A 123,853-nucleotide genomic window follows, 5' to 3' on the forward strand; every position below is an offset into this window, starting at 1 on the left:
GATCCAAGATGAACAGAGCTGGGATCAGGAAAGACTTTGCTACCTACCCCGGTGTCATCCTGGGGACGGTTAATTATGGCGTATTTTTGAATGTGCTTGATGCAAATCTAGCTGTGAAGTGTACAACTGGGGTACAACTGCTGCCACTGAATGGGTGGGTGTGTGTGGGGCCCAATTTTTGGAAAAAAGGGAGACTCCGCTTGGAGTAACCCTTGGTTGCTGTGTTTTTTTAAAATGATCCAAGATAAACAGAGCTGGGATCAGGAAAGACTTTGCTACCTACCCCGGTGTCATCCTGGGGACGGTTAATTATGGCGTATTTTTGAATGTGCTTGATGCAAATCTAGCTGTGAAGTGTACAACTGGGGTACAACTGCTGCCACTGAATTGGTGGGTGTGTGTGGGGCCCAATTTTTGGAAAAAAGGGAGACTCCGCTTGGAGTAACCCTTGCTTGCTGTGTTTTTTAAAATGATCCAAGATGAACAGAGCTGGGATCAGGAAAGACTTTGCTACCTACCCCGGTGTCATCCCGGGGACGGTTAAGAATAGCGTATTTTTGAATGTGCTTGATTCAAATCTAGCTGTGAAGTGTACAACTAGGGCACAACTGCTGCCACTTAATGGGTGGGTGTGTGTGGGGCCCAATTTTTGGAAAAAAGGGAGACTCCGCTTGGAGTAACCCTTGATTGCTGTGTTTTTTTAAAATGATCCAAGATGAACAGAGCTGGGATCAGGAAAGACTTTGCTACCTACCCCTGTGTCATCCTGGGGACGGTTAATTATGGCGTATTTTTGAATTTGCTTGATACAAATCTAGCTGTGAAGTGTACAACTGGGGCACAACTGCTGCCACTGAATGGGTGGGTGTGAGTGGGGCCCAATTTTTGGAAAAAAGGGAGACTCCGCTTGGAGTAACCCTTGCTTACAATGTTTTTAAAAGAAGCCAAGATGAACAGAGCTGGGATCAGGATCGACTTTGCTACCTACCCCGGTGTCATCCTGGGGACGGTTAAGAATAGCGTATTTTTGAATGTGCTTGATGCAAATCTAGCTGTGAAGTGTACAACTGGGGCACAACTGCTGCCACTGAATGGGTGGGTGTGTGTGGGGCACAATTTTTGGAAAAAAGGGAGACTCCGCTTGGAGTAACCCTTACTTGCTGTGTTTTATAAAATGATCCAAGATGAACAGAGCTGGGATCAGGAAAGACTTTGCTACCTACCCTGGTGTCATCCTGGGGACGGTTAATTATGGCGTATTTTTGAATGTGCTTGATGCAAATCTAGCTGTGAAGTTTACAACTGGGGCACAACTGCTGCCACTGAATGGGTGGGTGTGTGTGGGGCCCAATTTTTGGAAAAAAGGGAGACTCCGCTTGGAGTAACCCTTGCTTGCTGTGTTTTTTAAAATGATCCAAGATGAACCGAGCTGGGATCAGGAAAGACTTTGCTACCTACCCCGGTGTCATCCTGGGGACGGTTAAGAATAGCGTTTTTTTGAATGTGCTTGATGCAAATCTAGCTGTGAAGTGTACAACTGGGGCACAACTGCTGCCACTGAATGGGTGGGTGTGTGTGGGGCCCAATTTTTGGAAAAAAGGGAGACTCCGCTTGGAGTCACCTTGCGGTGTTTTACATGATTTTAGAAGGGCGTGCCATGCCTATATCTGTGTGTCCTCCTCTTTTTCCTTGTCCAGCTGTTTTGTTTTCGCATGAGTATATGTCCTTGTCACTTTCCCATGTGTTTGTGTTGTGTTGTGAGTTGTTTATCACCTTTTGGACACCTTTGAGGGTGTTTTCTAGGTGTTTTTATGTGTTTGTGATTGCCTGCCATTGTTTCCTATGCAGTTCGAGTTCGGTTCGTCGAACGTTCGACGAACCGAACTCGAACGGGAGCTCTGTTCGGCGAACCGACCTCGAGCCGAACCGCGTCCGGTTCGCTCATCTCTACTTGTTACCTGACTACTTTTCCTGCTTGCTGTTTATGTACCTTGTTGGCCGATCCGCATTTCACCTCTGCTTGTTTTCTGATTAAGTCCTGGCCGTCCCATTCTGTTCCTGTTCCTCAATTAATGTTTTGACTCTGCCTGACTACTATTCTCTGGAACTGCAGCCTTCCACAAGTATTGATCACCTTGGGCCATGTGTAATTCCTAATCCCTGTATAGGGGTTAAACGTTTTCAGGGTTCTAGGGGTCCTGCTTGGTGAGTGGCTTCCCTGTAACCTATCATTTACAGCCCATCTGAGTGTGTGGATCAAGGAAGGCGTTACACCGTGCTCTCTGCAGAAGGCCATGTGGGCCAGGATCGTGCTTTAAAAATTGCTGGACAACCAGGTTCAACACGAGAGCCACACAAGGCACGTGTGTCACATTGTCATAGCGAAGGGCCGCACCCATGTTTGCATCATTGTCGCACCCGGCCTTCCCTGGCTGCTGGTTGAGTCGAGACAACCATTGATGAAACTCGGTCTCCAGAGCTAACCGTCCACAACTTCTCAGCGGTGTGACTCACATTTTCCATACGTTTCAAAGTAAACCTTTGACCACCTGATGGCATTGAGCTCTGCTGCCAGCATAGTAAGGAGGTGTGTGGTATTCCTTGTGCGCAGTTACAAGGAAGGGTGGCCTGACCACACAGGGTTTGGGCCAAGGTGGAGGACCCACACGAGGTTGAAGAGGCAGAAGCAGTGTATTAACTTCTACATACAGAAGAAGGATTGACACAACTCGTGGGGACGGCAAGACTTGTACAGCAGACCCTTCTCCATCTCTCCCCACAGTAACCCATTGCCCAGTCAGCAACATGTAACGCCTCTGTCCATGCTTACTGGGCCAATTATCTGTGGCGAAATGCACCCTGTCACACAGAGTTTCTCAAGGAATCAGTGATGTTTAGTGCGACATGCTGGTGTAGCGCGTGCACGCCTTTGTTGGAGAAGGAATGGCGCCTGGGCATCGGCTTTTGGGGCACTGCGATGGGCATAAGGTCTCGAAAATCCTCAGTTAAAAAGGTTGGAAAGGCAGCATTTTGGTAGCCAACAGTTTCCAGATGCTGAAAGTCAACCTCTAAGCCATGTCATGCCCTTCTAAAAGCATGTAAAACACAGCGAGGGGACTCCAACCACAGTCTCCCTCGTTTCCACTAACTGGGCCACACACACCCCACTTGACTGGCATCAGTTGACCCCCATTTTCAAGCTTACAAAGATGCTTTGCATGAAGCACTCTCAAAAATACGCGTGCCTTTCCCCTCCCCTGGATGACCCAGGGGAAGAAAAGTCCTCTGAGAGCCATGACTTGTTCATCTTGGTTCTTTTTTCAAAAGCGAGGGGACTCCAACCACAGTCTCCCTCGTTTCCACTAACTTGGCCACACACACCCCACTTGACTGGCATCAGTTGACCCCCATTTTCAAGCTTACAAAGATGCTTTGCATGAAGCACTCTCAAAAATACGCGTGCCTTTCGCCTCCCCTGGATGACCCAGGGGAAGAAAAGTCCTCTGAGAGCCATGACTTGTTCATCTTGGTTCTTTTTTCAAAAGCAAGGGGACTCCAACCACAGTATCCCTCGTTTCCACTAACTGGGCCACACACACCCCACTTGACTGGCATCAGTTGACCCCCATTTTCAAGCTTACAAAGATGCTTTGCATGAAGCACTCTCAAAAATACGCGTGCCTTTCCCCTCCCCTGGATGACCCAGGGGAAGAAAAGTCCTCTGAGAGCCATGACTTGTTCATCTTGGTTCTTTTTTCAAAAGCGAGGGGACTCCAACCACAGTCTCCCTCGTTTCCACTAACTGGGCCACACACACCCCACTTGATTGGCATCAGTTGACCCCCATTTTCAAGCTTACAAAGATGCTTTGCATGAAGCACTCTCAAAAATACGCGTGCCTTTCGCCTCCCCTGGATGACCCAGGGGAAGAAAAGTCCTCTGAGAGCCATGACTTGTTCATCTTGGTTCTTTTTTCAAAAGCGAGGGGACTCCAACCACAGTCTCCCTCGTTTCCACTAACTGGGCCACACACACCCCACTTGACTGGCATCAGTTGACCCCCATTTTCAAGCTTACAAAGATGCTTTGCATGAAGCACTCTCAAAAATACGCGTGCCTTTCGCCTCCCCTGGATGACCCAGGGGAAGAAAAGTCCTCTGAGAGCCATGTCCACATTGTCAGTGGACAGACACGTGTGCTTCTCTGCCAGCAGACCCCCAGCAGCACTGAAGACAGGTTCCGAGAGAACGCAGGCTGCAGGACACGACAAGATCCCCAAGGCGTACGTGGCAAGCTCAGGCAATTTATCCAGATTGGAAGCCTAAAATGAGCAGGGCTCAAGTTGCACAGTAATGGCATTGACGTTTCCTTGCATATACTCATATCTGTGTGTTCTCCTCTTTTTCCTTGTCCTGCTCTTTTGTTTTCGCATGAGTATATGTCCTTGTCACCTTCCCATGTGTTTGTGTTGTGTTGTGAGTTGTTTGTCACCTTTTGGACACCTTTGAGGGTGTTTTCTAGGTGTTTTTATGTGTTTGTGAATGCCTGCCATTTTTTCCTATGCGGTTCGAGTTCGGTTCGTCGAACGTTCAACGAACCGAACTCGAACGGGACGTTCGTTCGGCGAACCAACCTCAAGCCGAACCGGGACCGGTTCGCTCATCTCTAGTCATGGGCCAAACTTGACCATGTTAGATTCTTCTACACAGGTCCTTTAGCACAAATAAGTTTCCAGGTCTCAGACTTGGCCCAGCTATTAAGGTTCAATCAACACGCTTTATTTGCCTTGCTGACTATCTTTTAAAAGTAATATCGAGACATGATTAGGTAATTGTAGACAGATAAGTAATGTTAAGGACACCCAGTCCAAGAGATGGATGGGTATTCTATTGGTTAACACCATGTCATTATGTACTAATACCTATGAACATAAAGAAGTAGTGTAGTTCAGGCAAATAGAGAATGGAAGTTTCGTAAATACATATTTCACCGGTTGTAAAATAGGCAGACCTCACATGTACAGTTTGCTTGAAAAATGTACCAGCTACTTTGTCTAACTTAGCAAATTGATTGAGAGACACTTTTACCTTAAGTGGTAGAAAACACACCTATTGTGGCGATGGATAGGACATCTATAGGGGATTTGGAGGAGGCTGTAATTTTTTTTTGATAGGTGTAATTTCACCAATTTGCTGATAATTTATAGAAAGTAGATCAGTGCATTTAATTTTAATGCATATTTCGAAACTGTGTTGTCATGGGCCAAACGTGACCATGTTAGATTCTTCAACACAGGTCCTTTAGCACAAATAAGTTTCCAGGCTTCAGACTTGGCCCAGCTATTAAGATTCAATCAACACGCTTTATTTGCCTTGCTGACTATCTTTTAAAAGTAATATCGAGACATGATTAGGTAATTGTAGACAGATAAGTAATGTTAATGACACCCAATCCAAGAGATGGATGGGTATTCTATTGGTTAACACCATGCCATTATGTACTAATACCTATGAACATAAAGAAGTAGTGTAGTTCAGGCAAATAGAGAATGGAAGTTTTGTAAATACATATTTCACCGCTTGTAAAATAGGCAGACCTCACATGTACAGTTTGCTTGAAAAATGTACCAGCTACTTTGTCTAACTTAGCAAATTGATTGAGAGACACTTTCACCTTAAGTGGTAGAAAACACACCTATTGTGGCGATGGATAGGACAGCTATAGGGGATTTGGAGGAGGCTGTAATTTTTTTTGATAGGTGTAATTTCACCAATTTGCTGATAATTTATAGAAAGTAGATCAGTGCATTTAATTTTAATGCATATTTCGAAACTGTGTTGTCATGGGCCAAACTTGACCATGTTAGATTCTTCTACACAGGTCCTTTAGCACAAATAAGTTTCCAGGCTTCAGACTTGGCCCAGCTATTAAGATTCAATCAACACGCTTTATTTGCCTTGCTGACTATCTTTTAAAAGTAATATCGAGACATGATTAGGTAATTGTAGACAGATAAGTAATGTTAATGACACCCAGTCCAAGAGATGGATGGGTATTCTATTGGTTAACACCATGTCATTATGTACTAATACCTATGAACATAAAGAAGTAGTGTAGTTCAGGCAAATAGAGAATGGAAGTTTCGTAAATACATATTACACCGGTTGTAAAATAGGCAGACCTCACATGTACAGTTTGCTTGAAAAATGTACTAGCTACTTTGTCTAACTTAGCAAATTGATTGAGAGACACTTTTACCTTAAGTGGTAGAAAACACACCTATTGTGGCGATGGATAGGACAGCTATAGGGGATTTGGAGGAGGCTGTAATTTTTTTTGATAGGTGTAATTTCACCAATTTGCTGATAATTTATAGAAAGTAGATCAGTGCATTTAATTTTAATGCATATTTCGAAACTGTGTTGTCATGGGCCAAACTTGACCATGTTAGATTCTTCTACACAGGTCCTTTAGCACAAATAAGTTTCCAGGCTTCAGACTTGACCCAGCTATGAAGATTCAATCAACACGCTTTATTTGCCTTGCTGACTATCTTTTAAAAGTAATATCGAGACATGATTAGGTAATTGTAGCCAGATAAGTAATGTTAATGACACCTAGTCCAAGAGATGGATGGGTATTCTATTGATTAACACCATGTCATTATGTACTAATACCTATGAACATAAAGAAGTAGTGTAGTTCAGGCAAATAGAGAATGGAAGTTTCGTAAATACATATTTCACCGGTTGTAAAATAGGCAGAACTCACATGTACAGTTTGCTTAAAAAATGTACCAGCTACTTTGTCTAACTTAGCAAATTGATTGAGAGAGACTTCTACCTTAAGTGGTAGAAAACACACCGATTGTGGCGATGGATAGGACAGCTATAGGGGATTTGGAGGAGGCTGTAATTTTTTTTGATAGGTGTAATTTCACCAATTTGCTGATAATTTATAGAAAGTAGATCAGTGCATTTAATTTTAATGCATATTTCGAAACTGTGTTGTCATGGGCCAAACTTAACCATGTTAGATTCTTCTACACAGGTCCTTTAGCACAAATAAGTTTCCAGGCTTCAGACTTGACCCAGCTATGAAGATTCAATCAACACGCTTTATTTGCCTTGCTGACTATCTTTTAAAAGTAATATCGAGACATGATTAGTAGTGATGAGCGAGTACTAAAAAGCTCGGGTGCTCGAGGCCCGGGCCGAGCATCCCAAGATACTCGTGTACTCGGCCCGAGCACCGAGCCCAATGTTATTCTATGGGAGACCCGAGTATTTTTCTGAAATGACCCCCGGCAGCATGTAGAAACCCTAAAAATGTCACAAAAGTCTCAGAAGAGTGCTCAAATGACATGGCAACAGCATGGGGAAGACCCCTTGAAGCATTTATCACTCAAAAGTCACAGCTGTGAACAATTTTGTCCGCGTTTTACGCCATTTTTAGGGACTCACCAGAAAACCTTCAAAAATGACACCAAAATGAATTTTCATGGCGGAAATTTTAAGGGTACATACCCAATAGTGAGATAGAGCTGGTGTATGTTACTTTTGGAGATTACATGAAAGATTTTACGTAAAAACATTGTGTGGCACTCCGATGTCCCTGAGAAGAGACGTACATGAAGGCCTCTTGAGTCTAATGTGCCCATTTTGAGGAAGTGAGTCTTTGTAGTATTTTCCTTTGCCAGGGCAGTCCAAAATTGTGAGGTTCACCAATGCCCCTGCATATAGACGTGCATGAGGGCCTGTAAACCTGAAGTGCCCATTGTAAGAAAGTGGGTCTATTGTAGTATAGCCCTTAGGCAGGGCAGCCAAAAATTGGGAGGCTCCACATTGTCCCTGGATAGGGGCATGCATGATGGCCTGTAAACCAGAAGTGCCCATTGTAAGGAAGTGGGTTTTTTGTAGTATAGCCCTTTGGCAGGGCAGCCAAAAATTGGAAGGCTCCACATTGTCCCTGGATAGAGACGTGCATGAGGGCCTGTAAACCTGAAGTGCCCATTGTAAGAAAGTGGGTCTATTGTAGTATAGCCCTTTGGCAGGGCAGCCAAAAATTGGGAGGCTCCACATTGTCCCTGGATAGAGACGTGCATGAGGGCCTGTAAACCTGAAGTGCCCATTGTAAGAAAGTGGGTCTTTTGTAGTATAGCCCTTTGGCAGGGCAGCCAAAAATTGGAAGGCTCCACATTGTCCCTGGATAGAGACGTGCATGAGGGCCTCAAAACATTGTTCCCATTGCAAAGGAGCGGGTCTCCTGTCGTTGTAATGTCCATTCTGAAAGAATGGGCGAAAAAATTTGCCACTGGGGGTATACCTGAAACAACGGCCTAACTATTCTAACGGTCATCATGGTGGCGCATGAGGAGAAGGAGGAGCAGTCCAGCGATTATCCAAAGTCTAGAAGTGTGTACCCATGGGTGAGTGTAGGTACATGGCAAATTCCCGTTACAAACATTAAATTCCGCTCTCATTTGCTGGTGGTGTGGTGAAGTCTGGCCCAATCCAACCCTTGTTCATCTTGATCAGAGTCAGCCTGTCAGCATTTTCAGTTGACAGGCGGGTTCGTTTATCTGTAATGATTCCACCTGCGGCACTAAAAACACGCTCTGACAAAACGCTAGCGGCAGGGCAGGCCAGGACTTCCAAGGCGTAGAGAGCCAATTCATGCCACGTGTCCAGCTTGGATACCCAATAATTGTAAGGCACAGAGGAATGTTGGAGTACCTTTGTTCGATCTGCAAGGTACTCCTTGAGCATCTGGGCAAACTTAGGATTTCTTGTGGCACTACCCCGCACCTCAGGGGCTGTGGTACGTGAGGGGCTGAGAAAACTGTCCCACATCTTAAAGACTGTTCCCCTACCTCTGGCGGATTGGACTTGTGCCCCTCTCGGCTGTACACCTTGGTTGTCCACTGATTCCTGACCTATGCCGCTAGCGTTTTGTGAGGGGAATGCTTTGCCTACTTCCGTGACTATGGCCTTCCGGAACTGCTGCATTTTGGCTGACCTCTCCGCCTCGGGAATAAGAGACATAAAGTTCTCCTTGTAGCGTGGGTCTAACAGTGTTACCAACCAGTAATGATTGTCGGCCAAGATGTTCTTAACGCGAGGGTCACGAGACAGGCAGCTTACCATAAAGTCAGCCATGTGCGCCAGACTCTTAATAGCCAGTACTTCAGTATCCTGACCAAAACGATGACTGAACATGCTGTCCTCCTCCTCCTCCTCATCTACCCTGTCCTCTGGCCAGCCACGCTGAACCAAGGATATGACTGGTGTGCATGTCATATCCTCAATTTGGCCGGAGAGTTGCTCCATGTCTTCATCCTCCTCCTCGTCATAGTCCTCCACTGCACGTTGTGATGAGACGAGGCTCGGCTGTGTGTTATCACCCACACCCACTACTGTTTCTTGCTCCAACTCATCGCGCTCCGCCTGCAATGCATCATGTTTGTTTTTGAGCAGAGACCATTTTAGAAGGCAGAGAAGCGGTATGGTGACGCTAATAATGGCGTCATCCCCACTCACCATCTTGGTGGAGTCCTCAAAGTTTTGGAGAATGGTACATAGGTCGGACATTCATCTCCACTCCTCAGGTGTTATGTGTGGAGTTTGACCCATTTCCCGACGGCTTAGGTGATGCAGGTACTCAACAACTGCCCTCTTCTGCTCACATATCCTGACCAACATGTGCAGAGTTGAATTCCAACGCGTGGGGACATCACACACCAGTCTGTGAGCCGGAAGATGCAAACAGCGCTGAAAGCCGGCAAGGCCGGCTGAAGCAGTAGGTGACTTTCGAAAATGTGCAGACAGGCGGCGAACTTTTACCAGCAGATCAGACAGCTCTGGGTATGACTTTAAAAACCGCTGAACCACGAGGTTGAGCACATGGGCCACGCATGGAACATGTGTCAGCTGGCCTCGCCTCAAAGCCGCCACCAGGTTCCGGCCATTGTCACACACGACCTTTCCTGGCTTTAGGTTCAGAGGTGTGAGACAGTGATCTGCCTGCTGTTTCAGAGCTGTCCACACCTCTTCTGCATTGTGGGGTTTGTCACCTATGCAGATTAGCTTCAGCACAGCCTGTTGCCGCTTCGCCGAGGCAGTGCTGCAGTGCTTCCAGCTTGGGACTCGTGTGGAGGGTAAAGTGGATGAGGATGCGCAGGAGGAGGATGAGGCTGAGGAGCATGACATTCCGGAGCTGTAGAGTGTGGGTGAAACCCTGACTGAGGTAGGGCCTGCAAACCTTGGTGTGGGAAGGACGTGTTCCGTCCCTCGCTCAGACTGGGTCCCAGCTTCCACAATATTAACCCAGTGTGCCGTCAACGAGATGTAGCGGCCTTGCCCACAAGCACTTGTCCACGTGTCTGTGGTTAGGTGGACTTTGACTGAAACAGCGTTGTTCAGGGCACGTGTGATGTTTTGTGACACGTAGTTATGCAATGCGGGGACGGCACACCGGGAGAAATAGTGGCGGCTGGGGACCGAGTAACGTGGGACAGCTGCCGCCATCAGGTCGCGGAATGCTTCTGTCTTCACCGCCTAAAAGGCAACATTTCCAGCGCAAGCAGTCGCGAAATGTTAGCATTTAGAACTGTGGCATGTGGGGCGTTGGCAGTGTATTTGCGCCTGCGTTCAAAGGTTTGCTGAATGGATAACTGAACGCTACGCTGGGACAAGGACGTGCTTGATGATGGTGTTATTTCTGCATAGGCAACTGCAGGTGCAGGGCCGGAGGAGGCTTGTTCGCAGGCAGCATGGACAGGGGATTGGCTCGCATGCACAACAAGCGAAGACATAGCAGTGACATCAGCAAGCACTGCTCCTCGACTCTGTTGTACCTCCCACAAAGTCGGGTGCTTGGCTGACATGTGCCTGATTATGTTGGTGGTGGTCAGGCTGCTAGTTTTGGTACCCCTGCTGATGCTGGCACGGCAGGTGTTGCAAATAGCCTTTTTAGAATCATCTGGAGCCAACTTAAAAAACTGCCAGACTCGGGAAGACCTAACATTTGTACAGGCACCTTGTGTCGTGTTGTTTTTCCGGGGAACGGTTGCCTGACTTCTGCCTGGGGCCACCACCCTGCTTCTTACTGCCTGTTGGGATGCTATGCCTCCCTCCACCTGTGCACTGCTGTCCTCGCTCTGCATATCCTCCTGCCAGGTTGGGTCAGTTACTGGATCATCCACCACGTCGTCTTCCTCTTCCGCACCCTGCTCCTCCTCCTGACTTCCTGACAATTGTGTCTCATCATCGTCCACCCCTTTTTGAGACACATTGCCAACTTCGTGAGAACGTGGCTGCTCAAATATTTGGGCATCTGTACATACGATCTCCTCATGACCCACTTCAACAGGAGCTGGCGAGAGGCCAGAATGTGCGAATGGAAACGTGAACAGCTCTTCCGAGTGTCCAAGTGTGGGATCAGTAATGTCCGTGGACGTGTACTCAGCCTTGTGGTAGGAAGGAGGATCAGGTTCTGAAATGTGCGGTGCAGTATCACGGCTACTGACACTTGACCGTGTGGAAGACAGAGTGTTTGTGGTGGTGCCAATCTGACTGGAAGCATTATCCGCTATCCAACTAACAACCTGTTGACACTGGTCTTGGTTCAAGAGCGGTGTACTGCTGCGGTCCCCAAGAATTTGGGACAGGACGTGCGAGCGAGTAGATGTGGCCCTTTGTTGTGGTGAAATTAGAGCTTGCCCACGACCTCGGCCTCTGCCTGCACCACCATCACGTCCACTTCCTTGTTCGTTGCCAACGCCCTTGCACATTTTGCAATGCTGTGCTGACGTGTATTCACTAGACTTGTGCGTTATATCCAAGTTTGTGCAAAACGCACACAAGTGCACCTGTACGCTGCCACCGACAGGCACACACGTGCGGTTTTTAAATGCAAGCACGGACGCACTAAGAACCTAACAGGTTTTTAGGAGCGACAATTACTGAGAAGTTTGACACTATCAGACACTGCTGACTGACGTGTATTATTCACTAGACTTGTGCGTTATATCCAAGTTTGTGCAAAACGCACACAAGTGCACCTGTACGCTGCCACCGACAGGCACACACGTGCGGTTTTTAAATGCAAGCACGGACGCACTAAGAACCTAACAGGTTTTTAGGAGCGACAATTACTGAGAAGTTTGACACTATCATACACTGCTGACTGACGTGTATTATTCACTAGACTTGTGCGTTATATCCAAGTTTGTGCAAAACGCACACAAGTGCACCTGTACGCTGCCACCGACAGGCACACACGTGCGGTTTTTAAATGCAAGCACGGACGCACTAAGAACCTAACAGGTTTTTAGGAGCGACAATTACTGAGAAGTTTGACACTATCAGACACTGCTGACTGACGTGTATTATTCACTAGACTTGTGCGTTATATCCAAGTTTGTGCAAAACGCACACAAGTGCACCTGTACGCTGCCACCGACAGGCACACACGTGAGGTTTTTAAATGCAAGCACGGACGCACTAAGAACCTAACAGGTTTTTAGGAGCGACAATTACTGAGAAGTCTGACACTATCAGGACTGTTTTAGACTGTGTACACCAGCCCCAGATATGGTGATGAAGGCTGGTATACGGTCACCACTACGAATGGCTATATACCCTGCCTGCCTGCCTGTATACAGCTACAATAGTCCAGAGAAAGACTCTTCTGGTCACTAGCCTGTATTCCGACCTGGCTATACCCTGCCTGTATACAGCAACAATAGTCCTGAGAAGGACTCTGCTCCTGTACTCCGACCTGGCTATACCTTGCCTGCCTGTATACAACTACAATAGTCCTGAGAAGGACTTCTGGTCACACTGTTTGCAGCCCTGCTACGGAAATAACTATAAAGGGCCGCAAACCTTTCCCTGAAGCAGCAACACTCTCCCTGCACTGACTGTCTGGATGGCTGTGTGCAGAGCACAGCGCGCCTGCCGGTATAAAGGCTCGGTCACGCTGTGCAGGCCGGCCAATCACTGCAATTCCACAAATAACAGGGCTGTGGCATTGCAGTGGTCTGCCAGCCAATCCCTGCATGAGGGCTGGCTCTCAAAAGAGCGCCAACATGCAGGGATGAAGACCACGAGTACAGCACGAGTATCGCGAGATTACTCGGTCCCCGCCGAGTAGCCCGAGTACAGTGATACTCGTGCGAGTACCGAGTAGTGACAAGCATACTCGCTCAACACTAATGATTAGGTAATTGTAGACAGATAAGTAATGTTTATGACACCCAGTCCAAGAGATGGATGGGTATTCTTTTGGTTAACACCATGTCATTATGTTCTAATACCTATGAACATAAAGAAGTAGTGTAGTTCAGGCAAATAGAGAATGGAAGTTTCGTAAATACATATTTCACCGGTTGTAAAATAGGCACACCTCACATGTACAGTTTGCTTGAAAAATGTACCAGCTACTTTGTCTAACTTAGCAAATTGATTGAGAGACACTTCTACCTTAAGTGGTAGAAAACACACCGATTGTGGCGATGGATAGGACAGCTATAGGGGATTTGGAGGAGGCTGTAATTTTTTTTGATAGGTGTAATTTCACCAATTTGCTGATAATTTATAGAAATTAGATCAGTGCATTTAATTTTAATGCATATTTCGAAACTGTGTTGTCATGGGCCAAACTTGACCATGCTAACATTCTTCTACACAGGTCCTTTAGCACAAATAAGTTTCCAGGCTTCAGACTTGGCCCAGCTATTAAGATTCAATCAACACGCTTTATTTGCCTTGCTGACTATCTTTTAAAAGTAATATTGAGACATGATTAGGTAATTGTAGACAGATAAGTAATGTTAATGACACCCAGTCCAAGAGATGGATGGGTATTATATTGGTTAACACCATGTCAATATGTACTAATACCTATTGTTACGGTTGCTGTGGCACTGGAGACTATGTTCGGATTTCTTGCTACTGCACATGTGCGAGCACTGGAGAATATGTTCGAATTTCTTGCTACTGCACATGTGCAAGCACTGGAGACTAAGTCCCATCTTGGAGCCATTGCACATGTGCGGATGACATCATCGCTGACACGTGGTCACATGTCTCTGACACCTTCTATGCCGATTGGTCGCTGGTCATGTGCTTGTGACACTTTGCTCGGTGATAGGCCAGCGTGACATCATTCCTGTCGTTCTGGCAGCGGATTGGCTCTGGTGTCCTCCATCTTGGATGAGGCACAAAGTCTATATAAGACCCTGACGCACGCCGCCCGGCGCTCAGTCCTCTTGGTTCATGCATAAGAGTAGACGCTCTGTGCACGTCCCTCTAGGCATCTCTCTGTCTATGCTAGGGGAGCGCTACCGGCAGGGTAGCGTTCTTATACCTTACAGCTTCGGCTGTGGTCCGTATGCTTACATCTTAGTGGAGCGGACATAGGCAGGTGCCTTGAGGCACATGGTCCGGCTGGGCCTTGTGATTCTACTCGTAGGTGGACGTTGCCGCTAGGGTAACGTTCCTTATACTGTGTCTGGCAGTTGTTCGTATCCTCGCACACTAGGGGAGCGAACATAGGTAGGAGCTTTGTGCGGCTTATGCTGCTGTCCGTCTCTTTTGCACCACTAGTGGAGCGGACCCAGGCAGGTGCCATATCTAGTGGTTCGTGTCCTCGCACACTAGTGGAGCAAACGCAGGTAGGAGCTTTGTGCGGCTTACGCTGCTGTCCGTCTCCTGGCACCGCTAGAGGATCGGACCTAGGTAGGTGCCATTTCACACTCACTGCTTTTGTCTGTGTGACCATTAACAGAGACCATACCACACACCCTCCAATAAAGGGAGGAATTGCTTTATTTCCTAATTATATTCCTCTGTGAGTTTAACAGAGGTATTGCACTCTGCACTAGTGCTATTACTATTTACAGTGGCACACTTATATACCCCTTATCCTCTGCCATAGTCTGCAGCAGAGTCTTTGTACGGTGGACCCTGACTGTCTGATATTCCTTTGGGATTTATTATCAGACAGCCCCCCGAAACACCTATGAACATAAAGAAGTAGTGTAGTTCAGGCAAATAGAAAATGGAAGTTTCGTAAATACATATTTCACCGGTTGTAAAATAGGCAGACCTCACAGGTACAGTTTGCTTGAAAAATGTACCAGCTACTTTGTCTAACTTAGCAAATTGATTGAGAGAGACTTCTACCTTAAGTGGTAGAAAACACACCTATTGTGGCGATGGATAGGACAGCTATAGGGGATTTGGAGGAGGCTGTTATTTTTTTGATAGGTGTAATTTCACCAATATGCTGATAATTTATGGAAAGTAGATCAGTGCATTTAATTTTAATGCATATTTCGAAACTGTGTTGTCATGGGCCAAACTTGACCATGTTAGATTCTTCTACACAGGTCCTTTAGCACAAATAAGTTTCCAGGCTTCAGACTTGGCCCAGCTATTAAGATTCAATCAACACGCTTTATTTGCCTTGCTGACTATCTTTTAAAAGTAATATCGAGACATGATTAGGTAATTGTAGAGAGATAAGTAATGTTAATGACACCCAGTCCAAGAGATGGATGGGTATTCTATTGGTTAACAACATGTCATTATGTACTAATAACTATGAACATAAAGAAGTAGTGTAGTTCAGGCAAATAGAGAATAGAAGTTTCGTAAATACATATTTCACCGGTTGTAAAATAGGCAGACCTCACATGTGCAGTTTGCTGGAAAAATGTACCAGCTACTTTGTCTAACTTAGCAAATTGATTGAGAGAGACTTCTACCTTAAGTGGTAGAAAACACACCTATTGTGGCAATGGATAGGACAGCTATAGGGGATTTGGAGGAGGCTGTTATTTTTTTTGATAGGTGTAATTTCACCAATATGCTGATAATTTATGGAAAGTAGATCAGTGCATTTAATTTTAATGCATATTTCGAAACTGTGTTGTCATGGGCCAAACTTGACCATGTTAGATTCTTCTACACAGGTCCTTTAGCACAAATAAGTTTCCAGGCTTCAGACTTGGCCCAGCTATTAAGATTCAATCAACATGCTTTATTTGCCTTGCTGACTATCTTTTAAAAGTAATATCGAGACATGATTAGGTAACTGTAGACAGATAAGTAATGTTAATGACATGGAGAAGTTCTCCACAAGAATCGTTTCTTGTTGAAAGCGAACTGTCAGACTGCTTGGACTCTGTCGATGCGGACAGCAGAAGAAGAGTCACCCACGCCCATGTGGAATAGTAAGAAGATCATAGAGCTGATGGGGATGGATACAACTCAGCTAACGCCAGAACAGGTGTATCAGCTACAGACTACCCTATGGGAGTACCATTCTGCCTTTTCTAGGAGTAATGAAGACTTTGGCTGCACATAGGCGGTAGAACATGAGATACCCACAGGGGACGAGTCCCCAATCAGAGAGAGATATTGCCAGATTTCCCTGAATCATTATCATGAGGTCAAGAGTATGTTAGCACAAATGTTGGATAGTGGCGTGATCCGCCCGAGTAAGAGTCCATGGGCTGCGATGGTTGTACTGGTTCAGAAAAAGGACGGGTTTATACAGTATCGTGTTGATTACCGCAAGCTGAACGTGAAGACCGTGCATGACTCATACCCGTTGCCAAGGATTGAGGTGTTTTTGTCTGCTCTGGGAAAGGCAAAATACTTCTCCAAATTGGACCTGGCTAGTGGCTATTGGCAGGTACCCATGGTAGCTAAAAATTGTCAAAAAACAGCTTTCATCCTACCAATGGGACTCTACGAGTTTAATTGAATGCCTTTTGGACTGACTAATACCCCGGCCACATTTCAGCGACGGATGGATTACTGTCTAGGTGATTACAATTTTGAATCTGTGTTGATATATCTGGACGATGTAATTATATTTGGAGATTCATTTGATGATCACCTGAGGAAGCTCCAGCAAGTGCTACACCAGCTAAAAGACAATGACCTCAAGATCAAACCCAAGAAGTGTCGCTTGTTCCAGACCCAGATTAAATATCTGGGACATGTGGTGGCAGCGGATGGGGTGCGTCCGACCGAGAGCAAGATAGAGGCTATCCAGGAGTGGCCCACCCCCAAGACTGTGAGAGATGTGCGGGCCTTCCTCGGTTTGGCCGGATACTATCGTCGGTTTGTGAAGAACTTCGCTAAGATGTCTGAACCATTGAATGAGTTATTGAGGGGGACATCTCAGGGCCCCAGGAATCAGCCTATTTGATGGACCGACCGGCAAAAACAGGCGTTCGATCAAATTCGGGCCGCTCTCGTATAGGCATCTCTGTTAGCATATGCTCGCTTTGACCGACCCTTTACTCTGTATACAGACGGAAGTCTGCATGGGCTTGGAGCACTGGTGGCCCAAGAGCAAGAGGAACGTGAGAGGGTTGTCGCGTATGCCAGCCGGTCCTTACGGGACACTGAGCGCAAGCCTGATAACTATAGTTCGTTCGTGTAGGCCATGACTGAAATATTTGCTGAGTATCTAGCAGGGTCGGAGGTTCTTGTGATGACAGACAATAACCCGCTAGCGCATCTGGAGAACGCCAAACTGAGAGCGTTAGAACAGCGATGGGTGGCGCGAATGTCCAAATTTAATTACCGGATTCGGTTTCGGTCCGGCAAAGATAAATTCAACGTGGATGCCCTGTCACGGGTAACGTGAGATGCGCCGGGACGTGAGGTGGACGAAGATCTCGAGGATACCGAGATTCCTGACCTGAGGCGATTACCTGAGTTTGTAGATCTGGACGTTCTATTTGGGTGGTGACACGAGTAGCCAGATTGCTGGGGAACACTCGTCAAGAATGGGCTGATCTACAGAACGCGGACCCCGGGCTGTCACGAGTAAAGAGGTGGGTGAATCAGAAAACTTAACCTGATGTGAAAGCTAGAGCTCAGCTGAACTCGGAGGAGGAAAAGTTGTTACGGCAGTCGGACAAACTGACAATAATAGAGGGAGTGTTGTATCGCTGGATCTACTTGCCGGCTGAGTTAGGATACCGATGGCAGGTGGTAATCCCATCCTCAACAAGGAAGCCACGGAGACACCATCACTTGTTTCTCAACGCTGGCAGGTAACTAGCCAGGTCTTTCACCGGGAAGGAAAAACCACGGGAAGGGCAGTCTCCAGTCAAGGAAACTACCTATGCCAAAACATGGTATTCATCCACAGACAGCTGTTTCGGGGTATTTGCCCCTCATCAGTGTGGAGTAGGAAACTGGCTAGTGGGAGCAATGCCTAGTACAAGAATATATAGGTAAGGATGGTTGACCTTAGGGAGATCAACATCCAGCACCGCGGAGCACCATCACGTGTTTTCTCAACGCAGTGATTCTAGAGCAATGCCCCCTGGTCAATATGCAAAACAAGGAAGCCGCGGAGACACCATCACATGTTTTTCAACGCAGCTTCCTTCCACTATACCCCTAGATAGAAGCCTTAAGGGGTCTAGTTTCTAAAAAGGGGTCACTTGAGGGGGGTTTCTGCTGTTTAGGTACCTTAGGGGATCTGTAAATGCAACACGGTGCCCGCAATCTGTTTCAGCCAAATTTGCTTTCCACAATTCAAATATTGCTCCCTTCGTTCCAAGCCCTCCCATTTGCCCAAACAAAGGTTTCTGACCACATGTGGGGTATCGGCGCGCTCATAAGAAAGAGGGTAACAAAGTGTGAGGTCCAATTTTTGGTGTTACCTCTTGAAAAAGTAAGAAAATTACTGCTAAAGCAACATTTTTAGGTAAAATGTTAATTTTTATTCATTCCACATTACTTTAGTTCCTGTGAAGCACCTGAAGGGTTAATAAACTTCTTGGATGTGGTTTTGAGTACTTTGAGGGGTGCAGTTTTTAGAATGGTGTCACTTTTGTGTATTTTCTTTCACCTAGGCCTCTCAAAGTCACTTCAAATGTGATGTGGTCCCTAAAAAAATGGTTTTGTAAATGTTGTTGAAAAAATGGGAAATTGCTGATGAACTTTGAACCATTCTAACTTCCTAACCCTAAAAAAATTTTGTTTCAAAAATTGCGCTGATGTAAATTAGACATGTGGAAAATGTTATTTATTAACTATCTTGTGTGACATAACACTCTGGTTTATGGGCATAAAAATTAAAAGTTTGAAAATTGCAAAATTTTAAATTTTTTTGTCAAATTTCAGATTTTTTCACAAATAAAATAAAAAAATATCATCCTAAATTTACCTCTAACATGAGGCCCAATATGTCTCGAAAAAACAATCTCAGAATCACTGGGATCCATTGAAGTGTTCCAGAGTTATAATCTTATAAAGTGACACTGGTCAGAATTACAAAAAATGGCCTGGGTATTAAGTACAAAACTGGCTTCGTCTTTAAGGGGTTAAGCTGTGTTGTGCTGATAATAACAGACTTTTCTGCCTTTGCTTCATCACACTGTCTGGGGGCAGTGAGGTATAGAATATTGAACAGAGGTACATGTACATACATTTACTTGTTTCTGGCTGTATTTGGGAAGGTGGCCGGGTACCCTGATTGAATTGTAAACATAAAGGGAAGTGGTTGTAAGATTATATCCTTGGAGGGATCAGATGCCATTATCTGTAGTAGTGCACCCGGGTAAGCCCCATTAATAGATAAGGGAGGAAGCGGTATAGTGGGGAGGGAAATATAGTCCAGTTCATCCCTACATACCGACACTTGAAGTCATGCAAGATGAAATAAATTGTTATTGTTTATTCCGGGCTGTTGTGGCCCATAAGTTGTAAGAGTACTGTTTCTTTGTAAAAAAAAATTTCTTGAGACTTATAAAGAAAATTGTTATTCACCATCTTTGTGTCCCTGGGTTTTGCATAGTGCCATTGTATCTTAATAGTCATAACGACTGGCATTCAGTCGTTATAATAATAATAATACAAGAAAAAACATTCGGTATTGCCACGTTCAGAAAAGCCCAATCTATCAAAATATAAAATTAATTAACCTGATCGGTAATCGGCAAAGCAAGAAAAAAAAATCAAGACCCCAAAATTACTTTTTTTTTTGGTAGCTGCAACATTGCATTAAAATGCAATAACAGGCCTTCAAAACATTGTGTGTACCCAAAAATGGTATAATTAAAAATATCAGCTCAAGACACAAAAAATAATCAGTCACTGAGCCCTAGATCCTGAAAAATGAGATGACTGCGGGTCTCTGAAAATGGTGCCAAAAGCGCATTTTTTTTTTTTTTCTACAAACTTCTGAGGTTTTTTTTCACCTCTTAGATAAAAGTAAAACTATACAGCTTCAAGAGGAACCTGAAGACCCACCTCTTCTGACAAGCCTACAACCTACAATAACCCTCAGTCCAGTACACCACTGCGCAACCAGCTCTGTCTTCACCTACTGTATCCTCACCCATCCCCTGTAGACTGTGAGCCCTCGCGGGAAGGGTCCTCTCTCCTCCTGTGCCAGTCTGTTTTGTACGGTTAATGATTTTTGTACTAGATTTTATGTATACCCGTTTTCACTTGTAAATCCCTCCTCTACAGTCCATCCTTAATGCAGCAGCCAGGGTCACCTATCTGGCTAACTGCTACTCAGATGCCTCTGCTCTGTGCCAGTCATTGCACTGGCTTCCCTTATATCACAGGATCCAATTCAAATTGCTTGTTCTCATCCACAAAGCCCTCCACAGTGAGGCACCCCCCTACATCTCCCCCCTCCTCTCTGTCTATTACCCCACCCGTTCTCTACGCTCTGCAAATAATAATAATAAAGTTTATTTATATAGCGCCAACATATTCCGCAGCACTTTGCAATCCGGTGGGGGGTTGTATAGACCAATACAAAACAAAATAGTACATAATTCAACAGCTACAGTAGGAATGAGGGCCCTGCTCGAAAGCTTACAATCTATGGGGAAGAAGGGGGACACAAGAGGTGAAGCACACTTGTAGATCTGGCCGGCCACTGTTATGCTAGTTAATTAGTTACTTATAAAGATGAATGATCTGGTCTTTAGACAGTAACCTTTTGGGTGCCCTTACGTGCTATTGGTTGTATGTAGGATGTGAGGACAGAAATAGGACAGAGAAGGTTACGAGTAGCATTTAAAAGGTGGGACAGGGAAGAGTTAGGTTAGTAAGTTATTATGATAAGCTTGTCTAAAGAGAAGTGTTTTTAATTTACACTTAAAAACTTGGGGGCTGGATATTAGCAGCATTCTTTGGGGTAGTGCATTCCAGAAAGCTGGCACGGCACGAGAAAAGTCTTGGAGACGGAGGTGTGAGGTTCGTATTATGGAGGAGGTTAGTCTAAGATCATTTGCGGAGCGAAGGGGGCGGGTAGGATGATAGACAGAGATGAGGGATGAGATATATGGTGGTGCAGAGCTGTGGAGAGCTTTGTAGGTGAGGGGTATGAGTTTGTATTGTAATTGTATTCTGTAGCTGATAGGTAGCCAGTGTAGTGACTGGCACAAGGTGGAGGCATTGGTGAAACGGCTGGAAAGGAATCTGACCCTGGCTGCTGCATTCAAGATGAATTGGAGAGGGGAGAGTTTGGTCCGAGGGAGACCGATCAATAAAGAGTTGCAGTAATCCAGGCAGGAATGAATGAGAGCGACAGTAAGGGTTTTTGCCGTTTCAAAAGTAAGAAATGGTCGGATTCTGGAGATGTTTTTGAGATGTAGGTGACATGTGCAAGTGAGTGATTGTATGTGGGGAATGAAGGAGAGTTCTGAGTCAAATATGACCCCAAGACAGTGAGCATGCTGCTTGGGTATAATGATTAAATCATCGAAGGTAATTGAGATGTCGGGTGTAGGTTGGTTAGTAGAGGGAGGAAACACAAGAAACTCAGTTTTGGAGAGATTCAGTTTCAGATAGAGGGAGGACATGCTTTGAGAGACAGAAAACAGACAATCTCTGGTATTTTGTAACAAAACAGGTGTGATGATTGGAGATGATGTATATAATTGGGTGTCATCAGCATAGAAATGGTATTGGAAACCGAATCTGCTGATGGTTTGTCCAATAGGGGCGGTGTATATAGCGAAAAGGAGAGGGCCCAAGACAGAGCCTTGAGGAATCCCGAAGGTTAGGGGGAGAGGAGTGGAGTAAGAGCCAGCAAAGGAAACAGTGAAGGAGCCGTCAGAAAGATAGGAGGAGAACCAGGTGAGAGCGGTGTCCTTGAGGCCAATAGAGCAGAGCATGGTGAGGAGAAGTTGGTGATCCACAGTGTCAAAAGCAGCTGAGAGATCCAAGAGAAACAAGAGGGAATAGTGGCCTTTAGATTTTGCTGTTAATAGATCATTAGAGACTTTGGTGAGGGCCGTTTCGGTGGAGTGTAAAGAACGGAAACCAGATTGAGAGGGATCAAGAAGTGATTTTTCAGATAAATAGCGGATTAGCCGAGAGTGGACCAAGAGTTCCAGGAGCTTGGAGATAAAGGGAAGGTTAGAGACTGGTCTGTAGTTAGCGGCACAGTTCTGATTGAGGGAAGGTTTTTTAAGTAGAGGGGTTATGATGGCATGTTTAAATGATGAAGGAAATACCTGATGAAAGAGAGAGGTTAAATATTTTGGTTAGATAGGTAGTGACAACTGGGGACAGAGCCCGAAAGAGATGTGAGGGAAGAGGGTCACTGGTGCATGTTGTTGGGCAGGAAGAGGCAAGGAGACGCGTCACTTCTTCTGTGACAGGCTTGAATATTGATAATGAGCTTGAGGTGCGGGAGAGGAGGGGATCCAGGCTCTGAGGGGATTCTTCAAAGATATCTTTGTGGATGTCGTTGATCTTTTGTAAGAAGAAAATGGCCAGATCATCAGAGGTTAGGTTGGTGACCGGGGTCTGTGCTTTAGGGCTCAGGAGGGAGTGGAAGGTTTCAAAGAGTCGTTTGGGATTGTTGGCTAGTGAAGTGATGAGATTGGTAAAGTATACTTGTTTAGCCAGATGGAGAGCTGAGTTATAGGTTTTAAGCATGAACTTATAGTGGATGAAGTCTTCAGCTGAAAAGGATTTTCTCCACAGACACTCAGCACACCTAGAACAGCGCTGTAGGAAAAGTGTTTGAAGCGTGTGCCAGGGCTGCCACTGCCTGTGTGTTTTTTTTTCTGCATGTAGCTGGTGCAGCTTCATCCAGGGCACTCTGCAATGTCTTATTATAATGTGACACTGCAGAGTCAGCACAGGAGAGAGAGAAGATGGGATGAAGTCTTCAGCTGAAAAGGATTTTCTCCACAGATGCTCAGCACACCTAGAACAGCGCTGTAGGAAACGTGTTTGAAGCATATGCCAGGGCTGCCGCTGCCTGTGTGTTTTTTTTCTGCATGTTGCTGGTGCAGCTTCATCCAGGGCACTCTGCAATGTCTTATTATAATGTGACACTGCAGAGTCAGCGCAGGAGAGAGAGGAGATGGGAGACAAGGATGACTGTAAATTGTTCATTAGCAGCTGGGTATTGATGGCGCTTAGATTTCTGTATGGGAGATAAGTGGGGGCATCCCGGGTTTGAAGACAGTTTGTGATGGAAAAAAGAGAAGGTTGTGGTCAGAGAGTGGGAGAGGGGAATTGGTGAAGTCGTGAAGAGTGCAAAGGCGGGAGAAGACCAGGTCCAGCGTATCCCCGTCCTCATGTGTAAGAGACTTAGTGAGCTGTGAGAGGCCGAAGGATGAGGTTAGAGAAAGAAAATGGGTGGCAGATGGGGAGAGTGGGTCATCAATAAGGATGTTGAAATCCCCCATGATGAAAGTGGGAAGGTCACAGGATAAAAAGTGTGGAAGCCTGATGACTTTCCACTAACATCCACACTAATTCGAACCTCCCACTCCCGGATCCAAGATTTCTTCCGAGCTGCACCAATCCTCTGGAACAATCTTCCCAAGGAAGTTAGGACGAATCACAACTTACTCAGCTTCAGACGCACCCTTTAAACGCATCTTTTTAGGGCGGCCTATCCAGAGTTGTGGAGTCGGAGTCGTGGAGTCGGAGTCAGTGTTCATTTTGGTGGAGTCGGTATAAAATGGACTGACTCCGACTCCTAAAATATATAATAAATTGGGTACAGTAGTTGAATGCAGAATGTGCTAAATATTTTTTCATAGGAATTTGGGAAAGTTATGAAATGTCCTATAAATGGCTGTTCTATTCTTGATCTAAGGCTACATTCACACACAGCATTTTTGCTGCATTTTTCAGGATACGTTTTTCAGCTACAAAAGCAGATCAACTTTTTTAAAAAAATGCATCCCCTGAAAGATTTTTGAGCTCATAATGTTTTCAATAGCAAAAGCAGGTTAGAAAAATGCCACACAAACTGATATGCTAATTCTTTGTGAGGATCCGTTTTTGAGCCCAAAAACGGATCCTCACAAAACAATGCTTCAAACATAAGTTGTTACAATTGCTGCGAGCACTGGAGACTAAGTCCAGATTTCTTGCTACTGCACATGTGCGAGCGCTGGAGACTAAGTCCAGATTTCTTGCTACTGCACATGTGCGAGCGCTGGAGACTAAGTCCAGATTTCTTGCTACTGCACATGTGCGAGCGCCGGAGACTAAGTCCAATCTTGGAGCCATTGCACATGTGCGGGTGACATCATCGCTGACACGAGGTCACATGTCTCTGACACCTTCTATGCCGATTGGTCGCTGGTCATGTGCTTGTGACGTCTTGCTCGGTGATAGGCCAGCATGACGTCACTCCTGTCGTTCTGGCAGCGGATTGGCTCTGGTGTCCTCCATCTTGGATGAGGCACAGAGTCTATATAAGACCCTGACACACGCCGCATGGTGCTCAGTCCTCTTGGTTCATGCATATGAGTAGACGCTCTGTGCGCGTTCCTCTAGGCATTCCTCTGTCTATACTAGGTGAGCGCTACCGGCAGGGTAGTGTTCTTATACCTTACAGCTTCGGCTGCTGTCCGTATCCTTACCTCTTAGGGGAGCGGACATAGGCAGGTGCCTGAGGCACATGGTCTGGCTGGGCCTTGTGATTCTACTCGTAGGTGGACGTTGCCGCTAGGGTAACGTTCCTTATACTGCGTCTGGCAGTTGTTCGTATCCTCGCACACTAGGGGAGCGAACAGAGGTAGGAGCTTTGTGCGGCTTACGCTGCTGTTCGTCTCTTTTGCACCACTAGAAGAGCGGACCTAGGCAAGTGCCATATCTAGTGGTTCGTGTCCTCGCACACTAGTGGAGCGAACGCAGGTAGGAGCTTTGTGCGGCTTACGCTGCTGTTCGTCTCTTTTGCACCACTAGAAGAGCGGACCTAGGTAGGTGCCATTTTGCACACATTGCCTTTGTCTCTGTGATTATTAACAGAGATCATTCCACACACCCTCCAAGTAAGGGAGGAATTGCTTTACTTTCTTATTATATCCTTCTGTGAGTTAACAGAGGTATTGCACTCTGCCATAGTCTGCAGCAAAGTCTTTGCACGGTGGACCCTGACTGTCTGATACTCCTTTCGGTTATTATCAGACAGCCCCCCGTAACATTAGGACTGAGCCAAGGGTCTGGCAGTTATGGCAGAATATCAGCAGTTACACCGTTACATACAAGTACTTGAGTCACGGCTCAAGAGTATAGAGGATAAACCTCAGACCATGGTGACATCTGCACATGATCCTCGACTTGCTCTGCCAAACAGATATTCTGGCGATGCCAGATCATGTCGTGGTTTCATTAGTCAGTGTCAGATACACCTAGAGGTCAACTCTTCTCGCTTCTCTACGGAGAGGTCCAGAGTAGGCTTTATCATCTCCTTACTTCAGGACAAAGCCTTAGAATGGGCGACTCCCTTATGGGAGCGCTCTGATGTGGTTACTCTGAGACATCAAGACTTTCTTGATGCTCTTAAGGCGGTATTCATGGGTCCGCAGGTTACCCATGATGCGGCCCTGAGACTGTTAGATCTATCTCAGGGTTCGTTATCCACTAGTTCTTATGCCATTGCTTTTAGAACTCTGGTGGCAGAACTAGATTGGCCAGAGAAGGTGTTGATTCCTATCTTCTGGAGAGGGTTGGCAGGCTATGTCAAGGATGCCCTTGCTACTCGTGAGGTCCCTGCTTCTCTGGAGGACTTGATCACAGTAGCAACGAGGATCGATGTACGCCATAAGGAACGTAGACTCGAGGTCTTTTCCTCACGCCCTAAGCATCGGGCTATTCCAGTTGTTGAGGGTCCACTACCATCTTCCTCAGCATCTGAAACATCTCCCACTCCTATGGAGTTAGGTCATACGTTCTCCAGACTACGCAAGTCTGGTCCTCCTATATGTTACGTATGTCGTCAGGCTGGGCACTATGCCAACAAGTGTCCTAGTCGTCAGGGAAACTCCCTGGCCTAGTAACCATTAGAGGGGGGTTACTAGAGACGTCTTCTGCACCCTCTAAGTGTTGTATCCCAGGTCAGCTCTCGTTATCTGAGAATACATGGCCTATTATGGCTTTTGTGGATTCCGGAGCTGACGGGATTTTTGTGTCCTCAGGATTTGTAAAGGGACACAATATTCCCTCTATCATGTTAGAGGCGCCTATTCCTGTCCGTGTTGTTAATGGAACTATGTTGTCTGACTCCATTACATTGAGGACAGTTCCCTTGCGCCTTTCCCTATCTCAGGGTCACATAGAGGAGATTTCTTTTCTTGTTTTGCCTGAGGGTATAGACGACGTCCTTCTGGGTCTTCCATGGCTTCGGACTCATGCTCCTCACATTGACTGGGAGTCTGACAGCATTATTAGTTGGGGTTCGAAATGTCAGTCCCGATGTCTTCCCTTACCACCTAAGGTCGTTGCGGTTGCATCAACTGATCTCTCTCCCATACCTACACCCTATTTGGATTTCGCTGACGTGTTCTCCAAACAGGGTGCTGAGGTTCTTCCACCCCATAGGCCGTATGACTGTGCCATAGACCTTATCCCAGGTTCGGTTCCACCTAAAGGCAGGGTTTACCCCCTGTCGATACCTGAGTCGGAGGCCATGTCGACCTATATAAGAGAGAGTTTAGAGAAGGGGTTCATTCGTAAGTCTGTCTCTCCCGCGGGAGCTGGGTTTTTCTTTGTTCGGAAGAAAGAGGGTGATTTGCGTCCCTGCATAGATTACAGGGGTCTCAACGCAATCACAATAAAGAACAAATACCCATTACCTTTAATTTCGGAGCTCTTTGACAGACTGAGAGGAGCTCAAGTTTTTACGAAGTTGGATCTGCGGGGTGCGTATAACTTGGTACGAATTCGAAAGGGTGACGAATGGAAGACCGCTTTTAACACCCGAGACGGTCACTATGAATACCTCGTCATGCCTTTTGGGTTATGTAATGCACCCGCAGTATTTCAGGACTTCGTAAACGATGTGTTCAGGGATTTACTGTTATCCTCAGTAGTGGTGTATCTGGACGACATCCTGATTTTTTCTCCTGATCTGGAGACTCATCGTCAGGATGTCGTTCGTGTCCTTTCCCGTTTAAGGGAGCACTCATTGTTTGCTAAACTCGAGAAATGTGTATTCGAGCAGTCCTCATTGCCTTTTTTGGGTTACATTATCTCACAAGAGGGTCTGGCTATGGATCCTGCGAAGCTCTCTGCTGTCCTGCAATGGTCCGAACCTCATTCCTTGAAGGCGGTGCAACGCTTCTTAGGATTCATAAATTATTACAGGCAGTTCATACCCCAGTTTTCTACTTTGGTGGCCCCTTTGGTGGCCTTGACTAAGAAAGGTGCTAATCCCAAAGCCTGGTCTACTGAGACATCTCAGGCTTTTGAGGCAGTAAAAAGACACTTTTCAACTGCTCCCGTTCTTCAAAGACCCGATGAGAATAAGCCCTTCCTCTTAGAGGTTGATGCCTCTTCAGTGGGTGCTGGTGCGGTCTTGTATCAAAAGAACGGTGCAGGTAGAAAAAGGCCGTGTTTCTTCTTTGCTAAAACCTTTTCACCGGCAGAGAGAAACTATACCATTGGGGATAGGGAACTGCTCGCCTTGAGATTAGCCTTGGAGGAGTGGCGTCACTTGCTGGAAGGAGCGAAACATCCTTTCCAGGTCTATACAGACCATAAGAATCTGACGTACTTACAAACCGCTCAGCGTCTGAATCCTCGCCAAGCCCGCTGGTCCTTGTTTTTCTCCCGCTTTCACTTCTCCATCAACTATCTGTCTGGGAGTAAGAATAACAAGGCAGACGCCCTGTCTCGCTCTATGCTTTCTACCCAGGAAGAGATTGACGAACCTCGTCTTATCCTTCCCTCCAGGGTTTTTCATACGCTCTCCCCTGTGACGTTAGACCAAATCCCACCGGGCAAGACCTTTGTTCCGCCTGATCGACAGAATGATATACTGTCATGGGCCCACACCTCAAAGATGGGTGGGCATTTTGGTATTAGGCGGACACGAGAGTTACTGGAGAGGTGGTATTGGTGGCCACACTTAGCCAGCCACGTCAAGAGATATGTCGGTTCCTGCTACTCGTGTGCTCGCAACCGTCCATTACGGCAGAGACCGGCTGGGCTCTTGCATCCTTTACCAGTGCCAGATAGACCATGGGAGGTGGTAGGCATGGACTTTGTGGGTGATCTTCCATGTTCACAGGGACATAGATTTGTGTGGGTCATTACGGACCATTTCTCCCGGATGGTTCATCTCGTACCGTTATCAAGAATCCCATCTTCCAGGGTACTAGCCAAACTATTCCTCAAGCATGTCTTTAGGCTTCACGGGATGCCAGATCGTATCATTTGTGATAGAGGCCCGCAATTTACTTCCCGTTTCTGGCGAGATCTTTGTAGCCTTCTGCAAATTGAGTTGAATCTCTCTTCGGCATACCATCCGGAGACTAATGGTTTGGTTGAACGTACCAATCAATCTATGATTATATACCTTCGACACTTTGTTGCTGAGAACCACGATAACTGGTCCTCCCTCCTACCCTGGGCAGAATTTGCACTTAACAATTCGCTGGCTGAGGCCACTGGGCAGACACCGTTCGTACTCAATAATGGGCAACACCCTAGGGTACCGGTACCGTTTCCCGCTGCTGCACCTCCTCCTCTTGTGGCCGACTGGGCAACTAATGCCAGAGAGGTTTGGGATCGGACTCAAGAGTCGATCCAAGCAGCTAAGGACCGTATGAAGACGGTGTCCGATCGGTTTCGTCGCCCGGCTCCTGTCTTTTCTCCAGGGGACTTTGTGTGGCTCTCTGCAAAACACGTGAGACTTAGAGTGAGCTCTGTCAAATTTGCTCCTCGCTTCCTGGGTCCTTATGAGGTTCTTCGACAGGTAAATCCTGTAGTCTACCAATTGAAGTTACCTGTCCATCTTAGGATTCATGACAAATTCCATGTCTCACTGCTAAAGCCGGCTATTTTACCTCACGCTCGTGAAGTGCACTCTCCTGCCTCTGATTCCTCTCGCTCTAGCTATGAGGTACGAGCCATAGTTGGTTCTAAGATGGTTAGAGGGCGCAGGTTCTTCTTGATAGATTGGGAGGGCTATGGCCCGGAACATCGCTCTTGGGAGCCTGAGGAGGCTGTCCATGCTCCCGACTTAGTTGCCGATTACCTGCGTCGCCGGGAGGGGGGCCCTTGAGGGGGAGGTACTGTTACAATTGCTGCGAGCACTGGAGACTAAGTCCAGATTTCTTGCTACTGCACATGTGCGAGCGCTGGAGACTAAGTCCAGATTTCTTGCTACTGCACATGTGCGAGCGCTGGAGACTAAGTCCAGATTTCTTGCTACTGCACATGTGCGAGCGCCGGAGACTAAGTCCAATCTTGGAGCCATTGCACATGTGCGGGTGACATCATCGCTGACACGAGGTCACATGTCTCTGACACCTTCTATGCCGATTGGTCGCTGGTCATGTGCTTGTGACGTCTTGCTCGGTGATAGGCCAGCATGACGTCACTCCTGTCGTTCTGGCAGCGGATTGGCTCTGGTGTCCTCCATCTTGGATGAGGCACAGAGTCTATATAAGACCCTGACACACGCCGCATGGTGCTCAGTCCTCTTGGTTCATGCATATGAGTAGACGCTCTGTGCGCGTTCCTCTAGGCATTCCTCTGTCTATACTAGGTGAGCGCTACCGGCAGGGTAGTGTTCTTATACCTTACAGCTTCGGCTGCTGTCCGTATCCTTACCTCTTAGGGGAGCGGACATAGGCAGGTGCCTGAGGCACATGGTCTGGCTGGGCCTTGTGATTCTACTCGTAGGTGGACGTTGCCGCTAGGGTAACGTTCCTTATACTGCGTCTGGCAGTTGTTCGTATCCTCGCACACTAGGGGAGCGAACAGAGGTAGGAGCTTTGTGCGGCTTACGCTGCTGTTCGTCTCTTTTGCACCACTAGAAGAGCGGACCTAGGCAGGTGCCATATCTAGTGGTTCGTGTCCTCGCACACTAGTGGAGCGAACGCAGGTAGGAGCTTTGTGCGGCTTACGCTGCTGTTCGTCTCTTTTGCACCACTAGAAGAGCGGACCTAGGTAGGTGCCATTTTGCACACATTGCCTTTGTCTCTGTGATTATTAACAGAGATTATTCCACACACCCTCCAAGTAAGGGAGGAATTGCTTTACTTTCTTATTATATCCTTCTGTGAGTTAACAGAGGTATTGCACTCTGCCATAGTCTGCAGCAAAGTCTTTGCACGGTGGACCCTGACTGTCTGATACTCCTTTCGGTTATTATCAGACAGCCCCCCGTAACATAAGTACAATTAAAATGATGAATGAGGTTAATGAACAACAGCTAGAAGTAAATTTAGGATTCAGTATGTGTGAGATGGAGCCACAGTGCTGTTCATGTAACTGAGGAACAAACAGATATTACAACAGAAGGACAGCAAAATTATACTTTAAAATTAGATGATCGTACTGGGAAAGGGGCAATTGTCGATCAAGCTACTCGGTGGGGCAGCACTTATTTAATGATTGAGCGATTGCTTAAACTAAAACCGTTTCTTATAGATATGGTGAACTTTCAGGTAACCCTAAATGAAGGTCAATGGACACAGGTGGCTGAATTGAAGGAATTGCTTAATCACCCATTTACCGTGACTAAAAAATTACAAGCTGAGGATTTAACTCCTGGAATTTTCATAAGAACTTGCTATTTTGCCTGTCTCAAAGAGATTTAATCGCAGATGGCATTTCTGCTTCAATGAAACGGAAAGAGCTATTGGAAAATAAAATTCTTCTGGCAGCTGTTTATGTGGACACAAGTCATCGTATACTGCTTGATGATCAAGAGCTTACTAAAGGAAAATAAGCTCTGACTGAGGTAGCAGTTAGGAAGAGTGGCCTACAGGACTGCCAGGCGCAATAGGACTTGGGTCCTGACAGTTCTACTGCTGCCATATCTTCATCCTCATCAGATGAGGAGTTTAACTTTGACAAGTATTTGGATGACATGGAGCAGGCAAAGCATTGTTGCAAGGAAAAAGATTTCACTCCATCTCCTATAGCAAGCAGATTAACCATATTTCAGCAAAATTTTTCACTTGCTCTAAAATAATAGAAAAATTCAACCGTTCATCAAAATTGATTGTGCATGAGGCAATTCCTATATATCCGGAAATTATTAGAGATGTTTCCCATGTGGTTACGGCTTTGCCTCCAACCCAAGTTAGTGTAGAGAGATTTTTCTCTAGCTTTAAAATTATCAGGTCAGATTTGAGATCACCTATGAAGGAGGATCTGATTGAGGCAATTCTATTTCTTAGAACACATTCATAGACTGCACAAATGTTATTTAGTATATTTTTGTTGAAAACTGTTTTTGCCACTTATACAGTTTATTACATAGTGTTATTTTTATATATATATATATATATATATATATATATATATATATATATATATATATATATATAATGTATGTACTCTATATTACATACTGTATTACATATTTACAATTTATTGCAGTTTTTTGTGTTCTAAAGTTGTATTCCAATAAATATACTGTTTTTTATGACCAAAATGTCCTGTGATATGGGCCATTAAAGAAGATTTTATTTGAAAGAGAAGTGGAGGGCTGCCTTCTGATTTTTTGGAAATATACTAGCTTTAGTACCTAGCTAGTGGCCTAGATAATGGCCGCGCGAGCGCATACCCCTGACGGCACAAATGGATGTGCAAATAAAGACGTCAACTAAGTGTCAAAAAATGCATGTGTTCTAACTATAATGTGTATCAACACCTCATATAAGGAAAACGCACTCATTTCCCATAGAAGGCTATACAGAAAGCCAAAAATTATATGACATCAATTCGAAGACTAATAAGTACGAACAAAAATGCACATTTTGGGGAAGTTGACGTCTTTATTTGCACATCCATTTGTGCCGTCAGGGGTATGCGCTCGCGCGGCCATTATCTTCTCGGAACTTAATGAAGGGCGCATAATATGGGACCGACCTGCTTCGCTGCACCATGACCGGTGTTTGACACGCAGGTTGCGTTCCAGGAGCCGCCTGACAGGAAGTCCTTTTAATGAGAGAGGAGCGTGTCTGACGCGAGCGCTTCTGCTCCCCTGATTGGTTGGATGTACGTACTTAATCCCCGTGTTTCCTCTTGCCTGGCACGCCCCCTGTTGAAGCCGGGTGCGAAACGCGCGTCGGGACGTATAGGACAACAGCACATATATACTTCTACACCCAGGTAATTTACTATCTTGATTGTGCTCGCTGCGGTACGCGATTTAATGTTATATTTACATCTCTGCACCGCGTTTGTGCTGTGCATTGCAGTGAGCACACGCTTATTTTTGCTATCATACTGCGGTGTGCTTCTGTTTACCGGGTGGTAGCACGTGTTTTTCAGTACACCTTCCAATAGTGGCCTAATGCATATATAGCTGCAGGTTACAGAGCAGTGTTTTGCCTTGTCCATCGGGTTACGTGCAATTGCACTTTGCATTTTTTGTATGGCAGGTTCTGTTTTTTAGTGACTTTTAGCAAGCTTGAGGCACTTGTCACTTTATATGATTGGTTATGAATTTTTTCATGTGCTATTTTGGATGCTGTTGTCCTATTTCTACAATAATACTCTGCATATATCTCATTTTTAATGGTGTTGGTGTTATTGTTTAATATGATTTTTCACAATAAAATATTTATGAATTGCATTGGATTTGCTGTCTCCCTTTTGAAAAAATAGATTGGTAATTTTTTCATGATGAATCATTCTTATACTAACAGTTGATTTTGTTCCAATAGCAACCATTGACAGTTGCTATTAATAGCTTGTAGCTCCCACCTCCATTCAGTTTAATAGAGGCAGGATTTTGGAGATTAACTGTAAAGCACAGGGTTAAATTTTCCCGTCAAAGCATAGTCTATGTCTGTGCAAAATTTCGTGATTGTAAATGCGACGGTGCAGATTCCTTTAGCGGACATACACACATACACTCAGCTTTATATATCTAACATATAAAGCTGAATATGTGTGTGTGTGTGTGTGTGTGTGTGTGTGTATATGTGTGTGTATGTATGTCCGGGATTGGCATCTGCACCGTCGCAGCTACAGCCACAAAAGTTTGCACACTCACACGTCTGGATCCCGAGAATGTCATAGGCTATGTTGTGAGGCGAAATTTTAACCCCGCGCGTTCCAATTTACCAATCAATTTTGCCCCTGTCTACATAATGGGGAAAAGTGAAACGAAAAGTGTATCGGCACCGTCGCATTTACAATCACGAAATTTTGCACAGACACCTCATGTGACCCAGGGAACGTCGTAGACTATGTTTTGACAGGAAAATTTAATGCCGTGCTTTACAGTTACTCTCCAAAAAACATGCCTCCATTAAAGTAAATAAAGCCTGGAACTACAGGTTATTAGTAGGAGCTGTGATTGGTTGCTATAGGAACAAAAGACATTCATAGTATAAGAAGCTTATATGTGAGGTAATAAGATGTTGTTGGGGAGAGAGATAGAGAGAGACAGACAGAGAGTCAGACAGGGAAAGAGACTGAGATAGAGACAGACAGGGAAAGAGACAGATGGTGAAAGAGACAGATGGTGAAAGAGACAGATGGTGAAAGAGACAGACGGGGAAAGAGACAGACCTGGAAAGAGACAGACCTGGAAAGAGACTAATCTGGAAAGAGACAGACCTGGAAAGAGACAGATGGTGAAAGAGACAGATGGGGAAAGAGACAGATGGGGAAAGAGACAGACAGACATGCAGACAGGGAAAGAGACAGTCAGAGAGGGAAGGAGGAGACAGCCAGAGAGACAGACAAAGATAGATGGGGAAAGACACAGACCTCGATAGAGACAGACTGGGAAAGAGATAGAGAAAGAGAAATAGAGACAGACAAGGAAAGAGACAGACAGAGACAGGCAGACAGGGAAAGAGACAGACTGGAAAAGACACAGGGAAAGAGACGGGGAGACAGAAGGGGAAAGAGACACACCTGGGAAAGAGACAGACCTGGCAAAGAGACAGACCTGGCAAAGAGACAGACCTAGAAAGAGACAGAAGGGGAAAGAAACAGAGAGATACAGAGACAGGCAGACGGGGAAAGAGACAGACGGGGAAAGAGACAGACCTGGAAAGAGACAGACCTGGAAACAGACAGACGGAGCACATTACTTGGCCAATTTAGTTAAATCTGTGTGGAATATCTGTGGTGTTGAAATATATGTTGTGAAATGATTCTATTAGCTTAGTTTTTGTCTTTTAATAATTACATTTCTATCTATTTGTTTTGTGGTTTTTGTGTGCAGAATACATTTTTGTTAATACATTCTATTTTGTTAACAACGGTTATTAACCCGGGCTAAGCCGGGTAGTACAGCTAGTTTGTTATATCTGTAATCTATAATACATAGTGTATTACATATTTACAATTTATTGCAGTTCTTTGTGTTCTAAAGTTGTATTCCAATAAATATATTTTGTTCTATGTAAATATCTTGATAAGTGCATCATAAAAATGATTAAATGTCTGATGTTCACATTGTACTACAATACATTTTTCACTTAAATATAAGCAATATATGTGGGAGTCAGAGTCGTGGAGTCAGTGCAAGGGAAATTGAGGAGTCGAAGTCGCAGGTTTGGCTTACCGACTCCACAGCCCTGGGCCTATCAACCCCCCCCCATATCTCATTGTAGATTATAAGCTCTCACGAGCAGGATTGTCTTTTTTCCCTCTAAATATTGCATTTTCTATAACTGTTACTTGTTTGTATACGATCCTCCTGAATTGTAAAGTGCTACAGAATATGTTGGCGCTATAGAAATAAAATTATTATTATTATTATAGAGCGCCATGGAATTAATGGCGCTATAATAATAAATAATAATAATAATGTTTGGTATCTAAAAACTCGTACTGACCTGGGGAATCATAATGAAATGTCTGTTTACCATATAGTGAGCATGTTAAATAAATAAATAAAAAAATACTAGAGGCATTGCACTTTTTATTTTGCAAATTCACTGTACTTGGATTTTTTTTCCCTCATTTTCCAGTACAAGATGGGGCAGAATTAATGGTGTCATTCAAAAGTACAACTCGTCCCGCAAAAAACAAGCACTCGTATGGCTATATTGATGGAAAAATAAAAACGTTATGGCTCTTGATTCAAGAGTCTCGAAAGAAGCAGAGGAAAAAACAAAAAATTGCCTGGCTGGGTGAAGGGGTTAATGGCAACCTATGGTGCCGGTTTGTTTCCATGAATAGACCCCAGGTTCTCTTATCCAAACTCATCAACGATGCTGAAGTTGGTTTCTTATTCGTCCAGTTTCTTATTCGGCAATTTAGTTTTTTCAGTTTTTTATGCATTTAACAACAAAAAAAACACATCACAATAATAAAATACAATGCACAGGTGTGCCCTAATATAAATATACTCAAAACCAGCTGCGAAAATTATAAAACTGGCAAAAAAATGGGCATCAAAGTGGGCACCAAAGTATGTTAGTGAAAGGGTTAAATGGCTTTGGGCCACTGATCTAACACCAGAATTGCATGTCTAGTGATGCCTCTAATCAAACTGAAGTGACTCTAGCCTGGCCCAAAGGGGTTCTGGGCATCAGAACTGGCATCAAAGTGGGCAAAACCCCAGTTTTACAGATTTGAATAAGTAACTGGTGTTTTTGAGGGGTTAAATGGCTTTGGGCCACTGATCTCACACCACATTTACATACCCAGTGATACCACACATCAAATTCAGATCACTCCAGCCTGGCCCAAACAGGTTATGGGCATCAGAACTGGCATCAAAGTGGGCACACTGCCAATTTTCACAGATTTGAATAAGTAACTGGTGTTTTTGAGGGGTTAAATGGCTTTGGGCCACTGATTTCACACCCCATTTACATACCTAGTGATGCCACACATCAAATTCAGATCACTCCAGCCTGGCCCAAACAGGTTCTGGGCATCAGAACTGGCATCAAAGTGGGCAAAACCCCAGTTTTCACAGATTTGAAAAAGTAACTGGTGTTTTTGAGGGGTTAAATGGCTTTGGGCCACTGATCTCACACCACATTTACATACCCAGTGATACCACACATCAAATTCAGATCACTCCAGCCTGGCCCAAACAGGTTATGGGCATCAGAACTGGCATCAAAGTGGGCACACAGCCAATTTTCACAGATTTAAATAAGTAACTGGTGTTTTTGAGGGGTTAAATGGCTTTGGGCCACTGATCTCACACCACATTTACATACCTAGTGATGCCACACATCAAATTCAGATCACTTCAGCCTGGCCCAAACAGGTTCTGAGCATCAGAACTGGCATCAAAGTGGGCAAAACCCCAGTTTTACAGATTTGAATAAGTAACTGGTGTTTTTGAGGGGTTAAATGGCTTTGGGCCACTGATCTCACACCACATTTACATACCTACTGATGACACACATCAAATTCAGATCACTCCAGCCTGGCCCAAACAGGTTCTGGGCATCAGAACTGGCATCAAAGTGGGCAAACCACCAGTTTTACAGATTTGAATAAGTAACTGGTGTTTTTGAGGGGTTAAATGGCTTTGGGCCACTGATCTCACACCACATTTACATACCTAGTGATGACACACATCAAATTCAGATCACTCCAGCCTGGCCCAAACAGGTTCTGGGCATCAGAACTGGCATCAAAATGGGCAAAACCCCAGTTTTACAGATTTGAATAAGTAACTGGTGTTTTTGAGGGGTTAAATGGCTTTGGGCCACTGATCTCACACCACATTTACATACCTAGTGATGACACACATCAAATTCAGATCACTTCAGCCTGGCCCAAACAGGTTCTGAGCATCAGAACTGGCATCAAAGTGGGCAAAACCCCAGTTTTACAGATTTGAATAAGTAACTGGTGTTTTTGAGGGGTTAAATGGCTTTGGGCCACTGATCTCACACCACATTTACATACCTAGTGATGACACACATCAAATTCAGATCACTCCAGCCTGGCCCAAACAGGTTCTGGGCATCAGAACTGGCATCAAAATGGGCAAAACCCAAGTTTTCACAGATTTGAATAAGTAACTGGTGTTTTTGAGGGGTTAAATGGCTTTGGGCCACTGATCTCACACCACATTTAGATACCTAGTGATGTCACACATGAAATACAGATCACTTCAGCCTGGCCCAAACAGGTTCTGGGTATCAGAACTGGCATCAAAGTAGGCAAAACCCCAGTTTTCACAGATTTGAATAAGTAACTGGTGTTTTTGAGGGGTTAAATGGCTTTGGGCCACTGATCTCACACCAAATTTACATACCCAGTGATACCACACATCAAACTCAGATCACTCCAGCCTGGCCCAAACAGGTTATGGGCATCAGAACTGGCATCAAAGTGGGCACACAGCCAATTTTCACAGATTTGAATAAGTAACTGGTGTTTTTGAGGGGTTAAATAGATTTGGGCCACTGATCTCACACCACATTTACATACCTAGTGATGCCTCACATCAAATTCAGATCACTCCAGCCTGGCCCAAACAAGTTCTGGGCATCAGAACTGGCATCAAAGTGGGCAAAACCCCAGTTTTACAGATTTGAATAAGTAACTGGTGTTTTTGAGGGGTTAAATGGCTTTGGGCCACTGATCTCACACCATATTTACATACCCAGTGATACCACACATCAAATTGAGATCACTCCAGCCTGGCCCAAACAGGTTATGGGCATCAGAACTGGCATCAAAGTGGGCACACAGCCAATTTTCACAGATTTGAATAAGTAACTGGTGTTTTTGAGGGGTTAAATGGCTTTGGGCCACTGATCTCACACGACATTTACATACCTAGTGATGCCACACATCAAATTCAGATCACTCCAGCCTGGCCCAAACAGGTTCTGGGCATCAGAACTGGCATCAAAGTGGGCAAAACCCCAGTTTTCACAGATTTGAATAAGTAACTGGTGTTTTTTGAGGGGTTAAATGGCTTTGGGCCACTGATCTCACACCACATTTACATACCCAGTGATACCACACATCAAATTCAGATCACTCCAGCCTGGCCCAAACAGGTTCTGGGCATCAGAACTGGCATCAAAGTGGGCACACAGCCAATTTTCACAGATTTGAATAAGTAACTGGTGTTTTTGAGGGGTTAAATGGCTTTGGGCCACTGATCTCACACCACATTTACATACCTAGTGATGCCACACATCAAATTCAGATCACTCCAGCCTGGCCCAAACAGGTTCTGGGCATCAGAACTGGCATCAAAATGGGCAAAACCCCAGTTTTTACAGATTTGAATAAGTAACTGGTGTTTTTGAGGGGTTAAATGGCTTTGGGCCACTGATCTCACACCACATTTACATACCTAGTAATGCCTCACATCAAATTCTGATCACTCCAGCCTGGCTCAAACAGGTTCTGGGCATCAGAACTGGCATCAAAGTGGGCAAAACCCCAGTTTTACAGATTTGAAGAAGTAACTGGTGTTTTTGAGGGGTTAAATGGCTTTAAGCCACTGATCTAACACCACATTTACATACCTAGTGATGCCGCACATCAAATTCTGATCACTCCAGCCTGGCCCAAACAGGTTCTGGGCATCAGAACTGGCATCAAAGTGGGCAAAACCCCAGTTTTTACAGATTTGAATAAGTAACTGGTGTTTTTGAGGGGTTAAATGGCTTTGGGCCACTGATCTCACACCACATTTACATACCTAGTAATGCCTCACATCAAATTCTGATCACTCCAGCCTGTTTGGGCCAGGCTGGAGTGATCAGAATTTGATGTGAGGCATTACTAGGTATGTAAATGTGGTGTGAGATCAGTGGCCCAAAGCCATTTAACCCCTCAAAAACACCAGTTACTTATTCAAATCTGTAAAAACTGGGGTTTTGCCCATTTTGATGCCAGTTCTGATGCCCAGAACCTGTTTGGGCCAGGCTGGAGTGATCAGAATTTGATGTGAGGCATTACTAGGTATGTAAATGTGGTGTGAGATCAGTGGCCCAAAGCCATTTAACCCCTCAAAAACACCAGTTACTTATTCAAATCTGTAAAACTGGGGTTTTGCCCATTTTGATGCCAGTTCTGATGCCCAGAGCCTGTTTGGGCCAGGCTGGAGTGCTCAGAATTTGATGTGAGGCATTACTAGGTATGTAAATGTGGTGTGAGATCAGTGGCCCAAAGCCATTTAACCCCTCAAAAACACCAGTTACTTATTCAAATCTGTAAAACTGGGGTTTTGCCCATTTTGATGCCAGTCCTGATGCCCAGAGCCTGTTTGGGCCAGGCTGGAGTGATCAGAATTTGATATGAGGCATTACTAGGTATGTAAATGTGGTGTGAGATCAGTGGCCCAAAGCCATTTAACCCCTCAAAAACACCAGTTACTTATTCAAATCTGTAAAACTGGGGTTTTGCCCATTTTGATGCCAGTTCTGATGCCCAGAACCTGTTTGGGCCAGGCTGGAGTGATCAGAATTTGATGTGAGGCATTACTAGGTATGTAAATGTGGTGTGAGATCAGTGGCCCAAAGCCATTTAACCCCTCAAAAACACCAGTTACTTATTTAAATCTGTAAAACTGGGGTTTTGCCCATTTTGATGCCAGTTATGATGCCCAGAGCCTGTTTGGGCCAGGCTGGAGTGATCAGAATTTGATGTGAGGCATTACTAGGTATGTAAATGTGGTGTGAGATCAGTGGCCCAAAGCCATTTAACCCCTCAAAAACACCAGTTACTTATTCAAATCTGTAAAACTGGGGTTTTGCCCATTTTGATGCCAGTTCTGATGCCCAGAGCCTGTTTGGGCCAGGCTGGAGTGATCAGAATTTGATGTGAGGCATCACTAGGTATGTAAATGTGGTGTGAGATCAGTGGCCCAAAGCCATTTAACCCCTCAAAAACACCAGTTACTTATTCAAATCTGTGAAAAGTGGGGTTTTGCCCACTTTGATGCCAGTTCTGATGCTCAGAACCTGTTTGGGCCGGGCTGGAGTGATCAGAATTTGATGTGAGGCATTACTAGGTATGTAAATGTGGTGTGAGATCAGTGGCCCAAAGCCATTTAACCCCTCAAAAACACCAGTTACTTATTCAAATCTGTGAAAATTGGCTGTGTGCCCACTTTGATGCCAGTTCTGATGCCCAGAACCTGTTTGGGCCAGGCTGGAGTGATCTGAATTTGATGTGTGGCATCACTAGGTATGTAAATGTGGTGTGAGATCAGTGGCCCAAAGCCATTTAACCCCTCAAAAACACCAGTTACTTATTCAAATCTGTGAAAAGTGGGGTTTTGCCCACTTTGATGCCAGTTCTGATGCTCAGAACCTGTTTGGGCCAGGCTGAAGTGATCTGAATTTGATGTGTGGCATCACTAGGTATGTAAATGTGGTGTGAGATCAGTGGCCCAAAGCCATTTAACCCCTCAAAAACACCAGTTACTTATTCAAATCTGTAAAACTGGGGTTTTGCTCATTTTGATGCCAGTTCTGATGCCCAGAACCTGTTTGGGCCAGGCTGGAGTGATCTGAATTTGATGTGTGGCATCACTAGGTATGTAAATTGGGTGTGAGATCAGTGGCCCAAAGCTATTTAACCCCTCAAAAACACCAGCTACTTATTCAAATCTGTGAAAACTGGGGTTTTGCCCACTTTGATGCCAGTTCTGATGCCCAGAACCTGTATGGGCCAGGCTGGAGTGATCTGAATTTGATGTGTGGCATCACTAGGTATGTAAATGTGGTGTGAGATCAGTGGCCCAAAGCCATTTAACCCCTCAAACACACCAGTTACTTATTCAAATCTGTGAAAATTGGCTGTGTGCCCACTTTGATGCCAGTTCTGATGCCCAGAACCCCTTTGGGCCAGGCTAGAGTCACTTCAGTTTGATTAGAGGCATCACTAGACATGCAATTCTGGTGTTAGATTAGTGGCCCAAAGCCATTTAACCCTTTCACTAACATACTTTGGTGCCCACTTCGATGCCCATTTTTTTTGCCAGTTTTATAATTTTTGCAGCTGATTTTGAGTGTATTTATATTAGGGCGCATCAGTGCATTGTATTTTATTATTGTCATGTGTTATTTTTGTTGTTAAATGCATAAAAAACTGAAAAAACTAAATTGCCGAATAAGAAACTGGCGAATAAGAAACCAACTTCAGCATCGTAACTCATCAGCCCATTCCATACGAAATGCACAGCCGGTCTGGTGGTGACAGGCCCTGTACTAGGATATGGGCAGAGGGCCAGACACTGTATGGCAGCTGTGCAGCACATACAGCAGGAGCTGGCACATTGCATTACACAGATGCTGTCATGGCTGCCTCTCTGCGGTCCATTACGTTTTAAGTAAGGTTTGTTTACTCCGCTGGAAGCCACAATATGAAAGCAGCTTAATGAGGTCTTTGTGAGGAAGGATCACCTCAAAATACGAGTGTGCAGAGTGCACAAGATGGCGCCTTCATATCCTCATAGGGAACATATGCATGCACAGTGGAACCGGGTGGCTGGACAGTGCTAGTGTGTCACAGAGTGTCAGTATAATGGTTTTCCCGCCCTTCTTTCACCACCGTTACCGATAAATTCAGGGTGGATAAGAACTCATAATTCCCGCCCCCTTGGATATGATTCTGCAAGAAGGGTCTAGACTAGGAGACGCGCATGCGCGAAGAATTTGCACGGAAAGGCTAGGTTTAGCAGCGTCTGCGTAATATGGTGGGCGTGGTCTAGTGCGCAAGCGCATGAAGTGCTACTCTCCGGCGCCTTTGTCCTTCCGCCATTTTGCGTGTCCAAGGCGCTGATTGGGCTCCGTGCTCCGGTTCTGGAACCAATCAGAGCGGAGAGGAGAACCGAGACCGGGAGAGGTGGTGAGTAGGACCGGGGGAGAGAGCCAATAACACCACGGGGAGGGAGAAACATGACCTAAGCCGCACAGCCAATAACACCAATGTATCAGGCAGTAACATAAATAGCCAATCCGGGAAGACAAAGCCAATGTCTCCCGGAGAAGAAGCGCCATTGCCTAGTAGTCAGGCTGCAGTGTGCGGAGGGCGCCATGCTGAGGTGGAGAGGACAGGCAGGGCCAGGCTGTGAGTGCTGGGCAGGCTGTGCGGTGAGGCGGCAGTGCTGGGGGTGTCTGCGTAGGCTGAGCTGTGTCTGTCTGTCTGTCTGTCTGTCTGTCTGTCTGTCTGTCTGTCTGTCTGTATGTATAATGCCCACACATCTATCTGCTTTGGTCAGTTCTATAGTTACCACGTAGGGCTTCTATAATGTAATGTCCGTGACAGGAGTATCCTGTGGAAACCTGTCACTGGGCGGAGATAACACCCTGGGGACACGAGAAATCCAGTATATGAAGTCTAGTGCTATGTTCACACAGGGCGTTTTTTGCAGTTGGGTTTTTTTTCCCTGACCAAAACCTGATCTTGTGGCAGTATGTCTCCTGGGAGTCCTCTGCAGTTTTGGAGCAGTTTTTGGTATGGGTTTTTGTGGCGTTTTTCAACGTATTTGTTGCACTTCTGTGATGTCCAGACCAGCAGCAGTTCAAAAGTACCCTAGTGCTGGGCTGGCCGTGATTGACCTGGATCCGGCACTCTTGTAGTTTAAAAAAAAAAAAAAAGAAAAAAAAAGCGCCCTATGCTAGTCTCTGGCGTCGCTGTACCTGCTTGGAAGATGCTGGAGTGTATGGGCTCCTTCCAGGCATGACATTATTCAACAGGACCCTATCACATGGGGGCGAAGCATGATTGTAGTGCAAGGGAGAAAACCTCAGCAAGCTCACTAACTGGGCGGCACGGTGGATCAGTGGTTAGCACTGCAGTCTTGCAGCGCTGGGGTCCTGGGTTCAATTCCCACCAAGGACAACAACATCTACAAGGAGTTTGTATGTTCTCCCCATGTTTGCGAGGGTTTCCTCCGGGTACTCCAGTTTCCTCCCACACTCCAAAGACATACTGATGGGGAATATAGATTGGCCACACTGTCCCCATTGGGGCTCACAATGTGTGTAAAGCGCTGTGGAATTAACATCGCTATATAAATAAATATTATTATTATAACCCAGCTGGTCACACCCACGCAGTCTAGGCGCAAGCGTACCTACTCCCGCGGCCCCTCTTACCTCCGTTGCTGCTCATTAAACTCATGCATATTCACTGCTTTCCCCTCCCCCCCACTTCCCCATTGGAGTCTGTTATTGTTTGCAGTCAGACGCGCCCCCAGCTTGTATGACAGCGTCTCACTGTAACCAATCACAGACCCGGTCTGTGGGTCTATTGTACAGTAAAAAATAAAAAAAAAAATTGATGTAGTGTCCCGCCATATTATGATGCCCAGCACAGATAAGGCTACTTTCACACATCAGATTTTTCCCATCAGGCACAATCCGGAAAAAAAACAGTTAAAACGGATCCGGTACCGCATCCGTTTTATCCCCATTGATTTGTATTGTTGCCGGATTGTGCCTGATGACCTTGCGTTGCATCCGGCTTTTTCCGGATGCGGCTTAATTAATGAATGCGGTGGCCGCATGGAACGTTTCATGCAACGTTTTTTGTCTCATAAAAAAAACCGCACAGCGCCAGGTGCGGCGTGGTGCATAATGAAAGTCTGCATCAAATGCCGGAAGCATATACCAGATTCGGTTTTTACTTCTGACCATGCCCAGAAGTGATTCTCGGAGAAAATCGGTGCGAATGGAGTGTGATAAAACATCGCATTCCACTCGGACCAATTCTAGCCTGTGTGTCTGCACATATGAGCGATTATTTTCTCAGTCCTAATCGGACTGAGAAAACAATCGGAGCATGATGCGACTGTAATGCGAGACTCTTTCTCTCGCACCCATTCAAGTGAATGGGGCGAGAGAAAAATTGCACTGCACTTGCGGTACACCGGTGTACCGTGCATGCAGAGCGAGAATCGCAATAGCTGGCTACGGAGGAGAGAGGGAGAGAAATCCCACCTTCCCCTCCTCTGTGCCGGCCCGCCCCTCCGCAGCACTGACCCGCCCCTCCTGAGAGCCGGGCCACCCCCCGCAGCTGAGGTCTGCTCGCACGGTCGGACCTCAGATGCAGGCACACTAGCATGACACTTGGCTCCTGCTGTGCTGCCAGCGTGAGCCAAGTGTGATGCCTCTCTCTCTCTCACACTGACTCACTCTCAACCACTCACCGATCACGGGCGCGGCGCTGCACAGCTGTCACACTGCTGGCGGCTTCTCCTGATTTGAAAAAGCCGGCCGCCCATTATTCAATCTCTTATTCCCTGCTTTCCCCGCCCACCGGCGCCTATGATTGGTTGCAGTCAGACACGCCCCACGCTGAGTGACAGCTGTCTCTCACTGTAACCAATCACAGCCGCCGATGGGTGGGTCTATATCTTGCAGTAAAATAAAAGAAATAATTAAAAAAAAAAACGACGTGCGGTCCCCCCCAATTTTGATACCAGCCAGGGTAAAGCCATACGGCTGAAGGCTGGTATTCTCAGGATGGGGAGCTCCACGTTATGGGGAGCTCCCCAACCTAACAATATCAGCCAGCAGCCGCCCGGAATTGCCGCATGCATTAGATGCGACAGTCCCGGGACTCCACCCGGCTCATCCTGAATTGCCCTGGTGTGGTGGCAATCGGGGTAATAAGGGGTTAATCATGGCAGGCGTCTATGAGACACCCCCAATGATTAACCTGTAAGTGAAAGTAAATAAACACATACACCCAAAAAAATACTTTATTTGGAATAAAGGCCAAAAAAACACCCTCTTTCACCATTTTATTAAAATCCCCAAATACCCCTCCAGGTCCGACGTAATCCACAAGGTCCCGCAACGATTTCAGCTCTGCTACATGACGCTGACAGGAGCGGCCGTGGAACACCGCCGCTCTCTTATCAGCTCCACGCAGCAACTGAGGGAGTCGCGCTGTCAGTGGGGACATCACTGAGGTAGTGTCGGGGTGTGCGGTGAGGATGATGCATGCGGGAGTGCCGTGGTGTGTGTGGTGGTGATGATGCGTGCGGGAGTGCCGTGGTGTGTGTGGTGGTGATGATGCGTGCGGGAGTGCTGTGCCGTGGTGTGTGTGTGTGGTGATGATGCGTGCGGGAGTGCCGTGCCGTGGTGTGTGTGTGTGGTGATGATGCGTGCGGGAGTGCCGTGGTGTGTGTGTGTGGTGATGATGCGTGCGGGAGTGCCGTGGTGTGTGTGGTGGTGATGATGCGTGCGGGAGTGCCGTGGTGTGTGTGGTGGTGATGATGCGTGCGGGAGTGCCGTGGTGTGTGTGGTGGTGATGATGCGTGCGGAAGTGCCGTGGTGTGTGCGGGGATGATGCGTGCGGGAGTGTCGGGGTGTGCGGGGATGATGCGTGCAGGAGTGCCGGGGTGTGTGCGGTGATGGTGCGTGCGGCGTTGGTGCGTGCGGGAGTGCCGGGATGACGGGGTCTCTCCCTCTCAGCTTTTAAAAAAAAAAAAAAAAAAAAAGGATCCGTTTTTTACCGGATCCGTCGCATCAGTTTTTACACACCGACACGGATTCGTTGCATCAGGCACAAACCGGATTGTGCCTGATTGCAAAAAACTGATGTGTGAAATTAGCCTAAGCCTCCCATACACAGTAGATTGGTGTTCGTTGATTATTCGGATCTCACCCATACACAGGAGTGCTCACTCTGCCAGACACTCTGAAATTGGGCCAATCACCTAGTGAGAATTGGCCAGCTTTTGCACCTATTTTATTTCTGCTGCTCCCCTGAATACTGTTTTTTTTTTCTTAGTTTTTTTTTTTGAGGAGGGAAGGGGTTAAACCAACCGTGTGGTTCCAGAGATATGGGCGTCATTATTCAGTGATGAGCAAAAGCACTACCATGCTCTGGTCTTATAACGGGCAGTTGGATGCTTGGATGTGCGCACCTCAAGTACTCGAGTATAATGGAAGTCTATGGTGGAATAGTAGCATTTTTCCAGGGAATCTTCCAGAAAAATGCTCGAGTTCCCCATTGACTTCCATTATACTCGCGTCTTGCTCATCTGAACATCCAACTGTTTATCAGCACCCGACCATGGCAGCGCTCGCTCATCACTAGTGCGAATGTTTATCATCTTTACTAAGTGGCTGTAATCTAGTGATGTGTCGGTCGGTAACGCTTCGACACAGAACCTTCTCCCTGCTGTGACTGGCAGGAGTTGGCACCCCAATGAGAGCCACTAAATTCTCTTAATGGTTCTCACTGGGCATAAAATTCTGTTGATTGGAGCACAAAACCCTGCCTACTTGAACAAAACTCCAGCCATTCAACATTTTAATTGGTCTATAACAGGTGGGTGGGTGGCATTTCGATCGTGCTAACATCATCTTAAAGTGAACCTGTCAGGCGCAGTATGCACCCAGAACCACAAGCAGTTCTGGATTCATATTTCTAATCTCTACCTAACTGTCCCAGGCTACAGTAGCATAGATAAAGACATCTTTAGAAAACGTGTTTCTAAAGATCCTTCATTATATGCTAATGAGGCCAGGGACTAGTTGCAAGGGTGTTTCATCCCTTGGCTAGTCGGCCCCCATAGCATGTTAGCACGCCACTGTGGGCGTGCTAACATGCTAATGACTGTGCAGCGTCAGAGGCATGGTCGTACTCACCTCTCTGATGCCACCGCGCCAGACTCTGGATTTCATCTCAGTGCGCATAATCAGAAATACAGGACTTCTGGTCATGTGTACTATGGAGCCGGGTGTACGCGTCCCGGCTTCAAACTGGTGTAGTGCGCATGATTGGATGTTGTGATCATGAGCACTGAGCTGAAAACCAGCGATCGCAGCAGAGGTGAGCCTGACCATGCCTCTGACGCTGCATATTCATTAGCATGTTAGCACACTCACAGGGACGTATTTACATGATAAGGGGGCCGAGTAGCTAAGGGAAGTAACGCCCTTGCGACTAGTTCCTGGCCTTATTAGCATATTATAAAAAATCTTTAGAATTTAAAGGTCATTTTTATTTATGCTACTAGATAGGGGACAGTTAAGCAGGAATTAGCAATATGCATCCAGAACTATTCATGGTCCTGGGTGCATATAGGACCTGACAGGTTCCCTTTAAATATGTGTTCACCTGGGGTGAGCACATATTTAATAGAGATCCATTTAGGAGCCAGCTCTTTTTGGTGAACGAAGCTATGTGGGTTGGATCACCAAAAAGAGCCGGACTGCCCATCACCAGCGTAATCACAAGATTTTTTGGGGGCATATCTTTAGGCTGCTGCTTTGCATAATTACTCTGAGCAATAACCCTTTGTAAAGAACATAAAAATTAGGGCTAAATAAAAAGGTCCTATGTTCTCAATGCCGTGAGCTCCCTCAGTGATGACATAACTTTGCATCATTTTGCATTAATGGTATAAAATATTTCCCTGTACCTGGGTTGGAGAGATTTTGGGTAAATTGAACTCTACATTATGGGAAGGTTTGTAGATATGGCATGTATGAACTCAGTATTTATTTTAGCTGGGGTTAGTTTCTGTGTCACACTTCAAATGCGGTCCGGTGTAAAAGGACAAGTCTGCAGTCACTGTGACTGTAGACTTGTGAATCCTCACACCACATGCAGTGTGTGCTGTGAGGATTTTCCAGTGTCAGAGCCAGGAACTGGGGTCACATGGCCGCAAGTATGCAGTATGCAGAATCCCACTAGAGGGTTGCCACCTTTCGTAATACATTGCACAATTGCATTGAGCGAGGCTGTACTCATCTAGTTGGATTCTGTAGAGCAGGGGTGGGGAACCTTTTTTCTGTCGGGGGCCATTTGGAAATTTCTACCAACCTTCGGGGGCCGCACTAAATTATCAATGTTTAAATGACCCTGCTATATTGGGTGAAGCAATTAATTAACTGGGGGCATGGGGCCGGGGGCACAGACACCACACGCGGGTCCGGGGGCACAGACACCACACGCGGGTCCGGGGGCACAGACACCACACGCGGGTCCGGGGGCACAGACACCACACGCGGGTCCGGGGGCACAGACACCACACGCGGGTCCGGGGGCACAGACACCACACGCGGGTCCGGGGGCACAGACACCACACGCGGGTCCGGGGGCACAGACACCACACGCGGGTCCGGGGGCACAGACACCACACGCGGGTCCGGGGGCACAGACACCACACGCGGGTCCGGGGGCACAGACACCACACGCGGGTCCGGGGGCACAGACACCACACGCGGGTCCGGGGGCACAGACACCACACGCGGGTCCGGGGGCACAGACACCACACGCGGGTCCGGGGGCACAGACACCACACGCGGGTCCGGGGGCACAGACACCACACGCGGGTCCGGGGGCACAGACACCACACGCGGGTCCGGGGGCACAGACACCACACGCGGGTCCGGGGGCACAGACACCACACGCGGGTCCGGGGGCACAGACACCACACGCGGGTCCGGGGGCACAGACACCACACGCGGGTCCGGGGGCACAGACACCACACGCGGGTCCGGGGGCACAGACACCACACGCGGGTCCGGGGGCACAGACACCACACGCGGGTCCGGGGGCACAGACACCACACGCGGGTCCGGGGGCACAGACACCACACGCGGGTCCGGGGGCACAGACACCACACGCGGGTCCGGGGGCACAGGCACCACACGCGGGTCCGGGGGCACAGGCACCACACGCGGGTCCGGGGGCACAGGCACCACACGCGGGTCCGGGGGCACAGGCACCACACGCGGGTCCGGGGGCACAGGCACCACACGCGGGTCCGGGGGCACAGGCACCACACGCGGGTCCGGGGGCACAGGCACCACACGCGGGTCCGGGGGCACAGGCACCACACGCGGGTCCGGGGGCACAGGCACCACACGCGGGTCCGGGGGCACAGGCACCACACGCGGGTCCGGGGGCACAGGCACCACACGCGGGTCCGGGGGCACAGGCACCACACGCGGGTCCGGGGGCACAGGCACCACACGCGGGTCCGGGGGCACAGGCACCACACGCGGGTCCGGGGGCACAGGCACCACACGCGGGTCCGGGGGCACAGGCACCACACGCGGGTCCGGGGGCACAGGCACCACACGCGGGTCCGGGGGCACAGGCACCACACGCGGGTCCGGGGGCACAGGCACCACACGCGGGTCCGGGGGCACAGGCACCACACGCGGGTCCGGGGGCACAGGCACCACACGCGGGTCCGGGGGCACAGGCACCACACGCGGGTCCGGGGGCACAGGCACCACACGCGGGTCCGGGGGCACAGGCACCACGCGCGGGTCCGGGGGCACAGGCACCACTAGGGGCGGGTCCGGGGGCACAGGCACCACTAGGGGCGGGTCCGGGGGCACAGGCACCACTAGGGGGGGGGCCGGGGGCACAGGCACCACTAGGGGGGGGCCGGGGGCACAGGCACCACTAGGGGGGGGCCGGGGGCACAGGCACCACTAGGGGGGGGGCCGGGGGCACAGACACCACTAGGGGGGGGGCCGGGGGCACAGACACCACTAGGGGGGGGCCGGGGGCACAGACACCACTAGGGGGGGGGCCGGGGGCACAGACACCACTAGGGGGGGGGCCGGGGGCACAGACACCACTAGGGGGGGGGCCGGGGGCACAGACACCACTAGGGGGGGGCCGGGGGCACAGACACCACTAGGGGGGGGCCGGGGGCACAGACACCACTAGGGGGGGGGCCGGGGGCACAGACACCACTAGGGGGGGGCCGGGGGCACAGACACCACTAGGGGGGGGCCGGGGGCACAGACACCACTAGGGGGGGGCCGGGGGCACAGACACCACTAGGGGGGGGCCGGGGGCACAGACACCACTAGGGGGGGGCCGGGGGCACAGACACCACTAGGGGGGGGGCCGGGGGCACAGACACCACTAGGGGGGGGGCCGGGGGCACAGACACCACTAGGGGGGGGGGCCGGGGGCACAGACACCACTAGGGGGGGGGCCGGGGGCACAGACACCACTAGGGGGGGGGCCGGGGGCACAGACACCACTAGGGGGGGGCCGGGGGCACAGACACCACTAGGGGGGGGCCGGGGGCACAGACACCACTAGGGGGGGGCCGGGGGCACAGACACCACTAGGGGGGGGCCGGGGGCACAGACACCACTAGGGGGGGGCCGGGGGCACAGACACCACTAGGGGGGGGCCGGGGGCACAGACACCACTAGGGGGGGCCGGGGGCACAGACACCACTAGGGGGGGGGTGCACACAGGACTGGGGGAGGGGTGCACACAGGACTGGGGGGGGGGTGCACACAGGACTGGGGGGCTGCACACAGGACATTGGGGGAGGGGTGCACACAGGACTGGGGGAGGGGTGCACACAGGACTGGGGGAGGGGTGCACACAGGACTGGGGGAGGGGTGCACACAGGACATTGGGGGGCTGCACACAGGACTGGGGGAGGGGTGCACACAGGACTGGGGGGTGCAAACAGGACTGGGGGAGGGGTGCATACAGGACATTGGGGGGCTGCACACAGGACTGGGGGAGGGGTGCACACAGGACTGGGGGAGGGGTGCACACAGGACTGGGGGAGGGGTGCACACAGGACATTGGGGGGCTGCACACAGGACTGGGGGAGGGGTGCACACAGGATTGGGGGGGTGCAAACAGGACTACTGGGTGATGGGCTGCACACAGGACTGGGGGAGGGGTGCACACAGGACATTGGGGGGCTGCACACAGGACTGGGGGAGGGGTGCACACAGGACTGGGGGAGGGGTGCACACAGGACTGGGGGAGGGGTGCACACAGGACTGGGGGAGGGGTGCACACAGGATTGGGGGGTGCAAACAGGACTACTGGGTGATGGGCTGCACACAGGACTGGGGGAGGGGTGCACACAGGACATTGGGGGGCTGCACACAGGACTGGGGGAGGGGTGCACACAGGACATTGGGGGGCTGCACACAGGACTGGGGGAGGGGTGCACACAGGACATTGGGGGGCACACTGCGCTGAGTTTCATGCAACTCTGGGGGAGAAGGTTTACAGAACTGGTGTGGGGAGGCACAAAGCATTGGGCAGGGCACATAGCAGCAGAGGGTCGGCGCTGGACTCACAGCAGCATTGCATTCACATCACCGGAGTGCAGGAGCCGGACACACTGCATCAGAAGTAGAAGGCGGGCACTGATCTCCGGAGGGCAGGGGGCGGACTCACAAGGCTGGAAGCTGTGAGGCTGCTGTGGACCCGCCCACAATTGGCACTGGCCGACAGGAGAACACATTGCAGCACAAACAGCAATGTGTGGATTTAAAGGGCCGGCGGCAGCAAGACCACGGTGACAGCACCAGCACTGCCTCCCCCGGGAATCTGCCCGGAGGCCACATAAAAGGTCATGGCGGGCCGCATGCGGCCCGCGGGCCGGAGGTTCCCCACCCTTGCTGTAGAGTATGCATAGTGAATACAAGCTCCCAAGTGACTGCCTTTACTGGGTCTGATTTTGGAGAATCAGAAAAGTGCGCTGTGAGGCTATGTGCCCACGGGAGTTTGTACCTGCGGATATATCCGCAGGTACATCTGCAGGTTTCCCGCAGCTGCTCCCCGGAAACTACCCGGCGGTAGTACAGCGAAATAGCTGCGGTAAACCTTCGGGCAGTCGTGCGACTTACCTGCGGAAGTCCTGGACTGATTTTCTAGATAAATCCGCAGGTTTCAACATGTACAGAAACTCCCCATGTTATCCTGTGGGGAGTGCTGTGTCCATGCTGCGGTATGTGTGGCTGTGGAATATGCTGCGGATGTCCTGCAGCCACACATACTGCATGTCAATTATTTCTGCGGAAACCCCAGCCCTCCACTATGGAGATAGAGGCCAGGACTTCCGCAGGTAAGTCGCATGAATGTCTGCAGGTTTACCGCAGATATTTCGCTGTACTACCGCAGCTAAAAACAGCAGCGGATTCCAGGGAGCAGCTGCGGGAAACCTGCGGACAAACCTGCGTATATATCCGGTTATATCCGGATCTATCCACAGGTACAAACTCCTGTGGGCACATAGCCTTAGGATTCACAGGTTTGCTGCCACATACAGTGATACAGAGTGACTGCAGACTTAGATTTAGACCAAACTACCCCTTTTATCATCAAACATGATTGTATTAATTTATTCTTTCACATTGTTTACTGAATGTAGCACAGTCAGCCCCCCTGTATGTATATTTCTCTGACGCCTCATTGGGGGACACAGGACCATGGGTCTTATGCTGCCTATCCATAGGAGGACACTAAGTAGATGCAAAAGCATAGCTCCTCCTCTGCAGTATACACCCCCTGGCCGGGCCAGGCAAGCTCAGTTTTAGCTTAGTGTCTGTATTAGGCACTTCCTTTCAAGATTTATTATATTTCGAGGGCGACGGTTTCCTTTGGGACCGATCTCCCACTACCATCAACGGGCGGGAACGTGGAGTGTCGCCTTCACGTACCCCTACCTGTGACGCTGGATCCTGGGCTGTACGACGGGTTCCACAGACACCGATTTTCCAAAGCCCAGGGTAGAGGCCTGTGCCCCTATAGCCCAATTCCTCAGCCCCTCTCTGCAGGCTCTGAGTTGAATATGACACCGACACAGCAAGCTGACTCTGCTATTTTCACTGCCTGGAAAGCCGTGTTTTAAGGTGAGATCCCCCCTGACTGGTTTCCTAGAGTCTAGACAAAGGGAGAAAAGATGCTGCAGGGAAGGATCCCAGGACATTTACAGTATTTATTATGTGCAAGGAGCAAAGATCCTGCACACAGTGTTAACTTTCTCTAGCTTGCTGGCTGGAGGAGGGGGAAGTTTTGTTGTTTGCAGAAAGTCTTGCAGATAATTTCCCGGTGGCAGGGGGGAGGGCCCAGGGCTCAGGGACTCACCCTGTTTTTATTTGCTCTGTTTATTTGCTCTAGCAGAAAAGCCGGCTGATAACCACCGGTGACAAGCTGTGAGCTGACTGTAGGGAGAGAGCAGAAAACTCAGAAGCTCCCTTCCCGCCGGTTTTTACTACCCACAGCAGGGGGGGGCACACTGACTCATCTTCCCGCTCTTTTAGCGCTAAGCCCTGCCCCCCGCGGCCGCGATAAGCCAGCCCCTGGGCGTGATAAGCCCCGCCCCCAGGAAAGCATGCGAAGATCTTCATAGAGCTTAATCCCTCCTGAGGACAGGGTCATCGGCTGATTCTGGTGAGGTGCTTGCTTCAATTGTAGCTCTGCTGAGCAGTGCTAGCTTCGGCAGCACATATGCTCAAAGGCAGAGCTATACAGAAGATTGATTAGCATATTAGCATGGCCCCTGCACAGCAGGCCAAGGATGATGACATGGAAATGAAATGAAACATTCAACATTTAATTGCTCCCCCTTCTGGCATACTCCTATTAGGAACATGCAGAAATCTAAGGGCACAAAGAGTACTATGGCCCACATAGTCTATTATTCAGCCTGCACTACCTGCAACGCTGAGCTACCACGTAAACACACCTCTACTCTCTGTGAGTCCTGTGCCCCTATAGCCCCCGAAGACCCCCCTGCCACCACCGCCGCAACCGGCAGCCCAGAGCCTAGGGCCCCCAGCCCACCGGAATGGGCACAGTTTCTGTCCCAATCCATGGAAAAACTGTCACAGAACCTGGTTCTGGCTATGCAATGTCGTCCTCCACACCCTTCTGGGTCCCTGGACGGAACATAGCCTGAGGATACCCCTATGGAGGATCCTTCTGAGGTAATCCGGGCATATGCTTCACCGGTTGCAGGGATCAGGAAAAGAGCACACGGCCGGGTGTCTCCAGCGGGCTCTCCCTCAGGAGCACACAGGGCAGGCTCTCCCACACGCTCCACGGCTTCTGATGAGCTGGAGGAGGGAGAATGCTGTTTGTACCAGGAGGATTCCTTGGTTTCATCACCCCCCAGATGATCAAACTGCAATAGTCTCCCTTATAGCATCAATCAACCAAACTCTGCATGTGGAGGATCCCCCATCCACTACCACTGACTATACGGTCTCCTTTAAGAGGGCAGGGAAACCCCAAAAGGTTTTCGCTGATCACCCAGAGTTTCAGGATATCCTCACAAAGCAAAGGGAGAAGCCTGACAGGCGCTTCGGTAACCGAAAACTCATGGAGTCCCGGTACCCTTTTGCCTCACCTGCCTCTAAGGGCTGGGCTGATCCGCCCTCGGTCGACCCCCCCCCGGTCTCTCGCCTTACCACAAAGACGCTCCTGCCTTTACCCGATGGTTCCTCCATCAAGGACCCAACAGACAGACAGGTGGAGCACCTCGCCCGCTCTGCTTTTGAGGCTGCGGGTTCCTCCCTCTCGCCCTCCTTTGCCTCTGTGTGGGTCGCAAAGGCGATCTCGGTCTGGGCAGACTCCCTTAACACTTTGAGGAATCCCAGTTCACTCATACCTTCACAGAGGTAACAGCTCAAATTGCCGCTGCGGCGGAGTACCTCATCCAGGCCTCCATGGACGCTGCTACCTGCGCAGCGTTTGCCGCCTCAAATACCATAGCAATCCGTAGAGCTCTCTGGCTCCGACAATGGCGAGCGGACTCTGCCTCCAAGAAGTCTCTCACGGGCCTTCCCTTTTTTTTTCCCAGACCGATTGTTTGGCGAACGTCTGGACAAGCTCATTTCTGACGCCACGGGAGGAAAGAGTACCTCCCTCCCCCAGCTGAAGTCCAGGACGTCCTTCACCAGACGTCCACAGTCCTCGTTCCGCTCCTTTCGGAACTCATTTGGTTGGTCGGCATCCCGTGCTGTCCCCGCCACCAGCCGCGGACTACGCAGGGACCGACCTTCTCAGCTCTCCCCGAAACCCACTTCGTCATGGCAGCCTAGACCGAAACAGTCCAGGACTAGGGAGACTCGGCCACAACGTTTTCCCCCCTCATGACTCCTTCGGCACCCCGGAAGACACACTCATTGTAGGAGGTAGTCTGCGGCTCTTTCAGTACATCTGGGCTGCCGCCTCAGACGACAAATGGGTGCGAGACCTTGTGTCTTCCGGTTACCACATAGAATTTCGGACCCGACACCCGAGTCGGTTCTTTCTCTCAAACCCCCACAAAGACTCGAAAACGACGCAAAGCTTTTTTCTCATCAATCCACTCGCTCCAAACAGCAGGAGTGATAATACCTGTCCCAGACGACGAGAAGTTCGGGGGTTTTTTATTCCAACCTCTTTGTGGTCCCCAAAAAGGATGGGTCAGTTTGACCCATCCTGGACCTCAAACACTAAACAAACATGTGCACGTACGGAGATTCAGAATGGAGTCCCTAAGGTCCATTATTGCATCCATGGTCGAAGGGGAATTCCTAGATCACCAAAAGTTCCTCCGCTTCGCAATTCAGGACTTCCACTTTCAATTCGTAACTCTTCCCTTCGGCCTTGCCACCGCACCAAGGGTCTTCACCAAAGTCATGGCGGCCGCCATGAGCGTCCTTCACGCCAGGGGAGTAGTCGTTCTCCCTTACTTGGATGACCTCCTCATCAAGGCCCCCTCCTTTCGCGACTGCTCAACCAGCGTACAGATCACTGTGGACACCCTATCCCGCTTAGGGTGGCTAGTGAATCTGGACAAATCATCCCCGATCCCATCACGAACCATCACCTTCCTGGGCATGTCCCTGGACACCCGTCGGGGCTTGATCCTTCTCCCTCAGAACAAGGCGTTTGCTCTTCAACGAGCTGTACGCTGCCTTCTACGTCCTCCGTCTCGCTCCTTTCGATTCAGCATGAAAGTACTCGGCAGGATGGTGGTGGCTATGGAAGCAGTACCCTTTGCTCAACTGCACCTCCGCCCACTGCAGCTAGCCTTTCTAGCGGCCTGGGACAAGAGCCCCTTCTCCCTGGACAGACATCTTCACCTGACGCCTTCAGTCAGGTACGCACTCCGCTGGTGGCTTCGGTCCTCATCCCTATCGAAGGGGAGATCTTTTCTCCCACTGAACTGGCTGGTCCTGACCACGGACGCCAGCCTCCTAGGCTGGAGAGCAGTGTACCGGCACCACACTGCTCAAGGACGTTGGATGCCCCAGGAGTCTTTCCTACCCATCAACATCCTGGAACTCCGTGTGATCTTCCTCGCGCTCAGAGCGTTCTGCCCTCTGCTAGCGGGTCATCAGATTCGAGTCCAATCGGACAATGCGACAGCTGTAGCCTGTATCAATCGGCAGGGGGGCACCCGCAGCAAAGCGGCTTATCTCGAGGCCCACAAGATCCTCAGCTGGGCCGAATCGACGGGATCAGTGATATCAGCGGTACACATACCGGGGGTAGCAAACTGGGCAGCAGACTTTCTGAGTCGCCAAGGCCTGGCTGCCGGAGAATGGTCTCCACCCAGATGTGTTTCTACACATCTGCACTTGCTGGGGCACACCAGACGTGGACCTAATGGCCTCAAGGTTGAATGCAAAGGGTACCCGCGTTCATAGCCAGGTCATGCGACCCGCAGTCCATCGGCGCGGATGCTCTATTCTGCTCCTGGCACCACTTCCGCCTGCCTTACATATTTACATCTCTACCCCTGCTGCCGCGGGTAATCAGGAAGATCAAGGCAGAGGGAGTCCCGGTGATACTGATAGCACCGGACTGGCCCAGGCGTGCCTGGAACGCCGAATTAGTACAAATGCTCACAGACGCACCGTGGCGCCTTCCAGACATCCCAGACTTGCTGACCCAAGGGCCCATTTCCCATCAGAACTCCAGAGCCCTGAAGCCGACGGCGTGGCCATTGAGACCTGGGTATTAACAAGAGCGGGATTCTCCCCCGCGGTTATTGCCACCATGATCAGCGCCTGAAAGCCTGCTTCATCCCGCATTTACCACTGTACGTGGAAAAATCTTCCTTTCATGGTGCAGGGAAACTAACGTCCAGCCTATACCTCTGGCCATCCCCAGAATTCTCGACTTTCTACAGTCTGGCTTGCAAGCGGGGTTGGCTCTCAGTTCCCTTAAAGGGCAGGTCTCAGCGCTCTCAATCTTCTACCAATACCGCCTGGCTCAAAAACCGCAAGTCAAGACCTTCCTCCACGGCGTTTCCCATCTAGTTCCCCCGTACAAACGGCCGCTGGAACCATGGGACCTCAACCTCGTTCTGGACTGGTCGACTGGACTGGACGAGGTCTCTGCATTTGTTAGACCTCGTCAGAGCTCTCAGATATTACATATCCAGGACAGCCCCGTTTAGGAAAACGGACTCTTTGTTCGTCATTCCTGATGGGTCTAAGAAGGGACAGGCAGCTTCAAAGGCGACGCTGGCTCGCTGGATTCGCTCTGCGATCCAGGAAGTCTACCGCTTGCAACTCAAGCCCATTCCTAGTGGGCTGCGGGCTCATTCCACGCGAGCAGTTGGCGCTTCGTGGACCATTCGGCATCAGGCTTCAGTGGATGTAATGCTGCGACCTGTTCTAACCTACATATGTTTTCAAAGCATTACAGAGTCCAGACCCAGGTTTCAACTGAGGCAAATCTGGGTAGGAAAATTCTGCAAACGGCAGTAGAGCACCTCTCTCAGTAGGCGCTCCAGGCTGTCTGGGACTGGTTCCTAGTCCTTGGGTTGTGTTGTCTTCTTTTATGTTTCCCACCCATGGGCTGCTTTAGGACGTCCCATGGTCCTGTGTCCCCCAATGAGGCGTCAGAGAAAAACGGATTTTTGTGTACTCACCGTAAAATCGTTTTCTCTTAGCCATCATTGGGGGACACAGCACCCACCCTGTTGCCCTGTTGGGCCTTGGTTCTCTCAGTACCTTGTTTGGTTATGACTCTTCTTTTCTCATGTTTCTCTGTTGAGGTAAGTTTTTACTGTTTTTTTTTTTCCTTTCGTCACGACAGCACCCACGAGAGAGGGATCCGCCCCCTTCAGGACAGGAAACCTACAGATAAAAAAGGGGCAGTCCCCCTCCCTCATCAGTTGGTTTCCTGTCCTGAATGGAGAGGAACCTACAGTACCTGGGTCCTGTTGAGTCCGTGCGGTCTCCGAGGGAACGGCGGAGCTCTGGATCCGGAAGCACGGTCGGTGGAGCTCCCCTCGTGGACTCCGTCCTCCGATGCACCGCGTCCTCTTTCTCCTGGTCCGGCTTTGCCTCCAGGGATATGACGCCTGCAGCAGGGTGTGCTTCTGCCGGATCGTGTGCGCGGCGGGGGGGTCCCTGCCGCGTCGAAGGTGCACGCTTCCCTGCTGCAGTAACCCGGAAGTATACGGAAGCGCTTCCGGGGGAGTGGACCGGGCAGGTTCCTTGTGAAGGCCGTGGATCCCTCCCTCCTGAGCCGGACGCGGGGTAAGTTGCTGTCGGTTCTCGGCGGCCGGCGCCTCTCCCTGTGGCGCGGGCTGCGCCTCCGGTTCCACGACGGGTGCGCTGTATCCGCCGGGCCCGGTATGGGCCGCGTCCCCACTCTGTCTCCTCGAGGTGTCCCGGCAGTGCAGGGAGGATCGTCCCGGGTGTTGGAGCTGGGTTCTGCCGTGGCCGGGGTCCCTGGGGCCTTTGTGTTCTCCTGGCCCCTGTTTCCTCTGTGACCTCCGGGCTCGGTACGGGCTCTGTGGACTCGCCTGCCTCCGGCCTCTGTGGGGCTCCTGTGGCCTCTGGACTCCTGGGCCTCTGTGGACTCCTGGCCCTCGTGGCCTCTGTGGACTCCTAGCCCTCGTGGCCTCTGTGGACTCCTGACCCTCGTGGCCTCTGGACTCCTGGCCCTCGTGGCCTCTGTGGACTCCTGGCCCTCGTGGCCTCTGTGGACTCCTGGCCCTCGTGGCCTCTGTGGTCTCCTGGCCTCTGTGGTCTCCTGGCACTCGTGGCCTCTGTGGTCTCCTGGCCCTCGTGGCCTCTGTGGTCTCCTGGCCCTCGTGGCCTCTGTGGATTCCTGGCCCTCGTGGCCTCTGTGGATTCCTGGCCCTCGTGGCCTCTGTGGATTCCTGGCCCTCGTGGCCTCTGTGGATTCCTGGCCCTCGTGGCCTCTGTGGACTCCTGGCCCTCGTGGTCTCCTGGCCCTCGTGGCCTCTCTGGCCCTCGGGCCTCTCCTAGCTTTCGGGACTCCTGCCTGCTGTGGCCTCTGTGGGCTCCTGGCCCCTGTGGCCCTGTAGGCTCCTGGCTCCTGTGGGCTCTATGGACTCTTGCCCTGTGGGGTCCTGGCTTCTGTGGGCTGGGCCCCTGGACCTCTGGGTCCTCCTGGTCCCTGTGGCCTCCGGGCCCCTGTGCATTCTGTCTGTCCTGTCCCATGTGGCCTGTATTTTTTCACGCCTCTGGACCTCCTGGCCTCTGGGCCTCTGTGTCCTCTAACCCTCCTGTCCTCTGGTCTCGGGTCCTCCTGGCCTCGGGCCTCTGGCCCTCCTGACCTTTGCGTCTTCTGAGGTTGGTCTCGGGCCTCTGTGTCTCTCAGCCTCGTGCTTCCTGGATTGTGCCTCTGTTCCTATGTGCTGCCTGCCCTTGGTCCTTTGTGTCTCGTGGCCTTGGCCCTCTGGGCTGCCTGCCCTTCTTGCCTCCTGGCCTGGGGCCGGTGTACCTCCTGGCCTTGACCGCTGTGCCTCCGGGCCTTGGGCCGCTGTGCCTTCTGGCCTCGGGCCGCTGTGCCTTCTGGCCTCGGTCCTCTGTACCTTCTGGCCTCGGGCCTCTGTTCCTTCTGGCCTCGGGCCTCTGTACCTTCTGGCCTCGGGCCTCTGTACCTTCTGGCCTCGGGCCTCTGTGACTTCTGGCCTCGGGCCGCTGTGCCTTCTGGCCTCGGTCCTCTGTGCCTTCTGGCCTCGGTCCTCTGTGCCTTCTGGCCTCGGTCCTCTGTGCCTTCTGGCCTCGGGCCTCTGTTCCTTCTGGCCTCGGGCCTCGGTGCCTTCTGGCCTCGGGCCTCTGTACCTTCTGGCCTCGGGCCTCTGTGCCTTATTAGTCTCGGGTCTGTGTCCCTCCTGGCCTCGGTGCCTCCTGCCTTCGGGCCCCTGTGTGTACTGTCTCTGTGCCTTGGGCTTCCTGGCCCCGCGCCTCGGTTGCGTCCGGGCCTCATGCCTCCTGCCTCGGTACCTCTGACTTCTCGGGTTCCTGGTCTCTGTGGCTGCCCGGCCTCTCTGTGTGGCTTCCTGGCCTCCGTGTGGCTTCTTGGCCTCTGTGTGGCTTCTTGGCCTCTGTGTGGCTTCCTGGCCTCTGTGTGCCTTCCTGGCCTCTGTGTGCCTTCCTGGCCTCTGTGTGCCTTCCTGGCCTCTGTGTGCCTTCCTGGCCTCTGTGTGCCTTCCTGGCCTCTGTGTGCCTTCCTGGCCTCTGTGTGCCTTCCTGGCCTCTGTGTGCCTTCCTGGCCTCTGTGTGCCTTCCGGGCCTCTGTGTGCCTTCCGGGCCTCTGTGTGCCTTCCGGGCCTCTGTGTGCCTTCCGGGCCTCTGCGTAGCTTCTGGGCCTCTGGGCCTTCTGGCCCCGTGCCTCTGTGCCTTCTGGCTCGGGCCTCTGTGTCTCTTGGCCTATGTGCCTCTCGGCCTTCTGCGCCTCTTGGCTTCCTGGTCTCTGTGCCATCTTGGCCTCTGTGCCTTCTTGGCTTCTGGGCCTCCTGGCCCCGTGCCTCTGTGCCTACTGCCTCCGGCCTCTGTACTTCTTCGTCTCTTGTGCCTCTTGGCTCCGGCCTTTGTACCTGTGTGCCTCTGTGCCTCTTGGCCTCTGTGCCTCTTGGCCTCTGTGCCTCTTGGCCTCTGTGCCTCTTGGACTCTATGTCTTCTTGGCCTCTGTGTCTTTTTGGCCTCTGTGCCTTCTTGGCCTCTGTGCCGTCCTGGCCTCTGTGCCTTCTTGGCCTTGGGGCCTTCCTGGTCTCTGTACCTGCTGGCTTGGACTTCCTAACCCTGTGCCTCCTGGCTCCGGCCTCGGTGCCTCTTGGCCTCTGTGCCTCTTGGCCTTTGTCGTTTGGCCCTTGTGCCTCTGTACCTCTTGGTCCCTGTGCCTCTTGGCCTTTGTGCCATTTTGCCTCTGTGACTCTTGGCCTCTGTGCCTCTTGACCTTTGTCGTTTTGGCCCTTGTGCCTCTGTGCGTCTTGACCCCTGTGCCTCTTGGCCTTTGTGCCATTTTGCCTCTGTGACTCTTGGCCTCTGTGCCTCTTGGCCTTTGTCGTTTTGGCCCTTGTGCCTCTGTGCCTCTTGGCCCCTGTGCCTCTTGGCCTTTGTGCCATTTTGCCTCTGTGACTCTTGGCCTCTGTGCCTCTTGGCCTTTGTCGTTTTGGCCCTTGTGCCTCTGTGCCTCTTGGCATCTGTGCCTCTTGGCCTCTTGGCCGTTTGGCCTCTGGGCCTCTTGGCCTCTGTGCCTCTTGGCCCTTGTGCCGCATTGCCTCTTGCCTCTTGGCCTCCGCTCCGTGCCTCTGTGTTTCTTGGCCTCTGTGCCTCTTCGCCTCTCTGCCTCTTGGTCTCTGGGCCTCTTGGCCTCTGGCCCTCTTGGGGTCTGGGCCTCCTGCCCCTTGGGCCTCTTGGCCTCTGTGCCTCTGTGTCTCTGGGCCTCTTGGCCTCTGTGCCTCTGGGCCTCTTGGCCTCTGGGCCTCTTGGCCTCTTGACTTCAGGTCCTCTGTGCCTCTTGTCCTCTGTGCCTCTTGGTCTCTGGGCCTCTTAGTCTCTGAGCCTCTTGGGCTCTGTGCCTCTTGGGCTCTGTGCCTCTTGGGCTCTGTGCCTCTTGGGCTCTGTGCCTCTTGGTCGCTGTGCCTCTTGGCCGCTGGGCCTCTCGGTCTCTGGGCCTCTTGGGCTCGGGCCTCCTGGGGTCTAGGGCTCTTGGGCTCTGGGCCTCTGGGCCTCAGGGCCTCGGGGCCTCTTGGCGTCTGTACCTCTGTGCCGCTTGGCGTCTGTGCCTTTGTACCTCTGGGCCTCTATGCCTCGGGGCCTCAGGGTCGTGTGGGCATGTGTTCTCGTCCTGCGTCTCTTGGCCTTGCGTTTTTGTGCTTGCTTCTTGCGGCGTTCCTGCCTTGCGCCCTGCCGCCTTGTGCCTCCAGGGTCTTCCGCCTGGCCTGGCGCCTTGGGCTTCCTGCTTCGCCTCTACGTCTCTTCTCCTCCTCGTCCGTTCCGGTGCTGTCTCTTGGTCGACCTTGCTTCTGCGGGGCGTGTTCGCACCTGTCCGGCCCTGTCCGTTGGTCCTTCCTGCTTTGGTCGCTCGGTCGGCCCCTTGGCGGGGGGTTTGGTCTTTGTTTTGTTGTTCTTTGTCTTTCAGGATTCCGGCTGTGGTCCTCGCGTGGCGTGACGTCCCTTGTCCTGATGGCTGTGGGCTGCTGTTCCCCTCTCGTCTGTGCTGCAGTGGGCTCCCCGGGCCTCCTAGGTGTCGGATCCTTCTCCTGGGTGGTGCCTCCTCCTTGGATGGATTTGGCCTGTGTCTCCTTCGATGGTATTGTACGGCTGTATCATGATCCTCTCCGTCCGCCTTTCCGGTCTTTTTCGGCTAGCCTTTGTTCTTCCAATGTCTTCCGTGGGCGGCTTGGCCCTTCGTGTGGTTTTTCCCTCCCTCTGAGTGTAATCTCTCTAAGTCTCTCGTGGGTGCTGTCGTGACGAAAGGAAAAGAGTACATTACTTACCGGTAATCGGATTTTCCTGAGTCCACGACAGCACCCTTTACACCCCTGCCCTTTCTTGTTTGTTTGTCACCATTTGGTGTCCTGAGGTCTGGCTTTTTTGTTTATTCCTTCATTGGCGGTTCCTCTCCCGGTTCTCTGCAACCAACTGATGAGGGAGGGGGACTGCCCCTTTTTTATCTGTAGGTTTCCTGTCCTGAAGGGGGCGGATCCCTCTCTCGTGGGTGCTGTCGTGGACTCAGGAAAATCCCATTACCGGTAAGTAATGTACTATTTTTCTCCTACTGCTTGTGTACTAAAACTGAGCTTGCCTGGCCCGGCCAGGGGGTGTATACTGCAGAGGAGGAGCTATGCTTTTGCATCTACTTAGTGTCCTCCTATGGATAGGCAGCATAACACCCATGGTCCTGTGTCCCCCAATTATGGCTAAGAGAAAACGATTTTACAGTGAGTACACAAAAATCCGTTTTTGTGAATGCATGTGGCAAAATGATTCTTACTGTTATGCAGCCCAAACCAATAATTGATATGGAGAAAAAACAGGTACATAGAGAAAAATACACAGGTGCTACCCAAGGCAGACTGCAGTAAAAAGGGAGAAAAGACACTGCATATATACAGTGCCTTGTGAAAGGATTCAGCTCCCTTGAATTTTTCAACCTTTTCCCACATTTCAGGCTTCAAACATAAATATAAAAATTTTAATGATATGGTGTTGAGCGGACCCGGACTTGAAAAATCCAGATCCGCGCGGTTTCAGTGGTGGATCCGACCCGGACGCGGGATTCCGGGAGCACGATCCGGATTCCGGGAGCACGATCCGGATCCGTGTGTTTTTCTCTTTCTCTGTGTCTCTCTGTGTTTCTCTCTCTGTCTCTCTCTGTCTCTGTCGCGGGCGGGGAGGAGGGTGTCAGCACACCGCGCTCACCCCTTCTGCTCGGGTCCAGCTGCTGCTCAGTGGTGGCTCGAGCCGTGGGCCGGATCCCGGGGGTTTCTCGAGCGGCGCTCCTCGCCCGTGAGTGAAAGGGGGGATTTGGGGTGTTGGGATAATGTCCGTGACGCCACCCACGGTTGTGGTGATTGGTAGCACCACCGCTGCTTAATACGGGGATCCCGGGGATGGTGATGTGGAGCAGCCAGGTGTTGTGTTGCCCCTCCGTGGGTAGGGGTTGGTGATCCCGGGGCCCGGTGATGGGTTGGGAGGTGCAGGGCCTGGTGGGCGCAGGGACACGGGGGCAGCGCTGTGCCTTGCGGCACGGTGGTACTCACTCAGCCTGAGACGTGGACACAGTTTGTACGGTAAACAAACGGCTGGTTGGACGGGTCCCTCGGACGGTTCACGGTGCTGCGGTTCCCTGCAGTTGACGGTGATGGTCACTCTTCCCTGCACCTATGTTAAGTCTATTGGTAGCGATGGATTCCCACCGGTTACCCGCTCCCCGACTACAATCTGGGCCGGAGGAGCTCCACACTTTGCCCGCAGGCGCCGGCCCTGGGAAACTGGTGCCTTGGCGGTGGCGGTGTTCTCCCTGTTATGGTTGGACCTTTGCCTTCAATCAGGACTTGCTTGTTGGGAGACAGACGTCCCCTTCACTGACGGATTCGGCAAATCTGGCGACTCCTAGCCTTGCCGGGGTCCGAAAGGCCCCTGCCCTGGTGCTGACTGCCTTTTGTATACTGCTCCAGACCACCGGGCACACAGCCTCCGGGGTCCTTCCAGCAACCTCCAGGTAGTCCCACTCCAGACCTTCACCGCCGTCTGCTGACCTTGCTGACTCCGTCTGGGCACACAGCCACAGACCAACTTCAGGCTTTCTGTCACTTCTCTTACTTCCTTCCACTTTCCTTACTCCTCTAGTTGTTCACTCCTCACTCAAGCTCTCCCTGAGCTGAACTGCCTGGTTCTTCCTGCCTCCAGGGCTGTGATCTCCTTGGTGGGCGGAGCCAACTGCCTGGCCCACCCCCTGGTGTGAATCATCAGCCTCTGGAGGAAGGCAACAAGGATTTGTAGGTTAGCTGTTGTGCCTGCAGGGAATGTGGGGTGCGTGTGGTGTTGTGACCTGTGTCCCCTGGCTTGCCCAGGGCGACACATCTCTCTCTGTGTCTCTGTCTTCCGCCGGACCCGGATTATTAGCGTTCCGCTCAACTCTAGTGAAGAATCAACAAGTGGGGCACATTTGTGAAGTTGAACGAAATTTATTGCTTATTTTAAACATTTTATAAAAATAAATAACTGAAAAGTGGGGCGTGCAATATTATTTGTCCCTTTTAAGTTAATACTTTGTAGCGCAACCTTTTGCTGCGATTACAGCTGCAAGTCGCTTGGGGTATGTCTATCAGTTTTGCACATCGAGAGACTGAAATTCTTGCCCATTCTTCCTTTGCAAATAGCTCAACCTGAGTGAGGTTGGATAGGAGAGCGTTTGTGAGCAGCAGTTTTCAGCTCTTTCCACAGATTCTCGATTGGATTCAGGTCTGGACTGGACTGTGACTTGGCCATTCTAACACCTGGATACGTTTATTGTACATTTTGCTTTATGTTTGGGATCATTGTCTTGTTGGAAGACAAGTCTCAGTCTCAGGTCTTTTGCAGATTCCAACAGGTTTTCTTCAAGAATTGTCCTGTATTTGGCTCTATCCATCTTCCCATCAATTTTAACCATTTTCCCTGTCCCTGCTGAAGAAAAGCAGGCCCAAACCATGATGCTGCCACCACCATGTTTGACATTAGGGATGGTGTGTTCAGTGTGATGAGCTGTGTTGCTTTTACGCCAAACATATCGCTTGGCATTGTGCCCAAATAGTTCGATTTAGGTTTCATCTGACTAGAGCACCTTCTTCCACATGTTTGGTGTCTCCCAGGTGGCTTGTGGCAAACTTTAAACAACACTTTTTATGGATATCTTTGAGAAATGGCTTTCTCCTTGCCACTCTTCCATAAAGGCCAGATTTGTGCAGTGTACGACTGATTGTTGTCCTATGGACCGACTCTCCGACCTCAGCTGTAGATCTCTGCAGTTCAACCAGAGTGATCATGGGCCTCTTGGCTGCATCTCTGATCAGTCTTCTCCTTGTTTGAGATGAAAGTTTGGATGGACGGCCGGGTCTAGGTAGATTTTGCATGGTATTAGATACTCCTTCCATTTCAATATGATCACTTGCACAGTGCTTCTTGGGATGTTTAAAGTTTTGGAAATCTTTTTGTAACCAAATCCGGTTTTAACCTTCTCCACAACAGTCCACGGACCTGCCTGTTGTGTTCCTTGGTCTTCATGATGCTATCTGCGCTTTAAACAGAACACTGAGACTATCACACAGCAGGTGCATTTATACGGAGACTAGATTACACACAGGTGGCTTATATTTATCATCATCAGACATTTAGGACAACATTGGATCATTCAGAGATCCTCCATGAACTTCTGGAGTGAGTGCTGCACTGAAAGTAAAGGGGACGAATAATATTGCACGCCCCAATTTTCAGTAATTTATTTTTAAAAAAGTTTTAAAATAAGCAATACATTTCGTTCACCTTTACAAAACAATTGTGTCCCATTTGTTGTTGATTCTTCACAATTACATTAAAATTTTTATCTTTATGTTTGAAGCCTGAAATGTGGGAAAAGGTTGAAAAATTCAAGGGAGCTGACTGCTTTTGCAAGGCACTGTATGTGCACACTTAAATACTATATAAAATAAGTTTGATTACAAAAACATTCACTAAAAATAAATACAACTAAAACCACAAGAAGAACGTCATGTTGACGAGCATCTGCAGTACTATGATAGGGCCGCTGGTGAAAACACTCTACAGCAATGCTTAAAAGGAACCTGTCACCACTAAGGTCCTATATACAGCATTCTGGGATACTGTATATAAGAGCTCATGCCGCACTGTATAACGGAACATGTACCTTTTTAATACTCACCTTTTCAGGCAGTCCGGTCCAATGGGTGTTGCTGCTCTCAGTCCTGCACCTCCTCCACCTTGTGCAATCACCGTCCTCCTGGCCAGACCCGTGTGGATGACGCACTTTCATCTGCCCGGCTGAGGGTATGTCAAAATGCTGTAGTGCGCATGCGCGGGCGGGCTTTGACCATTTCTTGCAACTAAGCATTATAGTACTTTGCTCTGCTCTCTGCAGGGCTGATCAAAGTGCACAGGAGCGCAATGGAGGCCTCTGTGAATGACTCAGAACGCGTCATCCACATGGCTGGGCAGGACGATGGCGATTGCAAGAAGAGAGGAGGCGTCAGACTGAGACCAGTGACACTCATCGCACCGGACCGCCCCCTAGGTGGGTATTATAAAGGTGTTTTTTACGTTATACAGCGCGGCTTGGGCTCTTATATACAGTATTCTACAATGCTGTATATAAGGGCTTACTGGTGATGGCCACAGCTCATAAGGGAAAAACCTGTTGACAGGTTCCCTTTCACCCCTGGTAGATTGGCTGATTTTTCAATTTATTTTTTTTTTTTCCTTTTTATTTTTTTTTTTTCCCCTTCTTCCAAGAGGCGTAACTTTTTTTTATTTTTCTGTCAATTTTGCCATATAAGGGCTTATTTGTTGCGGGCCAAGTTGTAATTTCAATGAAACATTAGTTTTGCCATATAGTATACTGGAAAACAAGGAAAAAATTCCATGTGCGAAAAAATTGCAAAAGTGCGACTTTCCGTTTTTTGGGGTTTTTTTGGGTGATATTTTATTCACCGTGTTCACTATATGGTAAAATTGATTGTGTCGGTGTGATGCCTCATGTCGGTGCGAGTTCGTAGACCCCAAGCATGTATAGGTTTACTTTTTATCTATGGGGTTAAAAAAAAATCACAAGTTTGTTTAAAAAAAATAAATAAAAGGCACACTTTTTGCACTATTTTCTGAAATCCGTAGCGTTCTAATTTTTGGGATCTATGGCTCAGTGATGGCTTATTTTTTGTCTCTCGAACTGACATTTTTAACGGTACTATTTTTGCGCAATTGCTACATTTTGAATGCGTGTTATCGCATCTTGCGCAAAATATGCGACGACCAAAAAAGTAATGTTGGTGTTTGGATTTTGTTTTTGCCGGTACGCCATTAGATTAATTGATATATTTTGATAGGGCATTTCTGAATGTGGCAATACCAAATATGTGTGTGTTTTTTATTTTTCTATCCCTTTAATTTTGAATGGGACAAATTGGAGTGACTTGAACTGTTAGGTTTTTTTTTTTTTTTTTAATTTTTTTTTACTTTTACTATTCCCTCCTAGGGCAGTGTTTCTCAACTCCAGTCCTCAAGACCCACCAACAGATCATGTTTTCAGGTTTTCCTTAACATTGCACAAGTGATGGAATTATTCCCTGTCTAATAATGAGGAAAATCTGAAAACATGATCTATTGGTGGGTCTTGAGGACTGGAGTTGAGAAACACTGCGCTAGGGGGTTATAAGGATCAGCAGTCTGATTGCTTGTTCCTTTCTGTAGCTCACAGCTGAGATCTGCAGAAAAGCTGCTGTCCTTACACACGGCGCTCTGCCGGCTGTAAGACAAAGTGTCTCATGATAGCTACACGAGTCATCACGTGACCCTGTGCTACCATGACAACTATCGGATCCACGTGATCACGTAACGTGACTTCCGATGGTGCCGGGGTAAGTGAATGCTTACTGCAGCACGCTTTCATCTCACTCTCACATTTTGACAGCGAGATGCAAGGGGTTAACAGGCACGAGTGGGTCCTGGACCCACTTGTGCCTGATAGCAGCACATTTCAGCTGTTCAAATCAGCTGACATGTGCAGGTATCGCTGGGGATTAATCTGACACAATCTACGACGTCCCCAGAACGTCATGTGTTGTGAAGAGGTTAATGCATGATAGAAACGCAGTCTGGATAAATACAAATTCCACAAGCAAATACCAATTGCAATTCTGATGCAACTATCAATATCAAGTCAAAGGTGCACACACCCCAATAACTAGATAAATAAAATGTCCAACCTAATGCAAGAGAAATAGAGGTTATTACAAGAATGAGAGCACCACAACACAGACTATGAAAGAGCGAGACCAGCACTAATTCAATGCCCCAGGATGACACAGACAGGTTCATAACAGGTTCATAACAGAATAACAGGTTCATCAGGGCATGTCTGGTTCCCACCATGAGCTTTTGGCAAGTTTTTTTGATGCAGCATTTCTGCATCTTCTATGTAAATTAGGTTACATGCATTTTTATACATGTGGTTTTTATGCTGTGTTTTTTGTCTCTTCTTGATATGTCATGTTTTAACAACTTCACGACATACAATGTAACCGTACTTAATGGTTGGAAAGGAATGGTGTATGCCCGCATGATCGCCGCCTTTAGGGGCTGGAAGAGAGAGTGCGCAACATGATTACGGGCTACTAATTGTTGCCATGGCAACCCCAGGTCGTCATGACGAACTATGAGTCATCCAGTTATGGCAAGCCTTTTGACCGTGCCAGGAGCATTGCAACGGATTATACCAGGGATCAGAGTAATACAAGTTAAAGTCCCGAAGAAGAATTTAGTTAAAATATTGTAGTTTTTTTTTTTTTTTACTTTACAAAATAAAGAGCAAAAGCCTGGAGAAGATGATAATACATATATATTTATGTAAAAAAAAATACACAATCGCTGCATCCAGAACAACCCGATTTATGTCTCAATATTTACCCCTTCAGTCAACACCATTTAAAAAAAAAAAAAAACAACTGGCAAAAAACCTGCTTTTTCATCATACCACCAAAAAAAATGGAATAAAATGCAATTAAAAAGATGCATTTAAATAAAAATGGTACTTCTGAAAACGTCGTCTTATACTGGGCGGCATGGTGGCTCAGTGGTTAGCACTGCAGTCTTGTGGTAGCTCAGTGGTTAGCACTGCAGTCTTGCATCTCTGGTGTTGCCTAGGAGACGGAGGAGCGTCAGAGAGCGGCGCCAGCGCCGTCTGCTGGCCACGTGGGAACTGAGCAGCGTGCAGCGGTGGAGCGGGTGCAGGAAGGTAAGTTGTGTGTTGCTTTTTTTTTTTTTTTTATAACTCGTGTGCAGCAGCGCCAGCATGGGGTGGGGGAACGCACATGGCAGCGTGGGGTGGGGGAGACGCACATGGCAGCGTGGGGTGAGAGAGGGGGAACGCACATGCCAGCGTCGGGTGGGAGAGGGGGAACGCACATGCCAGCGTCGGGTGGGAGAGGGGGAACGCACATGCCAGCGTCGGGTGGGAGAGGGGGAACGCACATGCCAGCGTGGGGTGGGAGAGGGGGAACGCACATGCCAGCGTGGGGTGGGAGAGGGGGAACGCACATGGCAGCGTGGGGTGGGAGAGGGGGAACGCACATGGCAGCGTGGGGTGGGAGAGGGGGAACGCACATGGCAGCGTGGGGTGGGGGAGCGCACATAGCAGCGTGGGGTGGGAGAGGGGGAATGCACATGGCAGCGTGGGGTGGGAGAGTGGGAACGCACATAGCAGCGTGGGGTGGGAGAGGGGGAACACACATGGCAGCGTGGGGTTGGGGAACACACATGGCAGCGTAGGGTGGGGGAACGCACATGGCAGCGTGGGGTGGGGGAACGCACATGGCAGCGTGGGGTGGGGGAACGCACATGGCAGCGTGGGGTGGGGGAACGCACATGGCATAGGGTTGGGGAACGCACATGGCAGCGTGGGGTGGGGGAACGCACATGGCATGGGGTTGGGGAATGCACATGGCAGCGTGGGGTGGGAGAGGGGGGAACGCACATGGCAGCGTGGGGTGGGGGAACGCACATGCCAGCGTGGGGTGGGGGAACGCACATTCCAGCGTGGGGTGGGAGAGGGGGAACGCACATGCCAGCGTGGGGTGGGAGAGGGGGAACGCACATGCCAGCGTGGGGTGGGAGAGGGGGAACGCACATGGCAGCGTGGGGTGGGAGAGTGGGAACGCACATGCCAGCGTGGGGTGGGAGAGGGGGAACGCACATGCCAGCGTGGGGTGGGAGAGTGGGAACGCACATGGCAGCGTGGGGTGGGAGAGGGGGAACGCACATGCCAGCGTGGGGTGGGTGAACGCACATGCCAGCGTGGGGTGGGGGAACGCACATGGCAGCGTGGGGGGGGGGGAGAACGCACATGGCAGCGTGGGGTGGGGGAGGGGGGAACGCACATGGCAGCATGGGGTGGGGGAACGCACATGGCAGCGTGGGGTGGGGGAACGCACATGGCAGCGTGGGGTGGGAGAGGGGGAACGCACATGGCAGCGTGGGGTGGAAGAGGGGGAACGCACATGGCAGCGTGGGGTGGGGGAACGCACATGGCAGCGTGGGGTGGGGGAGGGGGAACGCAAATGGCAGCGTGGGGTGGGGGAGGGGGAACGCAAATGGCAGCGTGGGGTGGGGGAACGCACATGGCAGCGTGGGGTGGGGGAACACACATGGCAGCGTGGGGTGGGGGAACGCACATGCCAGCTTGGGGTGGGAGAGGGGGAACGCACATGGCAGCGTGGGGTGGGAGAGGGGGAACGCACATGGCAGCGTGGGGTGGGAGAGGGGGAACGCACATGGCAGCGTGGGGTGGGGGAACGCACATGGCAGCGTGGGGTGGGGGAACGCACATGCCAGCGTAGGGTGGGGGAACGCACATGGCAGTGTGGGGTGTGGGAACGCACATGGCAGCGTGGGGTGTGGGGAACGCACATGGCAGCGTGGGGTGGGGGAACGCACATGGCAGCGTGGGGTGGGGGAACGCACATGGCAGCGTGGGGTGGGGGAACGCACATGGCAGCGTGGGTTGGGGGAACGCACATGGCAGCGTGGGGTGGGAGAGTGGGAACGCACATGCCAGCGTGGGGTGGGAGAGTGGGAACGCACATGCCAGCGTGGGGTGGGAGAGGGGGAACGCACATGCCAGCGTGGGGTGGGAGAGGGGGAACGCACATGCCAGCGTGGGGTGGGAGAGGGGGAACGCACATGCCAGCGTGGGGTGGGAGAGGGGGAACGCACATGCCAGCGTGGGGTGGGAGAGGGGGAACGCACATGGCAGCGTGGGGTGGGAGAGGGGGAACGCACATGGCAGCGTGGGGTGGGAGAGGGGGAACGCACATGGCAGCGTGGGGTGGGGGAGCGCACATAGCAGCGTGGGGTGGGAGAGGGGGAATGCACATGGCAGCGTGGGGTGGGAGAGTGGGAACGCACATAGCAGCGTGGGGTGGGAGAGGGGGAACACACATGGCAGCGTGGGGTTGGGGAACACACATGGCAGCGTAGGGTGGGGGAACGCACATGGCAGCGTGGGGTGGGGGAACGCACATGGCAGCGTGGGGTGGGGGAACGCACATGGCAGCGTGGGGTGGGGGAACGCACATGGCATAGGGTTGGGGAACGCACATGGCAGCGTGGGGTGGGGGAACGCACATGGCATGGGGTTGGGGAATGCACATGGCAGCGTGGGGTGGGAGAGGGGGGAACGCACATGGCAGCGTGGGGTGGGGGAACGCACATGCCAGCGTGGGGTGGGGGAACGCACATTCCAGCGTGGGGTGGGAGAGGGGGAACGCACATGCCAGCGTGGGGTGGGAGAGGGGGAACGCACATGCCAGCGTGGGGTGGGAGAGGGGGAACGCACATGGCAGCGTGGGGTGGGAGAGTGGGAACGCACATGCCAGCGTGGGGTGGGAGAGGGGGAACGCACATGCCAGCGTGGGGTGGGAGAGTGGGAACGCACATGGCAGCGTGGGGTGGGAGAGGGGGAACGCACATGCCAGCGTGGGGTGGGTGAACGCACATGCCAGCGTGGGGTGGGGGAACGCACATGGCAGCGTGGGGGGGGGAAGAACGCACATGGCAGCGTGGGGTGGGGGAGGGGGGAACGCACATGGCAGCATGGGGTGGGGGAACGCACATGGCAGCGTGGGGTGGGGGAACGCACATGGCAGCGTGGGGTGGGAGAGGGGGAACGCACATGGCAGCGTGGGGTGGAAGAGGGGGAACGCACATGGCAGCGTGGGGTGGGGGAACGCACATGGCAGCGTGGGGTGGGGGAGGGGGAACGCAAATGGCAGCGTGGGGTGGGGGAGGGGGAACGCAAATGGCAGCGTGGGGTGGGGGAACGCACATGGCAGCGTGGGGTGGGGGAACACACATGGCAGCGTGGGGTGGGGGAACGCACATGCCAGCTTGGGGTGGGAGAGGGGGAACGCACATGGCAGCGTGGGGTGGGAGAGGGGGAACGCACATGGCAGCGTGGGGTGGGAGAGGGGGAACGCACATGGCAGCGTGGGGTGGGGGAACGCACATGGCAGCGTGGGGTGGGGGAACGCACATGCCAGCGTAGGGTGGGGGAACGCACATGGCAGTGTGGGGTGTGGGAACGCACATGGCAGCGTGGGGTGTGGGGAACGCACATGGCAGCGTGGGGTGGGGGAACGCACATGGCAGCGTGGGGTGGGGGAACGCACATGGCAGCGTGGGGTGGGGGAACGCACATGGCAGCGTGGGTTGGGGGAACGCACATGGCAGCGTGGGGTGGGAGAGTGGGAACGCACATGCCAGCGTGGGGTGGGAGAGTGGGAACGCACATGCCAGCGTGGGGTGGGAGAGGGGGAACGCACATGCCAGCGTGGGGTGGGAGAGGGGGAACGCACATGCCAGCGTGGGGTGGGAGAGGGGGAACGCACATGCCAGCGTGGGGTGGGAGAGGGGGAACGCACATGGCAGCGTGGGGTGGGAGAGTGGGAACGCACATGCCAGCGTGGGGTGGGAGAGGGGGAACGCACATGGCAGCGTGGGGTGGGAGAGGGGGAACGCACATGGCAGCGTGGGGTGGGGGAACGCACATGGCAGCGTGGGGTGGGAGAGTGGGGATCGCACATGGCAGCGTGGGGAGGGAGAGTGGGGATCGCACATGGCAGCTTGGGGAGGGAGAGTGGGATCGCACATGGCAGCGTGGGGAGGGAGAGTGGGATCGCACATGCCAGCGTGGGGTGGGAGAGGGGGAACGCACATGGCAGCGTGGGGTGGGGGAACGCACATGGCAGCGTGGGGTGGGAGAGGGGGAACGCACATGGCAGCGTGGGGTGGGGGAGCGCACATGGCAGCGTGGTGTGGGTGAACGCACATGGCAGCGTGGGGTGGGGGAACGAACATGCCAGCGTGGGGTGGGGGAACGCACATGCCAGCGTGGGGTGGGAGAACGCACATGCCAGCGTGGGGGGGAGGAAACATGCATGCCAGGATGGAGGAAGCATGCCACGATAGGGTACATTTACCTGGATGGGGTAAATTAACCAGGATGGAGGACATTTACCAGGAATGGGGTACATGCCGGGATGGGGGAACATTTACAAGGATGGGCAATATGTCAGGATGGGGTACATTTACCAGCATGGGGGAACATGCCAGAATGGGGTACATTTACCAGGATGGGGCCATGATGGGGACAGATATACCAGAATGTAGGAAATCTATATCAGGATGGGGGACATGTTTACCAGGAAGTGGCCAGGAAGGGGGACAGAACTACACAATGATGGGGAGGGGAGCAACTCGCACGTCTTTATGGGATTTCAGGATGTTCAGACTTTGAAATATAGATGTGGATTACAGGGTGACATCTGATTTCATTCCAGGCTAAAATCTCTGTCTAATATGCTGCAATTTTTTTCCAGAAAGATCAATCCAACTGCTGTGTCTGGAAAGGGCAGGGGCTCAGCTCCAATGTGTGGTAAGCATGCATGAGCGTGATGCCCCCTGCTGAAGAGAAGACGGCAAAGGTAAGATTAAAATCAATTCTTTATATAATAGGATTGGTTGGCACTTCGGGAAAAAAATTGGGTTTAGGGCTACAGTTTGGGCACTCGGCCTGTAAAAGGTTCGCCATGACTGTTCTAGAGTAACTCTTCTGCCTCATTAGTGAGTAGATCTGTTGGGGATTTCTCATGAATCATATGTTTCGGAGATGTAACTACAAACCTTAAAGGGAACCAGTCAAGTGCAATATGCACCAAGAACCACGAGCAGTTCTGGGTGCATATTGCTAACCCCCTACCTAACTGTCCCTGTATACACTAGCATAGATAAAGAGATCTTTACAAAAAGTATTTCTAAAGATCTTTTACGTATGCTAATGAGCGCGGGGCCTAGTCCCCTGGGCGTTAGTTCCCTGGCCAGTCGCCTCCATTAGGATTTAAGTACGTCCTTGTGGGTGTGCTAACATGCTAATGAATACGCAGCGTCGGAGGATGCTCACTCACCTCTCCACTGCCATCGCCGCCCGCCTGACGCTTGATTTCGGTTCAGTGCGCATGACCCCGGAGTTTGGGTCATGCGCTCTATGAAGTTGGTTGTACGCGTCCTGGCTTCAAACTGAAGTAGTGTTTATGACCCAAACTTCAGGGTCATGTGCGATGGCGGCGGAGAGGTGAGTGAGATCATCCTGTGACCCTGCATGTTCATTAGCATGTTAACATGCCCATATGGGCGTACTAACATGCAAATGGTGGCGACTGGCCAGGGAACTAACGCCCAGGGGGCTAGTGCCCTCACTCATTAGCATATGGTAAAAGATCTTTAGAAACACTTTTTCTAAAGATCTCATTATCTATGCTAGTGTATACAGGGACGGTTAGGCAGGGAATAGCAATATGCCCCCAGAACTGCTCGTAGTTCTGGGTGCATATTGAACCTGACAGGTTCCCTTTAATAGAAGTGCTGAGCATAGAGCACAGGATAAATATGGACCAATACAAAATGTTCTGTACCTCAAATTGCCCCCAATAGCATTTAACTCAGCCCCACCAGGGCTGTGAAGTCGATAAGCCAAACCTCCGACTCCTACTCAATTTCCCTGATTACGACTCCCCCACACAATTGAAACCAGAAGTTTCCAACCACTCTCTACACCATGTTTCAAATTATTATGCAAATTGGATTTAAGTGTCATAGCGATTTTTAATTTTTTTTTTTTTTTTGCTCTATGAAACTCATTCATGGTATTGTCTCAGGGTTCTTTTGATCACTGAAATGAATCTCGGATACCTGTGATAATTAGTTTGCCAGGTGAGCCCAATAAAAGGAAAACTGGATGTTCCACAATATTAAGCAGGCCAAAGTTTTCAAGTAACATGGGAAAGAAAAAGGATCTCTCTGCTGCCGAAAAGCATCACATAGTGCAATGCCTTGGACAAAGGATGAAAACATTAGATATATCGTGAAAACGTAAGCGTAATCATCGTCCTGTGAAGAGATTTGTGGCTGATTCTGAGCACATACGTGTTCGTGCTGATAAAGGCAGAATGAGCAAGGTTTCTGCCAGGCAAGTCTATCGGATTAAGAGAGCAGCTGCTAAAAAGCCATTACAAACCAGCAAACAGATATTTGAAGCTGTTGGTGCCTCTGGAGTCCCTCGAACCTCAAGGTGTAGGATCCTTCAAAGGCTTGCTGTGGTGCATAAACGTACTATTCGGCCACCCCTAACCATTGCTCAAAAGCAGAAACAGCTGCAGTGGGCCCATACATACATGAAGACTAATTTTCAAACAGTCTTGTTTACTCATGAGTGTCGAGAAAACCTGGATGGTCCAGATGGATGGAGTAGTGGATGGTTGGTGGATGGCCACTATGTCCCAATAAGGCTGCGACGTCAGCAAGGAGGTGGAGGAGTCATGTTTTGGGCCGGAATCATGGGGAGACATCTGGTAGGCCCCTTTAGGGTTCCTGAAGGTGTGAAAATGACCTCTGCAAAGTATATAGAGTTTCTGGCTGAAAGCTTTCTTCCATGGTACAAAAAGCAGAAACTTGTCTTCAGGAGCAAAATCAAATTCATGCTGTTACGTCACCGCCGGAGTCTGCTCCAGCGACTTCTGCTCCGATCACCAGGCGACGCCGTGTTCCTGCCGTGAATGGTGCTGGTGATGGGAGAGGAGTCTATGCCAGCGGCACCGGTGGGCGCAGGCTCCGATCATCCACTGGGCTGGGTTATCTTGGGATCTGCAGTACCGCTGGCTGACTGTGGGTGGCGTGTGTCTTCCAGCTGAAGTTGCCAGCGTTCAGCTACAGCCAATGGGAAGACACCATACCCTTCTTATTCCCCCCCTCCTGTCACATGACCACTGCCAGAGATAGTTCTGATTTCCTGGCTCCTGGTCCGCCCTATTCTGTTTTGTGATTCCTGTGTGCGGACTTCTGCGTGTTTGCTGACTACCCTTCTGCCTGCTGTTTTTGTACCTCGCTGCCCGATCCGGATTTGACCTCTGCTCCGTTTTCTGATTACGTCCTTGTCTGCCTATTCTGTCCCTGTTCTGCTATTCCTGGTTTGACCCTGCCTGACTACTACTCTCATCAGACTGCAGCCTTCCACAGGGGGTGAACTCCAGGGCCCTGTGTAATTCCAAATCCATGTATAGGGGTTAAAGGGTTTCAGGGTTCTGGGGGTCCTGCTTGGTGAGTGGCTTCACTCTAGTCTGTCCATTACATCCCCCCCCTAAGTCTGTTGATCCAGGCAGGCGTTACACATGCATGGCAATGCACCATCTCCTGCTGCAAAGAATACCTCTGTCATTGTGTCATTGGCTGCTATGGGCATAAAAGGAGATAAACGTATAGTGTGGCCACCATCTTCCCCTGACCTCAGCCCTATAGAGAACCTTTGGAGTATCAGCAAGCAAAAGATCTAGGAGAGTGGGAGGTAGTTCACATCAAAACAAGCTCTGGGAGGCTATTCTGACATCATGCAAAGAAATTCAAGCAGAAACTCTCCAAAAACTCACAAGTTCAATGGATGCAAGAATTGTGAAGTTGATATCAAAGAAGGTTTCCTATGTTAACATGTAACTTGGCCTGTTAGGATGTTTTGGATTTAAAGGGAACCTGTCAGCAGAAATTTTGCCCTAAACCTAAAAGTTTCCCCTTCTGCAGCTTCTGGGCTGCATTCTAGCACGGTTCCTATAGTTATTCTGCCCCCTTTTAGATCAAAATAAATAGTTTATAAAGTGGTACTTTTCAGTTTGAAAATCTTGTTAATTCTACCACGGGGGCGGTCTGTCTGTTGTGAGTTATTGTCCCTCCTGCCGCTTTAGGCCGTACCCCAACGCTCATTTACATACCTCAGGACACCGCCCAGTGCGTCCGAGGTCTCGCGCATGCACCGTGCCACTGTATCGGGACTGTGCACAGTGGGACCGCTGGTGACATTGCGCAGGCACGAGATTATGGGCGGCGCTGTGATTTTCATCAGCAAGCTCCCGCCCATAATCTCGTGCCCGCGCTTCCCCCTCTGCCTCCACCGTTCTGCGCGTGCCCTGGCCAGATGACCAGATGATCGGTGGTGTCCTGCTCCGCTCGTCCCATCTATTTCCTGCTCCAGGGCTACATGGGAAAGAGGTGACGTTGGGTCATCTGGCCAGGGCATGCGCAGAACGGTATCTTGAGATGTTGCTTCAGTATTGCCACATAATCCTCATGCCATCTATTTTGTGAATTTTTGTTCCTGTGTGCATTTGAAACATTAATTTGGCTTTTTAATGTTTCTTTTGGAGTAATGGCTTCTTCCTGGCTTAGTGGCCTTTCAGCTCATGTTGATACAGTACTTGTTTCACTGTGGATAGTGACACAATCTTACCAGCTTCCGCCAGCATCTTCACAATGTCTTTTGTTCTTGGGTTGATATGCACATGTTTGCCCAAAGCATGTTCATCTCTGGTATACAGAACCCACTTCCTTTCTCAGTGGTAAGATGGCTGGACATACCCATCTTGTTTGTACTTGCGTATAATTGATTGTACAGGTGAACGAGGCACATTTTAGGTATCTGGAAATTGCACCCAAGGATGAACCAGACTTGTGCAAGTCCACAATTCTCTTTCTGAGATCTTTGCTGATTTATTTTCACTTTCCCATGATGCTACACAAAGAAGCAGTGTGTTTCAGGTGTGTATTAAAATACATCCACAGGTGTGTCTCTAAATAACTCAGATGTTGCCAATAAACTTATCAGAAGCTTCCAAAGACATGACATCATCATATGAGGTGTCCGATATTGTTTAAAGGCATAGTACTCATAGTGTATATAAACTATTGACTTTGCAGAAAGTAATAAAAATGCCTTAAAACATTCGCTCATTCCGGCATTTGGCAAATATGAATAATTTTGGTTCCTAACTGGCCTAAAACGGGAAAGGTTTCTTCTGATTTCATGGCAGATTGTGAGAAAAACATGCAGATGGGTTTTTTTAGATAGTGTATGTAAACTTATTGTTTCAACTGTACATGTCTCGTGTTTGTGATAAATTTACTGTAGTAAAATGGTATCATCACTACTTATATCATGTACATATATCATGTAGCTGAAGCGCAGCACAGATTTCTCTCCACTAAAAGCCGAGATTCTTTGCTCAGGAATAGAACAGACATTTATAGGACATTTCATAACTTTCACAAATTCTTATGAAAAGGTATTCATCACATACTGCATTGAGCTGCTGTACCCAATTCATTTTATATTTTAGTAGTTGGAGTCACTCCATTTTATACCGACCGACACCAACTCCTACTCCGACTCCACCAAAATGAACATAGACTCCACAGCCCTGGTCCCCACTCAAGTCTGTCATCTGTTAACAGAAATATAGTATGGTGTGCTTCCCCATTATTGGCAGCACAAAGGCTCTAGAAAAGTGTTATGGCTTCCACCCCCCCCCCTCCCCAAAAAAACCAGCAAAATTGGCGCTCCCAAATCCAAATGCCCCCTTCCTTCTGAGGACCACAATGTACCTAAACCACACTTAATATCCACATGTTTGGCATTGTTGTAGTGAGGAGAGTTCGCTTAATTTATGGGTTGTGTGTCTCCAGGAACATGAGCTGGGCCCTACAATGTACTGGGCACTACTAGGGCTAAATTGCAATTTTTAATTCTGCAACATTCACTGCATTTGACTTCAAGGCTGGTTTCCAGAGACAAAATTGTCACTAGATGAATTCCCAAAGTGGTGAAATTTCCAAATAGTGGTCACATGAGGGTGTTTCTGCTGTTCTGGCACTTCAATGGAGTCTGCAAACTATTTTAGAAAAATCTGTTGTCCAATTATAAAATGACGCTTCTTCCTTCCCGTGCTGTGCTGTGCTGTGTGGCCAAACTACTGTATAGTCACATGTTTGGTATTTCCATGTTCAGGAGAAATTGTGTAACACATTATGGGTTTCCCCCCATCTGAAGGTAAAACAACATTTTAGTGGTAAAACTATACCGTATTTCTCGCTTTATAAGACGCACTTTTGTGGGAAAGTAGGGGGTGTGTCTTATAAACCGAATATACGGGGGGGTGTTATATAATATATAGATAAATATATATAGATATATATTATATAATATATATTTTATATATATATATATTAGTTAATATATATTTATATAATATATATATTATATAATATATATATATATTATATAACATATATATATATATAATATATATTTATATATATAATACACACACACTGCAGGGTCCGCTCTGGAGCACTACTGGGGGCAGGGAAAGCTGCGAGCGGCAGCGTTAGATCTTCTGCTCCCGCTCATATAATATGCACAGCCGCTGTCCATGGGTGTGGTGCTGAAATTGCATCGCACTGGGGCAGCGGGGCATATTATATCTGCCTGCGCCCTCCTTTGATTGGACATGATCCCCCCTGTGTTAGATATCGCCCCCGTGTTGTTGCCCATAGTAAAATAAAAAAGCTTTACTTACCTGCAGCGCTGATCTCCGGTCTCCTGCTGCTGCTGTCTGTGATAAGGCACGCACAGATGATATCACTCTGCCGTGCCGATCACATGACTGGCAGCAAGAACCAGGAAGTAGAGGAAGCCGGAACTCAACTGCGAGGAGGGAGACACAAGGAGAAACAGCGCTCAGGAGGTAAGGAAAGTGTTTTATTTTATTATGGGCAGCAGCATGGGGGCATATCTAACACAGGGGAGATGTGCCATCTATAGGGGCCATGGGCAGCTGTATGGGGGCCATATCTAACAGGGGAGATGTGCCATCTATAGGGGTCATGGGCAGCTGTATGGGGGCAATATCTAACAGGGTAGATGTGCCATCTATAGGGGCCATGGGCAGCACAGGGGGACGTGTCCCAGCACAAGGGGGCTATATTCAATATAAGGGGGCCATATCCAGATTAAGGGGGGCTAATTTTAGGATGGGGGGCTATGAGGGACATAAAGCCTATATGATTTGTTAGACGGACACTGGCATTATAAGATGGACCCCATTAACATTAAAAAAAAAAAATATTTTCCTTCACCAAATTTGGGCGTGCGTCTTATAATCCGGTGCGTCTTATAAAGCGAAAAATACGGTAATTATTATTTTCTTCACCGCACAATAGTATAACATTTTGTGACAGACCTGTAGTGTCAATATGCTCACTGCACCCTTAGATGAATTCAATGAGGGGTCCTGAATGTAAAACGGGGTCACTTGTGGGGGATTTCTTCTGTTCTGGCACCTCGGGGGCTCTGCTAATGTAACATGCCACCCACAAACCATAACTGCAAAATCTGCACTATAATATGGCGCTACCTCCCTTCTGAGCGATCGACTGTGCCTCAAAAGTACTTTTGGATGACATATGGGATATTGGTGAACTCGGGAAACTGCACAACAAATTGTACTGTCAATTTATTCCTGTTACCCTTGTAAAAAAAACAATTAGGGCAAAAACAACATATTTGTGAGAAAAATGTGTTTTTTCATTTTCATGGCTCAATGTTTCAAAGGAGACTGATTTTTACTATATACAGCAATGCCCCCTAACCGATAATGATCGCTGCATTTAGGGGGCTGGGAGAGGGAGTGCGCTCCCCCTCCCTTCCGACCGGTGCCCCTGGGACATAATAAAGAACAAAAAATGGGGTACAAAAAATATACCAAATAAAGATATGTATATTTATGTTTAAACAAACAAACATAAACCACAAAAAATACACATATTTGGTATCACTGCTTCCGGAATAACCTGGTCCATAACACTGTGGACACTAGTTAACCTCTTCAGAGAACACCGTAAAAAAGAGAAACGTAGCAAAAAAATCTTTTCTTCAAACAGGTGAAGAAAAAAGTGGAATAAACGTGATCAAAAAGGCACATGTATATAAAAATTATATTACCGTATCTTGTCATGTAAAAAACAAGCCGCCATAAGCTCTACCAGCAAAACATAAAAAACTATAGATCTTAGACTACAGTAATGCAAAAACTATTATTATTTTTTTCTTTGTATATATAAAATTGTTTTCATGCTGTAAAAGCGCCAAAACATAAAAAATAAGCCTTCACATGACTGTCTGCAGAAAAATAAAAAAGCTATAGCCTTTAAAATATGGTGATGCAAAAAAACCTTTATTTTGTAAACAAGCCTTTTTTTAGTGTGATAGTAGCCAAACCTAAAAAAAACTATATAAATCTGGTATCGTTATATTCATACTGACCTGAGGAATAAAACCACCTTAAGTGAATGGCATAAAAATAGTAATAATGGCAATTCTTCAACTGCTGTTGATTTCTTTATTCTGCATCCCTAAGATCTCAGTATGGCGCAGCTTACATTTATCCCGTGCTCTGCGTTGAGCGCTTACATCAGGGATTACGTGTAAATCTCTGAAAAAGATTTCCCAATGGAAAATTCACTGTAATAAGGCAGATGGAGTCACTTTAAGCTTCGTCTGGCCTGTGGTCCGGTGGTATCCATCTTTTTAGTCGTGTACAAAAGTGCAGCAACAACAGTTTTGTGCACCTTTCAAAAGACTGACATTACTGATGTCTGTTAGTGAATGAATTAGTTGGGAGTTTCACCTGAATCACGTATTTCAGAAATGTAGATGGTAACCTGGAGTAAGTGCTCAGCATAGAGCACAGGATAAATGTGAAGTAATCCTAAATTGTCACCAAAGGTAAGGCCACACGGCTGAGGGCTGGTATTCTCAGGATGGGGAGCCCCCCGTTATGGGAAGCCCCCCAGCCTAAAAAACAATACCATACCAGCAGCCGCCCGGAAATGCCGCATTTATTAGATGCGACAGTCCAGGGACTCTACCTTGCTCATCCCGAATTGCCCTGGTGTGGTGGCAGTTGGGGTAATAAGGAGTTAATGGCAGCCCATAGCTGCCACTAAGTCCTAGTGATGGCAGGTGTCTATGAGACGCCCCCCCATCACTAAACTGTAGTGAAAGTAAATAAACACAAACACTGAAAAATCCTTTATTTGAAATAAGACAAAAAAACATCCACTTTCACCACTTCATTAATCCCCATATACCTCTCCAGGTCCGACGTAATCCATACGAGGTCCCACGATTCTTTCAGCTCTGCTACATCGGAAGCTGACAGGAGCGGCCCTAGAGCACCGCCGCTCACTGTGATCTCCACAGAGCAACTGAAGTGACTCGCGCTGTCAGCGGTGACGTCACTCAGGTTACCCACGGCCACAGCTGAATTCTCAATACAAACTGCTACAACAGATCCGTTTTTTTACCGGATCCGTTGCATCCGTTTTATCACAATCTGCGACGGATCCGTTGCATCAGGCACAAACCGGATTGTGCCTGACGGCAAAGAACTGATGTGTGAAAGTAGCCTTAGTCCATGCAATGATAAGTTCCTTATGCTAAAACAATAATTCCAAGTAAACAGCATGGAGCTGCAATATAAAGATCTTATCTTAGCAAAAATGGTATCAATAAAACATGTACTCACCCCAGGCAAAAACAGGTCCCCATACTGATTCATGGACCGAAAAATGGAAACGTTACAGTTCTTGGGGAAATTGTGATAACCCCACACTCAAATTTTTCCCCACTGAAATAATAAAAAAGAAACTTTGCATGTTCGGTGTCTCAGTAATACACCCTCACACCGAACTGGAAAATGTTGATGACGAGTCATTTTTACTGCATAATGAATTGTGTGAAATCGAAATTCAAAAAACAATGTTGGAGTTGAGCTTTCTATGCAGTAACTGCAGTTGCGCCCCCCCCCCCCTTTTTCCAGTACATTGTGTGGTAAAATGGATAGTCAACTCAACCCTCAAAAAATAAGCCCTCGTATGTTTTTGTGAATGGAAAAATAAGAATTTAAGGGTATCTGTCACCAGGTTTTTGCTACTTCATCTGAGAGCAGCATGTTGTAGGCAGAGAGATTCTGAAAGTAACCACATTTATCTGAGATCAGTGTGCAGCTTTTCCGACTTCATCTCAGAATTGAGTGTAGCAGAGCTGGGAGCTGTCCCCGCCCACACCCGACTCTCAATAGAGATTGTGCATTAACTGTGAGGTGTCAATCACAGCAGGGGGCGTGCCAGATTGGTCTGCAGGAGCTGAGGAGTCACACCAATGTTAAAGGGAACCTGCCAGGTGCAATATGGACCCAGAACCACGCGCAGTTCTGGGTGCATATTTCTAATCTTTGCCTAACAGTCTCTGTATCTAGTAGCAAACATAAACAGATCTGTAGAAAAAGTATTTCTAAAAATCCTTTATGACATTTACTAAGAGCGGGGACTAGTTACAAGGGCGTTAGTTCCTGCACTCATTCTGCCATCTTAGCATGTTAGCACGCCCACAAGGGCGTGCTAACATGCTATTCAATTCCCATTGCCTAACGCCATTGGCGGAGACACGCGAACCTGTGTTCGTTGTCACCGCATGAAACGCCAGACAGTGTTCCGATCATGCGCACGATTAAGCTGGGTGTAAGAGTCCCCACTTTAGAGAGGTCCTAGTGCTCATGACTGGAAATGCCGGGCTTCTGATCATGTGCACTGCCTGGTGTCTGATGCAGTGACAATGGACACAAGTGCACGTGTCAACACCGATGACGCTAGGCAATGGCCATTGAATACAGAGGCTAAGAGGGCGGAATGTGCGCAGGAACGAATGGCCTTGCGACTAGTCCCCTCTGCTCATTAGCATATCATAAAGAATCTTTAGAAATACTTTTTCTAAAGATCTCTTTATCTACGGTATGCTACTAGATACAGGGACAGTTAGGCAGGGATTAGAAATGTGCCCCCAGAACTGTTTGGATCTTGGTGCATAATGCACCTGACAGTCTCACTTTAATCACAGAGCAATAAACCCTTTAGGCTATGTGCCCACGCTGCGGAAAATGCGCGGATTTTGCCGCGGATTTCTCGCGGAAAAGCCGCGGATTTCCCGAAAATCTGCAGCTCAGGCACTTCCCAGCCATTTCTATGGCATTTTGGAAATGCTGTGCCCAAGCTGCGGATTTTTCCGCAGCGGATTTCGTGCGAATTTTGATCCTGAAATATCTGCAACATGTCAATTATTGTTGCGGATTTTCATCCGGATTTTGGCTTTAGAATTGGGGGAAAAAAAAAAATCTGCATCAAATCCGCTGCAATTCCGCGGCAAATCCGCACCTTTGAAAAGGTGTGGATTTTGCGGGAAAGCTGCGGATTTTGATGCAGAAAAATCCGCAGCTACTTTTTCCCGTGGACACATAGCCTTAGTATGAGTAAACGATAGCTGCTGTGCACACAGATAAGAAACACATATGTTTTTACTTTTTTAACCCTCGCAGCATGCTGCCCTCAGCTTACATTGCAAAATCCTGATGACAGATTCCCTTTAAGGTTTTTGGAAGAAAGGGAGGAAATAGCAAGAATGAAAATTTGCCTTGGTGGGAAGGGGTTAAGCATATCCACACAGATTAATACTTTTACTATTGTGTTTTCCATTGTGCTTTTTATCCCCCTTTGCTGTAGATACTGATAGAGTGCTGGCCTTCAGATGGAACAATACACGACAAGTAGCAATGGCTCACCAGAACAAATTGTGGTCCAGGCTGGGCAGATCCAGCAGCAACAGGTGAGATACTGAATTTGTTTTTAGTTGTATAATGTTGATATTGTTGGAAAGGAAAGGGTTAATGCCTCTAGGCCCGCCAAATCTTATCAGGTGTGTTAATTCTCATAAGAGCACACTGAAACCAAGACTTAAGCCCCCCCCCCCCGTTACATTTAACGACTTACCAGCGATCCCGAAAACGATGCGACCTGATAAGGATTGCTGGTTAGTCACTGGGAGGTCGCTGGTGAGATGTCACACAGTCAGACCTTAACAACGATGCAGTAACGATGAGCAACCTGTATAGGAGGTCATTGTTAGGTGTCAGACACTGTGATGCGTCCTGCACTAGCAGGACATCGCCTTTGAAGAAAATGGTCCCAACCATCAAGCAACGACTAGCGATCTCACAGCAGGGGCCTGATCGCTGGTAGGTGTCACACATAATGAGATCGCTGCTGCGTCACAGAAATGGTGACGTAGCAACGATCTCGTTAGCAATCTTGTTAGTGATCTCGTGTGTGACGGGGCCTTTAGTGAGGGGTGTGATTAAGCAGGGTGGATGCAGTGGAGTGTCTGTACTTACCATATTATGGAGCTTTGTATTCTGCTAATTGCTACAGTATCATGTAACAAACTGCTACATTTATGCATATGCTCATTCATAATGGCTATAAACAAAACATGCTTCATATGTACTTTGAAGAGCTTTGGAAATCACATGCTTGTGTATTTTCTTTTATTCTTGCTGGCCATAAAATGAATGCTAGAAACTCTTTAAGTTAGAGCTAGAATTGCGCTAAAAGTATAAACATATATGTCTGTATGTTAGTAGTAAGGATTCTAATGGAAATGGGATGTTCCGGCTGCACCTTTCACGACATATAACATAACATATAACATACAGTTATATCCTATGTCGAGTCCCTGACTTTGATGTGGGCTCGCGCGCTGAGCCTTTATCCTTCTCAACAGATGGGGCTCATCATTTCACGCTCCTTCGACGCTCCTTCCCCTGATTGTTTGGCGCCGATGGGTTGCCATGACAGTCAAAGGTCAGCTAAGGACTTCAGTGCTTGTCTTGACGGTTCAGTTATGAAAGCCAGCGTTTAGCTGGTTTTCATTTGAGGCTCTGTGCACATGTTGCGTCTTTCTTTTTTTTTTTTTTTTTTATGGTGCAGTTTGTTGCCCAATTCTGCATATCTATTATACCAGCAAAGTCGATGAGAATTCTGAAGTGGTATGTGCACGTTACTACTTTCATCCTTGCAGCAGTTTTGTGTGCAGAAAAAACAAACTGCACGTCAATTGTGGGTGCTTTTTTTTTTTTTTTTCCTTGCGTTGTTTTATTACTTCCAGCCAATGATTTTACACAAAAAAATGTATGGCACAAAACCGCATTTTTTTTTTTTCTTTTATTTGTGCATTTTCTGCCACAAGGTGCAGTTTTTGGTGCAGTAAATTTCTGCGACCAAAAACTCTTCGTGCGCATATACCCTAAGACGTGCTATACATAGTAGTGTTGATGCACTGCTATGCATAATACAAGCGATTGGATGATGGAAGGTTCTTTTAAGGAAATCAACCAGCAGGATTTTCATATACAGTGTGTCCACCCATATCCTGTCCATCACCATTGACTTGAGAACGGCGGCCGCTATAGGCATATAGAAGTGCTGTCTAGGTATAGTAAAGTAAACCACCTATAGTGCCACCTAGTGGAAAACAACAGAGTTAGCATTTTTATCTCTCAAATGGAACGAGATAGAGGAAAAAAGTGAAGTACAAAGTTGTAGGGCATTATCAATTCAATACGAATCAACACCTTGCATACAGAAATGCTATTATATGAAACCCATGACCCCCCCCCCCCCCCCAAAAAAAAAAAACAACATTGAATGTTGGTCACGCATATTGCACTCATTTAACTTTGATGCTCAAAGTGGCCACTGTCAGCTGCAATGCACATGTGGACTCTGGACAGCATACTGTATCTCGCTGCACGTTGTGCAATATGGTAGATGACACAATTGCACAAGCATCTGTGATACGTCGTCGTAGGTCCTGCAATGTTGGTGGAGGGGGTCGCATACACCTACTGTTTGATGTGACCTCACAGAAAGAAGTCCAATGGGGTCAGGTCAGGTGAGCGTGGAGGCCACTCCACGCAGCCACCATACCCAATGACTTGTAGTAAGGTCTCCATGAGGTATCGCTTCACGTCTGCAGCCTTGTGAGTTTTACACGTTCTAATCATAGCATAGCAACACTTTTTTTCTCTCTCGTTCCGTTATCGAAATAAAAATGCAAACTCCTTTTTTTTTTTTTCCACCAAGTAGCGCTATAAGTGGTTTCATTACGTAACGCATGGCTACTTTACTATACCTAGACACCACTTCTATGCCTATAGCTGCCGCCGTTCTCAAGTTAATGGCAGTGAACAGGATATGGGTGGACATACTGTATAAAGTAAAGCCAGTGCTATACTAGCACTAGGATGCTTAATGTAGGCATACCTTTTCTTCAGAGATTGGATGTTTTATTTCAGAAATATGTGCAAGTAAAGTTCCAGCAATGCACTATTATGTGATTGACCGGTGCAACAGAAAGGGAATATGTAGGTCGGGTCTATTCCCGCCCCTGTTTGCCTGCTTGGCCTTCCTCTCCCTCTTTTCTTCCCTTCGCTTCCCTCTCCGTCATAGACATTAATTTCGGGCACAGGCAGACAGAGACAGAAATAGATAGTAAGACCCGACCCACATATTCCCTTCCTGTTGCACCTGTCAGTCAAATAGCAGTGCGTTGCTGGAACTTTACTTGCACACATGTCAGCTGTATATTTCACACAGCCTGATACTAATGGCACAAGCATGGCTCCTGTTCCCTTGCCATTCTCTGGACACTGACATTAAAGGGGTTGTCCAGTGAAGCTAAATTTTCACCTATCGACAGGATAAGTGTTAACTCATAAATCTTTAGGCGTATAATTGATGGGATCTACAGCAATCAGCAAAATGGGGTACTTATTAACTTTCAGAATGGAGCAAATGTCTGATTACCGTTTCATTCATTCCCTATGTGGCTGTTGAGTTTTTTCAAGAGGTTCAATAGAGAATGAATGGAGCGGCGGTTGAGCATGTGCACTAAAAGATGACCCAATCTGCCAATTGTGGATCCTAGCCCTCACCTAGCTATAAGTTATCATCCATCCTGTGGACAAATGGTAACTTATCTTCAATAGACGTCCCATTTAAGTTCTGTTGAGGAAAGAAAACTGCAATTAATATGTAATAGTATGTCCATTTGTAGGAAGGGGTTAAACCTTTATTTGTTGTCTAGCCTTACTAGTGAAGATGTATGGTTGTAAATGTTTCTCTCCACATTGACCCCTGGTAAGCTCTGATGGTCAGGCTATGTCTTCTTGTTCCTCTCCCTTCTCAGCCTGGTGCAGTTACTGCTGTCCAGTTACAGACTGAGGCTCAGGTGGGGGCAGCCTCTGGACAGCAAGTGCAGACCCTCCAGGTAGTTGTGTCTGACGAATGCATGAGTGCTTCATGCAAATTGTCATTGCCTTCACGGTCTTGTGTATAAGCATGGCCACATTGTCTTCATATTTATTATCCAGTCTCTGTCTCCGTCGTCTTGTGCATGGAGTTGTACACGGCAGGCAGCATGGATTATGAGACTCTCGCTCTCGGATCTTGCATGACTCTGCTGTATTCATTCTCCCATTTTATAATGCTTTGTAATGTTCTGTGTTTGTATCGCCATAAAGAACCTTTTGTGTTTCCTGAAATGTCCAGATACCGTACAGCTTCTTTTTGTGGTCATTTCTTTATGGCTCTGAAAACATCTGTGATATGAGATTACTTTTTGGTGGCAAAGACCTATTTATGTAAATGAGGATAGCAAAGTGTCCTTATTTGAGGTTATATGTTCCTCCATTGTTAGCATTATACTTGTGTTTAATTTAATTCTCATTTGTAACACTTTACTTGCTCCATGCAGGTACAAGGACAGCCACTAATGGTCCAAGTCAGTGGGGGACAACTGATTACTTCTACTGGCCAACCAATTATGGTTCAGGCAATGGGTGGACAAGGTCAAACTCTTATGCAAGTCCCTGTATCTGGATCTCAAGGACTACAGCAGGTAGGTTTAATGGAATTTATTACTTCTGCAGCACAAAACTCTGATCACTAGGAGACGCCGCTGGTACAGTTCTATTATTGGGCTATGTTAGGAGGATATTTCTGCATACAATGAAAAGTTGTATAAATGTATGAAGGATACTTGGAAAACTTTTTTAAGGAGTTTTCCGGTCTACGACAAGTCTGAAGTCACTTTATTACTGTAGACTTGTGATTCCTCCCAGTGTGTGTTGTGAAGATTCTCCGGTATTACCATCGAGAATGGCGGTCACTTGACTGCAGTTATGTGATAAGCATACCTCATGCCAGAATCTGACTAGATTGTTTCTGCCTTGCACAATACACTTGCATAGAGCAATCCAGAAACAACCTAGTCAGATTCTGGCATGAGGTATGCTTATCACATAACTACAGTCACGTGACACCAAAGAATCCTCGTAGCGCACAGTGCAGGCTGTGAGGATTTACAAGTCTATAGTCACGTAGAGTGACTGCAAACTTGTCCTTTTAGTCTGGACAACCCCTTTAAGCCTATTCGAAAAACAACATTCCTCAATTGTATGTCAAATATATCATGTAAAAGAGCTCTCATTTTGGCTATTATTATGCTAACAGATACAACTGGTCCAGCCAGGGCAGATTCAGATCCAAGGAGGACAAGCTGTTCAGGTGCAAACACAGCAGGGTCAGCCCCAACAAATAATTATTCAACAACCACAGACTGCGGTTACAGCAGGACAGAGTCAGGTATGAAGTCTATTATTACTACTCTACAGCAGATTTCATTTTAAGTTTGGCTTTTATGTAGGGATCTATTCACGTGTGTCATTGCAGAGGTGGACATAGCAAACCCTATAAAGAAAATAGAAATACCAATGAATAAAATATACAAAGTTTATTGATACAATATAAAAAAAATATTTTATAAAAATGGCATGTTCGAAAGTAGTGAACAAACAGCACCACAAATAACGACACAGCAGAAGGACAAGGAGCAGCAAAAAATGTTTATATCACACAACACAATGTAGAAAGAAATACGAGGGGGTGCTGATAAGTCTTTGACTTTGTGATTTTTTTTTTGTTTCTATGGTAACCAATGTTACATCACATGAAAGCCTTATGTGTCTAATATATGTTTTCAAAATTTTGTGTTTGTTGCTTTTGGCAACAGTGTTCTACGCACGCGGGAAAGCAAAATGGCGGAGTATAATGTGATATTCACAGCAACTGAGAGCAGAGGAGCGATACAATTCTTGTTTCTACAAGTCAAGTCCACAAAGGATATTCATGGTGATATGTCGCAGACGTTGGGGGATCAATGCCTTTCATATTCCACAGGTAAGAACTGGGTTGCCAAATTTAAAATGGGCCACTTCAGCTCCAATGATGAGGAACTTTTTGGATGACCGAGAGTGGTTGTTATTCTGGACATCGTCGATGCTGTGCACAACCTCCTACTGGAGAATCAACGAATTTCAGCTGAAGCAATAGCTGACATCATGGGGACTTCCGTGAACATGTTTGTGTCCTTATCCATGAACATTTGGACATGAGGAAGCTATCTGCAAAGTGGGTCCCCAAATGTCTGACAACAGATCAGAGAAACATGCGAGTGAAAACTTCCCAGTCCATTTGTCAGCGTTTCCCGACTGATAAGATGTTCCTGGATCGACTGGTCACTGTGGATGAGACCTGGATTTATTTGTATGACCCTGAAAACAAGGAGCAGTCAAAAGAGTGGAGGCACAGTGGTTCTTCTCATCCAAAGAAGTTCAGGGTGCAAAAATCAGCCACTAAGGTGATGGCGTCTGTTCTGGGATAAGGAGGGCGTGCTGCTACTGGACTACCTTCAAAAGGGTTCCACCATCAATGCAAGGTATTACATTGAACTTTTGGACAAATTGAAGGAAGCTCTGAAGGCCAAAAGGCACGGCAAGCTGTCCAAAGGAATCTTGTTCCTGCCAGACAATGCCTCCGCTCACACTGCACAAGCGACCATGGCAAAACTTGGCTTCCAGCTGGTTGACCACCCACCTTATTCACCAGATCTAGCTCCCTCCGACTATCATCTGTTTCCAAACCTGAAGAAACACCTCAAGGGTACCAAATTTCACATAATTTCTGATGCCATGGCTACTATGGATGCCTGGTTTGAGGCACAACCAAAATCCTTCTTTTTGCTAGGCTTGCAGAACTTGGAATACTGATGTAAGAAGTGTGTTGACATCAGTGGAGACTATGTGGAATAAATGTAAAGTTTCATCATCCTATCTCGTTTCTTTCTAGGTAAAGCAAAAGACTTATCAGCAGCCCCTCGTATATGGCTATGGTAGTGTCCATTAAAGGGAATATAAAATGCCCATAAAGTGCATAGAAATGACGTAGCCACTATATGTCAAAAATACAATGGTGTGTATAAAAATTTTTTAGCTGATCAAAAAAAAAAAAAAAAAATATATATATATATATATATGTTACAATCAGATGCTCCCAGGCCACAATGTATAAATGCAAGTATATTTGCCATATGAGAAATCAATATGTTAACCTGTGACAGATAAACTGCTCAGGAGGTAAAAATGGCAGAGTACACAGATATATTTGGCTATGGACAGTGTCCCTAAAAGAGTATACATAAAATCCATAAAGTGCATGCAAATGGCATAGCCATTATATATCAAAAATACAATGGTGTGTGTATAATATTTGGCTTATCAAAAAGAATAATCAATCAGATACTCCCAGGCCAATGTATAAGTACAAATGCAAAAAAATTAAAATAAAAATAGATACTAATAAAATGTAATATGCCCCATCCTTGCTTGGCCCCTTGTAGCAATGTGCCCCATCCTTTATTAATGTCCTCATTCAGGTCCCCTTCTTGTCCCCTACGCATATTATGCCGTTCACATACACAAAAAAAATTATTCTCACCTGTCCTCCGTTCCTGTGGTTCCTCTTAGGCCAGGATCACATTTGCGGGTGACTCTCACATCACCCGGCACGGCGCACACTCTCCTGACAGGACCAGGTCGACTGCATGTATTTCTATGCAGCTGAGACGCTCGTGTCTAGAGAGTGTGCGGGGTGATGTGATGCGAGACTAAATCTGTTCTTGCTGATTGCTGCAGGTGCACGAAACCGTCGCTGGCGTCTGACATCATCGCTTTGCTGCAGTTGAAGGCTTTGCGGCCGCAAAGCAGTCAACTGTAGTAAAGCGATGACAGCAGACGATAGGGTAGATGCTACAATGCATGGGCTCCTTCCTGGTATGATACGGCGGCCTCGTGCTGCGATCACGGAGTGGGTCTGTGTGCCTGCGGTCAGAAAGAAGTCGGTAAGGGACAGCGCTGGAACGGAGGACAGGTGAGAATTTTGTGGAGTGTTTTTTTTGTTTGTTTTTTTACCTCGAGTATAAGCTGAGGGGGGGGGGGGGGCGTTTTCGGCTGAAAAACTCGGCTTATACTCGAGTATATGCGGAAAGCTGCTGAAGAGGTAGACATGGCAGAGTACACAAGACAGGCAGCGCACCACAATATATAGAAAGAAACAATGTCCAAAGTCAATGGTGTATACCTGATGTCATGATCCACCGCTGCTGTGCCGACACCAGCACCCTACACGTGTTTCGGTATGTGGCCTCATCAGGGGGTTGTGTTGGCTTTTGTGTAGGGGTTTATTCACATGTTATAGCAGAGGTAGACACACTATTGGTGCTACCAGTGCAACTGTACGCGGGCCTTAGAGGTCAGGGGGCCCACTTCACCTTCATAGCAGGTGGAATTGTGCATTATGAATTGGACTGCAAAGTGCCCATATACTTGTTCTTGCACAAGTGCCCTCTGCTATGTCCATCACTGTGTTGGAGGCTCCTTTGTTTCAGATCCAGACAAAATATTCCGTTGTGCTACGTAATTTTGTCTGACAAAAAGCCAGGATTTGTGATAGAAAGTCAGTGGGGTTCATCAAGCCCTGGTGTGTCTCCAACAAACCTGTAATATTGTTGTTCTACTCCTGGGACTGAACAGAACAATAGAATTAGAGAAATATTGATGTAAATGGTCTTTGGACTGTAACATCATCTGCAATTATTATTTCCATCCAGAATCAGCAGCAGATTGCGGTGCAGGGTCAGCAGGTTGCACAAACGGCGGAAGGACAAACCATTGTATACCAGCCAGTAAATGCTGATGGTACAATTCTACAACAAGGTAATACAAATCTTGCCATTAGGGTGCCCACTTTTATATTTTCCGCTTTCACTGTGATTGTGCACATTGCTTCTCTAACCATGCAAATTGCCAGCTTTGTTTCCGGTGACTGTTCATCTGTGTGGAAAATGTGCCATCTTTGCTACTCTTCTTGTCCATGGTGAACACACTAGAGGTTCCCAGGAATTAATTATGTGACCTCCCTTTCTTTGTCCCTCTGTTTCTCGTTTTGTGTTATTTCCTAAAGTGACAGTCCCTGTTACAGGAATGATTACCATACCGGCCGCCAGCTTGGCAGGGGCCCAGATTGTGCAAGCCGGAGGAAACACCAATACAACGAATAGTAGCCAGGGAACAGTGACGGTTACTCTGCCAGTAACGGGAAATGTGATGAATTCTGGGGGCATGGTGATGGTATGTACTAGGATGTCATTCTAATTTGTCTCCTACAGCTGGTGTCTATCTTGCTTATTAATAATCTTCTGTGTATTTAGATGGTTCCTGGTGCAGGTTCTGTGCCTGCTCTGCAAAGAATCCCGCTGCCAGGAGCCGAGATGCTGGAGGAGGAACCATTATATGTAAATGCCAAGCAATATCATCGAATTTTGAAGAGGCGTCAGGCCCGTGCTAAATTGGAGGCTGAGGGAAAAATCCCCAAGGAGAGGAGAGTGAGTAGTTATGTGTAGAAGGCTGCTAATGACGATAGAAATATTGCGCATACAATCATTCCCTATGAGGTAGGACTCTTAATACTGGATGTTTCCATACTACATTTTCACCTCTACAGGATACAAAAATATTTGAGATCTGGTGTTTCCCACCTCTAGAAATCCCAGCGGATCCTATTTTGTGGAAGTGGGCAGTGGTAGCAACATTAAGATTGGATGAATATGTGCCTGACTCATTCCATTGAAATCTGTGGGTATTCGGGAAGCAGTTTACAACCAGTATGGTCCCGGAAGGAGGATCCCTATAAATATCTGAAACATGGACGCTCTTTTACGGGCAGCTCTTTGGAGACACCGTAGTTACAAGTTGATTACAACCTGAAACAAATGCAAAAGTACTGCAGTATGGTGTATGAGCAATCAGATTTGTAGAATTATTTTATTACGAAGAAATCTAAAAAAGCAAGTTACATCATTGGTATTGCCAGTTCCATATTGTCAGAATCTTATCGTTTCTTCATCGTTCCTTATGGGAGACCCAGACCATGGGTGTATAGCTTCTGCCTCCGGAGGACACACAAAGTACTACACTAAAAAGTGTAGCTCCTCCCTCCTAGCATATACACCCCCTGGATAACCAAATATAGCCAGTTCAATGCTTTGTGTTCAGGAGGCACACATCCACACATGCATTCTCATCTGATTTTGATTTTAAAGAGTTTGAAGAAAAGCGGGTCCAAGCCTGGACTCCCGGCATGTCCCTTCTCACCCCACTGTGTCGGCGGTGTTGTTAAGGTTGATTTCAAGGCTGGAGCCTTACATGCCGCGCTCCTTCACCATCCCTCGGGCTCTGGCTTGAAGTGGGAGCCAGCACGGTTCTCACTGCTTTGCAGGAGACCGGTCTCCATCCGCAACCCTTTTCAGGACCCTGCCGGACGGAGCACTCATCCCTCAGGGACCTGGCCCTGCGTCTCACAAGCTAAGTATTGAGACGTTATTGTCAGGGGGGTCCCTTGCACTTTAATGTTGGGGAGAGTGTGTTATGTAACCTTTGTGACATTTCCGTCCGGTTCTCCGGTTTTCACCAGAGAACCGCGCCGAGGGTGCCTGAGCGCCGGCCGCATTGTAAAATTTAGGCCCCGGCTTCGGCTGCCGCCTACTTTCGTTTTCACTGTCCCTGCATGTCAGTCATGCAGAGGGACAGTGCGGCGCCGCCCACCGGCCGTTCAGCACAGGGGAGGACACTCCTCTCTGAGGAGATGTTTCCCTCCCCTGTATATCTCCTTGGCCCTCCGGTTCCCGCTCTTGGACTAGGCCCCGCCCCCCCTCCTGACTCCGGCGCCATTTTATCAGCATTCTCACAGTGATCGGCGCTGGCTGCTGCATCTCTGCAACCTGTCTGGGGGTCCGAGCTGTGGGATCCGGAGGGCACACAAAACGGTCTGGTAAGCCACAACCTCTGGTTGTGGACCTTCTTTCTGAAGGAGTGTGTTCTTTACTGCAGAGCCTCCACCTCAGCAGCATGTCTCACACTAGGAGCAAGGCTGCAAGGCTGTACTCAATATGCACTGCATGTAAGCTCGTACTGCCTGAACCGAGCACATATCCTCATTGTGATGCCTGCTCTAACATGGTGGTGCCTCAGCCTGGAGTCTCCCCAGTGGTCCCTCCGGCTGCTCCGGCCCCGGTGGCTGAACCCCCGGCTTGGGTAGAATTGTTTTCTAAGTCTATCTCCCAGTCCTTCGCCGACTCCATGGGACAGCTGTCCCGGACTCTGCTGACTATGCATCAGCCCCCTTCTCAGGGCGCCTCTGCTGCTTCGGCTCGCTCTGCAGAGCTCACAGAGGATTCTTCATCTGCTCCCAGACCCCGTCCTCCTAAAAGGAGACGCAGGGTCCCCTCTCCTTCCGCGTCCCGCGGCTCCGATTCACGAGCCGACTCGCAGGACGAGGAGGATGTCTTTACTGGGGGCTCGGACGCTACCTCCATGTGCCCCATTGATCTGACCGAGGGTGATGCAGATGTGAGTGATTTGATTGCGTCCATTAATTCTGTACTGGACCTCAATCCGCCAGTATCAGAGGAGCAACCCTCTCTGGCAGAAAAGCACCAGTTTACCTTGCCTAAGAGAACAAGGAGTGTGTTCTTTAACCACTCCAGTTTTCAAGCCACTGTGTCCAAGCCCAGAGCCTGTCCTGACAAACGCTTCCCAAAGCGTGGTTCTGATGACCGTTTTCCTTTTCCACCAGAGGTGGTCAAGGAGTGGGCTCACTCACCAAAGGTAGACCCTCCGGTGTCTAGACTCTCAGCCCGGACAGTTGTATCTGTGGCTGATGGCACCTCACTTAAGGATCCCACTGACCGCCAGGTTGACCTCCTGGCCAAGTCTGTCTATGAGGCGACAGGGGCCTCGTTCTCCCCATACTTTGCAGCAGTGTGGGCTCTCAAAGCCATCTCTGCTTCCCTAGAGGAGATGCATTCCCTCACTAGGGACTCTATGCCTGAATTGGTTGCATTAACTTCCCAGGCTTCAGCCTACGCCATGTCTGCCATACTGGAGGCCTCTCACCGCACTGCGGTGGCCTCCGCTAATTCCCTCGCTATCCGCAGGATCTTGTGGCTTCGAGAGTGGAAGGCAGATGCTTCCTCAAAGAAGTACCTTGCTGGGCTCCCATTTGCTGGGTCCAGGCTGTTCGGTGAACAACTGGATGAAATTATTAAGGAGGCTACTGGCGGGAAGAGTACTTCCTTGCCACACACTAAAACCAGGAAACCTGTCCAGGGCAAGAACCAGTCGAGGTTTCGTTCCTTTCGTTCCTCTAACTGGTCGTCCTCTAAGCCCTCGGCCTCGTCCACTAACTCAGCCAAGGACCAGAAGCCCACCTGGCGCAAGAAGCCGCGTCCACAAAAGTCCGCAGGAGCTGCTGCCACCAAGGCAGCCTCCTCTTGACTATCTGGCCGAGCCAGCAACGTCCTTGGTCGGTGGCAGGCTCTCCCACTTTGGCGACGTGTGGTTTCAACACGTCTCCGATCAGTGGGTGCGGGATATCATCTCCCACGGCTACAGGATAGAGTTCTCTTCCAGCCCGCCAAACAGATTTTTTTTCTATCAACTCACCCCTGCTCCAAGCCCGCCGCCTTCTCTCAGGCCGTGGCATCCTTGCAGGCCAACGGAGTAATTGTACCGGTTCCCGCCAGGGAACGGTTCAGAGGTTTCTACTCAAATCTCTTCCTAGTCCCCAAAAAGGACGGTTCCTTCCGGCCCATCCTGGATCTCAAGCTTCTCAACAAGCATGTTCAGGTGCGGCATTTTCGCATGGAGTCTCTGCGATCAGTCATTGCCTCAATGACCCAAGGAGATTTCCTGGCATCCATCGACATCAGAGATGCCTATCTGCATGTGCCAATAGCAGTTTCACACCAGCGTTGGCTACGTTTTGCAATCGGAGAGGAACATTTCCAATTCGTGGCTCTCCCCTTCGGGTTAGCCACGGCCCCTCGAGTATTTACCAAGGTCATGGCAGCAGTGGTTGCGGTTCTGCACCTCCAGGGGTTGGCAGTGATTCCTTACCTGGACGACCTTCTTGTCAAGGCTTCATCCAGTGCAGACTGTCAGCGGAGTGTCTCGCTCACTCTCGCCACTCTTGTTCAATTCGGGTGGCTTGTCAATCTGCCCAAGTCCACTCTGACCCCGACCCAAAAACTCACGTACCTAGGGATGCAATTCGAGACTCTGCTGGCACTTGTCAAGCTGCCCTTAGTCAAACAGCAGTCCCTCCATCTGGCGGTGCGCTCTCTGTTGAGGCCCCGCCGTCATTCCATCAGGCACCTTATGCAGGTGCTGGGTCAGATGGTGGCGTTAATGGAAGCGGTTCCCTTTGCCCAGTTCCATCTGCGTCCTCTGCAGCTGGACATTCTCCGCTGTTGGGACAAGCGGACTTCTTCCTTGCACAGGTTGGTGGCTCTGTCGCCACAGACCAGGAGCTCTCTTCAGTGGTGGCTTCGACCCCTCTCTCTGTCTCAGGGACGCTCCTTCCTGACCCCGTCCTGGGTGATCCTCACCACGGATGCCAGTCTATCCGGCTGGGGAGCAGTATTTCTCCACCACCGAGCACAGGGCACTTGGACTCCGTCCGAATCAGCCTTCTTGATCAATGTGCTGGAAATCAGAGCTGTGCTCTTAGCTCTCGTAGCCTTTCACCACCTGTTGGCGGGCAAGCACATCCGAGTCCAGTCAGACAACGCGACAGCAGTTGCCTACATCAATCACCAGGGCGGGACTCGCAGCCGCCTGGCAATGTTGGAGGTTCAACGCATCCTTCAGTGGACGGAGGACTCCAAGTCCACCATATCCGCAGTCCACATCCCAGGCGTAGAAAACTGGGAGGCAGATTATCTCAGCCGTCAAACCGTGGACAACGGCGAGTGGGCTCTGCATCCGGCAGTGTTCCGGTCGATCTGCCGCAAGTGGGGCTCTCCGGAAGTGGATCTAATGGCATCCCGGCACAACAACAAGGTCCCGGTTTACGTGGCTCGCTCCCACGATCCTCAGGCCTTTGCAGCGGACGCGCTGGTTCAGGATTGGTCCCAGTTCCGTCTGTCTTACGTGTTTCCCCCTCTAGTTCTCTTGCCCAGAGTCCTGCGCAAGATCAGAATGGAGGGCCGTCGGGTCATACTCATTGCTCCAGACTGGCCCAGACGAGCTTGGTACCCTGACCTGCTCCGTCTGTCCGTAGAGGTGCCGTGGCATCTCCCGGACCGCCCAGACCTTCTCTCACAAGGTCCGTTTTTCCGCCAGAATTCTGCAGCTCTCAGATTGACGGCGTGGCTCTCGAGTCCTGGATCCTGACGGCTTCCGGCATTCCTCCCGAAGTCATCTCCACTATGACTTAGGCTCGGAAGTCTTCCTCGGCCAAAATTTACCACAGGACTTGGAGAATTTTCCTGTCCTGGTGTCGTTCTTCCGGCCATGCCCCTTGGCCTTTTACCCTGCCGACCCTTCTGTCCTTACTGCAGTCTGGTCTGCAGCTAGGACTATCCCTCAATTCCCTCAAGGGACAGGTCTCGGCTCTGTCAGTGTTGTTCCAGCGGCGTATCGCCCGGCTGGCTCAGGTGCGCACCTTCATGCAGGGCGCATCTCACATCATTCCGCCTTACCGGTGGCCTCTGGATCCCTGGGACCTTAATCTGGTCCTCACGGCCTTGCAGAAACCCCCTTTTGAGCCACTTAGGGAGGTTTCTATGTCTCGTCTTTCACAGAAAGTGGTCTTTCTAGTGGCCATAACTTCCCTTAGGAGAGTCTCTGATTTGGCTGCGCTCTCTTCGGAGTCACCTTTTTTGGTTTTTCATCAAGACAAGGTGGTTCTCCGTCCGACTCCGGACTTTCTTCCTAAGGTGGTATCTCCTTTCCACCTTAACCAGGACATTACCGTTCCTTCCTTTTGTCCGGCTCCTGTTCATCGCTTTGAAAAAGCGTTGCATACTCTGGATCTGGTGCGGGCGCTCCGGATCTATGTGTCTCGCACCGCTGCTCTTAGGCGGTGCACCTCTCTTTTTGTACTGACCACTGGTCGGCGTAAGGGCCTCTCGGCTTCTAAGCCGACCCTAGCTCGTTGGATTAGGTCGGCCATTTCCGATGCCTACCAGTGTACTCAAGTGCCTCCCCCGCCGGGGATCAAGGCACACTCGACCAGAGCTGTCGGTGCCTCTTGGGCTTTCAGGCACCAGGCTACGGCTCAGCAGGTCTGTCAGGCTGCCACTTGGTCCAGTCTGCATACCTTTTCGAAGCACTACCAAGTGCATGCTCATGCTTCGGCAGATGCGAGCTTGGGCAGACGCATCCTTCAGGTGGCTGTCGCCCATTTGTGAAGTTAGGTTTCGCCTACTTCTCAGTTTTCTGTTTATTCCCACCCATTGACTGCTTTGAGACGTCCCATGGTCTGGGTCTCCCATAAGGAACGATGAAGAAAAAGAGAATTTTGTTTACTTACCTTAAATTCTTTTTCTTATAGTTCCGACATGGGAGACCCAGCACCCTCCCTGTTGCCTGTTGGCAGTTTTCTTGTTCCGTGTGTTTTCACCGACTGTTGTTGTAGACAGAGGTTCCGGTTGTTCCGGGTTTTGCTCTATCTCTACTTGTGGGTGGATGTCCTCCTTCAGCTTTTGCACTAAACTGGCTATATTTGGTTATCCAGGGGGTGTATATGCTAGGAGGGAGGAGCTACACTTTTTAGTGTAGTACTTTGTGTGTCCTCCGGAGGCAGAAGCTAAACACCCATGGTCTGGGTCTCCCATGTCGGAACTATAAGAAAAAGAATTTACGGTAAGTAAACAAAATTCTATTTTTTAAGACTTTGTAATTTTTCTTCAAGCCACAATTGTTCATGCTATTCTTGTCTTTAAAAAACAAAACAAAAACAAAACTGCATTAGCAGCGATCAGACAATCTATACCTGGCAAAATCATACAAACAACCTAACTAACAAACCACACAGCTTTAACCCTTTACCGCTGAAGCTTGTTTTCACCTTCCTGAGCAAGCCAAATTTCACTGTCACTTTGAGGTAATAACTCTGGAACGCTTCAACAATTTATCGTGACATATTGTACTTCATTTTAGTGGTAAATTTAGTTTGAAACTATTAACATTTATTTGTGAAAATATCTGAATTTTAATGAAAATTTGGTACTTTTTTAATTCTTGTGCTCTTAAGCCAGAGAGTTACTTTCCACATGTCTACTTTTACATCTGCATCTTTTTAGGACATAACTTTATTTTGTTAGAAGGGTTAAACATTTATCACCAATTTCTCAATTTTCAACAAAATTTACAAAATCATTTTTCTTAAGCCCCTTCACCCTCCGGCGATTTTTCGTTTTTCCTCCCCTTCCTCCAAGAAGGATAACTTTTTTTTATTTTTCCATCAATAATGAAGGCTTGTTTTTTGTGGAACGTGTTCTACTTTTGAATGAAACCATAAGTTTTACCGTATATTGTACTGGAAAATGGGGGAAAAAATTCCAAGTGCGGTGAAATTGCAAAAAAAGTGCAATTGTCAATTGTTTTTGGCGTCTTTTATTTGCCACGTTCACTATATAGTAACACTTTGAAAAAGAAGGTAATGAGGGCACCACAAATGCTGGGATCAATCAAAGAACAAATAAAGGGGCTTGCATACAATAAGGCAAAACCCCACAAGTCACCCCCTGCATATGAATAAGTAAAACACTATATATTAATAAAGAAGGCAAAGCCTCAATACTGATAGATGGACATCAGCAGAAAAACAAACAGAATGCACCAAAAACATACACAATAGTGCATAGGATTTCATAAATACCACGTAAGACCGGATAGAAGGTGCAAAGGGACTCAGCGGACAAGAGCAGATTCTGCAATCACAAAGGAGGCAGCCATAATGGAGGAAGGACAAGAAGGAACCCCCCACCCCTCGGGGGTGACTTCTATGTGGTTCTATATGGTAACACTGACGTGTCAGTCTGATGCCCCACATCAGTACTTTTATAACTTCACACTGCAATCGCTTGTGCTGAGCAGAGCGATGCTGCAGCATCGCAGGGATCAGCGAAAATGCACTGTGCCTGTGAATGTCGGCTCTCACAGGACGTGAGTCATGGCAGCGTCAGGGGTCATCAGTTGACCCCGCGCTACAATGGCGCCTCATAAGTGGTTAGCAGGTGCGGGGGACGCGACTGTGGACGTATATACACATCCAAGCTCATGAAGGTGTTAAGGACCACATCACATTTGAAGGGGCCTATATGACAGAAAATACCCAAAAGTGAGACCATTTTAAATCAATAAGGTGTAAGATGAAAAATAAAATAGCACTCACCATCCATATATTCAGGATTTATTGATCAGTCTTTAAAATCACGGGAGGAGCAGGAGAATAGCAGACGGTTCGTGTACAACACACACTTCATGAGGGAACTGTTGACGCAAAAATGAGACTTTGTAATACATTAGGCAAATCCGTTTCTTTCTCCTCCTGGACTTGATCCTTCATTTTCTAGTCATGGGTAAAATCCTTCTTCAGTGAATATAGATGTTCTTGTTACTGAGATGGGAGCTGAGTTGGTACTCATAAAGTTTTATGGTGACCTCTTATTGTCATTTTAGGGGGAATTGCAGCAGTATGTCTGTATCTGCCCCTAGTTCCTCATTCCTCTCATAGCCATAGAATTTTAAAGCACAAACTGTCACCTCATATCTCTTTAAAGGGAATCTGTGAGTAGGTTCTGGCCATGTAATCTGAAGACAGCATGCTGTAGAGGGGTTAAAACACATTTCAGACATGTCTCCGTGCTGTTTTTTTTCCTTGCAATGATTGTTTATAGTTTTTCCTTACTTGGTTGTTAGGATGTTTTTGGTATTCTAAAGATGCTATTGACATGAATTTCTCACCTTTTGTTGCTAACAGCTCATCCATTTCACACAGGCAAAGAAATCAAACCATAAATTCATTCTTCCTTTAGTCACATAATGTTTGCTAGTGCATATGCTGAAAAAAAGCCCCACACCGTGATGTTACTACCTCCAAACTTCACTGTTGGTATGGTGTTTTGGGCTGATAAGCAGTGCCTTATGGCTTCCAAAGATGATTTATATTATGTCATCCAAAGACTTTAATATTGGTCTCATCCGACCAGACTACATTCTCCCAGTGTTTCACAGGCTTGTTGTTGAGCAAACTTTAAATGCACTTGAATGTGCTTTTTCTTCAGCAGGGGAGTCTTACATGGTGATGGTGCATACAGGCAGCGAAGATTAAGTGCTTTACTTATTGTTTTGTTTGAAACAATTGTACATGCTGATTCCAGGTATTTCTGTAGCTCTCCACAAGTGGCTCTTGACTCTTGGACAACTCTTGTGATAATTCTTTTCACTCTTTTGTCTGAAATCTTGCGGCGTGCATCTTGTCGTGGCTGCTTCATAATGAAATATGTTCTTTTCACTTCTGGATTATGGCCCACCTGTGCTCACTAGAACCTTCAGTAGTTTAGAAATCCTTCTCTAACTAATGCCATCAGTATGTTTAGCAACAATGCGGTTTTAAAGGTCTTGAAAGAGCTCACTGGTTTTACCCATCATGTGATGTGTCTTGTGTGGCACCTTGGTAATGAGACAGCCTTTTTCTATGCCATCAGTTAAACCAGTTTGATTTCTTTGGTTGTGTGGATTGGATGTTGTGTGGATGGGTTGTTACAAACATCTGGTGAAAAATGCTTGTCAATGGCGCCTTTAGAAATATATTTACTTGGAAAATTGGTGTTGTTTTGAATATTAATTTCACCTGCTATAACTAATATATTTGTTTTTTATTTTCTTTTTTTGATAAATAACCAGATTTTTTTTTTGTCTTCTAGAAATATTTGCACGAATCACGTCATCGTCATGCTATGGCCAGAAAGAGAGGAGACGGAGGACGCTTCTTTTCTCCAAAAGAAAAGGAGGGTCATCATTTGCAGGTACATGCTGTAAATATATATACAGTATATGCTTTCTAGGTGGATGTTTCTTTATCTCAACTCTGGCTAACAGAGGGAGGTCCAAGCTGGAAAATCTCTCTGACATAGATAAATATACTCTTAAAGGGATCTGACATGATAATCAAACCTCGACCCCTAAAATTCTTACATTGGTAAGTAGCTCATTGAAAGATAGTCCGTCCAATCTTTACCTTTCTTAAATCTGCCACTGCATAGCTGAAAAGACTTCTTTAAATATAAGTGCAAATGAGTCTGTGGTGCGCTGAGTGCAATTGAAGTAATTCCTGAGTCCCTTCCTCCCTTGAGAAGACTGAAGCAGTTTGTTACCACTTCTCTCTTCTGTTTTACCAGCTACACAGCTTTCAATGAGCTCAATGTAGTGTACGGAATCAACATGACATGGTATCTGGAGCAGACCTGCTGTTGTAATATACCCAGATCAGTTCTGCCAGTGACTCATGTCACTGTATGTTGCATGTTGCTGCTTTCCCCTGTAACTGAAACTCCTTTACACTGTTATACAAGCTGTGCACTGACTACCTTACATTGTATCAGAGTGTCATATCTTCAGTGATGTCCCATAAAAAGATATAACGTGCACAGGTAAGAGATCCAATAATGAAATTATATAAATACACACAGCTCTGGCAAAAATTAAGAGACCATTTCCAAATTTTCGTTTTCTTTCATTTTTCTCTTTATAGGTATATTTTTGAGTAAAATGTAAATTATTATTTTATTCTATAAACTACTGACATCATGTTTCGAAATCTCCAAGCAACACATTTTGTATTTATTTTCTGAAAATGAGAAATGGTCAAAATAATAAGAAAATGCATTGCTTTCAGACTCCTCAAATAATGCAAAGAAAACAAGTTCAGAATCATTTAGAAACAACAATACTAATGTTTTAACTCAGGAAGAGTTCAGAAATCAATATTTTGTGGAGTAACCATGCTTTGTAATCACAGCTTTCATGCGTCTTTGCATGCTTTCCACCATTCTTTCACACTGCTTTTCAGTGACCTTATGCCACTCCTGGTGCATAAAATTTGAACAGTTCTTCTTAGTTTGATGGCTAGTGACTATCCATCTTGCTCTTGATTACATTCCAGAGGTTTTCAAAGGGGTTAAGGTCTAGAGATTGGGCTGACCTTGACTGGGTTTTGATGTGGTGGTCCTTCATCCACACATTGATTGACCTAGTTGTGTGGCATGGCGGATTGTCCTGCTGCAAAAACCAGTCCTCAGAGTTGGGGAAAATTGCCTGAGCAGAAGGAAGCAACTGTTTTTCCAGGATCACCTTGTATACGGCTTGATTCATACGTCCTTCACAAAGTTTAATCTGTCCAATTCCAGCCTTGCTGAAGCATCCCCAGATCATCACCGATCCTCCACCAAATTTCACAGTGAGTGCAAGACACTGTGGTTTGGACGCCTCTCCAGGTATTGTCTAACGATTAGACGACCAGGTGTTGTACTAAACTCAAAATTAGACTCATCAGGGAAGATTACCTTACTCTAGAAATAGGGCAGATTAAACTGTGCGAAGGACATATGCATCAAGCCACATACAAGGTTATCCTCATTATACACCTATAATAAGAAAAACTGAAAATTTGGATTTTTTTCCAGAGCTGTGTCTGTATATGTATATTTATAATTTTGTTATTGGATCTCTGATTTGTGTATGTTATATCTTTTTATGGGATATCACTGAAGATATGACACTCTGATATAATGTAAGGTAGTCAGTGCATAGCATGTATAACATTTGTGTATCCACTCAGTAAGTAAGCACCCCAAATGGACATTTAGGAAATGGCATATTCTGGATACGGAAATAACTTAATACGGTTTATTTATTTTTTTTAACAAAAACAGTTGATACTAAAAAAAATAAAATGTAATATCCCTCTGAATAATATATATATATATATATTTTTTTATGATTCAGGATGTGGAGTTTCAGTAAATTAAAAGATGGAGCCGATACAACGGTAAAAACTTTTTAAAAGCTGTTTTTTGTTTGTTTTGCTTGTTTGTTTAGGTCTTTACTCTCCTCTTTCTATTTCTGCAGGATTCATCTCAGGGAAGAGAAGTTTACATAGATGATACAACCGTTCTCGCAGCATCGTAAATGCAGCAGAGATGAAGCTGGAAAGTCGTGATATTAGAACTTCCACTCTTTGTCAGATTTATAACCTTCCTCATTATAGGTTTTACAAGATGGCACTGTTCCTCTCATTTAATGGGTTTCGTGTATAACTAACTTGTGCCAATGTGCTTCATTGAAGTTACAAATAATGAAGGGAGCTCTTACGTACCTCCTCCAACTCCAGCAGCACTTCTTTGCCACTACTTCTGTTTATGTTGACAGGCTGCAGTGGTGACATCACCACTGGAGCTTGTCAACAAAGGCAGGAACATGTGGATAGAGGAAGTACATCAACATTAAACTTATCATAAATGGTAAACCCCCTATACAGGGAAGCCATTATCAGAAAATTACATATTGTTTAAAGGGGTTCTTAAAAAATGTATTAAAATCACTCCTTGCGGATAATTCAAATTACAGCCCATCTTGGTCATATATCAAGACAGACTGCAATCTGAAGAAACAGCTCAGGCCGGTTTCACACATCCGGCTTTTCGCCGGTTTGGCAGAAGCGGCGCACGCCAGTACAGTGTATACAGTACAATGGCAGCGCAACAAGCGCCGGTCACATGCTGTCATGTGACCGGAGCATGTGGCCCGGAAGTTGCGGCGCTGCCACTGTACTGTATCATACTGTACTGGCATGCACCGCATCTGCCAAACCGGCGAAAAGCCGGATATGTGAAACTAGCCTCAGGAGACCTTTATCTCAACTGATAAAATCTTATTTACACTTGACTGAGGCTGGAGGAAAAAATCCTTTGTGCTGAGTCAGCCATAAGGAGATCTATTTCTTCTTCAGTCACATGCTTCTCAGCTAATGGAGTATGTGTGCGTATGATAGTTAAGATAACTTTCTCGGGATCTGTGTTTTTTAGACTCGATGACTTGTATGATCTTCTGTATGAGCTGTGTAATGGGTGGGCCATTTTATTTCATTTTTTGAGAACTTCAAGTCGATTTTTTGTTTTTTCTTATTTCACAATATTTATTAAAAAGCGGTGATGCCACACATCCGACTCTGCTGCTACAATGGTCACATTAACCCTTATAAATGCTAACTAGATGCTGCAGTACAAAAATAGGTTCTGAGTCTGTTCAGTGTGGCTATATATTTGTGGATTTACTGACATAACAGGATGTCAGGTCTCATTCAGACATCCGTGGCATGTAGTGTGGTATCTGTTTTTTTATTTTCACGGATACCACACAAACCAATTATAAAATATAGTGCTATTCACATGTCCTTTTTTTTTTCCCCACCAGCATGGATGACTAGGTCCAATACAAGTCTGAAACGTGAAACATACGTTCAGCACATGGATGGCATGCATGTGCTGTATGTGTTTAACATTGCAAAGTTTACGGGGAGATTTGAAATTTATTTAATGATCCAAAACACTGATGACGCAGTTCCATTTTTTTGTTTAGGTACATTTTTAAGCATGTTTGTCTTAATGAGGCTTTAGTGTTTAAAAAAAGCCCCAGTAGCCAGTGTGAAAATTTACAATATTTCTAGTTTTTATTTTTATTACAGATTGTGATATGGGAAAAGAAACCACACAATACATTATAAAGAGAACCTTTCATCACAACTTGGCATGTTAAAGACCTGCCCACAATGTCGATGTTCTACAGATTCTATGGATACCTTTGGTGAAGATATTTGCATATCGGTTGTTTGGGTTTTTTTTTTTTAATCCACATTTGAAATTTGTGTATAATTAACTTTTTGTGCATTGGAGCGGGACTGTGGGTAGGGTCTTTAGCTTTGTTCCGGCCATCTCCATGCCTCTGGTGTATGTACCTACTATTTTAAGGTTCGTGCAGCTGCTGCTTTTACTACAGGCTTCATTTCGGCATATTGATCTTCAGTAAGATACGGCACATGCACAGATTCATCCCCTGGCGTTCTTCAGTAAAATGGTGTTGGAGATGGCGCATGCACAGATTGAGATCTCTGCTCATGAAGTCAAGTGCTGATACTGTGCATGCACCAGCTCCATGTTTACTAAAGACTGCCTGGAGATGAACCTTTGCAAGCACTGTCCTTGGTGAAAACAGCAGCAGCACAAACTTTGAAAAAGGAGGCACATACAGACACCAGATGCAGGTAGAGAGCTGTGTCAGACCCGAAGACCCTATCCACAGTCCCACACCAAAGCACCAAAAGCTTAATATATCCAAACTTCAAATGTGGAATAAAGGAACAACCAGTATGCAGATTTCTTCACTAAAGACATCTAGTCAATCTGTATAACAGCACCATTATGACAATGTCTTTAACATGATAAATCAGGATGACTGGTTGTCTTTAACACAGAAACCTGATTTAAACAATATGTTATTTTCTGATGACCTTCAGGGAACCTTCCAGGTCCAATATGCACCCAGAACCACGAGCAGTTCTGTGTGTATATTGCTATTTCCTTCCTAACCGTCCCTGTATACACTAGCATAGATAGAGGGATCTTTAGAAAATGTATTTCTAAAGATCTTTAATCTTATGCTAATGAGCGCAGGGACTAGTCTCAAGGGCGATATGTATATATCTATACCCTGACTAGTCCGCCCTCTTAGTATGTTAGCACGCTCACAGGGGGATACTAACATGCTATTTAATGCAGTGTCACCAGCGGAAACGTGCGTACCTGTGTTCGCTGCTAACGCTCTTCTGAATACCGGGCACTTCCAGTCATGCATAACAGACCTCTTGAAGTTGGGACACGTACACCCGGCTTGATACTGCACATGACCACCCTTGTAGGCATACTAACATGCTAAGAGGCTGGCTAGTCGGGGGATATGACGCCATTGGGACTAGTCAATGTGCTGATTATCATAAGATAAAAGATCTTTAGAAATGCTTTTTCTAATGATGCCTTTATCTATGCTAGTATATACAGGTACAGTTAGGCAGGGATTAGCTATATGCGCCCAGAACTGCTCGTGGTTCTGAGTGCATATTACACCTGACAGATTCTCTTTAAGAATGAATTTTCCCCCATTCATGAATTTCTTAGAAATCTCTTATCACTTATTTAATTAGTTTGGTCTCTTTTTCAGCTTTATTTCAAGCACTGTATATACTTTAGTGGACTTCAGATTCTCAGTTGAAAAGGAAAAGTGCTTGTAAATCTATTAACTGATGATGTTATGAAATTTAGTTTTTATTATACAGCTACATCATTTTTCCTATGAGCATTTTTTTAATGAATGAATTTTCTTTTTTTTATTATAATAAATTAATTGACCTTTTTTTAATGAGTGAATTGACTAATATATTGTTCACTACAAGAGGGTCCTTATTTTGACTAGAAAACGGTCTGAAACATCGTTGTATATAATTTTTTAAGTTTCAAAACACATTTCTTCTTTTTAGATTGCAAAGTAATCTTTTCAGACTAAAAGATACACCTAAAGTATAGCTGAGATGGAAATATCTGATGAAATGTGGCACAATATATAAAAGGCTACATCTGTCACTTGCCAGCGGCAATGGCTTAAACAGCTGGCCTTGTCTCTCTCTGTATTCACTGTTCGACAGGTCTGTAGTACCAATCCAGCCCTAAAATGAGCTATTGAACTGATTAGTAAAGGGCTAGCTATTTCCAGGGAGGATGGGTTTAAACTAAGGCATTAAAAAATGGCAAAGCTTGGGAGTCTATATTGGCAATACATTTACCTAGTCCACATTTATCACTTATAAATGTGCCGGCACTGTTTTTGGTAACCTTTTTATCCTTATATTCTTCACAATATCATTTTCTTTTATCCACTGTAAAAACATGTAATAGAAAATGTTCTGAATTTGTCACAGGAAAAATATATTTGTACCATGTTAGCCAGTAGCTAGAGAAATAGTTAAGAGTGGTATCTGAGGACTTTACTAATTTTGACTATTTTTCTGAATTTAACCCATAATGTACTCTATCTACACCTGCTGCTTTGTTGAAAAGTGCTTCTATATGCCCCAGAAATTGCAGAAGCTCACTATTGAAAATCGTTTGACAGTTTAGGCTCCTGTCCACATTGATCACATTTATATGAATTTCTGCATGTTTTATCTTAAAGGGAACCTGCCACCAGGTTTTTCCCTTATGAGCTGCAGCCACCACAAGAGAGCCCTTATACACAGTATTCTGGAATGCAATATATAAGAGCCCAAGCGGCTCTGTATAAAGTAAAAAATATCTTTTATCATACTCATCTAGGGTCCGGTTTGATGGGTGTCACTGCTCCAGGTCCGGCGCCTCCTCAATTTTCCGCGATAGTTATCCTCCTGCCCAGCCCCATGTGGATGACGCATCCTACACCATTCACACAGAGGCCTACATTGCGCTAATGCGTATGCGCTCTTTGATCTGCCCGGCTGAGGGCAGATCAAAGTATTGTAGTGTGCATGCATGGACAGTCATTGATCTTTCTGCACACGTGCATTACAGTACTTTGCCGTCAGCAGGACAGATGAAAATGCGCATGCGAAGGAACGCAATGGAAGCCTCTTGTGTGGATGACATAGGATGTGTCATGCACACAGGGCTGGGCAGGAGGATGGAGACTGCACAGGATAGAGGAGGAGCTGGACCGAGAGCAGTGACACTCACTGGACTGCCCCCTAGATGAGTAATATAAAGGTGTTTATGTTGTACAGGCCAGCCTGGGCTCTTATATACAGTATTCTAGAATACTGTATATATAAGAGCTCACTGGTGGTGGCCGCAGCTCATAAGTGAAAAACCTGCTGACAGGTTTAAAGTCCTCAAATAGAGTTGTAATGATATAAATTTTGATGAAATATGACAAGAAGAACTTTCTGTATTCTGAAACTTATTTCAAACTCAGTAAGTTTTCCTTGTGTGAAGATGTCACTATAAAATTTGCATGTGGGATGTTATATTTCTGACATTGGATTTGTCTGAAGAATCAGAGCAGACATCAATTTATGCATTTGTTACTTAACAAAAGAATTGTACATATCTTCTTTTTATTTTATATGATATTTTTTTCAGATGGTCTTTTTTGTTTCCTTTTTTTAATTAGCTGTATTTGTAAGTACTGTGTACCTTGGCCAGCTAATAATAAAATCTTTATAAACCCACTGATGACAATTAATCTTCATTTTATGAGCAGATGACGTGTGTAGTAATTAAACACAGAGGATGTTATAAATGGCAGGAATATCCTACTATAGTAAAAGATGTAGTTATGTAATTCACACATTGTAGTTATTAAATATATCGGCAGTAGCTTTCTCTCTGGAATTCAATGACAGAAGCACATATTTTTGGCCAGTGTTAAGATGGAAGTGGAGCCCAAATCTGCTTCTAATGTATTTCATATATGCCAGTCTTTGTTTTGGAGTAAAGATGTACGTTACCTTCATGTCCCCCCCCCACCCCTTCCCTCCAAAAAAAAAAAAAAATTTTTGGACGTAGCGGGACACATTTTAGTTGTGTCCTGAAGGACTTTCCATGGGGAAATTGTTTACTTCATATGTTAGAAATGTGGTGGTTTAGTTTTATACCTTAACCTCTTTGCCTCATGACGTACTGGGTATGTCATAGATCGTGTCTGGTTAATCCCTGCCGGCTGCCGCGGGCAGCCAGCAGCAATCCGTGCACATGTAAGCTGATTTGACAGCTGACATGTGCGACCATCCGGCACGAGTGGGTCCGGGACCCACTCGCACCTGTTAAACCCTTACATTTCGCAGTCAAAATGTGACAGTGAGATGAAACAGCGCGCCGCGGTAAGCATTCACTTACCTAGCGCCATCGGAAGTCACGTAATGTGATCCCGTGGGTCCGATAATAGCACAGGGTCATGTGCTGACTCCTGTTGCTATCATGAGTCAGTTCCTCTTACACCCGGCAGAGGGCCGTGTGTGAGAGGAGAGCTGCTTTTCTGCAGATCCGAGCAATGCTACTCTGATCTACAGACAGGAATAATCAATCAGACTATAGTGGAAAAAAGTTTTCAAAAATGAAAAAAGAAAAATCAAAAAACCTAAAAGATGAAATCACCCCCTTTTGCCCCATTGAAAAAAGGGTTAAAAAAATAGATCCTGAAAAATGACGACAATGCTACGGATCGCGGAAAATGACGCAAAAAGTGCGCCTTTTTTTTTTTTACAAACTTGTGAATTTTTTTAACCCCTTAGTTAAAAGGTAGCCTATAGATGTTTGGTGTCTACAAACTCGTACTGACCTTTAGGCATCACACCAACACATCGGTTTTACCATATATTGTACATTGTGAATCAAATATCCCAAAAACAATCGGGCAGTCACACTTTTTTTGCAATTTTTTCGCACTTGGATTTTTTGTGCGTTTTCCAGTACACTATATGGTAAAACTAATGGTTTTATTCAAAAGTACAACTTGTCCCGCCAGAAATAAGCCCTTATATGGCAAAATTGATGGAAAAATAAAAAAGTTACAGCTCTCGGAAGAAGGGGAGGGAAAAAAAACAAAACGGAAAATTACCTGGGGGTAAAGGGGTTAATAGTCTAGATGGAACATTAACACCTTCACCCCTAGCCAGTTTTTTCAATCACCCTTGACAGCACCACGAAGAGAGGGGATCCGCCCTTCAATTACAGGAAACCTACTGAATAAAAGGGCAGTAACTTTCCCATGCATCAGTTTGGCTTCCTGTCCTTAGAGGGGGAACCTCTGAAGAAGCAGTAAAAAAAAAAACAACAGATGGGTCATTCATAGTTACATTGTTACTTAGGTTGAAAAACGACCTAGGTCCATCTAGTTCAACCTTCAGAAGTATAATAAATCTAGGCACCTGAACACTTTTATAAAAAAAAAAAGAGATCTTCAAATTGGAGGCCAGAGATCAACAATAAATATGCTGTTTCCAAACTGTTATATGGCGGACTTAGATCTGAAGGACTCTTATTACCATGTGCCTATACATGAAAGATACCAGAAATTTCTCAGGGTGGCCTTATACATAGGGAACAGTAAGACACTTCCAGTACAGAGCCATGCAGAAAAACTAACAATCTAGTCCCTTCTTTGGTGGCAAAGGATAGAGAATCTTAACAAGGAATATCCTGGTTAAATCCAGTCTCAAGTACAATCACTACAGACGCTGGGGGGAGCTCATTTACAGGATCTCTTGATCCATGGAGGATGGTCAGAAATGGAGAAATCGGCTTCCTCAAACATGAAGGAATTACTGGCAGTTGAGCATGCTGTAAGGGGTCTCCTACCTATTTGGTAAATTGCCATGTGAGATTCTTTTCGGCCAAAATGGTGACTGTGGCCTATCTCAATCATCAGGGATGGACTCGATCCAGTACCTTGATGGAAGTGACCGACCCTATATTTCAGCCAGCAGAGAAACCTCTCTCTTTAACAACCTTGCCAATAGAAGATAAAGAAAACCGCAAACAAGACTTCTTGAGCCGCAATCGGCTGAAGCAGGGAGAATGGAGTCTAAATCCATTTTCAGTCAGATTGTTTACTAATGGGGTTGGACAGAAATAGACCTTTTCATGAACAGACAAAACAGAAAAGTAGTAACATTTTGTTTTCTGAACCCCAGAGAACATCCTCACTCGGTGGACTCTTTTCTGATCAAATCGTATTTCAGTCTGGCATATGCGTTTCCACCAGTGATTCTAATTCCAGCTGTACAAAGGAAGATCAAGGAGGATGAAGCAAGGGTCATCCTAACAGCACCTTTTTTGGACCAAAAGACCATGGTTTTTCTGACTAAGGAAATTGTCCATCACCGACCCATGCTTGCTTCCAGAGATCCCGAACCTGCCCTCCCAGGGGAACATGCAACATCCTCAAGTAGCCAGCCTACACTTAATGGCATGGAATTTGAAAGGTCATTGTTAGAGGAGAAGGGATGTTCGCCAAATCTAATTGCTACCTTGTTCCAGAGTAGGAAGCCGATCACCACAAATATTTATGACAGGACTTGGAAAAAATTCTTTGCCACCTCGGGTACTAAGCTTGGCGATGGGGTTCCAATCAGGTCTGTTTTGGAGTTCTGAGAGGGTTGGATTTAGGTCTCTCTATCAACACTCTAAAAGTCCAGGTGTCAGCATTAGGGGCCCTGTGAAACTATAACTTAACAGATAACTGGGGGGTGACTTGGTTTATTAAAACCTGCTCTAGATCAATAGCTATTTCTAGACCAAGGTTCCCTCTGTGGAATTTCAATCTGGTATTGGCAGCCCTGACCTCGCCTCTTTTTGAACCCATTATCAATTAAGCAGCTCTCATTTAAGACCGTTCTCTTGGTAGCCTTAACATCAGCCCGTAGGGCGAATGATATTCAGGCCCTATCTATAGAACCTCCTTTCATTCAGATTTCAGATGGCAGAATCATTTTGAGACCTGATTAAGTATATCTCCCTTAAGGTAGCCTCCAAGTTCCATAGAACTCAGGAAGTGTTTCTTCCTTGCTTTTGTAACCCTAAATATCAGAAGAAGAAACTACATACTCTAGAAGTTCAGAGGTGTCTTATAAAGTACATGGAGGTCACAAGGCCTTGGAGAAGATAAATCCTTATTTGTCACCTTTCAGGGTCGGAAAAAGGGGCTTAGGGCTTCTAAATGTACACTTGCCAGATGGATTAGGAAGGCCTCTATTCTATTCTGTGACTGGCGAGATGGTTCTAGAGGGGTTGAAAGCGCATGCCACAAGAGCCGTGGCAACCTCCTGGATGGAGAAGGCTGTTGTATCCATCAAGAAGATTTGTAATATATTCCCTCCCTTCACACGGGTGTATAAAAAAAAATCATATACGATATATAGCATTCGCTGGTGTGGCTATGTACATAAGTAATGTCAGGCTGGAAGATAAATACCGTGCAGGACGTATGTGAAGAGAAGTAAATACCCTCAGGAAGGAGCCCCTGGCGAAATGTGCGTTAGGGAATTTACTCCTCTTCACATACGTCCTGCACAGTATTAAATTCTGTCCCTATCTGGCTGCTTTGTTTTGTTCTGCTGCATCCCTGTGTGAATATTTCATTGGGCTTTCAGTTTATCTCATCCACTAATGTTATTGAGATCTGTCCATTGGAAATTTTCTTCCTTTATGCCCAACTACTTTGCAGGGCCAACCACATAACCCTGTATTACCACAGGTATATAGTGTTTGCAGCAATTCTTTATGGCTAATTTTGAATGTACCTTTCAGAGATTGTGCAATATCCATTTTTTGCATGTCCTACTATTTTGATTTGTTTCCTTTGTATATCGTATTTTTCGGACCATAAGACGCACTTTTTTTCCCCCAAATTTTGGGTATTTACTCCTCTTCACATATGTCCTGTACGGTATTTATCTTCCAGCCTGACATTGCTTATATACATAGCCACATCACCGAATGCTATATATCGTATATGATTTTTATATATAATATATATACACTGTGTGTGTGTGTGTTTCTTTGACCAACCATGTGGATTAATTTCCTATATTGCACAACAGTGACCTCTGGTGACCAATTTTGAGAAATCTATTTCTTGGACAATTTTTGTATACTTCTTCAGGCTCTGTGCAATATATTCACTAATTATTTGTTCTCATACAGTATTATTGCACATCTGGGTTGGTGCAAAATGTTTTTTTTATTTTTGGGCTGGGCAATAGATATGTTGAACCTTATATTTATTATGATATATTTGCACTAGCCTGAAGATACATTATATGTATACGTTTTCTTGGACCCATATAATTTGGGTCAACTTGGCAACTTCGTTGCACAACAGTGACTTCTAGTGATCAATTTTTTTGAGAAATCTAGGACAAAATTTATTTTTTTTTCCAACAATATTTAATGGATATTCGTTATCTCTTAATTGCATTTTTCAAAATATGCCTTTCTGGTATAAACATGTGATTATTATATGGATGACATGATGAAGAGGAATGTTCATTGCATATCCCCCAATTTGTTCATTGTAATTATTTTTGTTTGCTTAATTTTAATTACTTTAATAAAGGAAAATCTTTTATAAAAAGAGAATAACCTTTTTGGCCTTAAACTCAATTTGCTCTTATAGGTGTAGATGTTAGAGGAGTTAAATAGGAAAAAAAAAATTTAAGCAAAAAATGTGGCCATGATGCATTTATGGGGGGGGGATCTGCTGCTGACACTGATAGGAGGGGTATCTTGGGCCCCATCTTGGTATTTATTTGGCCAATCCTGGTATATATGTGGCATTTCCTGGTATATACACTGGAGATCAAGAACAAGATAAAATTTCCTAACTGTTAATGTCATTGTGTAGTCCTATGTGATTAGTCTAATGTGAGTAAACTCGCAGTATTTTAAGGTTATTTAATAAATCAAATTTTTTCAAAAGCACATAATAAAAATGTAAAACAGATAAATGGAAAAGAACACTGATGAAAATTAGAGAACATTTTCAGCTACCTGCAAGTTATTGGTGTTAATCTGGCACCTGGTGCTAAGTTCCTTAATTATCTGACAAACCTTGTTAAACTGGCAGCCTAACTTTCCAATTTGAACGGACTTTGCAAAAATGGTGTGCCGTTCCAAAGTGACAGAAACCCTCTGTCAGCAGGTTGTCCGGAAAAAGGCCAAAGGTTGTGACCCTATCAGCCATAGCAAGAGAAGTTGGTCGTTCCAAGTCTGTGATTTTTGAGAATATTGCATCTTTACAACATCACAAAATCAATTCCCCCCAAGAAGACCGATCACCCTTGAAAAAATATGCAAGAGAGGACAGGATAATGTGGAAAATCTCCATGGGTAATCGTTTCAACACTGAAGCTGGAGTTGCTTGCAGTTTAGCACTGAACAGGGAAGGATTTGTCTCATCAGACAGTGTCATGATGTTTAAGAGTATTTAGACTGAAATCCCACTCTGCAGTGACCAAACCTCATTTGCAGAATGAATCAAAAGGCTAGATTCACCTTTGGTGAGGAGCATTGTTGTGTGGACAGAGGAGAAGTGCTCCACAGTTAGTTTTATTGAGGAAATCAAGTTTAATGTATTTGGGTCTGATGGGAAACATGTTTGTCAACAAACTGGGGAAAGACGGAACTCTGTGTCTTAAGAAGACACTGAAAGGTGGTGGAGGAAGGGTCATGGTTTGGGGAATGCTTTCTTCAGCAAGTGTTGGACCTCTCATACAGCTACATGGCAAAGTAAATGCAAGTGTGGATCAGAACCTTCTTCAACAACACGTGGTCCTTTCCTTACGTTCATCACTTATCCAGCAATTTTCATGCAGGACAATGCCCCCTGTCACACAGCAAACCAGGTAAAGCAGTTCCTTGAAACAGAAAACATTGAAACAATGAAATTGCCAGCTCAGATTCCTGATCTAAACCCAATAGAAAACCTCTGGATAATCCTTGGTGACAAAATTATGACCAAGAAATCCACAACAGTCAAAGCACTGTGGAAGAGACTGTAAGAACAGTTGACTAAAACCCCACCAGAGCAGTGTGAGAGACTACTGATGTCCTGTTGCCATAGATGTGCGGAAGTCATTCAAAGCAAAGGCCTGTACACTTCCTACTGATTAGTGACTGTTGTTACCTTCAGAATATTTACTTAGAATCTTTCTCTGTGTTACAGTCATTGTTGTTCTCTGATTATGATCATCATGTTTTGGGCAAAATAAACGTTTTAGGGTACTTTCACACTACATTTTTTTTTAACATGCGTCCTGAACGTTTTTTTAACACAAAAATAGATCCAGTACAAATGCGTTTTCATTTCAATGCATTTGCAATGGACTCGCGTCAACATGCGTTCACATGCGGGTTGTGTGCGGTACAGTCAGGATCCAGTGACTTGCAGCATTTTAACTTTTTTCAAAAACTCGTGCATTTGCAGGCTGTCAGGTCGTGTTCCACTGACTTCTGATCACATGACTCCAATGCCCGCCCATAAACTGCAAGTGAAAGGATCCTGTAAAATAACACTTGCATTTGCATGCGTTCAACAGGATCCAGTCATAGGCGGTTTGTGCTTTTTTGACGTCCGTCAAAAAAACGTATTGCGAAAGTACCCTTATGCTCATAAACTTTGGATCTTTGGTAAAACACTGCTCTAGTGGCATGGTGTACCCCTTACAAAAAAACCTTCAAATGTTGATCAATGTAGATTACATTATTTCTGAAAAAAAGCAAGTGATCATACATTGTTCTCTAATTTTGATCTCCAGTGTATGTCACCCATCCTGGTATATACACTAATCACAAAAAGTTAGGGATACTTGGCTTTTGGTGAAATTTCAGGATGATCCATAAAATACTCTAACCATTTCAGGTGAACTTAATGTGACCTCTAAACTTTTGAATGTACATGTCCAACTGTTCATGTGTTTCAGTACGTTTTGCACAACTTGCTGTTCTCCAACAAGGATATTAATGACAAAATTCACAACAGGTGTTTGATCCATGAATCGCCCAATACATTTCAGGGTTCAATTAGAATTGGTATTTAAACAGTTCTCATCATCATGCTGTTCACATTTTGACATCATGAGATAAAGATGATACTTAACAATTGCTCAACAGTACCTCATCATTGCAAGGATTAAAGCAAAATGTTCTCAGATGAAAGAGGCCATTGAGCTCAGAGTGTCATCAGCAGGTTGCAACAAAGATGCAGAGCAAATCAAAGAGTCACAGAAAAGCATAGAAGTGGATATCATTTGGCCACATACCACACTAATATCCTTTTCATTGTGAACAATGCCTTTCGGAACTGTATGATGACTGCCACACAACTCCAATCACATTTAAGCGAGGTGAAAGGCACCCAAGTGTCATGTCAGACCATTTGAAACCAATTACATCAGCGTGGTGTGCCTGCTAGATGACCTGCAAGGGTTCCTGACCACACCACCAGGCACAGGTGTCATCATCTTGCTGAATGAGAGACTAGTAGACCTCAGTGCTGTTCACTGATAGAAGTTGATTCACGCTGAACAGATATAATGTCCACCAATGATGATGGGGTCATTAAGGAGAGCGCTATGCGGCAGCCACTGTTGTCACCACATGAGCCTTTGGTGGTGATTGGAGTTACAGTGTGGGCCGGTGTGTCTAGTTAATACAGAACTGGCCTACACTTAGTGAATGATACAGTGACAAGCCCCCTATTACTTCAATATCAAGAATCCAGTCATTGTGCCACTGCTTGAACAACACAGGCCAAATTTCATCTTCATGGCAACAATGCTCCAGCTCATTGATAAGGGGCGGACAAATAAATTTCCCTTCTCTCTACCCCCTCCCCCTCTCCCCCCCCCTTCTCCTTTTACCTTTTGCACTCATACCCTGGTTCATTTTGACCACCCTATCTTTGTACTTTAGATATATAGGGTTATTAAAGGGTAAGAACAGGGAAAGCCACCGTAGAGCGGGGAGGTGAAAATAACATTAGGCCCATCTCCGCTGGTAGGTAGGAGCTATAAGATAGGAGTCAACAGGGAGAGAAAGATAGATGGATGTTTTTTGTTTCCATGTCTGTTAATATCATCTAAGGTTTGTTATGTATAGATATCTTATGGCAGCACTCTGTGAATTTCACTTTGATGTATGTGTTTATAATTTTAAAATTTATAATTAAAAGCTATATTTTATATTTGGAGTAAATCCCCCCCCAAATTTTATTTGTCTGGCGACTCCAATATATTTATCATATTGATAATAGTTGATTGAGCTTATTGATATTGCATCATTAAGAAACGGCTGCCGGAGAGTGGGGTACCTCAAATGGAGTGGCCTACACTTTCTGCAGACCTCAATCCCATAGGGGATCAGCTAAGTCGACATGTAGAGGCTCGTAACTCTATATTCCAGAATCTCAATGACCTGAGGGCCGCTCTTCAAGAAGAGTGGGATGCCATGCCTCAACAGACAATAACTCTACTTGTGAACAGCATGCATGAAACATTATTGTAAAACTGTAATTGATCCTCAAGACCACATAATTTGAGCCATTGGCATATTTTTTTTTTTGGGAGGGATGTTATACCCATGACTGTTGTTGGCTATTGTTTCAATAAATTGTTTTAGATCGTTAAATCACCATTGCATACTTCTTTCTACTTAAATGCCCTACTTTCATGAAAAAATATGACTGTAGTGTGAACTTTTTACATTTTCTATAAATTTCACACGAAAGCCAAATATCCCTAACATTTTGTGAGTAGTGTATATATACACTATTAGTGTATGTATGTATACAGTGTGGACATATCTTGTCCACCGCCATTAACTTGAGAACGGCGGCAGCTATAGGCATAGAAGTGGTGTCTAGGTATAGTAAAGTAGCCATGCGCTACGCAAAGAAACCACCTATAGCGCCACCTGGTGGAAAACAACGGAGTTCACGTTTTTATCTCGAAAACGGAACAAGATAGAGCTAAAAAGTAAATTAAAAAATTGTAGGGCATCATCAATTCAATACGAATCGACACCTTGCATACAGAAATGCTATGAAATGAAACCCATGACCCTCCCCAAAACATTGAATGCTGGTCACGCATAGGGAGCTCATTTAACTTTGATGCTCAAAGTGGCCACCGTCCACTGCAATGCACATCTGGACAGTGAGCGAGCAGCCCAAAAACAGTGTGCCGAATTGGAGTTGTCACAATTGTTCCACAGACTAGCAATAACTGTTCAATATAGCCACCATCATGCATGGTGATCATGTTCATCCTATGTAGAACATGCTCGACACTTGTGTGTAACATGTTTGGTGGGATGCTGCGCACTTCCAAAATGATGTTGTCTTTGAGGTCAGCCAAGGTGTCGACATTTCCTCGATAAACACGCTCTTTCAAGTATCCCCACAACCAGAAATCACAAGGATTGAGATCGGGCGAACGCGGTGGCCATGCGTTAGGAAAGGAGCGACTCAAAATCCTGTCATCCTAAAAATGTGCACGCAGAACCTTCTTCACACGATTTGCAATGTGAGGAGGTGCTCCATCATGCAGGAAGGTGGTTGTCTGAAGACACTGTCTCTGTTGGGGTTGCAGAACGACCACTGTTTCCAGCATTGCCTTGTATCTCGCTGCTGTCATGGAACAGGTAGCATCCCCAGTTGGCCTCATTTCTTTGTAAAAGAACGGTCTGAGAATGAATGATGAGGTGAAGCCACAACAATCAGTTACCTCTGGCGAATACAGCGGAACCCCCTCAACTGCATGCAGATTTTCGGTAGCCCATATGCGACAGTTTTGTGTGTTCACCGTTCCATTCAGGTAAAATTGCGCTTCGTCGCACCACAGAACATTCCATGGCCAATTGCCATCCACTTCCACTCTCACCAGAAACATAAATGCAAATGTCGCGCAGGTATCATTGTCATGAGGAAGAAGTTGTTGATGGCTAATTTTGAATGGGTATGCCCGCAAGACCTTTCAGAGAAATTTCCACACTGTGCTGTACGGTAGCCCCAATTGCCTGGAAACATTGCATGCACTGCTGTTCCCGGGAGGCTTGTTCGTGCCCTGTTCCACGACAGCAGTGGTAATGTCCTGCACAACCTCTCTGCTGACCAGTCATCGACTGCGCCCTGCTGAACACTCAGTAACCCTGTTGCCTCAAAATGTGTCGTCATCTGTCTCAGCGAACTGACAGCCATTGAACCGCTACGTGTGTGAAGGTCTTTCAAATGACGAAAGGCATTGTAGCATTCCTGGCATTCTCATAAAACAACCGCACTAACAGCGCACGATCCAGCAAAGAGACAGGCAGATGCAGACTGAGTTGCAAGATGCGCTCACTGTACAGCGCCACTTTTTCACCGGGTGGGGAGTTTTGGCATACATTTTTTTTAAAAGATGCCTTCCGTTTCCCCATGCCCTGAATAGCATACATACCAATTTTCAGCCAAGTCTGTCCACTGGGTCAGTCTGCACACGGCTCCAAACACCTTAGGTTACTTTATGGCCACCTTGTGTGTATATATAATCTTACTATATTCACACACAGAGATATATACAGTACTGGCCAAAAGTGTGGGCAGTCTGTAAATTGTTCCAGAAAATTAAGTATTTCTACTAAAAAATTATTAAATTACATATGTTTTGTTATACATGTTTATCTTTGTGTGTATTGGAGCAGCACAAAAAAATAGAGCAAAAAAAGACAAATTAGACAAATTCACACAAAACACCAAAAATAAGCCTTACAAAATTGTTGGCACCCTCAAGCTTAATATTTGGTTGCACACCCTTTGGAATAAATAACTGCAATTAATCGCTTCCTATAACCATCAACAGGCTTCTTACATCTCTCAACTGGAATTTTAGACCTTAGATTCTTTAGCAAACTGCTCCAGGTCTCTCATACTTGAAGGTGCCTTCTCCCAACACCAATTTTAAGATTTCTCCACAAGTGTTCAATGGAATTTAGATCCAGACACTTCAGAACTCTCCAGCACTTTGTTTCCATCCATTTCTGGGTGTTTCTTGAAGTATGTTTGAGGTCATTGTCCTGTTGAATTAGGACACAAACCCAGCTTTCAGACACTGGGCACTATATTGCAACCCAAAAACCTTTGGAAAACTGCAGTCCAGATTTTTATGTCTCTATGTCAGCAGTGGGGTCCTCCTTGGTCTCCTGCCATAGCTATTCATTTCATTCAAATGTTGATAGTCCACCCTGGCACTGATGCACTTTGAGCTTGCAGGACAGCTTGATTGTACTTGGAATTTGATTGGAGCCTCCTATCCACTGTCCAGACTATCCTGCGTTGCAATCTTACATCACTTTTTTTGGTTTGCTTTCCGCATCCAGGGACATTAGTGTTGCACCCCTGAGGCTTCAGTCGCCACAGAGTATTGCACCCATCATTGGGTGTAATGCTAAACCCGGTTCCTGAGGAGACCAGTATCGGTTTCACCACATTACACACTAAAATACACACCAGGTTGCCCTGTTCCCACTGGGGACTGGGCTAGGGTTGGGTAATAAAGGGGTTGACGACAGAGAGGCATTTACAGGATGCCCTCAACAGGGGCCCCAGTCCCACTAGCTTAGGGCCTGGGAGGGGGGAGGTGCAGCCAGCAGGGGTAGTCAGGAGCCAACACAACAGTTAGGGTATGTGCGCACGTTGCTTTTTACCTGCTTTTTACCTGCTTTTTTGCTGCTTTTTCTTCTGCGCTGTTTAATGCCAAAATGGATGTGTTCTTCTATTCAAGCAAAGTCTATGGGAATTTGGGTTTCTTGTTCACACTATTGTTGTTCAAAATGCTGCCTTTTTGTGGCAGAACTTTGGTCAAAAACTCATCTTTTCAAAGAAGCAACATGTCAATTGTTTTTGCCATTTGGGTTTTGCACTGCAAAGCTGAGTTTTTGACCAAGAGTGCACCACAGCAGCATGTGTGTATATATATATATATATATATATACTGAAGGGGTGCTGGAGTTGCAATGGAAATTTAATTCTA

General features: G+C 47.3%; 1 protein-coding gene across 7 annotated transcripts; it reads left to right on the top strand.

Annotated features, from left to right (window-relative positions):
- Positions 1–42,163: 42,163 nt before the first annotated feature.
- Positions 42,164–111,517, top strand: NFYA (nuclear transcription factor Y subunit alpha). Of its 7 annotated transcripts, none has more exons than XM_075335762.1 (11): positions 42,164–42,254; positions 85,631–85,733; positions 89,154–89,237; positions 89,721–89,864; positions 90,479–90,610; positions 93,972–94,077; positions 94,325–94,491; positions 94,572–94,745; positions 104,136–104,237; positions 106,216–106,258; positions 106,339–111,517. In XM_075335762.1, the coding sequence occupies exons 2-10, from the start codon at positions 85,656–85,658 to the stop codon at positions 106,231–106,233; spliced, it is 1,005 nt and encodes a 334-aa protein (XP_075191877.1). In that variant the 5' UTR covers positions 42,164–42,254; positions 85,631–85,655; the 3' UTR covers positions 106,234–106,258; positions 106,339–111,517. The 7 variants fall into 7 exon arrangements, with proteins under 7 accessions (XP_075191877.1, XP_075191882.1, XP_075191880.1 ...); XM_075335767.1 differs by having other exon boundaries at positions 94,343–94,491; XM_075335765.1 differs by having other exon boundaries at positions 89,154–89,234.
- The last annotated feature ends 12,336 nt before the right edge of the window (positions 111,518–123,853 follow it).

This window comes from Anomaloglossus baeobatrachus, chromosome 2 (genome assembly GCF_048569485.1).
Source record: "Anomaloglossus baeobatrachus isolate aAnoBae1 chromosome 2, aAnoBae1.hap1, whole genome shotgun sequence".
NCBI lineage: Eukaryota > Metazoa > Chordata > Amphibia > Anura > Aromobatidae > Anomaloglossus > Anomaloglossus baeobatrachus.

Coding starts and splice junctions, on each gene's coding strand:
- NFYA (XM_075335762.1), top strand. CDS start 85,656: ATGGAACAATACACGACAAGTAGCAATGGCTCACCAGAACAAATTGTG. Junction 94,492..94,571: donor ATTCTGGGGGCATGGTGATG/GTATGTACTAGG, acceptor CTGTGTATTTAG/ATGGTTCCTGGTGCAGGTTC. Junction 94,746..104,135: donor AAATCCCCAAGGAGAGGAGA/GTGAGTAGTTAT, acceptor TTTGTCTTCTAG/AAATATTTGCACGAATCACG.